At 34.4% G+C, this 144,179-nt stretch overlaps 4 protein-coding genes and 3 pseudogenes across 5 annotated transcripts; 4 read left to right on the top strand and 3 right to left on the bottom strand.

Annotated features, from left to right (window-relative positions):
- The first annotated feature begins 17,875 nt into the window (after positions 1–17,875).
- Positions 17,876–21,561, top strand: LOC130054331 (uncharacterized; annotated as a pseudogene).
- A 16,324-nt stretch (positions 21,562–37,885) lies between these two features.
- Positions 37,886–39,092, bottom strand: LOC125655087 (uncharacterized). Its single transcript, XM_056163885.1, has 3 exons — positions 38,666–39,092; positions 38,369–38,453; positions 37,886–38,015 (listed from the first exon to the last, which is right to left on the bottom strand). The coding sequence occupies exons 1-3, from the start codon at positions 39,035–39,037 to the stop codon at positions 37,936–37,938; spliced, it is 537 nt and encodes a 178-aa protein (XP_056019860.1). The 5' UTR covers positions 39,038–39,092; the 3' UTR covers positions 37,886–37,935.
- A 167-nt stretch (positions 39,093–39,259) lies between these two features.
- LOC125677850 (uncharacterized) lies at positions 39,260–41,658 on the bottom strand (annotated as a pseudogene).
- Positions 41,659–45,123: 3,465 nt separating this feature from the next.
- On the top strand, positions 45,124–135,485 carry LOC125663561 (receptor-type tyrosine-protein phosphatase alpha-like). The gene is made up of 28 exons (XM_056163851.1): positions 45,124–45,212; positions 45,704–45,946; positions 49,003–49,245; positions 49,660–49,797; positions 49,914–50,054; positions 50,192–50,332; positions 104,871–105,014; positions 110,036–110,173; positions 110,732–110,869; positions 110,951–111,082; positions 123,625–123,757; positions 123,971–124,050; positions 124,290–124,468; positions 124,884–124,971; positions 125,054–125,124; positions 125,335–125,371; positions 125,549–125,646; positions 125,835–125,963; positions 126,953–127,101; positions 127,618–127,753; positions 129,151–129,309; positions 129,454–129,547; positions 129,953–130,023; positions 130,523–130,657; positions 132,558–132,677; positions 132,784–132,935; positions 133,221–133,356; positions 133,458–135,485. Exons 1-28 carry the CDS (start codon positions 45,158–45,160, stop codon positions 133,527–133,529), a joined length of 3,552 nt encoding a protein of 1,183 aa, XP_056019826.1. The 5' UTR covers positions 45,124–45,157; the 3' UTR covers positions 133,530–135,485.
- Positions 50,706–54,972, top strand: LOC125669333 (uncharacterized). 2 transcript variants are annotated; one of them, XM_056163895.1, is made up of 4 exons: positions 50,706–50,845; positions 53,503–53,634; positions 54,598–54,712; positions 54,795–54,972. In XM_056163895.1, the coding sequence occupies exons 2-4, from the start codon at positions 53,610–53,612 to the stop codon at positions 54,958–54,960; spliced, it is 306 nt and encodes a 101-aa protein (XP_056019870.1). In that variant the 5' UTR covers positions 50,706–50,845; positions 53,503–53,609; the 3' UTR covers positions 54,961–54,972. The 2 variants fall into 2 exon arrangements, with proteins under 2 accessions (XP_056019870.1, XP_056019871.1); XM_056163896.1 differs by lacking the exon at positions 50,706–50,845 and having other exon boundaries at positions 52,507–53,634.
- LOC130054329 (uncharacterized) lies at positions 63,843–70,824 on the top strand (annotated as a pseudogene).
- On the bottom strand, positions 71,270–73,050 carry LOC125661296 (P2X purinoceptor 7-like). Its single transcript, XM_056163877.1, has 4 exons — positions 72,798–73,050; positions 72,320–72,496; positions 71,893–72,132; positions 71,270–71,777 (listed from the first exon to the last, which is right to left on the bottom strand). Exons 1-4 carry the CDS (start codon positions 72,807–72,809, stop codon positions 71,514–71,516), a joined length of 693 nt encoding a protein of 230 aa, XP_056019852.1. The 5' UTR covers positions 72,810–73,050; the 3' UTR covers positions 71,270–71,513.
- Positions 135,486–144,179: the final 8,694 nt, after the last annotated feature.

Genomic DNA, 144,179 nt, shown 5'->3' with positions numbered 1-144,179 from the left:
CGAACCGAGATCAATTTTATATGTACATACAGCGAACCGAGATCAATTCTATATGAACATACAGCGAACCGAGATCAATTCTATATGTACATACAGCGAACCGAGATCAATTCTATATGTACATACAGTGAACCGAGATCAATTCTATATGTACATACAGCGAACCGAGATCAATTCTATATGTACATACAGCGAACCGAGATAAATTCTATATGTACATTTACCGAGAATTTTCTCCCCTCTTTTTTTTTTTAAAGAAATCCGATTGTGTTCATACAGCTACTGATAAAAGCGAGTCAAGATTTAACTAGTTTAAACCTATTTGTCCGCGTATAGATATATACGCATTCCTTAAACTTTTTTTAAAATTGTCCTCAAACGCATTATTTTGTTCATTTAGTGAGAATGTTATTTTTTTCAAATAATTATAATAAATATGGTTTATATTGTTAAATGGTGTCGTATTTTATACTTTTGAGGTTGACTTTGCGTGGATTACTTGGTGATCGATCGAAACTTTACCTACATGTACATTGAGAGGCGGACTGAACGGACTACATGTACATGTACATAGACTGACGTCATACTTTCAAATGTAGTTGTAGTAAACTTTCATATATGGAAGAATTGGCTGCCTTCTATATGATGTACTATTTTCTTGAAACGCCCGCTACCTTCATATCCGCATGAACCACCAAAAAAAAGCATTTTTTGTTTAAATATACACCGTCAAGTGAAGGCTTTAATACATTTGTACACAAAGTCTACTGAGGTCAAACTGATCCTAACCTGCGCAATGGAATAAGCTCCGCAGATATTTCTACCAATATTTCCTTCGATTTTTTAAAAGAAATTTTACAATCATCCCAAGGCAGATTTGATAGGGGTTTAAATCAAAGATCATAAACTAATACGGTACGTCGTTCAAGTTATCATGACATTTATTATTTAGGAATCATATACAATAGCTTTTAAATTGCAGTTTACCGACTTTGTGAAGTACTAATTATTTGTAAACGTATTTGATACTCTTGTCACTGTCTCGATCATCAGGCATGCTAGAGTTAAGATGTGTTTTAAGACGAACTTACAACATATCTTAGTCATAAGTGCGGCTAACAAAGCTATCCTAACTTTGGAGACTTCCTAATCTTCGTCATAATTTTAAAACAACAATGGGGTACATAGGGTACACCTGTTAAAGTATCGATACTTGTAAATATATATGACTTACGTCCAATAACAAGATAATCAAATTGTCAACCATGATTTTTCATGAACTGGGGCTCATAACATAAAGGGTACTTAAGTCTAAGACAGTGCTTATGTAGGACTTAAGTACATTCTTAGACTAGATGCATGCTAAGCTAGGATAATTCGAGCAAAAATTAAGTTTGTCTTCCATACTTTTACACATGTTTAAAGATATAAATTAATGATTCCGGGATTAGCATTTTCTAGCGTACAAAAATAACAAGAGGTACTGAGAGCAATGCTCATTAAGAATACACCCCCCCCCCTAACCCCAATCTCCAAAGGGTGTTGTTAATAGGTATAAATTACCACTTTCCTGAGTGTAAAAATATGGTATGTCTTTTTAGAAGAAAATGGAAGGTATAGTCCGAACACAAATACATGGTATAAACCTATAATTTTGAGCTCGAGATCAAAGGTCAAGGTCAGAAAGAGGTCATGAATGTACATGACACATCGTCTCATGGTGATACACCCATATCTTATGGTATGACTATGTCAAATCCCTATAATCAATTTTGACCTTGAGGTCAAAGTTCAAGGTCATATAGAGGTCATGAAGGTACCCGACACATCGTCTCCTGGTCATACACTCATGTGTCAAATATGGTATGCCTATGTCAAAGAACAAAGAAGTCATGGCCCTGACACAAATCCTTTGTAAAAACCTTTAATTTTGACCTTGAGGTCAAGGTCATATGGAGGTCATGAAGGCACATGACACATCGTCTCATGGTGATACACTCATGTGTCAAATATGGTATGCCTATGTCAAAGAACAAAGAAGTTATTGCCCGGACACGAATCTGCACAGACAGACAGACGGACGGACGAACAGATAGTGATTCCTATATACCCCCCTGAACTTCGTTTGGGGGATATAAATATCAGTTTGTAATGTATAAGATAAATAGATTTAATATTTATTACTTCAAATAATGAATATAAGGATTATTTTTTAATGTTAACATTTAATCGAAAAATTCATTATGAAAGCAACTTTAAAAACTTTAATCGACAAGATAAGGTCTTTGTATAAACTGTGCAGTTACGAAGATAAATTAACCTTTCTATGATAATTTATTATCATTACATGTTAGATATGTATTAAAATACAAAGGAGATAGCAAGAAATTTTTTAAACAATTTGATGTAGTTTTTTTGAAAATTCAGTCACAGGGTAAGAGTAAACGTCCTTCACACGCAGGATATTTTAGATTTTGTTGAGATTTGTTTGCTGGACATGACTTTTGGTGCTTCCATAAGTCTGTAGCTACAACAATGGCCAAACAGTGTGCACATGGCAGGTACTTTTCTTTTTCTTCATTTTTTCTCGGTCTGTACTTTGGTACGATAGTCCGTGTTCCCTTTTCAATGAATGCTGCTGTCATAGGCGAGAAACGACTCCGTGACCTGGACTGGTAAATATCCTAGTAAAAATAAACAAGTGAAATCAAGAGAACAATGATGTATATTTTTGTTATTATAAGAACTTGTGGCTTGAAATTTGGTATGCAAGTAGTTAAACATTAATCTATGCAAGTAAAACTACAAATTACGCATAACGTACCTATTTTAAGATTTTTTTGGCATTTGGACCAAGTGGTTAGTTTTTTTTATCTGGGTCAGAGTTAGACCCCTCTCTATATTTTTATCATGGTATCACAGAGTTTGGGCCCAAAACGGGTTAGCCCCTGTGTTTGAATCTGACAAAGCTCAGACAATCAAAATTGAACATAATAACAATACCTAATGATAAAAATAGGACATAATTAGCATATATCTATGATTTAAAACTTACTCAGTTTTTGGACTTGCAAGAGACATGCCTTAACTTCCTCATTCGTTCCATCTGGAATGATGATGATGGACTCACTGCTGATTGGCATCTCCTTGGACTGAATAGTAATCAAATCCTTAACCTCTGATGAAGAAATAATATGAAACAAATTTTAGCAATATTTGTTAAACGAAATGCTATAAAACATGATTTATTTTCAAACAATTGGAAATGGTACCCATAGCCATTCAAATGGAAAAAATAATGTAAAAACAGAAAGATATTGAGGATTTTATATCATATGAACAAATAGCATTTATTCTAATATTAACAACTACAGTCTAGACTCACAGTCTTATGTGACCATTCAAGAAGCTAAGAAGAAAAAAGTCACACAAGACAGGGAGTCACTTTTAAACAGTCCAAGACTAGTCTACAGGGCTTCCTCATTCCTGAAACTATACTAACTCCAGAAATGATATCTATATCTAAAAACTAGTTTTTAATTAATGCACATGTGACTAATTTTTTAAATTTTAGATGCTTTTATGCTGTAAAAAAATACTTACAAAATGGTATAAGGGGAGTTGATTCATCAACTATATTAATAAAATTCTTGAAACAAATGGGATATAAAAGTATGTTAATGTATTTTTGGCTGGCAGGTAATGCACACCTTGGTTATGTTTTCTGTAACCATGCAAATTTTTGTACACTTTTACAAAGTGTTTCACAGGAAATTTCATCACTAATAAATCAAGATAATTCTGAACATTAACTGCATAAAAAAATATCTCAAACAATGTTTCAGGTGTCCGACTTGCAATTTGCCATTTATATTTATTGACTAAGATAGGCTATCCCCCAATATATCCTTCAAACACAGATTGATTACATGATTTCTTTATATAAATACATAAATTGAAAAGTGCTTTTTCAAATGTCCAGATATTTATGCAAAAAAATTGCTGTTTAGAGGTCAAATTAGTTGCTGTATATACAGGGTTTAACAAAAGTCATTGTAAGGACATGGAACGAGTACTTGGATTGCCGAGTCATCAAACGTCTAGTTAAGGGATAAGTGATAATGACCTTTATGAGAAAAAGAGTAAAGACTTTATATACATGTAATTAACAAAACAAAACAATATAATGTTTTAGTCAACTTGGGACACCATTTTTCAATTACGAACAATGGAGTAAACAAATAGGTTTGTCTCAAAGTCACTTAAAACAGTTTAGATGTCGTTTTGGTACTAAAAATCACAGTTGCTCATATCCTAAGGCAGAAGGTCACTTAATAGTGTTTTTATGTAGAATATTACATTGGATGGGATTAAATATGATCACATAAGACAGAGTCATGTAATACAGAGAGCTATGGCAGTCTAGATTGTATTATTCCAGTTTATCCCTTAAATAAGTAACTAGTATTAAGTCAATTCATACAATGTTTCATAGTTACAAACTTCTGGTGAATCTATGTTTACAGCTCAGTAAGTTTCATTCTGCCTAGTCTTGAAAAGCATTATAAATTCAGCAGATATATAATAAATTCTGTTTATAACGAATCAAAATAAATTGTTTGTCCCTGACACTTCACTATTACTGTAGTCTGCTTATGGCGATTAAATTGGTTATTTTCAGTCTCAAAATCGGGGGGAAGGGGGAATATCAATATTTTTGGTGTTGGGTATGGTACTAATTATGGGACCAGTTGCACAATGAGAAAAAAAATCCTGTAAAAATTTTTTTTCTTGTTATTGTAGTATCACTAGCTCATTAATTATGGATGAATTACATCTGTTTTAAAATATGTCACCAATTGCAAAATAAATGATAGTTTAGTTTATATGTAAATTTTTTATTTTAAGAATTACTGTCAATCAAATATACCTGGAAGAACTGCAAGAATTAAAGGAAAAATTGGGAGAAACATATTATACAAATCTTGACTGAAATTGAGGGCAACACTGATTAGGGGTCTCACATTATCAATGTCATCCACATTCTAAAATTATCCTTGTCACCCAAACAGACTCTGATAATACTCCTTCACTCACAGGAATTATATTACAGACATACTAACTGGGTTTTTTACTCATCAATCATTTACAAATCCTTGTATCTGTTAATTCTGCGAGCAAACCGTTGCACTGTGCATCCATTGTTTATGTGTCTTGACTAATTATCTATTATGATGTCACATTGTTTTTGATTCTTGAAGGTTTATTTACGTCAGTCAACGAATCTATAAATTGGATACAATACATTGAAATTATCAGAATATTAATTCCATATTATTCCTATCCGGTCAGTGTTAAAAAATATTGACTGGTCAATATCTTTTGGATGGGCTACCATTTCAATTGTTGACTATTCGTCAATACAGTGAGAATATATTACTGAATATAACAATATAAATTAACAACCTACCTAAGTTGAAGGAAATCCAACTAGTAGGAAGTTCATTAATTCCTTCTAATAAACTGCCATTTCTTGCTAATCTGGATAATTTTAGCTCATTGTGCACAACTCCAGATAAATAGTCACTATTTATCTCATACTGGTCCTGAAAAATACAGCCTAAATTGCTTTTATTCAAATAAATACTGTGGAAACATTAGAATTTGTTGTACCTCAATTTTTGTGGAATTCATGGGTACCCCACCAATGATTTTACATCCTAATCAAATCATATTTACATTCACTAAGTTTTTTTCTTCATTTCTTATGAAAATTGATAGGCTAATACAACAGTCTATGAACAAAATATCAAATCTAACCAGTTTGAATGACAAAGATTGGCCAGGTAGTTTCAGAGAAGTTAAATAAAGTGCACCGCCACGGCACATGAAACGCCCGTCACATATTGTTAACAGTATAGATTGTACCCATTAAAACATTTTTTTTATATCACCTTAATTAAATGTCACAGTGACCTTAAAGTAGGATGCGATACACCTTCTACCTAAGATGCATTAGTTGACCAATTTTGGTGATTCTAGGTCTAATAGTTTTCAAATTATGAGCCGGACAAGTTTTTGCCATATCTGGCCATATCTTCTTAATGAAAAGTCACAGTGACCTGGTTTTAATGTGCGACACACCTTCTACCCAAGATGTATCTACAGACAAAGTTTGATGATTCTAGGCCTTGTAGTATTTAAGTTACGGGTCGGACACGAAAAAGCTAACAGATGGACGGACATGAACGCCATACCATAATACGTCCCGTCTTAAGACGGGCGTATAAAAAGAGCCCATGGGCCACATTGCCCACCTGAGTCACCTTGGCTCATATTTAAAGATTTTTCCTATATATTCGCATGTAAAACTTTGATCCCTACTGTGGCCCGAACCTACTCCCAGGGGCCATGATTTTTACAAACTTGAATCTGCACTATGTCAGGAAGCTTTCATGTAATTGTAATTTTTTCTGGCTGAGTAATTTTTCAGAAGAAGATTTTTAATGATTTTCCCTATACAATGTACATTTGTATGTAAAACTTTGATCCCCTATTGTGCTTACCCCCGGGACCATGATTTTTACAAACTTGAATCTGCACTATGTCAGGAAGCTTTCATGTAAATCGTCGCTTTTCTGGCTCAGTGGTTCTTGAGAAGAAGATTTTTAAAGATTTTCCCTATATATTTGTATGTAAGACTTTGATCCCCTATTAAGGATGAGCGGAGCCCCCTCCCTCCAATTTAGGAGTACGAAGTTTGGACAAAAGAGACAATTTAGGTTCCATTTCTACTTGTCAACAATTGTAGAAGACAATTCTCCTCCGACTGTCCCTATACACTTTGAAAAACGATTCTGTGTGTTTGCTTACTATTCTAAATCTTTCCAAAATAATCACTCAGTGATACGAATTACATTGGTTTTGCAATTGGCAGCCACCATATATAAATTAAGTGGCGGCCACCAGATAAAATAACTGGTGGCCACCAGTTAATGTATATGGCGGCCGTCAGTTAATTTATATGGCGGCTGCCAGTTAAAGTGGCAGCCACCAGATAATAAGTGGCAGCCGCCAGTTAAATTAAGCGGCGGCCGCCACATAAATTAAGTGGCGGCCGCCAGTTAAATAAATATTAATTCTATACCCTGGCACCTATCGGCTTCCGTACAAAATCGATTATTCCTTTTAAAAATGCATGAATTTCCAGGTACGTTGATGAAAAGTTACAGGATGGACAATATTGTTCAAATTTTCACCTTGTTACACAAAACAGAAATAACTTTTAGATATTCAATCAATGAACCCGAAAGAGTTTAGAAGTTAAACTGTAAAGAGTAGAATTCCTAATGATTATAGCAAAACCTCAACCTTTGTTACTTTTACCCATCACTAGACCAACACAAATATATGCTACTAACCTTTTATTTTACATTAAAGCCTGTAAGTACCAAGACAACAGGGAGGCCATCTCTTTCCTGTATAATTTCAAAACATATTAGATACAGAACTAGTAATAAATCTAAAAGCTAGGTAGATTTAGTCAAAACTCTCTACAATTAGAAATTTGGACATGACTCAGTTGATTGAGTTGCTATGCTAATCCCATGAATATTCAATCTGCCAAATATATGTAGGCTATGGTAAAAATTTGACATAACACTAATGAAAGTACCCAATGTATTTATATTTTCTATATACATGGGGTTAAGGGTACATCATATTGACCTATATAACTATTTCGCTAGAAAATAAAACAAGTTTGAATTTTTGTACCTTGTCATTTGGATCAACAGAATTAATTTCTATGTCGACATCATCAGCTGCATATACATCAACAGGTATCATCACCTGGGTCTCCTTCATGCTGCCACCTGCAAGTATATTTCAAGCTCCTTAAAGTCCAAAGGTATATCATAAGCACTGAGTGACATTTTAGATAAATAAGCAACAGCATTTACTAAAATAAAGTTGAACTTTGATATCTCAAATATCAATATCTCAAATACTGTGATGTATGCATATATGGAAGTGAGTTGGAATATCAATCACTGTCTCTTTATGTATTTTAACCTCAATATCAATGTCTCGAATCCTCGCATTACCTTTGTATTTCCTCAGCCCCAATGAGTTTGAGATACCTAGGTTCGACTGTACTTAATGACATCTTTACATCATAATGAAGATTATAATTAATAATAATAAATGTATATTAGCAAAACAAAAATTTCACAAGGCCATCCTTGAAAATATTGCCTTGCTGCAGTAACTGAACTCATCACTATTTTTCTTCAACAGGTACTAGGTATAGTTTTTACTCTACCATAGATCTGGGCTATATTGGTTGAGAATTTTAACAACATAATTGAACTACCTGAAATTAATGAAATAAATTATTTAAAAAATTAAGAACTTCAAATTTTTGTTAAATATAGATTGAGACAAGTCTGAGTAACCAATAACCACATATATATCTTTTTAAGAATCCCCAAGTTCAAAATACTCTATGAATTAAAAAAAGCATACACAAATAAGCTAGGAAATTTAATCTTAAATTATAGCAGAAAATGACATAATGACCAAAAATAAAGCTTTTGGTCAATTTTAGACAGCCTTTGCCCTGCCCCTAGGGCCTCAGGGGTGCTGAAGTCCTGAAATTTACAATTTATGTCCCCCTTGTCCCATTTATGCTTCATTTCTGAGTTTACTCAGGTGACCTAAAAAAAACCCTGCTAAAACGCATCAAAGATGCCTATAGCCAGGTTGCAGTTTGGAAAATTATTCACAAAGTAAAAACATGCACGTATTTAATATAGTTTATAAGTATGAAGCTTTGAATGGCCACAATAGGTATTTAGTGTGATAATGACCTTGACCTTTGGATTTCAAAAGCAACATGAATCTTGAATGTCATCAGGATTTGAAGTCTGATAAACATGCAACAGCAAGTACATGTATAAAAGTTAGAGGCAAGCTCAAATCTACAGTATATAGTGAAAAAGAGACCTTGAACTTTTGACCTCAAAATAAATAGGAACCATCCTCTTTTGGATGTGATCAAAATATGCAAATCTGATAAAGATGCCAGTGATCGAAATTAACTTTTTTCACCACTAGCAAATTTTAGCTAGTGGATTATTTTCCAACTAGCAAAATTGAGCTTTTACTAGCATTTTTCAATCGATTACTGTTTTACATGAATTTAAGAAAACAAGCATGTCTCTTTATCAAAATTTTGGGAAAATCTTTTAAAATATCCTTGAAAGTGCAATGATAAAAATAAGATTGCGAATTCTTTCATTTAAAATTCAATGAATTATCAGACAACCTACATGGTGTGGGTCATAGGGTACACTTGTGCGGCGTACTCGCTGTTCAGAGATCTACCACCTATTTACAGCATCATGTGGATTGAAATCTTGAAGACTGTTTGCGCCAATTCAAACTATATGTTCAAAACTTTTGGAAATTTCATCTAAAAAAATTCTAGTTGAAAAGAAAACCCCGCAAGCTCGAAGTGTTTGACTATAGAGTACAGAAGGACACCGCGTAAACAGTGACACACTGTCATGTGTTGTTTCATATAGACATGGACGAGATCATTATGCTTGCTATTTAAATCAGACGTCTCTGAGATGTCCGAAGTGTGTATGAAGTAGGCCATCTTCGGCATCACTGACTGAGATGACCTTGGCCTTAGTTATTCATTCGATCCACGTTTACTTTTTCAATACTTGTATATTCATTCTGTAAAGTGTTTCTATGCACAAGACAAAATTATTGTAAACTTCAAAGTACAGCCAATAAACCGAGAAAATCCGGGAAAAAGATCGGGGTTTTTTCACTCGCAAAAAGTTGCGATCACTTGTGATTTTTTACTCGCAAATTCAATTTTTAACTCACATTTAACGAGTATTTCCCCTTAATTTCGTTGCCTGGATGCCCCTAGTAGTATGAAAGTTAGAGACCGGACAAGCTCAAATCTATGGCATTTAGTGACAAAGTGACCTTGACCTTTGGACATCAAAATAAATAGGAACCTTCCTCTTTTGGATGTGATCATGTCATGTAAGTTTCACAAAGATGCCCCTAGTAGGATGAAAGTTAAAGACCGGACAAGCTCAAATCTATGGCATTTAATGACAATGTGACCTTGACCTTTGGACATAAAAATAAATAGGAACCTTCCTCTTTTGGATGTGATCATGTTATGTAAGTCTCACAAAGATGCACCAAAAAGTATGAAAGTTAGAGACCGGACAAGTTAATTGTGGACGCCGCCCGCCCGACTGGACGCCCATCATTCGCCAATTTAAAAGCCGAGATTTGTTATGTAACTCGGCTAAAAAGTAAAAAGAAAAATGTAAGGTCTTCTGTAACAAAAGACCATCGTAATATAATAATTTAAACCAGACTTACTAGATTTGTTTTTATCCTGCATTCAATGGATGATTCAAAATCTTAAAATTTGCGCTTTAAAACAGCTCCCCACATTTGTGTGGAGGGCACATCTTTCTTTTTAAAAGTATACAATCCAAAAATGACTTTAAATGTAAATTATCAATGTACCTGAGAATTCCATGGATAAGACTTTAGTCCGTAATCATATAATAGTTATTCTCCTTCATTAATGTCTCTGTTATGAATACAATTAAAATTTGACAATAAAACAAAAGATTATTACTGATTAAGGTCAATTATATCATATTATACAGTTATTATATTATACAGTTATAGACTTGATATAAGGGAAACATGATTTGCTGGACCTTCAAAACAGAAATGTTGCCCAAACTCAGGGCTTGAAGCTAACTTTTTATGTCACCAGTCCAGCCGGACTGATAGGGTATAATTTCAACCAGTCCGCAGAAAATTTACCAGTCCAACAAAGTTTTCCAGAAATAATTAAACATATTTCGTTAATGTTATTAAAATGAAATTTAGCTCGATATGCCTTGGACAATATTTCAATGTTCAATTAAATGTGGGATTTATATATTACGTCTTCATATATCTACAGATCGAAGCATGCCAAATGTGTAAATAAAATTTCATAAACTTTATATTTTCCAAAATGATGCTTTAGAAAATTAACCAGTCCCATCGGACTGACTAAAACAAATGTCAGTCAGTCCGCCAGCTTTTAACAAGTCACAGACTGACGGGCATATGTTAATTTCGAGCCCTGAAATTCAAAGGCCGAGGCCGACATTTCCGTCTGAAGATCCAAAAAATAACTTTACTAAATCCTAGCCAATAACTGTTTTGTTATACCCTTCATTCAAATATGAGTATATTTTCGTGTAGTAAACAGCCATTTATGTCAAACTGCACTTCCGTCATTTCTGACTTCTGCTGAGATTGGATGAGTGGTAAAGACCCATTTCATGGCCATAAGTAGGCAGGACCTAAACAAACCAGCTGTTTTTTAACTGGAGTGACAAGTCTATCAAGGTGCTAAATGCTATTCACAGAGAAATATTGATTGATTGATTGATTGTATATTGTTTAACATCCCTCTTGAGAATATTTCACTCATATGGAGACTGCCAGTGAAGGGCTGCAAAATCTAGGCCTATGCTTGGCGCTTATGGCATTTGAGCAGGAAGGTATCTTTATCGTGCCACACCTGCTGTGACACGGGACCTCGGTTTTTTTCGGTCTCATCCGAAGGACTGCCCCATTTAGTCGCCTCTTACAACAAGCAAGGGCGTACTGAGGACCTATTCTAACCCGGATCCCCACGGGATCATAGATGGAACGTAAAATAAATTGAAAATCTATCTAGCCATCGTTTTAGAAATTCAAATAAAAAATTATTCATTGCATTGAATCGTTTATGATTATTTATCTTTATTGACTTCACTTATATATAATTAGTTTGAGGAAGTTAGCCATTGGAAGATTACGAATTTCTCTAGCCATATAATAGTATTTTACAACACTGCAGTTCATCTCTGGATATGGTCTCACGTTAAAAAAAATACTACGAAATTAACTTTGCAGTAGATGACAGGGTAGATACTCTTACTATCAACACACTCAGTTTGGGATGCCCAGTTGACACGCTTGGCCGAATCTGTCAATCAGGGCCTGAGCAATTGTTTCTTCTTTGATTGACAATTGGTATGTTATTGATATCTGTGCAAATAAATTTGAGGGAAGGTGGCTTAAAATTGGGTCTTTAATCAGTTGAGATGGTGCGGTACAAAAATTTTTACGTTTGACTAGCAGACTGGTTAGCATTTAAATTGTTAGTCCAGTCAAACAAAAATTCATTTTGTTGGATATTTCGTTTGTAAAAAATATAAAAATGAATATTTATATAAGGCTGTAAAAGTATACTAGCTGCAATAATGTAGCTCTCTCCAATTTATTTTGGGGGGAGAGAACTGCAACTCCTTAGGATCTCCGTAATGGTGCAAATGCAGGAGTGATCACTCCCGCAACATTTTCGATCATTCTCAACCTTCGCTGACTTTCTTTACGTAAATAAAATGATATTCTATGTTTCTTAGTCAAGATATATATTTAGAACCTGCAACTTAAGATTTGTGAGGTTTTCCTCTACCGTTTTCAACAATTTCGATACATTCCAATTTCTCAATTCATATTTGTGCACCATGTTTGATGTACTGAAGTTTCTCATTCTGATTGTCAAGTTATTTGCATATGCCATATAAGGTAGTATTTACATCAATGGACAAGTACGGAGGAGAAAGCTATTTCGTCGGTATTAAAAAGGATTAGATTTAATATAAAATTAAAAAGCGAACAGCAGAGTGTAAATTCTTTCTGCAACCATATGATTTTCCTTTCTTTGTTGGAGTGGCTCGAATAACTACATTTACGAGCAGATTTTCAATGTTTAGGTTTTTCAGTAGATTCACCTACGATATCTCGCAATAACAAGCATGGCGGAGCAGACAAAAAATTTTGCAAGCTGTACATGATGTTTACTGAAAAACACCTTTACTAGACATACCCAAGCACAAAGTATGTACTCCTTTTGGTGTAAACAACATTTTGGACTAATACATGGAGCTTATTATCGGTTATTCATAAAATTATTTTGCACCATTACGGAGATCCTATGGAATTGTAGCCCTATCCCGAAAACGTCAGGATAAAAAAAAATCGGATAGGGCTACATTATTGCAGCTAAACAGTATAAATACATGTACATTAATTTACTGAGTTGGAGGGCAACACACATTGTTGGACCCGAGAACAAAACTATTGCCCAAGGCAGTTAGACTGAAGGCAACACTTTGGTTCAGCAAAATGCATTTTGCCCTCGAGTCCACTCAAAGAATAATTTGTTATATACCTTTTATTTTTCAATGTGACAAAATTTTGATGCCAGTTAACTATAATGTGAAATTATCTTGGATAGTTCTGTACAGTAACTGTCTAACATTTAAACAAATATAAACTATTGCTGCTCTGTAAAAACATTGCATTTGGAAATGTTTGACATTGAATAGGAAAGATTCACATGGGAAACAAGCATTCTGAGAGTATTGTACAAGCAACACATGTTCCCTACCGGCACCCAAAATTCCATTAAGGGATATTATTTTAAAATGTGCTAAATACGTTTCGAGAAAATTCGGACATAGATATGTTAATTTATTTTTCATATGGAATTATTTTGAGAAATCATGCATATTATATCTTCAAGAATACTAAGAATAAACGATTTGTTGGATAGAATGTTACAATTTGATCTGCAGCATTACCGTCTTCTCCTCCCCCCCCCCCCCCACCTCGATTTCAATATATTGGGGCACTAACCCGATCATAAATATGAGAGACGTTTAAAAAATATTAACTTTAACACCTGTTGATAAAAAGTAACGAAAGTCGAATTTGATAAGTAATAATTGCTGTGTTGGATCTGCAGGCTAAATTCCCATCTTCTGTTTTCTCACCTGAACACTGATCGAGCGTAGCACTAACCCGACCGAAGACAAGTCCATATATATATATATATATATATATATACGGAAAGACAGAGATAAAGACTATAGTCCCCCTGGTTTCATCGGTAGGGGACTAATACATTTTAAAGGTATAACAATCATATGTTATATGGAACTATTCAAGCTGCTCCCAGTAGTAGTCTAGCTTATAGGCACATGATCACTGATGCAAACAAAATTCTAATTATAGAACATCTTAAATAATTCAAAATACATTAATTCTTGTAAGTAAAGTAACAATTGTAAATACCTGGTTGCAAAAAGACACACTGAAAAACATAAAACATTGTATCACCCCCTCCCCCCACAGATTAGGAATTTTGCGATTCGAGAATGAATTTATTTATTTATTTTTGCTAATTGTCCAAAAAAAAAATTTAGTTGAATTTTTTTTGTCGGGGTTGGGGTGAGGGTAAGTGTAATGCGCAGAGCCCCCCCCCCCTCCCCCGGCATCAAATTGAAATTAAAATTTTGCAGGGGGGTGGGTGGGTGGGTAAAGGTGCAACCCTTCATCCCTTCCCAGAAAAAAATCCTGGATCAGCGCCTGGTGTGAATGAATTAATTGCATGGCATGGTAGAAGAAAACCGCCAAATTTGCTATGATTTTTAATGTGGCAGACCAAATCTTGAAAATGCTTCTCCTCCTGTACGTCCCGTAGGGATCCGGGTTAAAATAGGTCCTCAGTACCGCTCTTGCTTGTTGTAAGAGGCGACTAAATGGGGCGGTCCTTCGGATGAGACCGCAAAAACCGAGGTCCCGTGTCACAACAGGAGTGGCACGGTAAAGATCTCTCCCTGCTCAATGGCCATAATCGCCGAGTATCTATAGGCCTAAATTTTGCAGCCCTTCATCGGCAGTTGTGACGTCTCCATATGAGTGAAATATTCTCGAGAGGGACGTTAAACAATATTCAATCAATCAAACATGTGCATATGTACAAAGTAATTTTGTCAGTTTTAGTGCTACACAACTTGAATGTTTAAAAGAGTCGGATGAAAAGAATTGAATAGTCCGTGATTTTATAAATTGGCCAGCCCTGTGATTTGTGTAAGCTCTAGCTGCAGTTTGATCAAATTTTATTTTATTTTACTGTATATGCTGTCTCCGGTTTGACAGTGTGTATGGACATTTTTGGATTCCATGTTTACAGTGGAAATTCTTAAAACCTCATGTTATAAGGATGGTATATTGATTGTGCATTTCTAACCGATCGTTGGAAGAAAATTGACATAATTTAATAAAATTCAAATAGAAATGTCTTCAATCTAGAGTCTTCAATGCATGTTTCTGCCAACATGTCTTCGGTTGATCGTATGTATGGGAAATTTTGTCATTTATACATCTACACGGATATTTCATCGGCAAATCGCTGTGGAAATTTGCCTACTATGTATTTGAAACATATCGTTTGAATGAGAAGGTCATCACACGACAAAATTAAGTGAAAATGCCTTTAAATTACTGTTCATGTTTTGTTGTCACATGTCCTCAGTTGATAGTATGTATGTGTTAATTTTGCGATTTCCATCGTTGCAGAGATAATTTATCGAAATGACGTACGTTCGAGTATGAAGGTTATCGTATGATGATGTACACATGAAAATGCCTTCAGTATTCTATTTTATTTTATTTTATTTTTGCTGTTACGTGTCTTCTGTTGGTCATACTTGTATGAAAGTCTATGATGTTTACGTTTGTTTAGTAAAATTAATTGACTTCGTGCGTTGGATATAACATTAAATACATTTTACGAGTTTATAGTATGTATGTAACATTATGTTTGTAAAAGAAGATCCTGAATCTATGATATGTTGCCTAATAAGCAATAAAATGAAAAATAAATAACACATACCTTCATCTGTTTGGGTGACATTGATTGTCCTTGATCTGTATGTTTTGAAGCGCTTTTATGACCAAGAAGGCATGTAAACTTCCGTTTTAACACGCGCATGCGTATTACGCCTCGTGGTGTGTATACGGTCATGCTGGCTGACTGGAAATTTTATACACACCACATACACAAAACTACAAAACACCTCCAACTGGTCCATGCATTAATTTTTATATATATGATTTATGGCATGGTTTTGAGCATTTCTGAAGAGAAATTCAAGTGAGGACTGGATTTTGGTTCTCACTTGATTTTTGTGTCCTCAGTTGTTGCTGTGTAGCCTGACGTTGGTTCTCAGTTGAGAGCGTTTACAAACACACACACACACTTTTCCAACCGATGATTCATTTATGGCGACCACTTCCTCGGATTGTTTTAATGGGTACATTTTACGAGTTCCTTGTCCATATTATAGATATGCCTTACTTTTGATACTATTGTACATTACAATTTTTCACAATATACCTTTATTTTTACTACATATCATGAATACGATTTTATTACCATTATATTTCATTATACTGAAAACCACAATTACGCAAAATATACTTTCCTGAAGAACTCATTAAGATCAGATAATGTTTTGTTTAGTTGTATATATGAAACATGATAAAGTTTAGGTACACCGGTTTTATGAAGTGCTATCACCTTTCCCTTCATATACTTTCAAAAACAATCTTTCAAGAATATGAGTTATCGCGTAAGTTTTGAAATAATGGTTATCATTGTCCAATGGTATTTGTTCAGTTTGTAATGATGGCTGGTATGGAGAAAACTGCTCAACACGATGTAATGAGAACTGTGTCAACCAGTCATGTGACCATATCACAGGCAGCTGTACATACGGATGTAAACCGGGATGGAGGACTCCAAACTGCAAACAGAGTAATTTTAAATTTGACGTTTAATGCTTTTCTGTTGTGTATTTTTTTAAGCTCGGCATCTCTTCAAATCTTAGTTCTTTTAAATAATAGTGTGTGCATAGTGTGAGTTTTTAAATGTGATAAATAAAGAAATGAAATATATAAATAAATATATATTTCTTTATTGAACTACTTCATATATTGCATTAATACAATAAGGATTAATTCTTTACTAATTATTTACAAAATTCAAATTAATCATATGATTGGAATTTTGTATCTTTATGATTTCTGTGAAGAATTGGATACATTTTACTAAGTTACATACATACATTGTACATGTATAGCCAATGGAAGACAATATATAAACATTTTATTTTACTTGCAATTTGTAAACAATTAACAATATAGTGTGGGAAAATACTTTTCCATGAAACTGTCAGATTTTTAAAATACAAGTACAGATGTCTTTATCTACGTCTTACCTAAATGTTTATTGTCATGTAGGAAAAGCTGGGGAAAGAAATAATTAATTTGATATCGTTTCCCCTTAATGTTATTCTAGAATGCTCCATGGGATCCTACGGCAAAGATTGTGGAAATCACTGAAGCAGTCATTGCAGAAGTATGACATGTAATCCAATCACTGGGTCTTGCCTGGAGGGCTTTACACCCGGTTACTTAGATAGTTTCTGCAACAAGGGTATGTAGTCGTTTAAGAATAGTAATTTTACACTTATTATGGGTGTCAAGTTATAAACAACTTTTGGAATGTAGATTAGAATGGCATTAACACATATATAGAAATCCAAAGGAGCCAAGGGCCTTCCATCCATAATTGACTGAGTTCTGAGACTGCCTAAATAAGAAACAATACATTTTAAAATAGGTCCAAGTGAACGTAATTGGCCCCTACCTGAATATTTTTAATCTAATGTATTGATTCACCAAACATGTTGGCCTACAATCATACTACACAATTGGCGTTTTCGACTGGTACGTTTCCGATGAATAAAAATAAGCTCCGCCCACTTGCGCAGAAGAAGGAATTTACTAAACGGAGATGTACCAGTCGAACAGAAATTTGACTAAACGTCGATAATCTATAAAAATGAAAGTAGGATACGTCACTTCCGCTTCATAGACTATATGGATCTGGTAGAGAAAACAGCATCTTTTTTAATTATTGAAGACCCTGATACCAGCGATGGGGAAGATAGCGATGAAGAAAACATTGGATCTTCGTTATTGCTACTTTTGTAAGTATTGTAGATTCGTATGTAGTCCTGTAACAGCTAATGCGTGTTATTCCGAAATTCCTCAGTCTTACCCTTTATTTCATGAATGCCAGTAATGGGAATTACAGCCGCAAACAGCAAACGTCCATAGATAAAAGAACGATTGAGAGTGGGTAAGACAGGAATTTCTGTTTAACAATACTTTCAGCATCGGATCTAGCGCGGGTGGGGGGTCTGACCCATTTCTTTTTTTTTTTTTTTTATATTTGAGTAATTTTCGCATGTCAAAAAATTCTGAGGCATTTTTTAAGGGGTGTCGGTATGAACCCCCCCCCCCCCCCCCTCCCCAGTTGACAATAACAGTTACAACTTACAAGATTGGGCAACAGTACTTTTAGGATAGAAATAGAATGGAAGCCTACTTATTCAGTTTTTAAATATTGGATACTCATAAATAAAATCCTAAACTATTAGGCTGAATTCTGAAGTATTTCATATTCTTTTAGTTCATCAACAAACCAGTGTATCCTACCACAAGAGAGACACAGACAGAAGAATTACACAGGCAATGTTGCATTGCACTTTCGTGTTCATGAATTTAAAACTTTCTTCAGGGTCTCCAGAATAAGTGTGGAATCTCTCCGAGGTAAAATTTCTGAGATATGTGTTGAACAGAATGTATCAGGGATTCTATGCAGACATTCTACAGGAGGATCGCCACAAATACCTTTAGAAGATCGCATCTTAATATTCTTGTGGTACATGGCTAGCATGGATAAATATGCAGCCATAGCTGACAGATTTGGTGTGAGCGAAAGTACGGCCTCCTATGCAATACGTAATTTGATAACATTTATACACGATTATCTTTTGAATATAATTATTTCATGGCCTACACCTCAAGAGCAACAAGAAATGAAGGATATGTACATGGAATTAAAACATTTCCCAGGTGTTGTTGGAAAGATTGATGGAACACACATTTCCATTAAAAAACCATCAATCAGAGGAATAGACTACTATAATCGTAAGGATTATTATTGCATTGTTCTGCAAGGGGTAGTTCGAGAGGATTTAAAAGGACGACAGACCTAATTCGAAATTTTGCACTTCTGCGCAGAAAGCCGCGCACATCGCTATTTACAGTCTCCGTGCATTGTGACGTCGCTGCAATTTTTTCATCACATTATTATATATTTTACTTCCGAATATAGTTTATATCATGAATATTCTTATCAATAGTAATTACTGTATTACTCCATAAACAATTAACGATTTACGGCATGCCCCAGAAGCGTATTACTAAAAAACCGACGATAATATCTATTTACAACCAACTGCGGAAAAGAGGATAGAGTTATATTTTGAAATCTTTCGACCATTCATTAAAACGACAAAGAAATAATGACTAAAACCGTATCAATCAACAACAACCGAAGAACAGAGGCAGGGCCGGGGAAGTTTCTCTCTCGGCTGACAATAAACACGCTATCGCCCCCTACCCATTGGATAGATATTTTATTATTATACCAAAGCAAAATAATTCCTCTTCCGACAAAAAAAACAAAACAAAAAAAAACCAAAAAAAAAACCAACAAATCGTTCTGTCATAATGTTGGGAACAGCTGTTATAGTTGTGACGTTGAATACGCCGCTGGGCTTTGTAGTTTGAAGACTATCATCCTTGCGCAGATCTTAGCACAGAACCGATCACACGACAGAGATACATATATTTTGGCGAAAATAGTCGGCTGATCGTTACCTTTTGATGTAGAGAAAAATACATTTAGGTAGAATAATGCGTCTGAGATTGCAAGTGCCAATCAACATGTACATGTACCACCGTATTACAAAAACGTGTATATATGCATTTACATTCAATACAAGTAGCCTACAAGAAATATCAGAAATGCTTTATTAAAATAGATTTATGCTACTCTTAAGCTTAACTTATAAAAATGTTTCAGGGAATAAAAGTCAATTTTGTTTCTGAGAGTGTTCATCAGAAAAATCTTATAGATGAAGATGACACTTGAAGTACATGTTAGATCCTATCTTGAAACTGTCGGATAAGTCATGTACTTGATCTTTTATCAATATAATATATGTATGCTTTTATTCAAACATTTGAAATTTTGAATTTATTTAGAAAGGTTGAAGATCATGAAAATGAAAACAAAATATGCACATTACATATAGGCCTACACTATATACAAATCCGTTGTCTTAAGTTGCATACTGAACTCTATATAGGATTTATTGAATTTGTGACAGTTCACTCATTACATATTTTGACACCACCCCTGGAATATTATGCAATGACTCAGTGTTTACATATGATTGGTGAACTTTTCCGTAATCCATGTGATTATTTAGTATAAAGGAAAAGTATGAAACTACAAGTAGAAAACCTATCCATTTCTTTTTCAATGACATTTTCCTTGAAAACTGGCCAAAAATCGTCCTTTGACATGCTCCCCTGAAAAAGAATTGCCGATGACTCATACTTTTTTTCTTATAATTAGTAAGCTTATTGTCTTTTTAAAATCATTCTTTAATTTGGTATAAAACTCTATTGTAGAATTTTAAAAATTTTAACTTTTATGTTGCATATTGGAAATTTCCCTATATTTCCTTTGCAATTACGACTACTTCATAGTAAACTTTTGAAACGCCCCCGCTGAAAATCAAATGCGATTTTCATTTGTTATTTTCATTGAATTTAACTCATTAATGCATGCTTTACCTTATATTAAAATTTGAATAAAATCTCTATTGTAGAAACGAATTATGTCCGTCACCCTTAAGATTCACCAACATATTTGCTGGATTTCCTGGGAAAGTGGATGATGCTCGAGTTCTATGACAATCACCACTCTTTCAGGATGGTCAAGCATTATGTGGCGAGGGATATTTACTAGGGGCCTCTCTGCATACCCTAACATGTCTTGGTTATTGACTCCTTTTAGGGACAATGGTCGTCTTACAAATGTGCAGCTGCATTACAACTATACACACAGCAGTATACTCATCACTGTTGAGCGGGCATTTGGGCTATTGAAAGGACGTTTTACTCGACTGCAACACATCAATCAAAATGAAGTGGAGAGCATCATACACACAATAGTTACAGGATGCATTTTGCACAATATTTGCATCATGAACGATGATAACTTTCGAGAATTTTTTAATGACGACCCAGTACCTTAACAATTGCCAGATGCAGAAAATTTTGATGAGAATTTACTCTACCGGGGATCAGTAAAGATACTTCAGATAGCAAGAGCTTTACTATTTCATTCTCAACATGAATAAATGTACTATATGGGGTTGAAATGTGACAATTGTCAAACACCACATGTGTTTTGTGTATTTTGGAAAACTGTCCAAATAGAGAACAAAACTTTATTATATCATATTTCACTCCATTTTAACTATTTCCAGTATGTAACATTTTAAGTGTACATTGAATTCCAAGATAATTTTTTTTATTTGAGATGAAAAAGCATGTTCTTTTAGCAGATATTGAATGTTAATTTTCACTTAACCAACATTTGATGAAAATAATAAAACTTCAAAATACTTTGTGTCTTTTAAATTTTTCTCATTCACATGAAGGAGATACAGATCTATGTGCAATTTAATATACATATTCAAATCCAAGCAGAATGCAGATTCTTTCATTGCCATCTTTGAGCAATTAACATTGGACTATGGTTCTTGCGGTTTCATCCGAGACCTTATTCGACTTTCTTACACTTGATACAATGGAATTTAAACCCACAAAGTAAGGTTTGAGCACTCTAAATGAAAGCAGGGTTAAGGAGGCGTACTACATCATTATAATGGCCAACTTCCTTTTAAAACTCAAATAAAACTATCGGCAATATTTGTCTATTCATGTTGGATTTAATTGCTTATTAAGGTAGCACATAATCTGTCGATCGCTGGTTCAAATCCAGGAGGAGTTTTAAATTTTATTTCATTTTAATTTGTACTAAAACGACATTTTTTGACTAAATAGAGTAAATTTTGGAAGTTTTTCAATATAAATCCCCCATCTTCTTTTTATACTATCAAATTTCTCTAGTGTAGTATTCCTCCTTAACTGCTCTGATTATTTTGCCATACAGGCAATATTATCAAAGTTCACTGAACTTTACAAATACATGTTAATGTACAACTGTACAGTAGCATACACAGATGGTAAACATTTACAGTCATGTGCACAAACTTGGTTGAGACTATCGGGACTTTTTTACTTTCATATCCTATGAGAAATGAGAACTCTGAAAATGACATAAAATTGTAATTCTTTAATAAGAAATATAACTAAAAATGGCATCAGAAAATGTAAACTCTACTTGAGCAAAATTTGTAAAAAGAAAAATTGCAGAAAAAATATAGACAATTGTACATTTGAATAATCTTATTCATATGTAAAGTAATATAGACAAATGAAACTGAAAAATAATAAAAATACAAAAATGTTTATACATGAATAAACGTTCAAGTATAAAACAACTGACCAGAAAATACCCATATCATCTTTTCTGCATTGACTAGGAATTCACAGTAAACATTTCAAATGTTAAATAAACATGACTGCTAAAATCTAGTAAAATTCAGCCACAAATGACCCCAATGGTAAGTGATCTTTTCTACATTGAATAGCAATTTACAGCAAACAATTCAAATGTTCAACAAATATGACTTTGCTAAAATCTAGTAAAATGCAGCAAATCCAGCCTAACAAACAGCTGCCCTGTTGGCCACTTAGCTCTGTACTCTGCTCTTTTGTGTCTGAGCAGACGTTTCCAAAGTATTCATATTTAAGTTCGCCTGACCAACCAATTCATTGGCTATTTCTGCAAAAACATGATAGTCCAAAACAGTTTCCAAATTGCATGCAACATCACAATATCTAAGAGTGGGAATTATTTCCAGAATACATTTCGGTTCTCCAACTGTTCTGTAATCACATAACACAAATTTCAAAACCCGTAACTCTACATGTGACAAAGAACTCAGTAACTGAAAAAAATTATTCTTTAAAAAAAAATCCTTTCAGGAAAAGACTTTCAAGTTTTTGAAAGTTCACATCAAATAAGTTGATAATTGTCTGTATATTACTGGTTTTCTGCCCACCACTTAGTCCAATTATTGTCACTTTTTCCAAGTCTGGCATCAACTTCATGCCACAGTCAATTGTAAATGTTTCAATGTGAATGATTATTTCAGTTCTTGTGAGGTAGACTACATTTCTGAACTTTTTACAAACTAAAAACAATTTACAATTAAGATCATCCCTTTGAACAAACTCAAAAATTGTCTTCAAAATGTGCAGTGGCAATTCACAAATTTTATAGCAACCTGAAAAAGAAAATATACTGCTGATATAGTCCTTTTCAATACATGAATATCATTCTATTTGTTTTTCATAATTTCCAAAAATTGTCTTAAGAGGTCATTTTTTTCTTTTGTTCGCTCGTCTCTTTTTCTCTCTCTTTCCTCCCTTTCAATCTTTCTTTGTTTTTCCATTTCTAATACAACTTCTATCAACTTTGTACCTGATTCTGAAGTACTAGCAAACTTTCTTTTTTCACGTCGTCTGCATGCTGACGCAGATGTGCTTTTTCTGCTATTTTCGGGAGAAGTTTCAGAGGCCACCCTTTCTTTGTCTGAAGTGCTGGAGTCTGTATCTCCCTTGAAATCATTCTCCTTCTCTTTCGACTCTAACAGAGAATGATCAACTTTGGTGCTAAATTTTGTAACAGTTGCTGTTGATGTATTTACATCGGAACCCGATAACAATAATGAATGAACATCATGACGCTTAGCCAGAATGGCATCTATTCTTTCAAAATGTTGAAAAGTTTTACGTTTTTGCCCAGTTTTAGTTTTATTATCCCTCAGAGTTTTATGAGAAGCGATTAAACTTCTCCATTTGCCTTCCACTTTGGTCTGCGAAAATTCAAAGCCACCATTTTTTAACCCCTGTGTAATTAACTTCCAAATATCTTTTTTTCTTCTTTCTTGGATCCTCCATTTTCTCTTCATATTCTTCATACAGATGAATCAAAAGCTCAGTGGCTTCTCTACTCCAGCATGCATTGTTACATGACATACTAGTAGTCTCACCTAAAGAGGTACTGGCAGAGGAATCTTCAATATCGCCTGAAACAAAATGTTTACTTATGTAAAAGGAAAAAGAAGGTTGCGAGTTTTATTCTCAAGGGGGGGGGGGGGGGGCTTGGGGGCTTTTCCTGTCTTGAGGTCCCAAGTGCCTTCTGATTTTATAGCACTTGAAATATGTCTCCTATGTAGTCAGTTGTACTACTTTTTCTGTCCTTTTTAATGAGGTAAAATGAATAATTTAAAATGACACAATATTCAGGATATACGTTCTCCCATAAAAGGTAGCAATTTGAAATATTTTGTTTTATATGTCTTTGAGAGTGGAAAAATTATTACTTGCTTCTTTTAACGACCACGATTTACCTTCAATTTGAAAATTTTAACGGGGGGGGGCGTGTTCTGGGTAACACCAACCTCCCAAACAACTATAGAAAGTACCAAATAGTTTAAAATATCCAATCATATGTATACATTGAGTGTTACGATTAAAAATTCTGCAAATGCCTTCAGTTCTGCATTTCCTTGAATGCAGGCACATATCTACAATGGAAAAATTTTTGAGGACTACCTAAGTATATATATGTCCAAGCAAATACAGTGTATTCATAAATTCCCTTAACATCCTGAATTGTCTAAGAAAAAAATCCAACCAATTAACTTGCTAAATTTACTTCCTACAAATCCTTTAAATTTTAGCAACACCCCCCCCCCCTTCTAAACATTTCAATATTTTTTAATAAATCCAGTTTCTAAAATAGTAATTTGCACCTTTCCTTTACTTGCTTGCTTCATCCTCAAGAAAATTTGTACATTCTGTTGTCATGGTTGCATTAACTTTAGATGCCTGACTCTCCTCATAATTTTTTCTCATTTGTGCTAGTAATTCTTCATCTGGAGATAAGTGAATTATAATAGATAAAAATGCAGTGATTAAAAGATAGATTATCCTATTATTTATATCAGAAAATGTTTTCACTACTTTGAATCTGCATGACAACCGAGATTATAATATTATTCTTATTAATTAAATTCGGCAATCTTTTTGTAGTAAAAGACAACAGCTAAATGCCTGAAATCAGTGATATCATATGGACAAATGTGTTTGGATTCAACTATAAAAGTTGTACATTTCATCTGCCATTTCAAAGTTTAATTAATCTGCATAACACTTACAGTACCTATCACTTTCATTTAGAATTTTCAAAAATTACCTCCATTCTCTAATCTTCTTATTGTGTTTTGGTCCAACACTTGCTTAAAGGAGAAGCCATCCGGATAATTTAGCTGAACTTCTTGCCAGAACCTGTAACAAAATGCTATGCAGTGAAGAGTACAATACAATATGATATAATATACATCATATGCACGTGACGAAACAGCCCATTACTGTTGAAGGAATTTCGGACTCACTCAAAGTAAGTCCATAGTAAAAGTTCTGAGCGTCTGTTTGACGTCATAAGCTCAGGGAAAAAATTCTTATCTATTCTTATTTCAATTACATCTATTTTATTATGAAATACCTTTAAAATAGCATGACAAAAAGCCAAGTGAAAAATACTTACGACTTGTGCTCGTCTCCCTCCGCCATTTTTTTTCGATCACATGATCCTACTCATCGCGCCCTTTTCTTCGATGAGATTTGTACTCTACGGATTTTTGTTACTCATCACGAAATACCAGTCGAATGAAAATTTATCTAAACAATTTTCTGTTACTTCAGAAAAACGACCAGTCGAAAACGTCTATTGAAAGGTGAAGATAACGAACATTGGTCAATCTCATAACTCCTATAAGCAATGCAAAATAGAGAGTTGGCCAAACATGGATCTCTGAATTTACCAGAGGTGGGACCAGGTGCCTAGGAGGAGTAAGCATCCCCTGTCGACCGGTCACACCCACTGTGAGCCCTATATCTTGATCAAGTAAACAGAGCTCATAATATCTGAATATGAGATATATAATGATAACAAACTAAATACTTACGGTTCATATGCATATATATAAATACAGGTATATTTATTTGACATGTACATGTGACGTCAAACTGTATGTATGTAATTTAGTATTGCATATAATATTAGTATAACCATATCACTTTGATACTTTGCGTTTGTTGCACAAGTCAAAATGTTCATATAAAAATTCACATAACCTTCCAGCATGAACAGCATGGACAAGGTTGCATAGTAATTTACAACGGTTTCCCTTTGATATATCATCATTTGAATTGTAGATGTTCAAATGGTAATATTTCTTTCTTATATATTTATACATAAAGCAGTCATATCTAGAATGTAACTCATCTTCAACAGAAGTTTTACAAATCTCAGAGAAACGGTTTGGAATACATGGTTTTGAATACATACCAGTTTCAATTTCTAACGGGTGGGCAGATATTCTTAACTTTGTTAATTAAGAGCATACTACTTTCACAATTGGAAATTTCAAATAGTCTTGTAATTCATAGTTCTTTCTAATTTTACTACAGAATAGTAATTGTGCACGTTTAGAGAATTCGATGTTTTGTAGTTGCATGTTAACATTATCAATATAGTAATTCTTCAAGTACTTGTAAAATATGCTTTCATCAATATCTAATGATGAAAGATTTAGTTTAGTTCTTAATCTTTTTATTTGTCCCTGCCAATTTCCCTGGGTGTCAGTATCATAAGGCTATCAATTTCCAATTTTGCAGCCATAAGTGTTGGAACTCTACTGCTATTTTCATCATCATAGATTTTAGTACCACTTCATACATCAATATTTCGTGAAATATGAGACATAATGATATGTATCAGAATACTAATTTCTATGCTCAGAATAGTGCATGGATCCATAATCATATTCATTATAACAATGTATCATTTACATTGTTGACTCAGTGGTAAGGATTTTCGCCTTGAGACAGGAACACTGTCGTTTTGAGCCCCGTTCGTGCTTTTGTTATCTCAAACATTAGTCGTAGAAATAGGTATTGAGTGTTCCTTCGCCAAACATTCGGCATTTGGAAATGTGAGCTGCGGGTCTATTGGATGAAAACTTAAAAATGGAGGTCCCGTGTTGCAGTAGGCGTCTGTACGTTAACGAACCCATTTTGAGTGAAGAATTCTCAAAGGAACATGATAAAAACAGACAAACCAAATCAAAAATCCTAAATAACTTTTGTAATGCACTGTACTTGTTTTCAATGTTGTCATTTATATATTGCTCAAAAGCACCTACGCTATCAAAGAAAGTTCGAGATCTTAGTTTAAACATTAACGAAATGTATCAAATTGTTTCATACACTGATGTTTTTTTCCAAAATATGGTGGGCAAATCAGGCATTGCCATAAGTTTGATAACCCAGCGCAGAAATACAAATGGAAGACAAAACCTGTCAATGACGGATCAATAATATGCGTATAACATAGTATCGCTCCCTTTTCATTAACTAGAACTATCTGTATTTTATGTATTCAAGCATGTGACAAAGGAAGATATGGAATAAACTGCTCCAAGTATTATTCTCAGAACTGCCTCGGCGAATGTGATAATGTTGACGGATCCTGCACACTTTCCTCTGGGTGTACGGAGTCCTCTGACTGTAGTGAAAGTAAGTGTCGAACTCATATTTATAAACAATTACTTCATCTATCTACTGAAAAGACAAATATCAAGCTTGTTTAAAGCTTTTGTGAAGTCCTATCACCTATGTTTTTTGAGATATGAATCATGACATCAATGCTACCTGGATCACGCCTTACAACTTTTAGACTATCTGCATTAAATGTTTCGGCAATAACTATAACGCTTTAAGCCGCCTCCCTCCTTCGTGAACTAGCAATCACAATGGGAATAAAAGCTAATGTTCAAAATACAGTCCACTCCACCTATATTGAAGTCGGTTATATTGAAGTATCTGTTATATTGAAGTTAAAATAAATCCCCAGTAGCAATATCTGTGTAGTTGAGCATTGGTTATATTGAACTTTGGATATAATGAGCAATTCAGGTCGGTCCCCTGAATTTCATTATATCCGGAGTAGACTTTGGAACGATATTATACAAATGTATAAGTTACATATTTACTTCGTCGACTTACCACTTGAATCCATACAAATGAAATATCGTGTGGAATTACTCACTCACAGTCGGGTGTACCAACAGTACATTACTAAATACAATTTTCATCTAATTGACAGTATATGTTATTTTTAGCATACATACCTGTATAAGTAAATCCAGTATACCATAAGCTTTTATTAACCATACCGTTGATAGTTTTGGCTAACACAATACACAGGAGATTCTTTCTGTTGTATTTAAAATGTAATTAACGTCTAGATATATTTACAAATCTGAATTTTAAACATTCTTTGATTTCTCTGAACTTGAATAACCTTTACGTTGAAAAAGTCAAAAACTAAACTTGGAATATCATTTCCCCAAATCGAATTCCACTTGACATGTTTTCCCTGGAAGGTTTGTACACTGTAGTGACGGTTATACTCGCAATATCATCAATATTTAGTGATAACTGTGAACTTAATTTGATACCGAAGTTTATCATCGTTTATACATGTGCCTTTTCAGATCACTGATCGTTATCTTCTCCTTTCATCTTTCGAACCTAGTCGACCAGTACTGTTTTACAGTTGTTTTACCAGTGAATTCATCTGCTGATATCTGTTAAATCTTGCTTACCTATTGTGGGTCATTTTCAGTTAGTTACCCCATAGTTGTACAAAAAATAATATTAAACATATATGAATAATTCTCTCCCCCCAAAATCTAGAATCTGAAATTTTAAGGAAATTGTTGTCTATCACAAATTGTAATCTTTCATATGTTCTAGTGATCGGAAGAAATAATGAATTTAAAACTTGAATATTGTTTACTTTCAGAGGCACCTATTGTCAGTAATGACGAGTATAGTACCCCGGATGCATACATCGCAGCCTTGTCTATCTCACTGGTTATCAACTTTAGCTTGGTCGTTGTCATTTTTATATTATTGAGATAAAATATGTTTGTGGGTTATGAATATTCTGCATGATTCCATAAAGCCTTTGTAATTTATATCAATTCTGCTATATTTTAGGCTACTCTAGAAGAGGAAACAAGAGAAGCGTTCCTCGGACTATATCGCTAGTTCCGAAATATCACCGCCATCATCACAAGTCAGCGATAACGATGTACACCAGTATCAGGAACTCAACATGTCCAATGATAATTCATATCAGAATCTGTCATTAAGAGGTCATTAATAACATGTGTTTTGAATTAAACTGATTCTTCTGGTTTTCATTATGATGATTCTTATTGATATTTCATTTTGAAATGCATATATTTGAACGATTCATAAATACCAAAGCTGTCTGTGCATTTGCTACCTACTTTTCTTTGAAACTATATACATGTAGTATTACTTTTAACAAGTAACGTGTATTCTATGTTGAAGCACAGTGACTTGTCACGAAGTGCCCCTCTCTATTCTATATTTACACAGGGGAGGAATCTGGAATCCCAAAAATCGCTGACTAAAATTTTCTTTCGTCTCCTTTTTATATTTTTAAGGACTTTAAATCTTACGATCCCGGTCGCGATTGATTGAGGAAAGATCATAGTTTGTAAAGAATACCTAATATCTGTTTGCATCGGCAATAAATATGAAGAAGCAATGCATTTTCTGTCGTTTTCAAACCATAGCAACTTTTTCTCAATCACCCAAGATAGCTATAATGTATCACTGATACAAATGGTCACCAAAACTTGTAATGCTGAATAAAATCACACAAGGTGTCACACCTGCCAGTGGATGAACGGGATTTATCTAGATAATGATAAATGACATTAATTCATAATGCAGAAAAGATGGAAAACATTATCAATTGAAATATATTATATGTACAATTTATTAACAAATAAAAAGAATGGATGACAGTAGCTACTTATTATTATCTATTGAGGTATAAAAGGTACATTGACATGAAATATTATTAGCCCGTGACATTTTCACATATGAAGCAGAATTTATTCAAAAGCTTCTACATGTACGTGAGACGAAAAAAAATCTTGCTGTGGCCGTCAATTCGACATTTAGATATATCGACGACGTTTTATCAATCAATAACAATAACTTTCATTCATATGTCGATACGATATATCCCAGTCAACCCGAAATAAAAGACACCACAGAATCATCCACTTCTGCGTCTTAATTAGATTTTTTATTGAAAGTAGACATTAACAGCAAACTGACAACTCAACTTTATGACAAACGGGATTATCTCAGCTTCTCCATCGTCAACTTCCCTTAATTATGTAGCAATATTATCACCTGCATATGGTGTTTATATCTCTCAACTGATTCGATACACAGGAGCTTGTTCTGCGTATGATCAGTTTTTAAATCGAGGTAAGCTACTGACAAAGAAGTTGATGGTACAGGGGTTTCTATGGTCGCGTTTAAATTCAGCATTTCGCAAATTCTATGGTCGTTATAACAATCTAATTTGCCAATACAACCTATAATTGGGTCAAATGCTGTCTGACGTGTTTCATACCGATTGTTAAACCGATCTTGGCTCACTGATTTTGACTACGAATAACTCCGTTTATCTGATCAAGATGTAGGGCTTACGGCGAGTGTAATCGGTCGACATGGGATGCTTACTCATTATACGCACCTGATACTACTTCTGGTGTGTCCAGGGTTCCGTATTTGGCCAACTATCTATTGTGTATTGCTTATAGGAGTTAGGAGATCGATCATTGTTCGAGATTGATCATTGTTCTACCGCCGTGAAATGGCTGAAATATTGCCAAAACGGCATAAAACTTCAATCAATCATTTTTGTTATCTTCACCTTTCACTTGATGAAATTTTACAAGCGACCTGCAGCCATGAAAAGTAAAGAATCATGGATGTCTTACCATATTCGGGATTGTTTGGCGTTGACGATTTATCTCTCATGAAAATCAGGTTAGAAATACAAAAAATTGCCACGTAAAACCTCGTTTGTGGCACTCCAAGTCTCCTTCACATTTGTTAATCAATATTTTCATGAGGGGTAAAGTAGGACTCACGGTGGATGTGATCGGTTAACAGGGAATGTTTTCTTCTCATAGGAACCTGATCTTACCTCTGGTGTTTTTAGGGTTCCGTTCGGTTGATTTTGTACTCTTTATGGGTTTCCTGAGAATGATCACTGTTCGTTATATTGAATTGTTCGTAAGTGTTGATAGAACATTACTGGATCTTGCAATATGTCTCTGTTTGTAAGGGTTTCTGTGAACCTTTCGAATCCAGGATAGGTACGATAACTTAAATTCGTCTCATTCATGAGCATATTAAATGTATTTAAAACTGGATTGTAATATTGAAGAATTTCATCTTTTGAAAGGGAAACAGAAGCAAATGTGGAAATAAAGCCAAGTTCTTCTAAACCACAGTTGAAATAATGAGGCATATTTGGATTCTAAAAAGTTGAAATTGAATTTTCACCAATTTACTCGACCATTAATCATAATAGATTAAAAAGTATGCTTTTTCCATCGTAGAGAGTTGCTTCTTCAACACAAATGGAAAAAGGAAATACTGATACCTAGTGATCAGTCATCCAAAAACTTCCTTTGTTAAATAAAACTTTGATTCCATGTACACATACTTTGGATTTCAAATTAAATATATGTTGGGGTTCCTCTTCATAATCTGTAGTGATCAGGCCTACCAACAGTCACGAATTGTGCCCCTTTCTTAGCTGACCTGTGTTTATATTCTTATGCGACTGACGCCTCAGCATTTATATTTTAGTATATTTCTGAAGCTCGGAGGTTATCCTTCAACATGCGGGAAAACGCAATGGTTATTTCCTAAATATCCCATTATCACCTGCATGTGGTGTTCATATCTCTAAAGTATTTCGATACAAAAGGGTTTCCTCTGCGTACGATTTTAAATCGAGGCAGACTACTGACAAACAAGTTTATGTTATGTGGGTTTCAACAGTCTCGTTAAAAGTCAGCATTTCAACAAATTCTATAGTCACTATGATGATCTAGTTTGTCTACACAACCTGCCATTTGGTAAAATGTGTCTGATTTGTTTCATACCAATTTTAGGCCGTTCTTGGCACATTGATTCTGACTACGAATTACTCCGTTTACCTCATAAAGATATAGGGCTCACGGCGGGTGTGACTGATTGACAGGTGATGCTTACTCTCCTAGGCACCTGATCCCAACTCTGGTATATTCAGGGACCTGTGTTTGCCCACGTTTCTATTTTGTATTCTTTATAGAATATATGAGATTTATCACTGTTTGTTATCTTCATCTTTTCATTCGGCATGACAATATTAACCACCAAATGTTACCTCAGTACTCAACTAGGTTTAGGGTTTGTATAAACTTGATTTGTTTATTCTGTTTATAAAGTTAGTATAATATTAGCTTCTCTGTTTTTAAATATTAGAATGACATAAGAGTAAATTGGTATCTCGAAGCAACCAGCTAATGGCAGGTTGTGTTGGCAAATTATAACATGCGAAGAATCATAAAGTTTGCGAAATGTATACTTTAAACGAGACTGTTGAAATCCTGTAACATCAACTAATATCAAGAAATATTGAACCAGCATTGACGTATACTCAATAATAAAACCTGCACGAGTGTGCTCGAAAGCTGAAGATCCATCTTCCTCATAGACTATCGTGGGTTCAAATTTCTACGCTCTTTCTATTAGGAACTGCGCAGAAGTTCTGACATTGGCGCTATTGTGTCGTAAACCATTTAGTTATATGATATTGTGCTTTATATTTACTGCACCTGTTTGTTATACATGTATACTATGCTAGCAATAATATATGTGTGAGTGAGGAATCTTCGGATTTACCTGCAACGTTTGCGGGTTTATAAAAGGAAGAAACTAATTATTCTCCTCAGATAATGAACTGTTAGTTTATTTGTTATTGAATTAAATTTTAAAAACCTTGATATAAAAGGACAACTCCTATTAAACGTTTTCTTTACTAACAGATATGTACATATCATGTGTTATCTTCATCTTCCATTTAACAATGAAGCATGTATCTCTGTTGATGGACAATCTGTCCCTAAGGATACATGTCATTTGATACATGTTTTTTCGTAAAAATAACAATAACGAGACAATACTGGCTGACAGGTCGCCCAGTACCGAAAAGTGTCACTCTGTGAAGTCAATATTGGGCACAGGCTCTAACAGATTTGTTGGGGTTCCTCGGATTATCCTTCGAAATATGAAAGTTTTGTCGTATGTACAGTCATCAGATTGTCAGCTTTTGTACAGAAACGAAAATTCATGTACCCAAATTAAAGACTGTCATGCTCCTTTAAGAGGTCCTTTTGAAGATTCCTTTTTGAGTCTCATGTGCTTGATCTTGAAATGTTCTGTAAACAATTGTAAAACTTTTGATATTATGATCACTAGAAATTGAATTAGTAATGATTTCACCAGACGTCGTTTCTCTATCAACATTTTTGACTCGTAAATGTTTTAACACTGAGCGTAATATATGTGGCTTAATTAATCTATGTGGATGAAACTAAAGGTGCACTTAATAAAAGAATATAGGGGCACATATTTCAAATAAACAATGATAGTAACCAACTTCTTTACAATTATTTTAATTCCCGAAACCACTCCATCTTGTCGATGAGGGTTAGGATTCTGGAAAACATTTATTATGATACAAACAATCTAACATTAAGTACCCCTTTTCGTAGATAACGAGAAGATCACTGGACCAGGACTCTAGGTACTACATTTCCATATGGATGCAATGATTATGTACATGATGTAGGAAATCTGACTAGTCCACAAGGAAATAACATGAATTTGATGGGACTCTTTTCCAATTCGTAAGATGGTAACGCAGTTATAAACGATATACAAAAGACCAAGCATAATAATGTCACCCTTGATTCACCTTTACCTTACGTCAACAGACAATTATGTCCATATTGTTTCCACACAAAACTTTACTCTGTTCCATTGAGAGTATCACATACCTTAATTGAAGAACCCAAAGCTAGTCTGTACTTGGATTTTTCAACACCTGAATATAGACTGAATTATATGATCATGGATGTTGCCAATCACCTTAAGCTCAAATTTACAAACAAAGGAATAGATGCCGTCAATATAAACAACATTCTTCGTCATAAAAGAGTTCAGTCTTGTATTCAAACACATTTCAAGTTCATGTCTACACCCTATATTTTCTACAAATATACTTCCACTATTGCATCTAAACTTTTTAATTATGAACAAACTTTGCAGTACCTAGATATAGACCATCTTATACGATATCCAATTACGCAAAATGACTCATGTAAGTTAAATCGCAAATACTTTGTTGAGCAGGGCCCGGTTTTCCGAAAGCTGGTTAACTTTAACACAGTGTGAACTCGGTGTTAACTTCTGTGTTAAAGTTAACCATGTGATTAACTGTTTTTCAAAATGTGAGTTTCTGTTAACACTGTGTTAACTTTAATCCACCTCCAGTACCTGTGTTAAGTCTTAACACAGTGGTTAAAAATGGCCGCCAACTTCATTTTCTGTCCGCCTCAGACCAAAAACCACGAAAATTTCAAAGGCTCAGACATTCTGAGGTGTGTATTGATGCTGAACTATGACGGATGTGTTGTTTATGTTGTCATAAATAGATATATTTGTCAAATCTCATGACATTTTCCTAAGGGGAACAGCTAATGGAAAAAATACTGCAATTGGATGATAGTGTTACACTTTTCTGTCAGTGGTAATATCTTGCACGCATCTATAGATACTTTCGGCATAAACTTTCAAGGGGGGGGGGGGTAGGGGGTTGTTAATAAAACTCCTATTATATTCACTTATATAAAATCCTGCAACAGGACCCATGCTTAAGATGTAATTTTACCTATTTTTTGGCTTCCATATGTCAAAGTGCATGCAGGCCCTTAGGTCATGATAATCTCCATTGAAACACCAACTTTAAAAACACTATCGTCTGCACTGGCTTGACCTTTTAAAAATCCCTTGTATCATTTAAAACTGATTCAAATGAAGATTTGCATATATGAAACGTATATACATGTATTTTCTTTTTTTGAAGGCTATCTAATATGAACAGTATTCAATTCAGGCTGAGACAGGATAGTTGTTAACACAAACTTAGGAAGAAGATCTAGAGTTTTTCATTGTTGATATTCCAGATTAATCTCCTTTACTAGAAATGGAGTGGTGGATCAAGTGTTATGTTTAAAATAAAAAGAATATTGAAATAAATAAATGCATAAAAAGAACATAGATATAAAATGATATAGATATGTATGTGAACAGATATCATAAGGTAAATTAATTTATCATTTCCTTCATGAATATTTTTAACTGTGTTGGGGAAAATAAGACTTAAGAGTACATGTATATTAAAAAAAAGTTAGATATTCTTAGAAATTTAGAATTTTTTATAGGCTAGCATCGTCGTTAAACCCCTGACATCTCAAAGGAAAACAATGTTACCATCGGAGTCCCTCGGGGTTCTATATTGGGTCCTCTGTTTTTTATTCTGTTTGTAAATGACTACCCAACATGTCTCAAGCACTCTACAGTCAATATATATGCAGATGATACCACGTAAGATGTTTCTGATAAATCCTTAGATGTAATTGAAAAAATAAAATAAAGGATGATCTTATAAATTCTATGGAATGGATGCATAAGAACAAATCGACAATAAATTTAAAGAAAACACAATGTATTTTAATAGGAACGTCACAGAAATTATCGAAATGTAGAAACCTTTGTATTAATGTTGGTGAAATTTTTATAGAAAATGTCAAATGTGCCAAACTTTTAGGTGTTTACATCGATGAATGTCTTACGTGGTCTTATCACACAGATGCCTTATGTAAAAAACTTAGTCAGAAACTAGGTGTTTTAAGGAGATTGAGTACTTTTATGTCAAAGGAGGCACTACTCAAAATTTACAATACTATTGTTTTTCCTCATTTTAATTATTGTTGTACAGTATGGCAGGATACAAAGAACAAGACAAATATTGATAGGCTTTTTAAATTACAAAAGAGGGCAGCAAGAATCATTTTACATATCAAAGTACCTCATTCAGTGTCAACTTCTTGCATGCTATCAAATTTGAGATGGATGCATTTGATTGACTATTTTATTTATCGAAAAATTATTCTTATGTTTAAAGTTTTACATCATATGACTCCAGAGTATTTACATGTTTTTAGATTTGTGAATGAGGTAAACACAAGAAATACAAGACAGAGCTCTACAAATTTTATCTATGTTACAAGAGCCAAAACTGAATATTTTAGAAGATCTTTTATCATTTCAGCAGCAATTTTATGGAACTCGTTACCAGATTTTATAAGAAAATGTACAACTACCACATCTTTTAAATCAGCCTATCTAAAACATTATTTTGACACTCAATGATACTCGTGTGTTTATTGTCTCTTTTCATTTAGTTCTTATCTGTATGTATATAAATTTTGATATTTCCATGCTTTGTGATATATTATTTTCTCGATATGTATATATGTTATAGATAGGACCACAATGTAAACTAGTTTATACAACTAATTGTGCAATCCTGTATAAATAAAGAATATTATCATTATTATTATTTATTATTACTGATAAAGGATGAAACCAACCCACCCACCCACCCACCCACCCACCCCCCCCCCTTCACGCAACTTAGAATTTTAGGTTCAGCCTATACAGAACACTGAACTCATTTTAGGGTGGGGGTACAAATTATTTTCTTTTGGCTTGTCAAGTATTTTCAGACAATTGTGAAGTCAACTTGTCCACCTCCCTATAAACCCCACTTTGATAAACTATTCAATGAGCCTGCTTTCCACAACATACATTAAGCACCGTTGTTCTCATTGTAAAACTTATACGGTACCAATTTTGATGCACCAGATGCGCATTTCGACAAATAATGTCTCTTCTGTGATGCTCAATCGAAATGTTTGAAATCCGAAATAACTATGAAGTTTTAGAGCTAAATATAGCCAAAAACAGCGTGCCAAACAAGTGGAGCCAAATTCGTCCAAGGATAAGAGCTATGCATGAGGGAAATAATCCTTAATTTTGAAATGAATTTCTAAATTTTATAACAGCAATTAAATATACATCCGTATTTTCAAGCTAGTAACGAAGTACTTAGCTACTGGGCTGTAGAGACCCTCGGGGACTAACAGTCCACCAGCAGAGGCCTCGACCCAGGGGTCATAATGTAAAACTTATACGGTACCAATTTTGATGCACCAGATGCGCATTTCGACAAATAATGTCTCTTCAGTGATGCTCAACCGAAATGTTTGAAATCCGAAATAACTATGAAGTTTTAGAGCTAAATATAGCCAAAAACAGCGTGCCAAACAAGTGGAGCCAAATTCGTCCAAGGATAAGAGCTATGCATGAGGGAGATAATCCTTAATTTTGAAATGAATTTCTAAATTTTATAACAGCAATTAAATATACATACGTATGTTCAAGCTAGTAACGAAGTACTTAGCTACTGGACTATAGAAACCCTCGGGGACTAACAGTCCACCAGCAGAGGCCTCGACCCAGGGGTCATAATGTAAAACTTATACAGTACCAATTTTGATGCACCAGATGTGCATTTCGACAAATAATGTCTCTTCAGTGATGCTCAACCGAAATGTTTGAAATCCGAAATAACTATGAAGTTTTAGATTTAAACATAGCCAGAAACAGATCTAAATAAGCAATACACAGTTTTTGAATTTCTAAATAGGATGCAAGCTAAGTACATGCTCTTACAGTCACTATACCTTCCTCTAAAACTCCTTTGTTTTGCTTGGAAAGAGAATCTTGTAGCAATTCTTTAAAATATTAATTGATCATCAAAGAATGCATACACAATCAGCAATCCAATTTCTTGATAATCTCTTACTAAAACCCTTTTTTCTGACTTGTCAATTTGACTATTGTGATACTGAAATAAATTCAGATAATAGGTACACTGGGAACAAGATTACACTGGGAACCAGATGTTTTAACCCAAACACACTTTAGGTAAAGTGTCTCAAATTTGGAGATGAAATTTCTGGGCCTAGTAATTTAATATTTTTCATCTCAACATCACAATAAATTGAACTTTATCTCGACCTCTTAATGCATCTGCTTCACCAGTGATGAACAGTGCTATTAAATTGTGCACTTGTGAAATACATACCAGTAGGCTGTGAAATAATAGGAATTGTCATTTCAGAAGTGCGCTCAGGGTCTTTGCAAACATGTTTGGATTCAGGAAGACACACCTACGAATGTTCAATAACAGATATATTAAAATATATACAGTGTATATCAAAGTTGATAAAGTTTCATATCATTGCTTAAAGTAAGGCTTAGGGCAAAAACAAAATGTTTATTCTGCTTTCATGTTAAAACAAGCCTAAACTTTATGTTTCTTGTATTACGAAACAGTTCAACAACTTCAATTATTATAATAGTTTCACAAAGATTCACAAACCTGCGGTGATCTTAAAACTCTTTTCTTTCTAGTTGATGAACTCGGAGTTTTGGCTTTGAACCTGGGCCTACTTTCCCTGAAAACGGATATGATGTTATCGATTTCTTTTTTATATTTAATGATTTTCTCGACTTTCGCGAAACATTTAACACAAACTCCCTCCGAGTGTGGCGGCAACTCGATGATCTTCTGTATGGTATCCTTTTTCTCATCGGTCAGCCTAAGTTTCAGCTTCGAAAGCTTCTTCCATGTCGCAGTACCGTTTCGATCAACTTCTTTTATTAGAAATGAAAACTCGCACAGACAACAAATATTACATAAACTATATATCCTGCGTGGTGTGGACGGTGAGACTGGTATGGCCGTAGCCATTTTACTTGTTTATATATACGTTCGGAAGTCGTCGTTTCCGAGAATATACAATCGCACCGACGATTCTCAAGCCGATCGCTGATTGGTCAATGCAAAAGTTCAATCTGAGATGATCTCTTATGGAGAGTTGTTAGATCCTTGTGTAGCGATAGTAGATGAGCGGATCAAAGGATCTAATCTTAATTAGATTGCTCTAGATACCTGATGTACTTCCTTCCTGACCTAAGCAAATAAGTAACCACATGGCTGTTTACTCGAATTCTTATTTTGTCCATGGCAGCTTGGTTTATCCCCCCTCCAGTGAAGACGTGGCAGTATCTGAGACCAAATCAATATTGTTGATGGTAGTAATGCTGTTCAACGCACCCTTTAGCATGAAACGCAAGTCAGCTGAGTTCGCCCCTTTGTCCATTGGGATGTCGTTGCCCCCACAATGTATAAATAGCATGTGAGGGACATCTTCTACCTTCGGTAGTGTCCTAACTTTAGGGTAAATTTCTTCCAGTCTCATGTTCCCTTTGCCTTGCCAAAATATGGTAGCATTATGGCGGGCTAACTCTAGGTTGACACCAAATGGAGATTTTCTAGCATAGCAAAAAGCATGCTTAATCATGGACGACGACCCAATGATCCAAATTCTTTTTGGACCTACAATTAGAATATGTTTTAATTTTTTAATCAGTATACTTTAGTCCCCCCCCCTCCTGAGCGATATTTCCACCGGCCCTTACTAGCAATATCTTGTTCGCTAGTTCTCATGACCTAAGCAGAGGAAGCTGCCTCGGTGCGGAAGGAATGGGTTTTGTATCCTCGGGTGTCTAACCCTAAATTACTTATACCCATATTAAAAACAGACGCTACTTTGTACCTAGTCATTGGTCTGCCCGAGAGGTGACAAAAAATGGTTGTGGGAGTTTGGATCTTAATTGCATGAATGATCGCATAGTGCGCACTTGGCACATAGACTGAAGCGTAGAAGATAGCGTTATAGTTACCCCCTTTCCAATTTGGTCAGTTTTTGAGTGTCTAAGGAAAATGGGGACTGTAATATTGTGTTCTAGGTAGGTTACGTCCCTAACTTGAATAGCATGGCCAGTGTCATGCACTGAATTTTGAACCAGTTCTCCCATTCTGAAATACCCGAAGAAAGCGGTTGTGAATATGACCAAGAATAGCGCAGATTCATATGGGGATTTCCAAATTGTAGGCAGCAAGCGAAGTATACTCGACAAGACATCCAATGTAAGTGGTTTCCTGTCGTCAGCGCACGGGTTTTTACGGGTCAATCCGACCAGGATTTTTCTGAGTAAAAACGATTGAGTTGAATCATGGACATTGTGTAGCTTCAAAAATATGATAACCCAGATATGTAAGATTTAATTGTGTTGCTTATATGATAGGTACGACACGAATTTTACTAATTCATGAGAATGAGGAGGCCACTTTTCTTCGTGGTAGTAAGCCTTGCAAAAGGTGTTAAAAACATTCAGTGCCGTGTCATACAACTTCCTAGTATTGTCGGAAATGGAGTAACTCAAGAGCTCTTGAGATCTACGTTGTAGATCAATTGCAGAAAAAGACTGGGGAATTGCTATTTATTGTTCCTATGAGTCCGGAAAGCTGGCCGGAAACGTGACCATTGCTGTCGAAAAAGAGAATCAGCTTTAACATTATGCCGGCCTGTGATATGGGACGCCTTAAACTGAATGTTGTACACCAACCCTTGCAGAACTAACTTCCTCAGCAAATGCATGACCCTTTTGATTTGGATGTTTTGGAATTGAGAATGGACACAACGGCTAGATTATCCGTAGAGAGGATTACTCGCCTGTCAGCTAGTTGCTTGCCCCAAATATCGAAAGCCATAGTTATTGGTACTAACTCCAGAAAAGTTTCTTTACATTGGCTTCCTATTGACAGGCGCAGTCAATACAAAATTACCCTCTACGCATACAAGGTGATTCAGAAGATGGCACCAAAATACTTGGAGAAGGTGATCACTGTTTACAAACCGAATCGTTCCCTAAGATCTGAAACTTCACTGACATTAGACAGACCTAGATGTCGAACCTCCACATATGGAAACAGGCGCTTGGATGTGGCAACAGCTACACTCTGGAACTCTCTGCCTGATACCCTCCGCCGTTGTCAGAATTTGAACACTTTAAAAAAAAAAAACATTTAAAAACACATCTTTTTAGACTTGCATGTTATTAGTATTATAGGTGGTTAAATCTTGATGTTTTCTTTACCATCATTTTTACACGACTTTTTCAAGTGTATAATTGTATATTTATTTCAACTATTGTATTTTATAGCATTTGATTGCACGGCGTGGAACTGTTTTCATGGATATCATGTTTTAGATTTTAGTAATTTTACTTCACATTATTGATGTTTTTCTAGCAATGTTTTGATATTATCTGTCTTAATGCTATTATGATTTCCTTTTACTACGTTTATAACATACTGTATCATTTTTATTGTGTGCAGCGCTTTAGAGTGGTTATTTATAGTCATGTAGGGCGCCATATAAATAAATATTATTATTATTATTAAAAGTAATATCCTTAATCATTTCTTACCCTTCCCGCTGAGCTGGCCAGCGCATGAATGTCCATTGCTGGCCTAAAATAGCACCACAACCTAATTGCACACTTCCTGCACTATCAGTAAACAACTAAATCAAAATCATTTGTCCAATCTACTGTTCTGTATGATGTTACTCTATTAAAGCACTCTAAAAACATTACCCAAATTTCACTGTCTACCCTCATTTCTAAACCGACCCTACGCTTGTGATGTGGTCTTGACAGTCTCCAAAGTAGCATCATATAGCCTTCTAACAAAAGTCCTACCAGATGGAATAGCCCTAATACAAAAATTCAACAAAGCTCTTTTATCTATATGATCATTGACACTATTTCCAGGGGGATGGGATAAATGGTGATTTAATCTATAACAACCCCCTACTTTGGAACCATGCCCACTGGGGATAACCTAAGGTTCTGCAGAGGGGGTGGTCAAATGGACCTGCAACTCTGCCCAATGAAATCTCCTTGACTAATTGAATCGCTTGATGATTTAAACCAGCCATGGATTTAAGATTTTTACAATCAGTGGCAACACGTGGTCCTTGATAACAAAGCTTAAACCCATAAGTAAAACTTTGCAACAATTCTAAAGCCACCGAACTGAGTAACTCTTGGTCAACAACAGCAAATGTAAGGGAGGGGTTAGCCTCCTTCTTCAACCTAAATTGAACATCATAATCGCGCCATCCTAAGGTCTTAAATCTACCCCCCCCCCCCCCATCCAGCCTAATGATATGGATATATTTAAATAGTTGGACATTACTCTCAGGATGTGCTGAAGCATATATTGACGCATAGATTAGGAAAGCCTCAGTCCACACCTGTATATCGGTTATGACCTTGGCTTTGGACTTAAAGGCCAAAGTAAGGCTACCGTCTTTCATGGAAAAATATTTAGTGTCATCGTTGGTATCAAACCCCTCAGAATTTTCAACCAACAACCCCAAATTGATATATTCCCCATTTACAATTTTGTATTTCAATCTATTTGTCACCATGTGCCCCAAATCATTGTCATAACTCTGCGTTTGAACAAGAAAGTTACTAGAAAATATCTCAGGTTCTGTACCTGTACTCGGCTCATCCGCAGGCATGCTTGGCAGGAGGGGCTCTATGGGCATGCATTGAGACTGCCTGGATATGATGTCCGCTACGGCTTGCGACACCTGAGACAATTGCTCGTTGATAAACGGCGTTGATTGGATCTGGGGCCCATTTTTGATGGTTATCTTGCTAGTTGACTTGGGGCAGGAACTAAGGTAGCGTTGTCCGACCCGCCAGTACCCTTAGGGCGCCTCCTCAACTTAACTGCGGGCGTGGGTTGTTGGCTCTTCCCCTTTGGCATTGTCAATATTGCTCGTTGAGTAATGCAAATACAAAAACAAGAAACTAATGAAATTAATAAATACCCTATATATCGCAGGATTGGAAAATTGGAAGTTGAAGATTTGAGCCACGTGTAGACGCCAAAAAATGAAAAGTTAAATCCAAGTGAAAGCTGCAAATTATGTGGCCATTGGAGAGTTTGATGTTACGATTACCTTTTAAGAAATGCTATCACATCGCACGAGAAAATTGTAAAGAAAATCTTTTAAACAAATGATAGAATGTTATAAATTTTCAGAGGAGATACCTCAAACACGTCTTACCTTGAATTTGTTTGCAGACGACTGACGACTTTGCGTATGACGTCACATTGTTTTCTGTGTTCGGCTAATATCCCGCAAATCGTGACGTGGATGACTCTAAGAACCCGGGGTAGTGGCCTTGGGATGCCGGAAAATAGCACAGCAATAAAAAATGAAAGGCTCCGTATCACTTTGATAAATAGATTCACCCTCTAGGGGTAAAATCACATTATACTGCACAAATGTGTAAAATGTCATTACCTGCACTTGTCACCGAGAACGCATTTTAAAGTAGATATATCAGCCAATTTACGCTGCACAAAATTCAGTGGCCACGCCGTCTGGAAGAATGCTCCAGAGAGGAAGTAATGTGTAATGCCAAGATATATTAGACAATTGCAGAATTAGATTTCCCAGAATGGTATAAGAAGAACCTTCCCTTTTCAGTAAAAAGTAGCAATGATACAGTTACGGAGGTAAATGCGCATATCCAAGACAAGCTAGGATATGCGATAATATTTGTATGTATAGCTTTGATCCATTATAGTGGCCCCACCCTACTCCCGGAGAATATGATTTTAAGAAAATTTAATCTGCACTATATCAGGAAGCTTTCATGTGAATGTAAACTTTTTCGGTCCAGTGGTTCTTGAGAAAAACATCTTTAAAGATTTTCCATATGTATTCCCATGTAAATATTTCATCCTCTATTGTGGCCCATCCTACCCCCGAGGGCCATGGTTTTAATAAACTTTAATTTGCATAATGTCAGAAAGCTGTCATGTAAATATAAACTTTTCTGGTGCAGTTGTTCTTGAGAAGATTTTAAAAGATTTTCCCTATATATTTGTATGTTAAACTTTGATCCCCTATTATGGCCCCATCCTATCCCTGGGTGTCATGATTTTGAACTTGCATTTCCACTATATCAGGAAGCTTTCGTGTAAATTGCAGCTTTTCTGGCCAAGTGGTTCTTGAGAAGAATATTCTTAAATGACCCCGCCCTATTTTCTGCATTTTGTGGTCATCTCCCATTTTGGGAATGGAGCTTCATTTGAACAAACGAATTCCCTTCACCCAAGAATGATCTGTACCAGGTTTGCATAAAATTGGCCCATGAGTTCTGCAGAAGATGATTTTCCTATATATCAGCATGTAAAACTTTGATCCCCTATTGCAGCCACCACCCTATCCCTGGGTACCATGATGTGAACAACCTTAAACCTACTTTATTACAGGATATCCACTCTTATGGTCCAGTGTTCTTGAGAAGAAGACTTATAAAGATTTTCCCTATATATTTGCATGTAAAAATGTGATCCCCTATTGTGGCCTTACCCTACTCCCGGAGATCATGATTTTGAAAACTTGATTTTCCATTATGTCGGGAAGCTTTCATGTAAATTGCAGTTCTTCTGACCCAATGATTCTTCAGAAGAACTTTTTAAAGAATCCACCCTATTTTCACCTTTTTGTGATTATCTCCCCTTCGAAGTTGGCATGGTCCTTCATTTAAAAGCAGAACTTTACCAATGGATGATTTCTACGAAGTTTGATGGAAATTGGTTCAGTGGTTCTGGAGAAATCGAAATTATGAAAAGTTTACAGACAGACGGACGGAAGGACAGACAGACGGTCAGTTAGACGGACAAACGACGGACAACGGGTCAGCTCAGGTGAGTTAAAAACAAATTAACATATATTCAAACGTTTCCGTCTTTCCAAAATTTGTATAAACGTTTAAAAATTTCTTTTCCGATCATATATTTTAATTCTGCAGAGAGTTAACGTTGGAAAACTTTAAACTTCATCATGTTCATCATAAGAAATATGGCAACTGTTGATCACCTTATTTTTTTTTACAAATAAAACTTCCTTGTTGTTTTAAGAATTTGAATATGCAGACACTTATCGTTTTGGTATCAATGATACTGACTTTGTGTTATGGCTACCGTAAGTAAACAATGTATTGTTTATATCTATCGCACTATTAACTTTCTCGTTCGTAATACGGTCTAGTGAAGTGTTGTTACTAATATTGATACACCGTACCAAGAACCAAACCGAAACAAGGTAGGTTCCCGTTTTGTACAGTTCAGTGCACCACCTATTCCAAATTAGCTTTCTACACACAATGTAATGAAGCTAAATGAATTTTAACTAGTATTCATTTACCGTCGTACATCAAAGTGTAGTTTATATTGTATAAATTTGCAACATGATTATTATGTTTCACTCAAATTGGAAAATATGAATGCATTTCACATCATTTTTTTACTGCATCACTGGAATAACCCTATAAAGTTTACATGTACATTTCAATTTTTTGATTAATTATGACGATGCAGCCACCATTACTTGTTCTGATTAAAATTATGTTTATAAGTGAAAAGGTGATTATTTCCACACTCATATAGCAATAGAATAGGTTTCTTCATTTACAGAAATCGTATCTCAGAATAAGAAGACAGAGCAGGCTATGGAGGTACCCGGCTGCCAAAACGTTGGAACATGTCAGCAGTATCAATCCAGCCGTGCAGTGGATGGAGACATTAACACATGTACAAGGACAACACCTATTGGAACTACAACTCCAGATGAATGGACATGGTGGTATGTTGACCTTGAGAAAGTACTCAGCATCTTCAGCATCAGAATACAGTTCAAGGACTATGGAGAACAATATGGTAATGATGATCAATAAAACTCAGTTTAAGGATTATGAATGATATAGTTACACTGAGATTTATCAGTACCTTTTCAGGAGCTGAAATTCAGTCTCATTCCCACTGAAAGAAGCTTTAATTTTTTTTAGTTAAAGATATTTCTTTGTACCTTTGTATGGTATCTTTCCTGGATAATACCAGGAGCATGGCCCTATTGTCTATAAACCAGTACTACATAAAACACTTTCAAAACGTCGACAACTTTTCCGTAAATCCAAGTTTCCTCCATTATGAAAGGCGATGATAACGAACAGTAATTATCCTTTTATGGAAATATATTTTATAATGAAGATTCTTTCATGATTTTCACTTACTGCACGATTTCAGAGTTATTAGGTTATAATTTTATGTTATTTCATACAGACAAAATATGTTTTCTTTGAAACTGTGCACTTCACTTTTAGAGTATAATCACCTGAACTAGAAATGTTGTATACTCCTTTTTCTAGGTTTTGTTAAAAAAAACCAACATATTTTCGTTTTTTATATATTGTTTTTGTTATGCCTTACACTATCTAGTGTGGAGGTATTTAATTACTTCATTATGTTTTGTTTATATCTTATAGCGCTAGCCATTTGTTTACATAACATTGCTCCTCGCGAGCAATATCGTATTATTATGTAATGGTCAAAATGTATTGCTCCTCGCGAGCAATGCCCAATAACTATATACAGGAGTAGTAATAGTAGTAGTAGTGAACAGTTTGTAAGGAATTTCTACTGCTTCGCTAGAGAGCCACGTGTAGCATTTCTAGTGATATGGTAGTATTTCTCTAAGCAACGGTGAGCGTGTTCAGATCACTGTACGTTACGATATTATTATAGTACGCCTATTAGGTTAAACAGCCTGAACTTCTTTTATCTATCTGACAATTATCAAAATATAAAAACAATTCATTTCATTTTTGCATGCATGCATACATTGCAGGTGTAAAATCCTAACTCGTACAGATAAATTGATTCATGTTCAAACTTTACAAAAAGTCATCGCAACATGATCAATCGAATGTACATGTAAGTTTATTATGCAAGAGCTTTGCGTTTTCTTTTATCATAAAAATGTATGAAGTCGTTATACAGGTTTATTTAATCACAGCACAGTGCATGCTAAGCGTACCGACAATTCGGAATTACATGTGCATCTCCACTAATGCAGATATGTAGCTCTCTTGGAAAATAGTTCGTCCTACCAGAGAGCTACAGAGCCCTTATAAGAATCTTCGATTTACAGCGCAGGTCGCTGTATTCTTGCATCATATCAAAACATCGTAGCAAATTTCCCCAGTATATTTTTGTTCAAACATTTATCAAATCCCCATGTGAACCGAAAACTCCCAACTTCAAAGATTTCGTTTTTAAAGATAGCCATGTTACGTAGCAGTCAATTCGAACCCCGTTGATTTTATATCTATTTATTATATCAATATAAAGTACGTATTCGGTCTTCATTTATAATAAACACGAATATTGGACGTAAATATTGAAAAGCAATCCTAGTGCGTTATGAAAGTCCTCACTCTGGTCCACGTGCCCGATTAATCTTTTCAATACTGACATATAAAAACAGAACTTAGCAGGGATGGAACTGCAACTATTTCATCTAAAATATCCAACTAACAAGAGGCCCACGACAAAGTATTAAAGAAGATTTATGCTATCAATAACATTCAAAAATAGTTTACACATAAACATTATATATACCAAGTTTGGCCCCGCCTTGGAGTCAGTACGTCTACCCCGGAGATCATAAAAATTACAATTTCGGTAGAGGCCTAGATCTATCCATTTAGTTTTTTCTTACAGATTAAAGGTGAAGATAACGAACAGTTTTCAATCTCATAACTCCTATAAGCAATACAAAATAGATAGTTGTGCAAACACGGACCCCTTGACACACCAGAGGTGGGATCAGGTCCCTAGGAGGAATAACCATCCCTTGTCGACCGGTCACACCCGTCGTGAGTCCTGTGAAGTTATAAGGAAGATGTTTTAACTTTGATCAATTTTTACTCCATCCTTAAGGCTCCGGGGGTGCAGAATTAATTGAATATTGTTTAACGTCCCTCTCAAGAATGTTTCACTCATATGGAGACGTCACCACTGCCGGTGAGGGGCTGCAAAATTTAGGCCTGTGTTCGGCGCTTATGGGCTTTCAGCAGGAGGGATCTTTATCGTGCCACAGCTGCTGTTTTTGCGGTCTCATCCGAAGGACCGCCCCATTTAGTCGCTTTCTACGACAAGCAAGGGGTAGTGAGGACCTATTCTAACCCGGATCCTCATGGGAGCGGGTGAGCAGGAGGAATATATGGCGAAATTAAATCACATAGACTTTACTGTTCCAGAAACAGTACGTGTATGCAAATGAACCGGGACAACTCGGTACTCTTTGGACAACTAACATTTCTGTACAATGCATCGGTTCATCACTTATTCATGTATGTACAGATATGTCACAAAAAGGTTTCCGTATATTACGCTTGCGTCAAAGTCAGTCGTTGACTGTAAAAGTCATTCCTTCTCGCAAAAGTCCAGTAGTAGTAGTAGTAGTAGTAGTAGTAGTAGGCAGTAGAGTAAAGTAGTGAACATAAGAAAGGGGATATGTGTTGAATTGTGGATTACTTTACATACGATTCTAGAATGTTTGTGGTGAACTTTAATGATGTGTAAATAGTGTAAATAAACTTGTAAACGAACTTCACTGCACTCTATCCAGAGGACTTAGAGAAATGGTCATCTCTCTTTGATCGTTATGGCGACGGTACACTAGTTTGATTACAGTCATTGATACAGTGTGACGTAGTGTTGCCGTCTCAAATGCTGTCAAAATTAGTTCATGCTGTCACAATTGTATAATCTGATACACATCTAAAAGCAATATATATTTCCCCCAATTTTCATTAAATTGTTTATTAAATGTTCCCAGCTCGTTTCTAAATATAGGCTGTTAAATCAATGAGGTAGTTGAAAGCTTTTCCATCCATCATTATCTTCATCTTCTCATAAATTGATAATTTCAGTGATGAGACAAAGAAGCCGTTTTGCTGGTTTTTCACTCTATGTGTCGAACACAACTATAAAGGAGAATGGGTATCTATGTTACAAGAACGGACAGGAGTTACCGACCTTGGATTTCAGTACAACATGTGTTAAACATGGACGCTACGTTATATTTTACAATGAAAGACTTGACGGAAGAACTTATCCTACCGGGTATGAAGCAGACCTAGTTTACACTGAATTATGTGAAGTAACTGTCACAGGTAATATTGTGCTACATCATTTTATTGATTGATTAATTGATTGGATTGATTGAAAATTGTTTAACGTCCCGCTCGATAATTTTTCACTCATATGGAGTGTCACAATTGTCCGTGAAGGGCTGCAGAATTTAGATTTATACTCGGTGCGTGCAGCCTTCGAGCAGGGAGGGATCTTTGTCGTGGCACACCTGCTGTGAGCCTCGGTTTTTGCGATCTCATTCGAAGGACCACCTCATTCAGTTGCCTCTTACGACAAGCAAGGGGTACTGGGGACCTATTCTAACCCTGATCTCCACGATATGCTACATTATTCTACAGTTAAAATCCATTTAATATGTGTAAATAAAATGCCATATCTTCTCTGTATCATATATATATATATATATATATATATATATATATATATATATATAGGTTGTAAAGAATTCCGTTTGTATGGATATAACTGTGATCTACCCTGCCCAAACAACTGTCAGGAATTGAGATGTGACATTGTCAACGGAATGTGTTTGGGTTGTACTGCAGGATGGATGGGGGAGTTTTGTAACACATGTAAGATTACGTATGCTACATCATTGATATACTATTGATACTTCAGAGTATATATATTCTATATGATATAAAATATGACAAGGTACAACTTATCAAAGGAATGAAATGTTTCGTAGCCTGTCCAGCTGGATATTACGGTTTACAGTGTAGATCTACGTGTACTGGACACTGCAGAGACAACCTGTCCTGTAATCACACCACTGGACAATGTGACTATGGATGTGGTAATGGATGGACAGGAACACATTGTAACAGACGTAAGTCATTTGTCATTATTATAAATTTATAATTATGAGAAAAAAACAAATGATTTGTAAAGTAGCCTGGGATGTGAAACGAAAACGAAATGCTTGTTGAAGATATTAAATATTCCGAGACAATCGTACTTTACCAGAGTGTCCTGCAGAATCATACGGTCCAGATTGTGTGTATAACTGTAGTGGACAGTGTCTGAGTTACCTCCCCTGTAACAGAACAACAGGAATATGTGATGGAGGCTGTAATCCAGGATATACCGGGGAACTCTGTGACAAAGGTGAGATGTTCCATAAACATTTCTGTATAGGCGGAATATCTGTTATTTCTAGGTTTGATAAAGTAAAATTCATACTTGTATGTGAGTTTTGTTTGTCCACTAGGGCTCGTTCTATTATACTATTAATCCTTCAGTTAAAATGATTGCACCTACCACGATAATTAAAGATTTCATTTCGAAAGCATGTTTGTTCGTTTAAATTCGATAAGGTAGAATAAATAAATACCAATATTTTTTCAATCATATAGTGGATGGTAATTACTTGCAATTGTTATCATCAATGAATTTTGTCTTAGATATACTTTACTAACTGTGGATAATATTTCTTGATATTGAGAAATAATAAATAATCATGTTTATCATTTATAGTATGTTCAGTTGGTCGATACGGATTGAATTGTTTAGGGAAATGCAGTCCCCATTGCCGATCTGAAAGTAATCATTGTAACCATAGAGACGGACATTGTGAACATGGATGTGACGATGGATTCCAGGGAAGTATATGTCAGGAAAGTAGGTATTCATTCTTAAGTGATTTGATATATTTGAATAATTCTTTTCAAATTTCTTGAGTTAGTTAAATTTTTCTAGGTTTTTGACTTAGGCTAGAGATGAACCGACTTTCTATTATAATTGATAGAGAATAGAGTGGTTAGGAAATTAACTGATACTTTGAAAGTGAATCATCAGCATATTATGCATGGTGTTTGGAAGTCAACTGACTCGATAGGGAAGAGCCTGTTCTTCCTATGATATATGTTAAACCGAGACTGGCTTCTGACAAATAGTTTGAAGTTACAGGGGGTTTAACAGTCTCGTTTAACGTCAACATTTTGTAAATTTTATGGTCGTTATAATTATTTTGTTTTGCAAATACAGCTTCTCATTAGATTGAATGCTATCTGATTCATTTCATACCAATTGAGGCTGTTCTTTACATATTGAGTTTTACTACGGATGACGCTGTTTATCGATCAGCAGGGGATACTTACTCCTTCTAGAAATTCTATCCCACCTCAATTGCTCCCAGGGGTCCGCGTTTCCCTGCTCTAAATTTTGTATTCTTTATAAAGTTTAAGACATTGATCACTGATTATTCTTTAACTTCACCTTAAGCATTGATTGATTTTCACATTTTACACACATATACATGTAAGGTGAAGATAACGAACAGTGATCAATCTCATAACTCCTATAAGCAATACAAAATCGATAGTTGGGCAAACAAGAACCCCTGGTCACACCAGAGCTGGGATCATGTGACTAGGAGGAATAAGCATCCTCTGTCGACCAGTGACACCCGCTGTGAGTCCTATATCTTGATCAGGTAAAGGGATTTATCCGTAAGAAAAATCAGTGTGTCAAGAAAGGCCTAACAATCGATATGAAACATGTAAGACAGCATTAGACCCAATGATAGGTTGTATTGACGAACTAGATCGTCATATCGACCATAGAATTTGCAAAATGCTGACTTCAATCGAAACTGTTGAAAACCTGTACCATCAACTTGCTTGTCAGTAGCTTGCCTCGATTTAAAACTTAACTATACACAGCACAAGCTATTGTGTATCGAATCAGTTGGGAGATATACATACCCTATGCAGGTGATAATGAAATATTGCTACATAAATATGGGACTTTGGCGATAGAGAAGCTGAAATCACCCCGTCTGTCATAAATTTGAGCTGTTAGCTTGCCTTTAATATCTACTTATTATCAGAAAACATTTCACATTATTGTTATTATTATTTTATTTATTTATAAAACGCATAATTACCTATAGTTTGATGCACTGTACAATGTTTGTGCTAATAATCAATGATGATATATTAATACAAGACCTACATGAGCTATAAAGGAAATAATAAAACAATAGAAAGAATTTAAATAAAACATGGTAGTAAAATGACAAATGGTTGACTTTGACTTGACAAGATTCACTTGGCATACAGGTATTCGTATGCTGGATCGAAATCAAAATACTTTCTAAGTATGAAGTAGAAGTGGAGTCATATGTGGTGTCTTTTATGAAAGGTGAAGATAACAAACAGTGATATTTCGAACTCACAAGGATATATCGAATCGACATATGAATGAAAGTTAATATTGTTAATAGAGAAAACGTCGTCGATATATCTAAAGGTTGAATTGAAGGCCACAACAATAATTTTTCTCTCTCGGGTATACGTTTTAGAATAAATTCTGCTTCGTATGAATATAAAAACATGTCAGCTAACAAAGAAGCACAATTTGTGCCCATTGGAATTCCAACAGACTGTTGGAAGACCTTATCACCAAAGATCAAGAAGACATTGTTAATGAGGAACTCTAGCATATTTTTTTTTATTTCAACTTCAGAGTGGTATTTAACAAAGTAAGTTTTAGGATGACTGATTACCAGATATAAATATTTCTTTTTTTCATTTTTGCTGAAGATTCATTGATTGATTTTTTCCGCCACACTCAACAATTTTTCAGTTATGTGGTGGCGCCCAGTTTTTATTGTTGGAAGAGAGTACCCAGATACAATGTACCTGGGAAGAGACCACCGACCTTCCGAAGGTAAACTGGGAAACTTTCTCACTTACCGGCGCGAGCGGGATTCGAACCTACGCCGACAGAGGTGAGAGGCCGTGTGATTTTGAGCGTGATGCTCTAACCACTATGCCACGGAGACCCCTTAGAAGCAACTGTCTATGATGCCAAAAAGTCTAGTCTTCAATTTATCGTAAGGAATGGTCGTGTATAGTGTGAAAAAAGTCATAAGTTTTGATGTTATTGATTTGGGGGAAGTTTTGCGATTTCAAGTTTACTAAAAGTTCTTTAGAATATTTTAGAATCCGCATTTGATTAACACCACTTCTGGCATATGTAGTCGCACAGTAAGTTTGAAGCTTCTCCTTCACAGCTGTTAATATTTTCGTGAGGAGCAAAGATAGGGGCTTAGTAGAGCACTTACTGGATCCAGCAATGTTCATTAAGAAAATATACAGTGCTAGTTTTTGCAAAATATGGTGGGCAAATCAGGCACTGCGATAAGTTTGAAAACCTAGTGCAGAAATGCAAATAGAAGACAAAACCTGTTAATGGCGAATCAATAATATGCGTATAACATAGTATTGCTTCTTTTTCATTAACTGAGACTAGCTGTCTTTTATGTATTTAAGCATGTGACATAGGAACATATTGAATAAACTGTTCCAAGAATTGTTCTCAGAACTGCATAGGCTTTTGTGATAATGTTGGCGGATCCTGCACTTGTTCCTCTGGGTCCATGGAGTCCCCTGGCTGTAATGAAAGTAAGTGACGAACTCATATCTATAAACAATTATTTAATCTATCTACTGAAATGTTTAAAGCTTTTGTAAAGTCCTATTACCTATGTTTTTGAGATACAAATCATGACATCAATGCTGCCTGGATCAAGCCTTACAACTTTTACACTCTCTGCATTAAATGTTACGATAATAAACGTTTTAAGCCTCCTCCTTCCTTCGTGAACTAGCAATCACAATGGGAATAAAAGTTATTTTTCTAAATAAAACCATGCCTTGTGAATATATAAGTTACATATTTACCTTTACCTCCTTAACTTACCACTTCAATACATACAAATGAAATAGTGCGTAAAATTACTCACACACTGGGGTGTACCAATGGTACATTACTAAATACAATTTTCATCTAATTGACAGGATGTGCTATTTTTAGCATACATACCTGTGTAAGTAAATTCAATATACCATATGCTTTTATTAACCATGCCGTTGACAGTTTTGGCTACCCTGATACACAAGAGAAGAATTCTGCGTTGTTCCAAATGTAATTAACGTCTGGAGATATTTATAACTCTGAATTTGAAGGAAGGTTTGTAGACTGTAGATACGGTTATACGCGCGGTATGACAAATATTTAATGACATCTGTTACTTTAAATTGAAGCCGAGGTTTATCATCGCTTATACCTTTTCAGATCTTTTTAACGTAGTTAAAACAGTACTGTTTTTCAGTTGTATTCACAACGAATTTATCTGCTGATCTGTATTTTTTTTCTTAGCTGTTGTGGGTCATTTTCAGTATTTACATGTGAAATGTAGTTACCGCATAATAATCCAAAATATAAAACATTTTCTAAAACATCCCCAAACAACTATCCAGAATCACTAAAATTTTACGCAAATTGCCCTCTATCACAAATATTTCATATTATCTAGTGATCGGAAGTAATAATGAATTTAAAATTTGAATATTGTTTTCTTTCAGAGGCATCTATTGTCAATGATGATGAGTATAGTACCCCGGATGCATACATCGCAGCCTTGTCTATCTCACTGGTTATCAACTTTAGCCTGGTCGTTGTCATTGTTATATTATTAAGGTAAAATATGTTTGTGGGTTATGAATATTCTGCATGAGTCCATAAATCCTATGTAATTCATATCAATTCTATTACATTTTAGGCTACTCTATAACAGAAAACAAGAGAAGCGTTCCCCTGATTATATCTCTAGTTCCGAAATATCACCGCCATCACAGGTCAGCAATAACGATATACACCAGTATCAGGAACTCAACATGCCCAATGATAGTTCATACCAAAATCTGTCATTAAGAGATCGTTTATAAAATGTATTTTGAATTAAACTGATTCTTCTCGTTTTCATGATGATGATTTTTATTGATATTTCATTTTGATATGAATATAATTGAACGATTCATAAATACCAAAACTCTTTCTGCATTTGCTACTTACTTTTCTATGAAATAATATATGTATTACTATTAATAAGTAACGCGTATTCTATGTTGTAGTACAGGGACTCGTCACGAATTGACCTTCTCTATTCTATATTTACACAAGGGAGGAATCCGGAATCCCAAAAATCGATTACTAAAATTTTCGTTCGTTTCCGTTTTATATTTTAAGGACGTTAATAAATCTTAAGTCCGGTCTCGATCGATCGAGGAAAGATCATAGATTGTAGAGAATACCTAATATCTGTTTGCATCGGCAATAAATATGAAGAAGCAATGCCTTTTCTGTCGTTTTCAAACCATTGCAACTTTTCCTCACTCACCCAAGATAGCTATAATGTATCATTGATACATATAGTCACCAAAAGATGTAAAGTTGAATAAAATCACAGAAGTTGTCACGCCTGCCAATGGATTAAAGGGATTTATCTAAATAATGATAAATTACACTAATCCACAGATGCAGAGAAGATGGAAAACATCATAACTTGAAATATATATGTACAATTAATTAACAATTAAAAAAGAATGGATGATAATACCTACTTATTATTCTTTAATGTGGTATAAAAGGTACATTGATATGAAACATTATTTGCCCATGACATTTTCTCATATGAAGCAGAATTTATTCAAAAACTTCTACATGTAGGTGAGATGAAAAAATATCTTCCTGTGATATATCGACGACGTTTCATTAATCAATAACAATATCTTTCATTCATATTTCGATTCGATATATCCCTGTCAACTCGAAATAAAAAACACCACAGAGTCATCCACTTCTGTGTCATAACTAGATGTTTTATTGAAAGTAGACATTAACAGCAAACTTACAAATCAACTTGATGACAAACGCGATGATCTCAACTTCTCCATCGTCAACTTCCCATAATTATGTAGCAATATTCCATTATTACCTTCATATGGTGTTTAAATCTTTCAAGTAATTCGATACGTAAGAGCTTGCGTATGATAAGTTTTTAAATCGAGGCAAGCTACTCACAAACAAGTTGATGGTACAGGGGTTTCAATGGTCTCGTATAAAGTCAGCATTTCACAAATTCTATGGTAGTTATAACAATCTAATTTGCCAATACAACCTATTATTGGATCAAATGTTGTCTGACGTGTTTCATACCGATTGTTGGACCGATCTGTTGGCTCACTGATTTTGACTACGGATAACTTTGTTTATCTGACCAAGATGTAGGGCTCATGGCGAGTATGATCGGTCGACATGGGATGCTTACTCATTCTAGGCACCCGATCCTACCTCTGGTGTGTCCAGGGGTCTGTGTTTGCCCAACTATCTATTGTGTATTGCTTATAGGAGTTATGAGATTGATCATTGTTCGAGATTGATCATTGTTCTACCGCCGTAAAATTGCTGGAAAATTGCCAAAACGGCATAAAACCTCAATCAATCATTGTTATCTTTATCTTTCACTTGATGAACTTTTACAAGGGACCAGCAACCATGAAAAGTAAAGAATCATGGATTGTTTATCATATTAGGGATTGTTTGGCATTGACGATTTATCTCTCATGAAAATCAGGTTAGAAATACAAAAAGTTGCCACGTAAAACCTCGTTTGTGGCACTCCAAGTCTCCTTTACAATAGTTAATCAATATTTTCATGAGGAGTAAAGTAGGACTCACGGTGGATGTGATCGGTCAACAGGGAATGTTTTCTTCTCATAGGAACCTGATCCTACCTCTGGTGTTTTTAGGGGTCCGTTCGATTAATTTTGTATTCTTTATGGGTTCCATGAGAATGATCACCGTACGTTAAATTGAATTGTTCGTAAGTGTTGATAGAACATTACTGGATCTTGCAATATGTCTCTGTTTGTCAGGGTTTCTGTGAACCTTTTGAATCCAGGATAGGTACGATAACTCAAATTCATTCGTCTCATTCATGAGCATATTGGATGTATTTAAAACTGAATCGTAATATTGAAGAATTTCATCTTTTGAAAGGGAAATAGAAGCAAATGTGGAAATAAAGACAAGTTCTTCTAAACAACAGTTGCAATAATGAGGCATTTTTGGATTCTAAAAAGTTGAAATTGAATTTTCCCCAATTTAATCGACCATTAATCACAATAGATTAAAAAGTATACTTTTTCCATCGTAGAGAGTTGCTTCCTCAACAAAAATGGAAAAAGGAAATACTGATATCTAGTGATCAGCAATCCAAAAACTTCCTTTGTTAAATAAAACTTTGATTCCATGTACACATACTTTGGATTTCAAATTAAATAAATGTTGGGTTCCTCTTCATAATCTTCAGTGATCAGGCCTACCCACAGTCACGAATTGTGCTCCTTTCTTAACTGACCTGTGTTTATATTCTTATGAGACTGACGCCTCAGCTTTTATATTTTAGTATATTTCTCAAGCTCAGGGGTTATCCTTCAACATGCGGGAAAACGCAATGATTATTTCTTAAATATTCCATTATCACCTGCATATGGTGTTCATATCTCTTAAGTATTTCGATACAAAAGGGCTTGCTCTCCGTATGATTTTAAATCGAGGCAGACTACTGACAAACAAGTCGATGTCATGTGGGTTTCAACAGCCTCGTTAAAAGTCATCATTTCAACAAATTATATAGTAACTATGATGATCTAGTTTGTCTACACAACCTGCCATTTGGTAAAATGTATCTGATTTGTTTCATACCAATTGTTAGGTCGTTCTTTGCACATTGATTCTGACTACAAATTGCTCCGTTTACCTGATAAAGATATAGTGCTCACGGAGGGTGTGACTGATTGACAGCTGATGCTTACTCTCCTAGGCACCTGATCCCAACTCTGGTATATTCAGGGACCTGTGTTTGCCCAACTTTCTATTTTGTATTCTTTATAGAATTTATGAGATTTATCACTGTTTGTTATCTTCACCTTTTCATTCGGCATGACAATATTAACCACCAAATGTTACCTCAGAACTCAACTAGATTTAGGGTTTATATAAACTTGATTTGTTTATTCTTTTTATAAAGTTAATACAATATTAGCTTCTCTGTTTTTAAATATTAGAATGACATTCGAGTAAATTGGTATCTCGAAGCAACCAGCTAATGGCAGGTTGTGTTGGCAAATTATAACATGACAAAAATCATAAAGTTTGCGAAATGTATACTTTAAACGAGACTGTTGAAATCCTGTAGCATCAACTAATATCAAGAAATATTGAACCAGTATTGATGTATACTCAGTTATAAAACCTCCACGAGTGTGCTCGAAAGCTGAAGATCCATCTTCCTCATAGACTATTCTGGGTTCAAATTTCTACGATCTTTCTCCTAGGAACTCCGCAGAAGTTCTGACATTGGCGCTATTGTGTCGTAAACCAATTAGTTATAGGATATTGTGCTTTATATTTACTGCACCTGTTTATTATACATGTATACTATGCTATCAATAATATATGTATGTGTGAGGATTCTTCGGATTTACCTGCAACGTTTGCGGGTTTATTAAAGGAAGAAACTAATTATTCTCCTCAAATACTGAACTGTTAGGTTATTTGTTATTGCATTTGATTTTGAAAACCTTGATATAAAAGGACAACTCCTATTAAAAGTATTCTTTACTAACAGATATGTAGATATCACATGTTATATTCACCTTCCATTTAATCATGGAACATGTCGTTCGATACATGTTCTTTCATAAATATAAACAATAACGAGACAATACTGGCTGACGGGTCGCCCAGTATAGAAAAGTGTCACTCTGTGAAGTCTATATTGGGCACATGCTCTGACAGATTTGTTGGGGTTCCACGGATTATCCTTTGAAATATGAAAGTTTTATCGTATGTACAGTCATCAGATTGTCAGCTTTTCTACAGAAACGAAAATTCATATACCCAAATTAAAGACTGTCATGTTCCTTAAGAGGTCTTTTTTGAAGATTCCTTTTCGGATCTCATGTGCTCGATCTTAAAATGTTTCGTAAAAAATTGTAAAACTGATGATATTATGATCACTAGAAATTCAATTTGTAATAATTTCACCAGACGTAGTTTCTCTATCAAAAATTTTGACACGAAAATCTTTTAATACTGAGTGTAATATATGTAGCTTAATTAATCTATGTGGAAGAAACTAAAGGTTCACTTAATAAAAGAATATAGGTACACATATTTCAAATAAATAATTATGGTAACCAACTTCTTTACAAGTATTTTAATTCCCCAAACCCCTCAATCTTGTCGATGAAGGTTAGGATTCTAGAAAATATTTATCATGATACAAACAATCTAACATTAAGTACCCCTTTTCGTAGATAACGAGAAGATCACTGGATCAGGACTCTGGGTACTACATTTCCATATGGATGCAATGATTATGTACATGATGTAGGAAATCTGACTAGTCCACAAGGAAATAACATGAATTTGATGGGACTCTTTTCCAATTCGCAAGATGATAACGCCGTCATGAACGATATACAAAAGACCAAGCATAATAATGTCACCCTTGATTCACCTTTACCTTACGTCAACAGACAATTAGGTCCACATTGTATCCACACAAAACTTTACTCTGTTCCATTGAGAGTATCACATACCTTAATTGAAGAACCCATAGCTTGTCTGTACTTGGATTTTTCAACACCTGAATATAGACTGAATTATATGATCATGGATGTTGCCAATCTCCTTAAACTCAAATTTACAAACAACGTAATAGATGCCGTGAACATAAGCAACATTCTTTGTCATAAACGAGTTCAGTCTTGTATTCAAACACATTTCAAGTTCATGTCTATGTGACAGACTCATATTATACATGTATATTGTATAATATGATGGGTATATGTATAAAGAATCAGTTCATTGAATAAAATGCTTAGGCAAAGTAATATAATTTAAACATGCAGTCAAGCATAAAAATTTGGTCACTTTCCCAGTGTAATGGTTTGGGGTATATAATTATATTTTGGCCAAATGTCCCTTGTGTCTTTTAATTTCATTGGTGTTTTAGTTTGTCTTATGTCATTGGATTGGTCTTGGAGATTTTCCCTCCAAGAGTTCTGTTCTTTGTGGTCAGTCTTTATTCAGTTTTTGAAGAAGAGAGTTGATTTCAGTAGATCTGACATATTTTGACAATTAGACATAGACCGACATTTTTTCCTCTTGAATGGTAAGTTAATAATTTATTACTAATGCTAAACTATTCTATAATTCCTTTACTAAATGTTAAATCTGTAATTTTGCATAAAATTCCTTTTGTTGCCACATTCCTGGAATAAATGATCAGTGAGAGTGAGACTTATATAATGTAAATATCTGTGATAGTAATGTATATGATTCGTCTCACTTTGATATTATTTTAAAGTAAAAGTATGTTTCATGACTTACAAGATATTGTACATATCATAATTAATTTATAGATCAGACCAGTTTGGTGTCATATGTAAATATTGTTCACTCGAGCCTATTCCCAAAGAATGGTATGCTCACCAAATGGTTTTTATTTAATTCAATAATAATGTTAATACATATTATAATGATAATTATTGTAAAGTTTTATGATGAAGTTATCCCTTAAAGTAATAACAGGAACACCTGTTTGGGTTCTCGACAAGACGTTTATTCAGGCATTACCAATGCACGAATTGTCCAATGATGAAACCCTATAACAACAATGTTTAACAATTTTAAGTAATATGCCATATAAAACATGAATACTATAATTTCACATAATTACTGATGTACAACCAATATACAATTATAGCATTACATGGGTGATCTATATCAAGGAAGATAACTATATACCTGTATACATCACATATTAAATCTCCCAAGTCCTATAGACTTTAACTTCATCATAAAACTTTACAATAATTATCATTATAATATGTATTAACATTATGTATTATTGAATTAAATAAAAACCATTTGGTGAGCATACCATTCTATGGGAATAGGCTCGAGTGAACAATATTTACAGATGACACCAAACTGGTCTGATCTATAAATTAATTATGATATGTACAATATCTTGTAAGTCATGAAACATACTTTTACTTTAAAATAATATCAAAGTGAGACGAATCATATACATTACTATCACAGATATTTACATTATATAAGTCTCACTCTCACTGATCATTTATTCCAGGAATGTGGCAACAAAAGGAATTTTATGCAAAATTACAGATTTAACATTTAGTAAAGGAATTATAGAATAGTTTAGCATTAGTAATAAATTATTAAAGCTGTATGGTCCGATGTTCATCCGTCATAAATGTATAGAAATATTTTAATGCAGCTGAAATAATGTTAAAAGTTATTAACTTTCCCTTAATTATATGCTTAAAAACATCTGCGTATAAAAGAAAACAGTACCAAGATTATTTATAATGTAAATAAATGTGGTACATATATAATAAAATTTGCCGCCAGGAGGCTTCCGTGTTGGGAACTTTGCGCATGCGTATCATTTCGATGTAAACAGAGAAGCATGGAGTCCGGTAAGAGAAAACGCGGTCGTCCAAGTTTGACGGAGTCAGCACGGAAGAAAAAGAGGAAAGAATCTGAAAAACGACGCAGTCAACAAAGAATTTCTATAGGACACCATCTAGAAGAATGGAATCGGCTTCGTGTTGCACTTGGCCTACAATCAAACCCACAACTTGCAGGCGTTCTCCTCAGGCAACAGTAAGTTTGCGACCTCGGCCCATGCGATGTAAACGCTATTTCTAGTCAGTTACAGTGTGTTGAGTGCATTGAAACGAAAAAGATATTGGCAAGATATTGAATGTGTACTACAGATGTTTTCCGTCTCTGTGATTTCGGGAAGATGAAAGCTAACTTTTCTGTAGTAAGTTGTGGGGCCCACGAAGGGATAAATTATCTCTGCGCCCCGGCTGTTAATATGTATACATTGAATAGGGCTGATTTGGTAATTATTCTTGGCATATGCATCAAATTTCGAATTTGCCAATTAGAGATTTATCAAGTTGTAATTATCATAATGCAAAAGTTGTATATTACAATTGAAAATATAAAATTAAGTTACAAAACTTTGATCTATAACCTACATATATATACGAGTGAAGATGGTAGACTACATCTTGGGAAAGGTTTAGTTTCTTTTTATAGGCCTATATGATGTGTAAACATGTTGCATTGCTGAAGTGAAATACATTAACAAAGTACATTAACAAAGATAAATTTATTTTATTCAGCAAGCACTATGAAGGCCGTACTAGACGTATGTCAACTCCTGCAAAACAGGGCTTGCCAACAGGTCCAGAATTTACAGTGTCTGAGATTTCCTGTACAGACACAGGCAGTAAAGACAGTGAAAGGTGGATATTATTAGAACTGCTTTCTCTGTTTGTCTGTTTTATGTAGTTGCATTTTACATACATGCATGTTTGGATATGATGCAAATTCTTAATTCTTGAGAAATTTCATGTAGTTTTCATGATTTAATTTATCCTTAGACTGTGTAATCAAGATGATAAATATATTTTTTCATCTTTCATCTACAAACTTTTAATATTTAAATTCTTTGAAATCCGTAGCACGGAAACAGCAGTGTCAGGAATAGAAGAAATGGAAAAATCCTTTGGGGATCAGCCAACAAGCAGCCATGTTACATTTCAGAAAAAAGCACTGTCATCCTCCTTCATAGACCCATTCAGGTATTTCATTGAACATAACATGTTCTGCTATCACTCCCATCCCCTTTCCAGCTAAACTGCAAAAGTTTGATTTAAGATAGTTGAAAAAGAAGACAATGATTAGTTATCATATTCATTAATTACAAAGAATACAAAATTGAAAACAAAGCATACACATACTCTGGAAATAGTAGGTACCTAGTTGGAGTAAGCTCCCCTATTTGACCACTCACATCTAACATAAGCCCACTATATTGATATGGTAAAAGATGAATCTTTACTCAATAAGTATGGGGGAAAAAGGCCTAACAATTGGTATGAAACATGTCAAACAGCATTCAAAGTAACAACAGACTATGCAAATGAGATAATGTCTTGTCTTTTAAAAAATCAAATGTATATCCAAGTAATTTCCCTAGTTCTTCATATTTTACTGATGTGCTTTTTATGATTTCAAAGAGATCTGTCAATAATATGGAAATTTGTAATCCTTGACTTAGAATTTGAATACTTCGAATTGATGACTTATTTATTTATTATTACTTTTTGTTATACAGTTTAAGTATTAGTGTTACCAAGGATTATGACGAGGAAGAAGATATGCATGACGACGATTATGTACCAGAATTTGATGTGACCTTGGGGTATGGCAATCTATTTGAAGTTCATAAAAGTTATATAGATTAATTGTAGTGCAAATTTCACAGCTGTATGCATTGAAAAAGCCCCTATCGGTGTGAAATGTATGTAATAGAGATCTCTATGTATGTGTTTTTATATTTGTGCATGAATGTATGTCATAAGCAGATAAGCACACAATTAGCATTAGAAATCTCACAAATACTAGATGATTTATATATAAAAGTGTTGTTAGAGCTTGCCAATCAGGAGAGGTTCCTTCTTTTTAATCTCTGCTTCATATTCTTTAACCTTAGATGAAATATTTCACCTAATTATCTTGTTCAAAATTAACAGGGAAGAGAATACAGATATTGAAGATGTAGCTGGTGGTGACATGGTCCTTGATATAGAGAATACAGATATGGAAGTTGAATCAGGAGAAAACTTCACCGGCCCAGGCATCACCTAAATATCATCAATGACAGAATCTGAATCCGTTTTGAAAGCAGATAAAGTGATTGCATATGAAGAGCAGCTTCTGCAGTTAGCTTCCACAAAGATAAATGATAAATGCATAGTGAAAGGATGCTCCGAAACATTGAAACTTTCTACAAAGTATGTCGCATCTGCCATGTACATTGTTTGGGTATGTACTTGATATTTATTCAATTATTGTTGGAATAATTTATTTTACAAGCACATGCAATTTACAGATTTTTGTCAATCAAAGTTGATTGATTTCATTGGAATGTATTATCCTTTATAAAAAAAAAAAAATAGGAGTGAATGTGATATTGAGAAAATCCTTGTTTTTACTTTTAAAGTCCTGCGCAAATGCACACATTAGACATAGATGGTGTTCTCAACCAGTGCTCAACAAAGGACTTCACAGTGGAGATTTGATGATATCAGCTGCAATTCTTTTCTCTGGGAACAATTTCAGTAAGGTGGCACTAATGGCAAAGTTCCTCGATCTTCATTTCCCCAGCCAGTCATCCTTTACACGTATACAGAGGAGTTACCTTGTTCCAGCCATTGATGAGAAGTGGGAAACACATCAAGAGAGTATAAGGGCTGATCTTGGTGACAAGAATTTAGTACTACTGGGTAAGTTACAAAATAATTTTAAGGTGGCTCACTACACCCTGAATTAGTTTCTCAAATCAGTATGAATTCATTTTATCATAAAATATATGATGATACATAATAAGAATATATGCCAAAAAGACCGAAAATATGCAAGTTTGGATAAAAACATGATTTTCAAAAAAATATTTCAATACATAGACTCTCTCTGATTTGAACCCGAGGTCTGCGGTTCACCAGCCGAATGCTTTAACCACTGAGCTACGATGATGGACAACAAATCGATCAGGATTGGGCGGTCAAAACCGCCCTCGGTTTTAACCAGTAGTTTTAACCATCCCGGTCAATACTCCCCAAGTGGTCAATAGTGATTTAAACTGTCCATTTTCCTATTTTTGTACATTTCTTGCAAAGATAAAGATAAATTAAGTCTTTTCGTTATATGGATCAATTGTTGATTAATATTTTTCATTAGATAATCAAATGTAATTTCATAAGTTTAATATATTTGGTTTGCTGAAACTGACCGAAATATCTTCAGTACCTACCAGAGGGTCACAGTTCTATAGCATAGCTTGACGATTGGAGACAGACCTTTTACTACATGTACCTGGACAGATTAAGAATGAAAGGTAGCTGGACATTACCTAAGCACAGGAAGCAGAGTTGACAGGTGTTAATAAGCATAGGCTGGGACCAGAGATGACCAGTGTGCCTGTTATTGTTATGAAAACATCACCAACACCTTCCCCCCTCAAATGTTTATTCAACAGTTAAAATGAAGATTGATGAAACAATACTTATAGGTAGTTCTTGTTAAACTATGGAATTTGAACAGAAACTTTCACATCTTCCCCAATTCAACAGAGTCATTTGTACATTATTTATCTAATATTATGACTTATAAGTATATTATATACTGATAGTGCATGTTATGAATTACAGTATTTACCATAATGGTCACTTAAACATTTAAAATAAATAACACAGACTATAATGACCAAATAATCTTCAATTGACCAGTATTGACCGGTTTTAACCAGTATGACCACCGGCCAATCAATACTCATATTGACTACTTTTTTGTCAACACTGAAATCGATCGATACAAATATTTTCACAAAACATTTAAATCGCTATCTTGTAACGTAGTGTCATAAAGAGTATAAACTTTAGGGTAGTGAACTACCTTAAATAATTGAATAGATTATACATGTTGGCTATCATTTATCAGTGGATTATTCTTGATGTACATGTAGCTACTTGTTTTCTTCTTGTAAAGGAGATGGGCGTATGGACAGTCCTGGGCATTGTGCTCAGTATTGTACCTACACAATGATGGAGAATGACAGCAAAAAGATAGTGGCCTTGGAAACTCTTGACAAGAGAGAGACTGGAAGAAAGAGTACGAATCTTGAAAAGGCCGGCTTTCAAAGAGCACTGGAAGATGTTAAACAAAGTAACCAGGTTACCGAAGTTGTTACTGATGCACATTTACAGATTGGGGCATTGATGAGTAAGTAAATGTTCCAGATACACCCACTGCTTTTCTTGAGTAATAATAATTACATGTATTTCATGTAACTAATACTGATACAGAGGACAATCCTCATCAAACTTTATTATGTATTCAGAGAGACAGTATCCTGCGATAAAGCATTCCCATGACATATGGCATGCTGCTAAGAATTTGGGGAAGAAAATAATTGCGGTAAGGTGGTTTCAAAATGATCATAATTGTATCTTGCTATTTAGATATTGTGAATTATTTTTAAAATAAAAGTGCTACATGTATCAGTTATGTTAAATTCACATCATTGTAGGCAGGCCAAGAAAAATCGAACAAAGACTTGTTGGCATGGAGCCAAGATATTGTGAATCACTTTTGGCATTGCTGCAAAGTTGCCAGCACCTATGAAGAGTTCCTTGTAAGTGATAAATAAATTTTTCTTTTAAATCTGATTGGGCTTTTCTCAGTTTGTAAATCTTCAATGGATTGAAGAAATTATATCAAACTATAGATAGATATATTTCCATTTATGTGAGGTTATAAAGATTGTTTTCTTTCATCACAATTGTTTTTACACAGGATGTGTGGGTTGGAGTTCTGCATCATGTCCATAACGAATATTAGTGGGCATTATCCTATGGAAGTTTGGCACCGGGATCATGTTTTCATGGTGACCTTGAAGAGACAGAACGAGATAAGAAATGGCTGGACAAGGGAAGCTCTGCTCATGCTGCCTTGACAAAAGTTGTTCTAGACAAACGCTTCCTGAATAATGTCCACTACTTTCTAAATTTCAGGTATATACATGTACTGCAAAAATGCACTGCTTTTTTTATTCTTGCTAGTCATTTTCAGGTCACCTGAGTATCACAGGTGACCTATTGCTATTGGTCTGTATGTGTCGTCCGTTAACAATGAAACATTCAATTTTTCTCTCAATAACTACCCTTCCAATTATTGTTAAATTTGGTATGAAGCATCTTTGGGACAGGGAGGGGGGGGGGGCATAGATTTTAAATTTTAGCATTCCTGCATCAAGGTGTCTTAGGGGCGTGGCAAAAATTGTCAGTAATTAACCAATTTAGAATTGTCTTCTCTACAACCACACATCTGTAAGAACAAGATTTGTTTGTGAAACACGCCCCTGGTGGCAACACAGGACTATAAACAAGGTCAAAAACTTTAAGTACTAAAACAAAAGTTGACATTGGAGTCAAACTCCAGTTCAAAGATCATGGTATTAAATGAAAGAGCACGTGAAAAGCAGTCTATTTACAAAATATGAGATTCATACCTTGAACAGTTCAGAAGACATTGCCTATGTTTGTTCTTCTTAAAGTAGGTCATATTTCAAGGTCAGGGGGTTAACCTCTTTGGTACCAAAAAAAAAGGTTGTTTCACAAGGAATGCACAAATGAAATATGAGAATTCAACAAAAGTTATGAGTACGCTTTAAGTTTTGGACATACAGAAAAGCAAATGTTACAAAAACAATATGCTCCTCGAATAGTGGCAGGGGCATAAATCATGTATAGTAGGAAGGTGTCTACCAAAATTTTCCATGGGGAAGAGGTTCTGACGTCAGCGTTTGGCCAAACTTGGCATATAGTGGTTATGTGCAAGATATTTCAATGACATTTTCTTAAGTGCTATTAATACCAAACTGATTCGTAATGGATATAAAAAGAAGGAGATAGCTCCTCACCAAACTTTTACATGATCCCAGAGGTTGGGGTTTGGTATCATGGTGGGGACAGAAATGGTAATGAAATGTATTGATCCTTTTATTCGAACGAGTTCTTCATTTTGGTGGTACTACATAAAAACTAATGCATAATTCGGATTGGGAATTTCGCAACCATGGTATTTGACTCCAGGGCAGGTCCAAAATAGTCACATAATGTTAGTCTTTCATATATATTACATATAATGTTGTTCATCAGTATGGGGACATTTGTGTTTCCTTGTTGTACCATATGTTGCTGCTGAATATTAGAAATTGGATTAGATATACAGAGCAAGCAAAATATAGATTTTGTATCCATTGGGGCTAGTGATACTTTTAAATAATCCCCTGTGACTAATAAGGCCTGTGGGCCTCTCTTTGTTTACCGTTTTCATATTCAGTTCAACTTCAGTATCTTGAACATATGATCAACATTTCGAATACCATTGATATGTCAAAGTGAGTTGGAGGTCCCAACTACATTTTTTTTTCTTAATGTATTTTAACGACTATACCTCAAACTTTTGAATATCTCTGAATTTTTCCCCTGGCCCCATTGAATTCAAGATAATGAGGTTTAATGAACTATAAAGATAATCTTCCTAAATTTAATCTGAATTTTTCAACAGAAGTACATCAAACTTGGAGATTTTCAACAACCACATATTGATGTATGCAACAAAGAGAATTTCTTATTCGCCACCAGTCTATAGGGCAAGGAATGTATTGGCTGCATTAGACTACAACCATAGTGTTGATTTGCCAACAGCTACAAATAAAGATGGAAGTATCAGGTAAAGATTTTGTTAGTACTTATAAGTTTATTTCTGTAACAATTAGTTCATTATTCTATCTTATCTGGTTTAGCTTCACAAACACCCTTCCGGGCAATGTGCTTTACAATGTCATATCGAGACGATTTTATGAAAGCATAACATGTACAGGATTTCCAGCCTCTTTTTATAGCTATTTAGTGAATTTTATTGATATTATATTTAAGGAATATTCCAAGTTATTTCATAAAGGTGAAGGTCCATTTTCTGGTATATCATTCTCTAATTTTGATAACTTTGTTATTTGTGTATTGTTAATTATCAGCCTTTGCATGCATGCATTCATAGTTGTCCATACTTTTTGTGGCTCTCCCTGCAGGATTTGAATTGTAAATAACATACATGAACTTAAATCAGTGGATTCCTTATCAAGATTGAGTCTCCTTTAAATACATGTAATTCCGAAATGTGACAAAGGAGAGTCCACTTCTGATGCTTGCCATGGCAATATCTACACTGTAGCTTTAGCTTTGCACACAACTGGTCACTTAGTCTTTGATTATATTTCATATTTTCTATTTTAGATATCAAAGGACTTTTTCAAAGAAGTCGGGGAGGTGGACAACTGTGGAGCGAAAGCAAAACAAGACTTATGCCCATATTGACGAACTTTTTGAAAGAGCTCTAAAAATGCGTTTGGAGTCTGATAGAGGGATGCATCATCCTGCAGAATTATCAGCAACAGACCCTCGACGGATTTCCAAAACCATTGCCCCAAAGTCTCCACCTCCAACAGCAGAACTTGTTTCCCAGAAAAAATCAAGATTTAAGTAGATTAAATAAACGTTTTCTTTTTTGTAAAGGCAGCTAAATGTTTCAATGGATATTACACATGTAAGGCAAATATATTTTAGTTCATCACAGTTTATTGTCATTGTACATGTATATATGATACATACGAGTCCAAATAATGAAACTGTTTAAATGTACATTGTAAACTATATTGAATGAACTGTGATATATCATTGCACATACTGTATCATTTCTTTTTTCAAATCTGTACAGATGTGATTGGTTTCCTTACCATATAAAATCAATATACATATACTTTTTTCTCTCCAAATGTGTTAAGGATGTGTTTAAGTAGATATTCTTGTCCATAGTTTTTTAAGATATGAAGAAAGAATTTCCTCGAACTGAAACTAATTCATTATGATAAACATGATCACGTGTTTCTACAAAATTATGAACATAAACTGCACCATTATTCCCATTGATAACAAACCTTATACTAGTATTCCATTGATAGTTAGCTACTCTTTATGTTGTCTTAACCAAAATGATTGACCAAAAACCAAGGAATTTGGTAGCTGTCTGTTGTTTAATATGTAGTCATTGTCTGTTGGGCATTTTTAATTATTTGACTTCTCATCAGTAAGTACATACATGTAGCCATATTTCATTTAATTTGATATGAGACTTATTAAGGGTAAGGGGTTTTATAACTGTTTATTTCTTTGTCACTGCACCACTGTGGCCTGAGGGGTGTCAAATCCTAAATGTTTTAAAGATATGTTTTAAATAAGGAAATCTGTCCATTATCTATAATGAGCAAAGATTTTTGTATAAAAATTTCATGGCTCCCAATCTCCAGCACTTGGTTGGGAACCAGATTGGTATTTAGTGAAACTACATGTGTGTCAGTTTTAATTCTGTGCATGTTTGCATGGTTATAAGAAGCATGTAGCTGTTTATCAAATTTTAAAAGTCCCTACCCCATCACCAGGTGGTCAGGTTGTCAATTGGGGCTCAAATGGTACATGTGTATATAGTGAAAGTACTTTCAGATTTTTTTGATTATCTCTTACTTGCTTCTGTGTATTGTGAATAAATACTCGTGCATTATTATGAAGAGTGGGTAGCCATATGCCAAATTATGCAGTTCAATGCAAATTGTTTTCTTGTGTGCTTACAATGATGAATCTTGTATACAAGTTCGAGCTTTACCAAGGTTAAATTTTTTTGTTGAAAATGTTCTAAGTGACACTTCCATTGAGAATTATAGGGACATTTCTGCAATCAAGATAACTTGATTACCTTATTTATGTATAATAATGCAAATACAAATTGACAATAAAGAATGGCAATGTGGGAAAGGGTTACAGATCAAGTCAAAATGGGATATACACTGGTGATATAAACTACAAAAATCTCTAAATACATGTAATATAAGCTGCAATTGTTTAAAATGGCATGGAAGCAATTACATATTATTGCTCTATAATAAACAGATTAATTTTGGTGAACTAAGTTTAGTGTACAATCCATGTTGTCATTTAGGATTAAAGGTTCAGATTTTATTAATCAGTGGTGTTAATTTGATCCATTAGTGCATTGCAGTCCACAAATTCTTGTGTATTTCTCTCCATCTTCGATGCCTTTTACTATGGTTTGTATTTTGATCATTTATTTTGGAGATGTGGAAGAAAATATGTCTAGTACTTTGTAACTAATCATAATTATAGGGCCAATTTCAGTGCATTGTATACCGGTAGACTGGAAAGAAATTAAGCTTACTGACATTTTTTATGAAAATGCGTCTTGTGAAATTTGATTTTTCTATATTAGCAATATGTTGATACAATAAAGTTATTTAAGGGGCAAGATCTAAGAAATTGATATAGAAAGAAAACAATTAAAATTCCTGTGGGAGGGGGTGGGTGGGGTCAAATTCCATTAATTTTATGATGGGGGGAGGGGTCAATTCTACTTTTTTAAGGTACATATACTTTTAAAGATTACATATACACGGTGTGAATAAACAGTAGAAAGGGTACATAGAATGTTATTTATACCATGCTTAGTATTTGTAATTGAAAATCAGTTTAGATACTTTAGTTTACACATGGATGTAGTAGGGTCTAAATGAAAAGTATGTGAATATTGTTTCTTGAAAGACATTGAACATTTGATCTTGCCCCTGAATATCAATTCTAATGCACACACTGATTCGTTGTTGTTTGTTTGTTTCGTTTTTTTTTACCCAAGATTAATTTAGTCTTCCTTGGACAAAACCCACATATTGTCCTGAGGGTTCTGGGTATTTGTTGCGTATTTTCCAAACACAACAGCTTGGAATGACTTTTCTATGTCCTGCTCCAAGCTTTCCATAAGTCCAAAGGATGTACTGTCTGTATGCAGAGTACCTGTTCCCCCTGTTGTAATCATCATCAGCTGGCAAAGCTAACACATCTTCTCTATACAGGCGGGCCAGGGCAAGGACAGCCTCATCAAGACACAGAACATGGAAATCCTAAATACAATGTATATATCAATTCATACAACACTGCAAAATAAGAATCTGATCAAAAATCTAACTTGTACATAGAAGGAAGAGATGTATATTAATTTAGTGGCAAGGTACATACTGGCAAAAGGGTTGTGCACTGTTCGGGACTTCTGCCACAGCAGATCTTTTCTTCCTCTGTAGGCATGTTCCGACAGCGGTTACAGGTACACCAGGATGGTACGTCGGGTACAGATGTAGGCTGACCAGGGGCTCCAGGTCTTGACTTGTCAATTATGTCCAAAATTAGACTTGCTGATCTGGATGCTACTTCAATGAGCATTTGCTGACATGCCTCATGGGTGAGGTTCTGCACATATCTCTACAATATATATATATATATTGCATTATATATATGTATATATAATTTTATAACATATATATAGAGAGAGAGAAATAGATATCGTGCATATAACGTGCACATTAATTGCATTTGCATCATGCTGTTTTGCTCAATATAATTTGATACTCGATCATTGAAATGCACAAATTTGATATTCACTACTAACCTTCGCAATTTCTGTTCTTTGCTCCGTATGTTGGAGAACTTCCTCCTCTTTTCTGTTTGACCTGCCTCTTCTTGCTGCTGGCCTTCCTCTACCACGACCACGGCCACGGCCGCGGCCGCGTCCTCTAGGCCTTCCTCTACCTTTTACAGGGGAATCAGCACCAGTTGAAGAAGTTGACTTGAATTGCATTCAAAGTATATCAAAAGAAAAAAAAATATAAATACACACTTTAGAAAAGATTTACTGGCATTATAACGTTCGTATCTTGCCGTTTTGAGTATACCCCTTTGGGGCCTCTTGATATTCGCGCGATTCTATCAAACAGCAAAGTGGAAAGAACTTGGATTCTCGTTATTTAATTACCTTTATTCATATTGTTTAACACAATATTTATCATGACTGCAATCTGGATATCGTCAAATGCGATATAGTATCAGAATACACAACTTTACGCGAATCATATTACTGGTGATCTTACCTCTGTATCCATGTTTCGTTGAAGTCTGAACTAGTCACGTGATTGTCACATGATTTATCTTCTGAATATGCATAAGAAATGGCCGAGATACAGTTGTTTGTAAACATCGATTTAAAATCAAATAATTCTGGTTAAAACAGGTGAAATGATGTTTAACCTGTCGTATAGCCCCATAAATACGTACGTACGATAGTTTAAAAGTGTTTTTACAAGGTGGACAAAATTAGTCGGAATTCGGACCATACAGCTTTAACTTACCATTCAAGAGGAAAAATGTCGGTCTATGTCTAATTGTCAAAATATGTCAGATCTACTGAAATCAACTATCTTCTTCAAAAACTGAATAAAGACTGACCACAAAGAACAGAACTCTTGGAGGGAAAATCTCCAAGACCAATCCAATGACATAAGACAAACTAAAACACCAATGAAATTAAAAGACACAAGGGACATTTGGCTAAAATATAATTATATACCCCAGGCCATTTCACTGGGAAAGTGACCAAATTCTTATGTTTGACTGCATGTTTAAATTACATTACCTTGCCTAAGCATTTTATTCAATGAACTGATTCTTTATACATATACCCATCATATTATACAATATACATGTATAATATGAGTCTGTCACATCTACACCCTATTTTTTCTATAAATATACTTCCACTATTGCATCTAAACTTTTTAATTATGAACAAACTTTGCAGTACCTAGATATAGACCATCTGATACGAAATCCACTTACGTGAAATGACTCGTGTGAGTTAAATCGCAAATACTTTGTTGATCAAGTGTTTTTGCATGTGTTTTAGCAATATAAAAATAGAAGGGAGAATGTTTTTTTTCTCGAGTGATATTTCTCGCGATATTATGCGATAAGAAATTCCATGCATATAGTTAGGAATTTATAGTATGTCAAAAAATGTGCCAGACGATGGGCTATATATAAAAAAAAAAAAACTTGATACCTTGTTAGAATTGATTAAAAGTAGGAGAAATATCAAAATCCTGCATTTTGTAGAATGCCATACATAGGTAACAATTTGTGATACTTAACTTAAAACTGGTGACATCTCCACAGATTGAAAAAATTCCCTAATGGGACTGAAAACAATGACATTGAACCACATACAATGCGGAATTAGCAGGAATATTACTATTATTATTATTATTTTATATATATATATATATATATATATATATATATATATATATATATTATATTGTCTGACTTGCAACTAGCTAAGAACGGAATATGACAAAATAACAATATGTGATCTTATCTCGGCAGCGTCCATCGTCAGTCATGTGCATTCTCCACAAAGAAATGTTGGAAACCACTAACTCACAACTAATGCCTTTACAATTATAAATATGACAACTCTTGGTCCCCTTATTTTCTTCAGTTTAAAATAACACTTCCTTGTTGTTTTAAGAATTCTAACATGCAGACGCTTGTCTTTTTGATATTATTGAGACTAACTTTGTCCTCTGGATACCGTAAGTAAACAATTTTCATATCATCTATGTCTATCTTACTAGTAACTCTCTCATTTGTGAAGTAAGTTGGTGAATATTAGTAACAACATACACCGTGCTAACAATTAATCGAAACAACGAGCGTTTCTACGAATGCTATCTCTTACTCAGCTTTCTTTATGAATATTAACGAAACTCATTTATGTTTAGTATACCAAAGCATAGTTTCCATCTTGTAAATATCTTGCTGGTCTTTGGGTAACAAAATACATATCAATTTGTTTTCATTGTGTTCAAAATAGAAATTGATACTAAAATCAGGAATACTCCACTTAATTTTACACTTCTGCTTCATACTTAGATATTTTATTGAAAGTAGACATTAACGACAAACTGACAACTCAACTGTGTGACAAATGGGATGATTTCAGCTTCTCCATCGTCAACTTCCCATATTTATGTAGCAATATTCCATTATCACCTGTATATTGTGTTTATATATCTCAACTGATTCGATAGAGCAAGAGCTTGTTCTGCGTATAGTCAGTTTTTAATTCGAGATAAGCTACTGACAAACAAGTTGATGGTACAGGGGTTTCAACAGTCTCGATTGAAGTCAGCATTTCGCAAAATCTATGGTCGTTATAACGATCTAGTTCGTCAATACAACCTATCATTGGGTCAAATGCTGTCTGGCATGTTTCATACCGATTGTTAAACCATTCTTGGCACGCTGATTTTGACTACGGATAAGAGCTCCGTTTACATGAAGAGGATATAGGGCTCACGGCGGCTGTGACCAGTCGACAGGGGATGCTTACTCCTCACAGGCACCTGATCCCACCTCTGGTGTGTCCAGGGGTCCGTACGTGCCCAAATATCTATTTTGTATTGCTTGTAGGAGTTATGAGATTGATCACTGTTCGTTATCTTCACCTTTCACATGTATATTACAGTTTTAATTAATCTAATATTTTTTCCAGTAAAACACAATGTCAATATTTGAATAATGAATTAATGATCAATTTAATGACAAATGTCAGTCATGTTCATAAGTCGTACAGAACAGATACTGTCCCATACGGTAATCCAAAGCGAGAAGTTACAAACGATTTACGGATTACTGTAAATTCCTAAATATACGCGAAGAATTTATTATTGCGTAGATTGACGAGAAACATCACTCGCAAAATAAAATAACTTGCTTGTAATTTCATAGACCTAAAATACATGCAACAACTCCTGATCAACAGACACTCGCGAATATATGTTCTCGCGATTTGACGTCCATGAATCTTTTCGCGATAATTAGTACTCGCGTAAAGTAAGGAATCTATAGTGTTTCATGACGAGCCATGAATGACACTGCCTCCAACAGAATTCATTAGTGAGACTGTTCATTACTTTTTGATCAAGTATGCCTACTCTACCGAGAAAGACGAGCTCGAATCCATCCATTATAGCGATCGGAATACGAGATGGAGGTCATACCTACATGTAACAGACTCCCTACAATCTGTGGCAAGCTGGTATTGATCCTAAAGTATCCATCCCAAGCCATAAGATGGTATTCTAAGCAGTGCTAGTCCTGCGAATAGTGGGCAATATCATAACTCTTTTAAGGAATACAAAATAGAGAGTTGGGAAAACACGGACCCCTGGATATATCAGAGGTGGGATCAGGTGCCTAGGAAGAGTAAGCATCCGGTCATTCTGAAAAGACTGATTGAATATTGTTTAACGTCCCTCTCGAGAATATTTCACTCATATGGAGACGTCACCACTGCCAGTGAAGGACTGCAAAATTTAGGCCTAAGCTCGGCGCTTATGGCCTTTGAGGAGTGAGGGATCTTTATCGTGCCACACCTGCTGTGACACGGGACCTCGGTTTTTGCGGTCTCATCCGAAGAATCACCCTCATTTAGTCACCTCTCACGACAAGCAAGGGGTACTGAGTGTGACGGTATTCCATATATCCCATTTACTTGCCTTATACGACAAGCTAGGGATACTGAGGACCTATTCTAATCCGGGTAGTGATTCAAATAGCATTACTCTAAAACCAGAGTAAAACTAGGATATTTCTTTAAAAGTAGTACAAGAGAGGGCAAAAATAGGATGGGTCATTTAATATTCCCCTCAAGAACCCCTGAACCAAACAAAGTTAACTTTACATGAAAACGTCCTGACATAGTGTAGATTCACTCTCACCAGCTTTTGGGCCTCAAGGTTTTGTATTTTCTACATTTCAAAAATTCAACAACAGCAGGGGCATAATTAGTCATATTAATTATGATGTCCAGACGTAGTTTGGTTCCACAGTTTTACTTAGTAATATATGAGGAAATATCTTGAAAACCTTCCACTCCTCACAAGGGTCATGGGTAGTCATCAATGTATAACGATCCTATTATACCACAGTATGATAATTCTATGCAACGTGTAATCTGATTGGTCTAAACAGTCACGTGCCAGGTTTGATAAAACTTCATATCTCCCTTTCAAACATCATATCTCCCCATCATATTTCACCCCTTCGGCAGCCTCTTGCATTTCCCATAAATTTTAAATCAAGGCAGTTTATTGTGACGTTACAATAAGTCCAAGTCATTGTACTTTCATAGTTCGTAAGGCAGAAGAACTGGTTATCATGTCTGTATTTTGTTGTTTGTACCTTCTATTACGTTGATGGCGTGGTGTTACCGTTAGGGCGATCTCAGTTACATGCAATGAGCGGACTGCAAAATGCATTTTTGTAGTCTTGCTTTGTTTCGGTATAATAAACAATTTATTGCATGAATGTTCGGGAGATATGAAGATGTAATCACCCAAGAAAAATCGTTGCCCTCGAGGAATGTACTTTTTCTCGGGTGAATAAATCTTCATATCTCCCTCACTATCATGCAATAAATGTATGATATTTCATATCTGGTAAATGGGACTTTGTAATCATATTATCATTTTCAAGAGTTTATTGAACAAAAGTATTCCACCATAGGGATTTACAAAATTTTGATTAGCGCTTGATTTATTTCACCTAAAATTTTACATTTAAGTCTAGGGGAAAAGTATGTTTAATTAAAATATCTTTTTAAAAAAATATAGATCATACACACCTCTTGGTAAAAGTCTACATAAACTTTCAATTTATAAAAATATCAAATAAAATTAATCATTTACCGCACAAACTTTTAAAAAGAATTAGATTTTCATTTTTACCAAGGGCGGAGAACTCGTCCAAGAAAGAACGGGTTGTAATCATTTACCAGTCATGGAAATTCGATCTACACTTCACTTATATAGAATATCACACTCTAATGTTGATCTCGGACCTGGGATAGGCCCCGAGAGTTGATCTCGGCCCGAGCCCGTAGGACGAGGGCCAAGATCACTCGAGGGGCAATCCCAGGTCCGAGATCAACATTAGAGTGTGATATTGTTTATATCATATACCTAAAACACAACAAGTCGATAAACATTTTTTTTTAAATTGGGGGGGGGGGGGGGGGGGGAGTATTGACCCAAACATTAATACATGGTATACTGTACAACGATATTTGACTATTTCATTCCTTCAGTGAGTTTACTTTAATGGATATGTTTCCAGTACTATTGGCATTGTGAAACATGCTAAAGTCTGCGTTTTGTAGCTTTATTCCACTGCTGGTCACAATAATTGGATGATTTTAACATCATGGACATCCCCTCATGTGGTCAAGAATCTGGACGTTTCAATTAACTGAACTGCTTTTGGCTGAGAAACTCGTCATATCTATCGCTGTGCTGTTCATGTACATGTATATACTATTAAGCAGCTCATAGGGGCTTGCTAATGAATACTAAAATTGGAAATAAGTGAATTATTTTTGTTTCTTTTTTCGGATTTACCAAACTCGCCCGTTTTCATTATTTCATACAACTTGTAAGAGTTGTAGAACTTTGTTTACGTGGCGTCATCGTATGAACGGGAATGTTTACAGATCTGATGCTGCTATTTATTTGCTTAGGGAATGTTACCTTATACTGAAGTAAGTTTTTTTTTTAACGTTTCCCATCTGTTTAGCATTTATAAGTCGTTGAAAAACGTCGGAAGATATTGGTTCTGCTTTTCTCGTTTTATTGCCAAGTCCTCGGGATTTTAGATTTCAGAAATCGTTTTAAAGCAGTTTTCTACATCAAAATTACCGTAAATTAACATTTTGATCTCCATTAGGACCGGGAATTTCTAATAATGCTTTAGTATCACCCTCCATAATCCTCCTACTGTTTTCTGTCGCCTAGAACGTTGATTGTTTTTAAATGAAGTTAAACGTGTTATTGTTCTAAATAAACAATTGTTACTTGGGTTACCCTCCTTTGCTTAGATACTCGCTACAATTTAGCGCTGTTTTTGAAAACGTTTTTATTTAATTTTTCTGCTTAAATTAAATTTTGTCGTGGAAGAAAGTATTATATTTGAAAAAATTTGTGTCTAACATCATTTTTTCATGTAGTTATGTTAGATTTCAAAAGATTAAAGAAGAAATAGCCATTTGAAATTTGAGGGCGAGACAGCCCCTTGACAACGGGCCGAGACAGAGATATCTCGGCCCTTAGGGCGAGACAACCCTACCTACTTGCAGCTGTCTCACACTAGCCAAGATAGGTGTATCAGGGCTGATGCACTACTAGGTATATGATATTCATCATTATTTGAAATAAACGTTCATTAAAAATTGTTCAATATTCTTTAGTTATACATTGAATACCTTCAGGTAGTTAAAATTCAAGTTTGTTCAATTCATGAGTCCCAGAGATAGAATGGGGCCACATCAAGAGATCAAAGTTTTGAATGTGAATATTTACAATACCCATTAAAACATTTTTTCAACAGTAGAAAGGTCACGCTAAATCATATCAAATTTGCAAACATTCTCAATTTGTGTGGATTCAAGTTTTTTCATGCCTGTGCAATTACATGTATACTGGGGGCATATTGTTTTGTCTGCGCACGTGTTCGAAACTTTAACCTTGCTCATAACTTTTGAATGATGAGTGATATGGTTCTCATATTTCGAGTGTTCATTTCTTGTTTTAAGACCATTCTGTCGATAGCAATGTTTTTAACCTTGCTATCTAACCTGAGCTGAAAGCTCAACTGAGCTTTTCTGAACACCTGTTGTCTGTCGTCTATCTATAAACTTTTTTTTTATTTTCGCCTACTGCACCAATTTCAATGAAACTTGGCATAAATCATTCCTGTGTTCAGAGGTTACAAGTGTATGCAAATATGGGACCTTGCTGTTTTCAGATTGGAGGTAATGAAGAAAGTGTGTCAGAACTCATACTTGACCGATATATATATATATATATATATATATATATATATATATATATATATATATACAATGCTAGATAAAAACTGCATGTAACCAAATTCAATTGTAAAATTTGGCCTAATATCTACTTGAACGACGGCTATTTACTGCATTTCTGACAATATACTGCACTCCCATTAATCAATATTGGACCATAACAACTACATTAAAACACATTTCCCGTTTTTACATTGGAACTGCGGAAAAATACGAACATTATTACAACTTTAAAATTGTAAGGTCATCCATGACTGAATAATCTGTCCAACTTGCTGGAAACTTTAAAGATGGATTCTTCTCATATTAATTGGAGACGTTGAGATACTATATTTTGTTTGCAACAACTGTAGAATGGATGCATTCTTTTGAGACACGCAAATGTTGATGTCAAGGTTATATGTTGTTAACGTGTAATTTCAAGGTCATACTATTTTCGTACGAAAGGATCTTTAAATTCCATTAATGCAGATATAAACTATAAATACTTGTATTATCTCTTCACTACTACGTATAAACAAATTCTATCTGTTTGAATAGCAGAGCTTTAAACATTGACAAACTCAATATGATATAAGGTAGACCGAATTTCCACCGATAATTGTAGACTTTGCTCATCAATTCTTATTCCTGTCATACTTACTTTTTTAATTTTGATTTTATATTGTTTAAAGGGACTGGTTCACGAATTTTGATAAAAAATATTTTTCATTTTTGATGTTAAGCATTTAAAATATAACTCATTTAATGTTGACAGTCAAAATTCTGACCTTCTGAATGCAAGAATAAAAGCAATATTTTAGCCTTAAATCTGTGTCATGTACACAAAGACTCGAGTTTTTTTTTAAGTAAACAAACAAAACGTGAAATATTGATTTTGTAATATAATGCATCTTCATTTTGCATAATCGTAAATTGTAACTTTTAGATGACACATTTTACCCCTGAAATGCTTGAAATGTAAAAAATATATTAAACTTAGATCGATATCCATTTCTTTATAAAATTTCACAAACACTAGCATACCGTAATCTTTCTTTCCAAAACAAATAATAAACTCTCTAAAATGAGCTTCTGTGATAATGTATAACCTTAGTTTTCATGTGAAATCTTTCAAACACATTCGACAGTAGATTTTGATATAAAAAAAATGAAAAACAAAACTTTGGGGAAAATCGTGAATCAGTCACCTGAGAATATTTCACTCATATGGAGACTGCCGTTGAAGGGCTGAGAAATTTAGGCCTAGATGCTCGGCGCTTATGACCTTTGCGCAGGGAGGGATCTCTATCGTGCCACACCTGCTGCGACACGCGACCTCGGTTTTTACGGTCTCATCCGAAGAACCATCCCCATTTAGTCACCTCTCACGACAAGCAAGGGGTACTGAGTGTGACGGTATTCTATATATTGTGTACTGACATTAAGAACCTATCTTATTTTATATGCATGTTACAATTACTACTCCCCTGGTTATGGAGTCAAGTATTCAATAAACTAGAAGCCATGCTTGCGTTCCTTTGTTCACCTGGAGGCATATAAATGGACTTGTACGATATGAAACTCTGAGGACCTATTATAACCTGGATCCCCACGGGATATTAATTTGTTTTTGGAAGTTGTTATATAATAATACTGGGGTGTGATAAGATACACAATGACATTAATAAATCAATTTGGGGTGTCTGATCATATAAGAAAGAAAATGCAAAGATTCACCTTTCCGTCCTATATTAGACCACTTGATACAGCCACGTACCTGTAAAATTATGATTTTATATCGCCTAGTATATCATGTATATTATGATACACAAGAATAACTCTTATTTAAAATCTAACTTTAAAAAAAATCAAGTTAATTTCCTTGATATTGGAAATCTGTAATTAATATTAAGATAATTAGGAATATATATAATTTGAGATCAAATAATAAGTCTAATTATTCATATAATATGTATGTATTAGCACAGCTAACTTATAATTAGCAATTCGACCCCCCCCCACCTTAGTCTTGTAACTCGAATATAAATGCATGTGTATTTGTATGTACAACGTATGTAAAAACAAAATGCTTGCTCATAACATACTATGCAGTAATTAAGAATTGTTTATTTGTACATGTATTGATCAGCTTCAAATGGTTAACATTCAATCAACAGGTTTTGGCTACAGTCAGGTGCCTAACTACCCCCCCCCCCCTTGATTTATTTTGGCGATATTTACTTCAAAATGTGTGGATTCCCTGTCTATCCCATCCCAATTTAGGTAATCGTTTCACGTTAGGGATTGGTCTTCTTCCGGTAAAATAAATCTAGTGTCCAAAAAAAAAAATGAGACAGGAGGGGGGAGTAGTAATTAATGTCCACACTTCAGGTGCCTGTGATTACAATGATGGATCATCAATATGTTTGTACATTTAATGGGTGAGAAGAAATGGTTCAACAATACTTATGTGAAGCTTCTTAATTTGGGAAGGCGGGGGGGGGGGGGGGTACAGTATATCATCAGAAAGGTATACATAGACATTAAATTCTCGTATCTTTAATAATAGAAAGAACAATGAATATTACACAACTATTTGAAATTTCCAACTGCGAAAGTAGTACGCTCTAAATTAACAAAGCTAAAAATATCTGCCCAACCTTTATAAATTGAAACTGGCAGATATTTAAAACCATGTATTTCAAAAGAAAATCGTTTTTTGTCAGTTTCGTAAAACTACTTTTGAAAATTAGTTACATTTAGCTACTGTTATATGCAATATTAAATTGTATACATACAGTTTGATGTCACAGATACATGTCATATATATATACTTGTATATGAACTGTTAGTATGAATTTGTAGTTTATCAATTAAGATTGTATGCCAACATGTTTGGTAAATCAATAGATTGAATTTAATAAATTTACTTCGCTTAATTAGCAATGCAAATATATAATTCCAAGTTAATTTGCTCCAATTTTCTTTCCTCCCCAGTGTCTGCGCGTCAAAGCGTCGGGTTTCGCGCGGTATCTATGTTCAATTCTACAACTTCATGCGCTGAAGAGTTCCATATACTACTTGCGACAAAAGAATTTACGATATACGATTACGATACGTTTTGTAAAACGATCCTACGATCTGTCGTATGTTCTTCAAATTTATGACTTAGGACTTACGATTTACGACTTTTTGTAAAACGGGTCCCTGCTCCTTTCAACAGAATATCACAGTTGTTTAAGAAGTGGACATTGTTGTTCTTAAAATGTCAGCAAATATGCATCCATGTGTATACCAATTAATCGAGAAATCTTGATGAAGATATGTCCTGATCATCAATCGGCAGACATATCCAAGACCGCATGAAATATTACACAACGTCATACGATACTACATGTATGTCAACATGTATATAATTTAAAGACCCTACATTATTGAAAGACTATCTGATTACCATAAATCAAACAAATCGCCGGTTATCATGCAACTACACCTACAATTTTGGACTCAATTTTTAAAAATCATTATATCATATTGTCCCTTGACCGCAGAATAGTAATTTCTACGATCCTCTTTACGTGCTCGCTGTCGATCATTCTCCAAAACTCCTGTTCAGTCTACGTAAGTATAACTGTGTAAAAACAAATCAGCATATCTAAACACTTTTCCGTCTTCCAGACATTTGTGTATAAATGTATCAAAAGAAATTATTATCCAATCATTTATTTTAATTCTGCAGAGGGAAATGTTGGAAAACTTTAAACTTCATCATGGTCATTAAATGTCTCAAAAATTAGAAATATGAAAACTGTTGATCGCCTTATATATTTTTTAAATTAAAAAAACAAAGTTCTTTTTTCTTTTAAAATGTTGAATATGCAGACACTTGTCGTTTTGATATCAATGATACTGACTTCGTCATATGGATACCGTAAGTAAACAATATATCGTTTATATCTATTGTACTGTTAACTTTCTCGTTCGTAATACGGTCTTGTAAAGTGTTGTTACTAATATTAATACACCATACTAACAATCAAACCGAAACAATGTAGGATCCCCATTTTGTACAGTTCAGTGCACCACCTATTCTAGATTAGTTTTCCTCACACAATAAACTGAACCAAGTTTAAGTAGTATCCATTTACCATCGTACAAAGTGTAGTTTACATTGTATAAATTTGCAACAAGATTATTATGTTTTACTCGACTTGGAAAATATAAATGCATTTCATGTCATTTTCTTAATGAAACGCTAGAATAACCCTATACATTTTACATGTAAATTTCAATTCTTGATTAATTAATACTTATTCTGTTATTATGTTTATGAAAATGAAAAGGTGATTATTTCCACACTCAGATAGCAATAGAATAGGTTTCTTTATTTACAGAAGTCATATCTCAGAAAAAGGAGACCGAACAGACTAAGGAGGTACCCATCTGCCAACAAACTGGAACATGTCAGCTGTATCAATCCAGTCGTGCAGTAGATGGAGACATTAACAAGTGTACAAGGACAGCACCTATTGGAACTAATTCCCCAGATAAATGGACATGGTGGTATGTTGACCTTGAGAAAGTACTCAGCATCTACAGCATCAGAATACAGTTCAAAGACTATGGAGTACAAAATGGTATGGTTTGTATAGTTTAATTATCTATGTCTTGATACATAAGTGCTGTGATTTTCGTTTTATGTCCATTGCGCTATGTTTACATCTTCCCTCTTTAAATGTCACTAGCAATATCTAAATGAGTTATCTGGTGGTCAACAATTAGAAATTGCTCGAATTTTCTGATATTCTTAGCGGCTTGCTAATTATACCGATCTATGGCCTGTTAAACGTTGCTATATTCGATAATCTTATGATGTATGTTCAATATATTGTGATGCATGTTCAATATCTTGTGATGTATATTCAATATCTTGTGATGTATGTTCTATATCTTGTGATGTATGTTCTATAACTTGTGATGTATGTTCAATATCTTGTGATGTATGTTCAATATCTTGTGATGTATGTTCTATAATCTTGTAATGTATATTCTATATCTTGTGGTGCATATTCTATAATCCTGTGATGTGTGTACAATAATTGCATTGTGGGTAATATGACACAACAGTGGTCTGTTACAATAAGGACAGTTTTCATTGGTTGGAAATAACGAAAGTATCCGGTGATGCAAGAATAACGTAATTCTTCTTTAATGTTAATGATATGAAATTGAAACTGAATGAAGCAGCAAACTCTTTGCCAAAATTTTAAATTTCATGGTCCTAGAATAGGGCTATCAGGGTGGGACCAAAATTGTCATGGTGATTTTTAAAAGTTTTTATCATTTGAAGGGTTTCTTTAATTATTCTGATACTATATAAAATGAAACAGAGACATATGCAACTTTGACAAAAGTTAAAATTATGCATATATAGGAAAACAGAAAGGAATGAACCAAAATTTTGAATTAGCACCCCCCCCCCTCGAGTTCTGACTCTAGGACCACAGGCACCTGAAGTATGAATAATATACCCCCCCCCCTTTTTAAAAATATTTTTTTGCGGTGATGATTTCTCTGAAATGTGTTTACCGGTAGAAGGCCAATGCAATGTGAAGATTACGAACAGTGATCAATCTCATAACTCATATAAGCAATACAAAATAGATAGTTGGGCAAACACGGACCCCTGGACACACTAGAGGTGGGATCAGGTGCCTAGGAGGAGTAAGCATCCCCTGTTGACCGGTCACACCCGCCGTGAGTCCTATATCCTGATCAGGTAAACGGAGTTATCCGCAGTCAAAATCAGTGTGCCAAGAACGGCTTAACAATCGGTATGAAACACGTCAGACAGCATTTGACCCAATGCGAGGTTGTATTGTCGAACTAGATCGTTATAACGACCATAGAATTTGCGAAATGCTGACTTCAATCGAGACTGTTGAAATCCCTGTACCATCAACTTGTTTGTCAGTAGCTTACCTCGATTTAAAAACTGACCATACTCTCTATAGATTACAAAAAGCGTAAAACGATTCCATAAATCGAAAGAAGGATGAGATTGGCCATGAATCGACACATTTCGGAGAAATCATCGCTGCAAAAAATAGCAGGGGGGGGGGGGTGTAAGCAGTGTCCATGTTTCAGGAGCCTGTGTCTAGGACAGGTCCTATGAAGTCATACAGTGTATAATGTTATTTTTAACATACTGGTGTATCATATTTTGCATCACCGGCTACTTTCGTTATTTCCAACCAATGAAAATCGTCCTTTCTTTAATAGTACGCTGTTGCATCATATTACCTATAATGCAATTATTGCACATACATCACAAGATCATCGAACATACATCACAAGATATAGAATATACATCACAAGATTATCGAATATACCTCACAAAATTGAACATACATCACAAGATTATCGAATATACATCACAAGATTTAGAATATACATCACAAGATATTGAACATGCATCACTAGATATTGAACATACATCACAAAATATTGAACATACATCACAAGATTATTGAACATACATCGCAAGATTATCGAGTATACATCACCAGATATAGAATATACATCATAAGATATTGAACATACATCACAAGATATTGAACATACATCACAAGATATTGAACATACCTTACAATATATTGAATCACAAGATTATCGAATATAGCAACGTTTTACACGCCATACCCATCTAATTATCTTTCTTTTATTAAAAACGTAGATATTACGCCAATAGTTCATGATATCAAAGAACATGACCCACGAACCATGAAAAATGGCCTAGCCTGGGATATTGATAATTTCTGTATATAATAATCTTCGGGATATAGGCTTTCTAGAAATGTTTTTCTTTTTTTTCATATATTCTATACTTTTTTGTTAATATGACGTTGAATATTGTGGTATTTAATGTTAAAAAATTAGCATTTCGGGATACACGTCACAACAATAAACCTCCAATGATCATGTACAATGTACATGAACCTATAAATCGCTGAATATATCAAGTTATATGCACTCAAATAGCTAGAATGGCTTATTCAATGATCATAATAAGCATTCTTGACCAAATTTGGGAAATAGAAATAAGAAATATTTTGGAAATTATGTTCAAAGCCTTGATTGTTCAACTTTACTTTTAAATTATTTTTACTTGAATTTTAAAATACTGAAATAAGAAGAATAAATATAGTATGTAGTTTATTTACATGGTGAAAGAAGTGAATCATTGGGACAATTCTGTTTCATATATCATATTCCATAGTTTGGGTTGTTGTTTTTTTTTTCTTTCTTATTTTTTTTTTAAGTATTAAAACAACCGAGTATCGAAAGCAATGGTAACGAATTAAGTTGACACCGCGTCTCGTCAAAACATGTTCAATTCGAATTTACTCGGAATTAAACGTTCAACGAACATTTGCTGTGAAACCTGATTAAAGGAAAATTACTGTAGACACCTAATAGTAAGTATCAAATGATCTTTTTGTTACATGTACATGTAGATTTCATAGCGTGAATAATAACAACGCAACACCGATATAGGGGATCAGAGTCAGTATATTATTGACTCTGAAAATACGATTTGAGAAATGATACTGTATAAATTTTACTGTATTTATCTTGATCAATAATTGTATATTCCTATACGTATTAATGATGTAAAGATACTGAGGTCTTTTAACCAACAATTTTTTTTTACATTATTGACTGACAGAACGTAATTCATAAGCTGTGATCTAAAAATCTTCCAGGCATTAATATAGATTTGAATAGAATTACATCTAGATACATATTTGAAATAGGATATATCCTAAGGCACTGTAGTTTTAAATTGTTTGGATTATATTGCATTTACATGTAATGTATACATGCTTGTAAATGCCACAGAATGAGAAATAATCTAAATTGGCCTATTTTCATAATGTTCCCAAAATAGAAGTATCATGTAGATCTATACAGGAAGTAACATTTACAAATCATGTTTGTTGTTTGTTATTTGCCAGTTAAGTATCATAATGATAATACTAGTAGAATCTAGTTCATAATAAGTAATTATTCTGCTAAAATCAAATACCCTTTTTATTGTCAACAAATACATCACTGGTAGAAAGGTTATAAAGCTTTTATCTAGCACAAGTTTCCATATTCTACAGGTTTACATATGTCAGCAAGTCCTCAAAAGCAGCTTTAGGGGTTCCCAGGAGATTCTGATGCTCACTGTTAGACTTTCACTGTTGTCAAAATCCAACCTTATTTTCTCTTTTCTCAAAACTTCAGCTCTCAAAAACTTGTTTGATTAATCATGTCACTCCTGTTTTGTTGAACATGGTGTTGTCAGCAATAGGTTCAAGTTCTTCTATGTCTTGTTGTAGGTGATTTGTACAGAAGCGAGCCCCGGCAGGAATGATGGCCTCTTTTGAAATGAAGATTGCATGCCTTACTCCTACTGGGACTACAACTAACTTTGGACCTGGTCACTCGCAGATACAGCATGAAGTGTGCCCTCTTGATGTACACGGGGATGGGAGTGATACAGAAGGGGGACTAATTGGAAGAACTGCTGCTGCTGGTGGTGGTGCTGGACTGTCTTGAATCTGTTGCCTAACGGACTTGATATTCTTCTGTTTAATATGGGAGCAACACACAAACTCTGGCATATATTGCACAGAAAATCATGATCAGATGGTGCCCTCCCTATCAGAGTGATGATCACTGACCTATATTTCTTTGAAATCCTGGATCTGTGTTTTGGTTTTACTCTCCATGGACAGTTGAAACAGAGAAAGAATTAGGGACCACTCCTTGGCATATCTAAAATATTTATGTCATATATATGTAATTAAAATATACAATTTGGGTTGGATGAAAATCTTATCTTCATGTTAAAACCCATTAGCCTAGGTTATTTTTCCTAAAATCTAATTATTAATCAATTAACTTGTTAATTAATGCTTGGTGAATCAATTAATAAATTGTATTCAAAAACTTGGAATTATTTTTTTTCCACTAATAAACTGAAAATGTGTATCTTCAAATGTTTTGTTGATTAATGTCAGTGTGACATATAGAGGGGGTATGGGGTTTACAACAATGTATATTACATGGTTAATTTATTTCTATTATGTAGTCCATGTAAATTTCTTTGGAAACGAGGAAGTTATTTATATTCAGTCTTTCCTATCCCGGGGTAGGAAAACCCGAATATAAATAACCCCCTCGTTTCCACGGAAATTAAGTCCATGAGAGCCTGAAATCTCCCAACCTGGGTCTGTTTAATGGACCCTTCCAAAGTCCTTTTTTAAGGAAAAAGTAAACCATTTTCCTAATCCAAAAAGAAAACTGGTGCAAAAACCATGCACATCTCCATACATGAAATAATATAAATAATAGAAAAATTATCAGTAGTAGTGTAATACATTTTCGGGGGGTGGGGGTTTGCCGTTTCACCTTTATAGATTTTTTTTTCTCCGAACATTTAAAACATATCTTTTCAATATCAATTTTGTCTATAGCACAAAATAAAAATTCTAAAATCAATTAAAGCGTTTGATTTTCGTGTGTATATATAAAACAAAACGAAAGAAAAAAACTAGGATCCTCCACTAGTAAACTATGTTTTCCATTTAGAGTTATTGCCCTTCAATCGAAAAAAAGTAAATATAATTAAGAGAATACTCTACATTTCAACACAAGTTATGTCAAATATTATTTAACAAGATATATTTTGATATGTATTTAAATTGACCTACTTCATTAAAAACAAACTTTCTGTGTGTTTTTGTAGGTGTCTTTCCACGTATATACAAGGGACTTATGAATTTACGAACTTAAATAGTTGAAATCGAAAACAAAACGAGATTTTAATCTCCGTTCTATGTATGAATATTGTGCGTTCAAATTCTCAAGTACAAATGTAAAATAGATAGAGCTTACAGTCGTGTTTGACATTGCCGTGATATTCGGACGTTTGTAAATGTAACACGTTGCTACAACTTTACAGTTATGATTGACAGACTTAATATTTTATAAGAAAATTTGAACTGTAGCCTGTATTAATTAAACGTAGATCTACATAATTTGTAAAATGGACAAATTCATACGATAGATCATACTGTCTGAATATATATCGCACATCTCCATGCGTAATACATGTGTACATGCTGGTCCTGTGTAATTGAAATGTTTACTGGGGTATTCCTAGAGAGAATGTTCTATCGTTAAAATGATAATGTCCTACGGCACCGATTGTGGTGAGGGCCTGTCCCGAGACACAGTTAGATTATTCTAACTAGAGTATTCCGTATGGCCGAATAAGTTTGTACTGTACGTTTGATTCGAACATTCATTCTGTTTCGAACAATATCATTTTTAAAGTAACAAAAGGTAGGGAAATCGGTACTTTTAAAGCCATCGGAACGGACTTCGGAATCAAACATACACGATAGGTTACTCCCCCCCCCCCCCGAAACGATTGCGCAATACAACTTGGCTCATGTTATGGATAAAAAATATAATCTTAGATTTATTCTAAAGTGTTCTTTAATTTTTCCAAATTTGGTAGGCCAAAAATGGCATATTGTGGGTCATGTTCTTTCAGTAACTACTCTACATACAGCATATTCGCAATGATATTAATGTAAAATTACACAAATAAAGATTTCATTATATTCTACAAATTAATCATGTCAAACAAATTTCTTGGATGTGTATTTTGTAGATTAATAGAGTGAAAAGTGATGATTAAAAATGATATTTTACATTTATTTTGTCATCTTCATTTACAATGTAAACGATGGTAATTAAAACGTTACGAAATTCTGCATTAATTAAATGGAAGTAAAAGATACTTGCATATAATTATAATGAAATGATAATGCTTGCAAATCAGATTGATTTATTGATTAATTGATTGTATCTTGTTTAACGTCTCTCTCTCGAGAATTGTTGCGTGCCACACCTACTGTGACACGGGACATCCATTTTTAAGGTCATCTCCGAGGACCGGTGACATTCAAACCTAATGTCGAGCGTTTCAGATGCTTTTGTTTGAAATATCTCGTAAAATATAGGTTCATAGATTTTATCATCCCGTATTTCTGTCCAAAAATAAATTAACATATGCTGTATCACAAAGTCTTACACAAAATGCATCATAAGAGGGATATCAATTGATCTTATTACACTTTCATGTAATATACTCTATGATGATTGGTCGAGAAGCATTTGGGGGAAAAAAAACATAATATTTCCCTCTGAGAATAATAAGCACGCGCTCCAGGGTGATAGTATATAGCAACGGATACCATTACTTGATAACGGGTGGTATACAAATTATCACATGTGTCAAATTTATGCGCGAACAGTTCGCCGTAGATTGTTAGACAACTTCGTTTGAGCGTTTGTAATTAACGGTTACAGATAACAATACACAATTTCCGAGTTGCACAATAATTCTTTCCCTTTGTGGAACTCTTACACATTCACGCACAGTGAGACGCAAAACATACTTTCGTCCACACGCGGTGGGTACAAATACTTATCGCTGCGTTCGTATATTGCCTAAAGGAATATCATCATACGTCATGCAACCACCCAAGCTGCTGGGACACACGATTTTAGTAAGTTTATGATTATTTAATGATAAATTAGCTCAAACGAAAATTGATGATCACCGACTTTCCTTGATCAAAGTATCACTCTTGCTGAAGAGGAAATAAAAATAAATTTATATTTCATTTAGTGGTCTAACTCAAATACTATTCTTCATATGGTCAGTTTAAAGCTGACATGAATTAATAAATATAGTATAATTCTATAAGTCCGCCATATTTCTTTGCTAATCCGCCATATTAGTTGGATATTCTATTGTAATATGTATCGGGGTTCGCATGGTATAACAAGGGACGAGTTTATATACGCTTCACTTCACATCAGTGTCTTCGATTTAGCTGTGCGGGTAGCTTCGACAGATAAACACGTACATCTCCGATACTAATTTATAGGACATCAAAAAGAAATGAAATCAAGTTTTGGAACACCACGCAGTGCTAAAATTTATAATAAACATATCGTACAGTAGTAAATCATTCTAAAGGTTTGGATAAATAAATATAGAATGCCTTTTCTTTACGTTAATGTACGTACATTTGCAGTAAATATGTCAAAACTATACAAAAACGCGGAGAAATATTTCATCTATTATCTATTGATAAAATGGAATAAGCAAAGGGTATACAATCTATACCATTCACACTTACTTCAAGGAAAATGCAAATACATAAATACTACTTTACTTATGCACACGACATGTATGCTCGCCATTGAAAATGCATCGAATGCGGACGATTATTTACCTGGGTATACTCGTAATATCTGTAAAGGATCGCAGATACACGTGTACACTTGTCGAAAATATGTCAAAACTATACAAAAACGCGGAGAAATATTTCATCTATTATCTATTGATAAAATGGAATACAATCTATACCATTCACAATTACTTCAAGTAAAAGACAAATACATAAATACTACTGTACTTATAAACATGTATGCTCGCCATGAAAACGCATCGAATGTGGACGACTATTTACCTGAATCTACTCGTAATGTCTGTAAAGGACCGCAGATGTACGTGTACACTTGTCGAAAATACTCTAAGTAGTAGTAAAACTCCCTTTATTTGCATAATCCATGAAACAAAATGATAACTTCCATTTGTATTCATACAGTAAATGCCATTGCCCATTGTACAGACTGCGACACACTTATTGCTCGTGCCGATCAGCTGTCTTCAATCAGGGAAGTATCAGAGTATCATATTTACCCTGTATTGTGCATGACTCCTTATACCGCATGACTTACTGGCCAGAGTATTGCAGATTTATAAATCAGAAAATAATTTAGGTACATACATTGTTTATGCATATATAATTTGCATATACAACACTGTACGAGTTCATGGGGTGAGAGAGAGAGAGAGAGAGAGAGAGAGAGAGAGAGAGAGAGAGAGAGAGAGAGAGAGAGAGAGAGAGAGGGATTCAACCGATTATCTTGTAATAATCGCGCTCTTATTAAAACAAATGATATCGTTAATTCAATAATAGAGAACCGTAACTCAATATTGCTCTCATTAATTGATAATACAGATTTATTTGATTCATTTAAAGCACGCAATAATTAAAAATTAAACATAGCTTTAAATAATGTTATTTTCAATTACTTCATTTTATGCTAATGTGGCATTCAATAGATCTTTTATATATCTATGCTATTTTTCGTTATTGCATTCTGCGTTGAACTCGACGCAAATTAATTATACTAATGCAAAATGTAATAATTGAGTTTATCATATTATGCGTCGTTATCAAGCACATAGAATGAAGGTGAGGGGACAAGAGTGGCTATCCCCCACCTTTAATAACAATATCCATTATTTGTTATTTTGTAATGCAAATGAAAGATATATTGGGTGACAACCCCCCTCCCCCCACTTGACCCCAGCTTAAAACTTCTGATATAATAGTAGAAGACGCACACCACCACCAATTAAGAAAATGAAGATATTATGAGGCACTCATAGTAGAGAACTCTAACCATCCCATCCCACCCCCAACGATGGAAGAAAATGAAGTGTAGGGGGAAATTATTGAGGCAGTCAAAGTAAATGATTCGTTAACCCTTCACACCCACATTAGACTTTGAACATCGGACCAAACATCTTGGTTTGTTTGGGTTTTTTGTTTTATTTTATTGCTGTTTTCGTTCATCTTTTTAAACTATTATTTTGAATGGCAAGCAAGTTTGAAGAATCCATTTTTCCATTTTTTTTTCCTTCCTGTTGTACCCCCCCTCCCCATGAAAAATGACGATACATGTCTGGTTATTACATGTACATTTTGCTTTGCAACACATGCATGTATACTGATTGTATGGTGTAGAATTGCACGCTTTACCAACTTTTCCTTCATTTACACAGTGTAAGGAATGGTAAACTAAAATCACAAAACAAAATGCATAAAGACCAAGATATTTTTAAACGTAGGAACTTCATTCACGAATACATAAATACACGTCTTCAGAAAAATCGCATTTCAAACATTTCGTTTGAGCATCACTGAAGAGACATTACTTGTCGAAATGCGCATCTGGTGCATCAAAATTGGTACCGTATACGTTGTACATGCATGCATTGCAGGACTATAGCATATGTGTGTTTTAACGTTTCTGTAACATGCCATAGTGATTACTTTCAGGCTTGAGTGTAATATATTCATAAATATTTTCATTTCGTAGATCTGGCGCAATGGATATATACTGAAAATAGACATACCTCTGTACGTCGAAATTTCAAATTCAAATGTATTCGATATATAAGATGTTAGTATTCATAAATCAGTAAAATTCGTGTTGAGGTTTTATTTGATATAATACAATGTCAATATACTGTAATGCATTAGTAGGATATGCAAAAGACAAGAGTATAAACATTTTCCTTTTTCATTATTAGTATCAATATCTATATGATCACGAAAAAACATGATATAATTTATATCCGGATTCACATACCGATTTAGATATCAATAAAACCAAAGCTGCATAGTTTGGGGAGGGGGTTCTAATGAGTGTGATGAAATTAAAAGAAGGAATACCACATTTACATTCAAACTAGATGTACTTCAAAATGAATTCATTTCTGCTCTGACTGAAAGCATGATTCTAAATTCGGGAACGAATCTTACGTACAAAATAATTAATAGGGGAACACATAAATTCGAGCTCCTTTGGAATTTAATGAAATGCAGATATGCAACTTTCTTTCAACACGAATGGATATGTTGTTTCAGGCACGTATACAGGGGGTTGGGTGGGCAGGGAGGCTGGTCTGCTCTCTCCCGCGTTTTTGACAATTTACTTCTTTCCGTTATTCTAACATACAAAGTCAGTATTTTCTACATGCGCAGTTCAAACTAATAATTTTTTTTAAATTGTAATGAATTCAATTATAAGCATCAACTCCTGTAAGTTTACAATATATTGTAATTCACAAATTTTTAAATAGCTGGAAATTTTCAATGCTTGTAAGCGTACATTTATATCAGTGATCGATTTTCTTTCCTTATGTGAAATGATATATTGTACATCCAAGTAAGACTCTCTCTCTCTCTCTCTCTCTCTCTCTCTCTCTCTCTCTCTCTCTCTCTCTCACCTGTTCAATCAATGAATATGGACATACATAGACCGTAAATAATTATATGGTTCCCAAAGAGACAATAAAATTATATTTTCGTTTATATATTTCCTTTTATATGTGTCTTTGTGTAATCAATTGTTTATTATGGATTGCAAATGCCATACCCGCATTTTCACACAGGTGTATATTTCGATCATTATTCCCTTATTTGTATATCCAAGTTTGTATATGATCATCAATAAATTTTGAATTGTGCACACAATATACTCAAACAGATGCTCGGTGTATATCATTAGATTCCCGATTTCTATAAACTGCAAAACCTCGACCAGACGATCATTCAATACAGGAAAAAAAATTTCGACTCTGACATCTCCTCTGATTGAAAACACCCTGTTTGGCACGGGCGAAGTGTGTCGCAGTCTGTATAATGGAACGACAACGTGTTGTAAAGTTCTAACGAGATACAAATGGAGTTTATCATTTTGTTTCGTGGATTTATCAGAATAAAGAGAATCTAGTATTTTCGGTAAGTGCACATCTCCGATACCTGTGGAGTAGACGTCCGTATTTGATACGGTTTTTTTTTTTGTTTTGGCGAATATGCCATGTGCATTACATAATATGCATATGACATGCACCTGTATTTTGCAAGAATTGATATAAATAATAGATTTTATGCTCTTTGTTTATTTCATTCTATCAGTATGTAATTGGCAAATGATTTTTCAGTATTTATTTCATAAGAAACTGCAAATACTTGCATGCACTTGCAATTATGCAAGAAAAGCTCTTTTTTGCATTTCTGTCAAAATTATCTAAACTTTCAGAATGTTGCATCGGTATACAATAAATATTTTGTAATTTTGAGAAAAGCATAATGTTTTAAAATGTGATTTTTATTTGTTTTTCATTCCCTATATATTACTATCGAAGATGTGCACTGGTCGAGTCCACCTAGAAAAATCACTCAGGTGTGACAATCACATTTGGGGTATATACGGGTAGAGTAAATTAGGCTACCGGAGAGAAATATGGCGGATAAGATGAGAAAGGTGTACGTATTTATTAATTCATGTCAGCTTTAATATCGACGGCTGATAAAAGAGAATTTGCGCTCTCATAACTTGTATCCTTATTAACATAGCTAGTCTATAATATATGTATATATCTTGTACCCATCCAAGCGTTCAACGGAATACATAATGTACCTCCATCACAGAAGAGTTGATATCTAGGAAGTTGAGGATTGAAAAGATAGATATTCCCTTTTTTGCATTTCACTTGATGGTTACCTTTTTGTTTTATGGAATACTTTACGACGGTTGACGCTATGTTTTTGTGTGATTCTATCATGACGTCAAAATCAAATATTTTCGTCCCGTTAATGCTGTTTTAACTGCTGTGTTTTGTTAAACTTATAAACATCGAATAAATGTATGACATTGAATATAATAATAATAATAATAGTTTATTCACCAATCAAGGGCCCTCGGGGGGCATGTACATGTTAACAGGCAATTAATTATAACAATGAAAATAAATAACAATCAATTAGAAGTACTACTGGTAATACTGACAGAGTTCACACTTCTGCACTGCACATATCTATATAATTATATATGAAATACTGATTACAGACAAGATTTAAATTAACAACATGATAAATAAAATAACCCAACTGCCTCACATAACAGTTACTGGGATAGCAGATAATGATATTGTCGTGTGAATACTTATATAAAAGAGAATAATAGCATTATATGAAAGAATAAAAAAAAAACCACAATACATTGAATATAAGATAAGATAGTGCATGTAGTTATGAGTAACATTGATTACACCCCTGGAAAACCATTGAAAATTTATCTAAATCTGCAGGGAAAGTTTTTTACGATTTTGTTATACGTTGAACTTTAAATTGTTTTAATATGACACAAGTCAATCTTCCAGATTCTAATACAACTATCATGATAGGTGTCCGAAGGTGATAACCCACTAAGACAGGATAAAAATAAAGAGTCCATAAGTGTATAGTGAATTACAGTTGTTACACTTTCCTATTGTGGAAATGGCATCAGTATATTCATTTTTAGCCAGTTTGACTTCGCAGGTGCAATCGTGCTTGTACCTTGCTCTTTTTCTAACATTTTACATATTCCTATTTTCGTCATCGATTTCAATGTTTTGATCAAAATACATAGCATATAACTACTACGAAACGAAAATGTGGTTTTCTAATAGAAAGTTGTTACAAATAGTAAAATCTCATCGCTTTTATATCGAGGAAAAGTTTTTCTCTTCTTTTCAACTGATGACAGTGTCATATCAAAACTAATCATCATTTCATCAATTTATAATTTCAGAGAAAGTTGATACAAATAGTCAAATCTCACAGCTTATATATCGAGGAAAAGTCTTTCTCTTTTTTCCAACTGATAACAGTGATATCAAAAATTGATTATTTCAGTCATGAGACAAAGAGGGCGTTTTGCTGGGTTTTCACTATATGTGTCAAACACAACTATGAAGGAGGATGGGTATCTGTGTTACAAGAACGAACAGGGGTTACCGACCTTGGATTTCAGTACAACTTGTGTCCAACATGGACGTTACGTTATATTTTACAATGAAAGACTCGACGGAACTACTTATCCTACAGGATATGAAACAGCTCCAGCTATCACTGAATTATGTGAAGTAACTGTAACAGGTAATACTGTGCTACCAATTATACAAATAAAAATCCATTTAGTGTATAATAAATGTAAATTAATATGATAAATATATTAATATTGTGTGTTATATTGTACTACATCATTAACCAGTTTGTACATACGTTTGCGATTTTATGATGAGTGTATTGCGTCAAACACGGACGTTACGTTATATTTTATAATGAAAGACTTGATGGAATAACTTATCCTACCGGGTATGAAACTGCGAGTGTTTACACGGAATTGTGTGAAGTAACCGTAACAGGTATTAATACATGTATTCTGCTCCATTATTATACAGTCAATATTCCGTATAGTGTATGATAAATGTAAGTAGATATGATAAATATAGTAATGTTGTGTGTATATATTGTACTACACCATTATCCTTTGTGTAAATACGTTTTTAATTGTATGATACATATAAAATGAGGGGTTATATCTCCAATATAAACTTATATGGTACCGTTTGCGTTGAACCAGATGTGCATTTCGACAAATAATGTCTCATCAGTGATGCTCAAGCCGAAATATTGGAAATCCGAAATAACGATAAACTTGAAAGAACTGAAAAGAAAAACAGAGTGCAAAACCACTGGAGTCAAATTCGTCTAAGTATCAGAGCTATGCATGAGGGAGATTATCCTTAATTTTTAAATGAATTTCTAAATTTTATAACAGCAATTAAATATACATCCGTATTTTCAAGCTAGTAACGAAGTACATAGCTACTGGGCTGTGGAGACCCTCGGGGACTAACAGTCCACCAGCAGAGGCCTCGACTCAGGGGTCGTTATGTAAAACTTATCTTATATATTTATAGGTTGTAAAGAATCCGGTGTGTATGGGAATAACTGTGATCTACCCTGCCCAAACAGCTGTCAGGAATTGAGATGTGACATTGTTCATGGAACGTGTTTGGGTTGTACTGCAGGATGGGTGGGAGAGTTTTGTAACACGTGTAAGATTACGTTTGTTATATCATTCAAACATTATTGACACTCCCATGAATGAATACAATTTGAATTGATATCTTATTAAAAGAATGTAATTTTTCGCAGCATGTCCAGCTGGATATTACGACCTACAGTGTAGATCTACGTGTACTGGACACTGCAGAGAAAACCTGTCCTGTAATCACACCACTGGACAATGTGACTATGGCTGTGGTAATGGATGGACAGGAATACATTGCAGCACACGTAATTCATTTGTCATTACTTTAAATATTTCTAAAACAAATAAAACGCATCTGCTTACTGTAGTGGAATATTTGATAGATAGAAACGACGTAAATTAAACACATTATAAGATTCCTTAAGCAAATGAAATGTATCTACTAACTGTAGTGGAATATTTGATAGTTAAAACGACGTAATATCAACACATTGTAAATTTAGACTTATGAATTGGTAAAGTAACCTCGGTTGTGGAACGGAAGAGAATATGCTTTTTCAAAATAATAAATTTTCATGTTTTATCAGAGTGTCCTGCAGAATCATACGGTCCTGACTGTATGCATAACTGTAGTGGACAGTGTCTGAGTTACCTCCCCTGTAATAGGACCACCGGAAAATGTGATGGAGGCTGTAGTTCAGGATATACCGGGGACCTCTGTGACAAAGGTGAAATGTTAAAAGTGTAGTTTGATGTTTCAAATACGTTATCGATTGTATTTACAGAAGTATTTCTTGTTTCTAAGTTGATTTACTTACTTGCCGGAAATCTTATGTTCTACCTCTAAACGGTAATAATCATTCACAAGTATGGAAATTATATAAAACATACCTATTTTGATAATTTTTATCATTAGAGGGGCATAGTCAAGATTTGAGCTGAAATTTTTCCAATTTTATTTTATATTTTCGTTTTTTTACAATGCTTAACTATGGTTCATATATTTCTAATTTCGAGTTAAAAAGATATCCAGAGCTCAGAATTCCTTGTGATGTAAGCAAGGCTCGTGTAATGTTTTGTTTACATAGCTTAAATATGCTAGTAAAAGTTTCGTTCAAAGTAGATTTATTTATTATTTTCAATTTACAAGTTTATTCTAAGCACAGTTAAATAGTTTCTAGTGTTTGTAACATCTGATTTTGTTCTAAACATGATACGGCCTTGTTTACAAAACAAAATAATGTGAGTGCTTTATCTCTCAATAATTATCATTCAAATTTCTGTTGACCATTAGAAATATGTTAAGCATTGCAAACATTTAAAATGGCAAAATAAAATTTTAAAATTATCTGTGGGAATTGTAACCATACCCATAAAACGTAACATACTATTGTCGGGAGACTTTAATTTAATATGACCTACTAGATGCAATGGTCTTCAATCATCTCACTACATGTATTTACATCCGAAAACAACCACTAGTGTGTCATAACAACGCCTCACTCTTCCAACCTTTTCATGATTTACGTTAGGAAACACATCACAATCGAGTTTCTAGCTAAAATAGTTGCACATAAAAGTATCACTCTTGGTCAAAGATCTATGACTTAGCAACGCGTTTCACTGCAAGTTTTATTTCAATATTTAAGTTAGGAAACAGCATGGTTTCTTCACTACTTCACACACTCACGGATATCTAAAAGATGGCGTAGCGTTAATCTACAAAATAGGAATGCTTCACTCTTCAAGTATTTCATTACATGTATTCACGTAATAAAACACAACGTTACGTCATACATTAGCGGATAATTGAGTTAACATACCGTTATTCTAATGCCTCACACTTAAGCTTAATTTTATTATTTACGTTAGCAAACACATCATGGATGCACTAGTGCATACACATGCATAGAAAATTACAATTTCAATTAACCATTGCGTTATTATACGACATAACACCTCACACTTCAATGGGTTTTTTTTTTTAGATTTACGCGAGAGAACACAACAAATTTACGTTACTAGCACATACACTCGAGTACCCGTTTATAGACAATGTGAAATGAACAAACCATTAACTGAATATCGCTTTTCTTATTTCCTTCATTATTTTCTGAACTACTTCCTGTGTTATCAAGAAAAATAAATGAATAAAAACCCATAATGGCCACTCCTCCATAAAGAAGTTATGAAATTCTTTTAATGGAATTCATAATTTTCCTACGTTTCCAGCTGCAACCATATGGAATAAGAGTCATACGAATTTCGAATAGTCCGAAAGCAATACAAAATCAGGAGAAATTGGAGATGAATGGAGAATCCCAAGAGTAGAGATTTGGGGGGAAATAATATGAAATGGCAATCTTTAAGTCAGTACCTTTCATATTTGTAGAATTGAACATCACCAAACCTCATAGTTATAAAACTTCATACGAGTATATATGGACATACATTTCAATAAAGAAAACAGCAGGTATCGATAAAAGGCGAGGCACTGTGTAACATAAATATACTACAAAAATACCAGCTTTTCCTTTTTCTCGCTTCGAAATTTAACTTTCATATGGGATGCTTACTCCTCCTAGGCATCTGATCCCACCTCTGGTGTGTCCAGGGGTCCGTGTTTGCCCAACTATCTATTTTGTATTGCTTGTAGGAGTTATGAGATTAATCACTGTTCGTTATCTTCACCTTGCAAGGAACTTTACCAAAATAATCAAATATGCTTTCTTAATGGTTTGCTTAGATGGAATTTAACAATTCTATGAACGTGTACTTATCAAAATGTGTTTAATTATTGAGTTAAAGCGTATCTTATTACGTAATATTAATTAGCTAAACACCCATCGCATTGGGTCTATACGTCACGCACTTTAACACGCCAATATTACAATAAACACATACGACTCGGTTTCAAAATAAATTCAGTACACCAGATCTGTAAATTGGGAAGGCTTGTTTGATAAAAAGCGGTATTTCACTTAAGATTTATGATTAAATTACATAACAAGGGGGATGTGAGATTACAGAAGAGTACGGAGCGGCATTCTCAAAGTAGTTTATCTCTTGAGACGTTTCGGATATACCTGCACTATGTACATTTGTAGTCTACACACCATACCTGACACCTGTCCGTGACACCTCAAACAGAACCTGATTATCACTTATTACCGAAGCCACCAAAGACAGTTTCTGTTAGTTTACTTTGATATTTGACCTCCCAACTTCTGTTATTATGTTCCCCAAACAAAGTTTGGGAACATATTGTATTTACTCTGTTTCTTATTATTAAGGTCTTACGTTCAGACGGAAGACCTTATAGTGATTGTACTGTTTATTATTATTCCCCCCTTTTTTTTGTCGGCACGATTTCTCAGAGATGGCTGGATGGATTTTCTTGAAATTTTCAGGGATGATAGAGAATACAAATACCCCGAGGAGATTTTTCATTTTTTCAAAATTCACTTCCGGTCATCACATATGTCCAATTTCCGTTTTTTTTTAGAAGAGATCTTGTCCGCGGGAGATCTCGGAAACGGTTAAAGGTTAAGGCACCAAACCTTTCAGGAATGATAGATCATGACAAGTAGGTTTGTCGAATATGGTTAACTCCGTCAGCCGTCACTTCCTGACTTCACTGGAAGTGATTAAAGAAATCGAAAATTTCAGATTTTTGCTTTTGACACAAAACGATTATTAATTTATTGTTTCATTCTTGTAGTTTTGAAATATGTTGATCCTATTGGAATCAAAAACGGCAACTTCCCGTTTTAAGAAAAAACTGGGGAAAATCTCGCTTGTATATGGAGTATTACAAATCATTTTCTTTTATGTTATAGACATTGCAATTGTCTAGACTAACGTAAAATATTTTGGTGAAATCTACTTCCGGTCGCGAGATTTGCAGTCTTCAAAATGAGAATTTGTTCAAGCTAATACTCTGCTAATGTGAACGACTGAAGTCTCAAGTTTTCAAGTCTGATAGTCAGTCATCAGTTTGTTTGCATCATGTGAGAATCGTACGTAGCCGTGACTTCCGGTCGTGACAGGAAGCGGTATAAAAATGTAATTTTTTGAAGTTTTTTTCCTTTTGTCAGATATTGGGGCTAATATGGATGATGATTAGGTCTTGTTCATGTAAAATATGTCCACCGGAAGTACCGACCGAAAAACCGGAAGTTGTCTCAAACATAGGTATTTTTGACGAAAGTTAAAAGTATGATTAGTTGAGAATTATTAAGGTGTAGAATGAAATATTTATTCGATTGGAGCTCTTCAATCTCGACAGGAAGTAGCATAGCGGAATACCTACTCATTACTAGTAATTAGTTTCTAGTTATTATTATTTTTCTCCGGTACTTTTGTGTTCGGGAGTGTTCTAAGAAACTTCAAAAGGGATTGATATGAAACTTTCCAAGATGATAGTATGAAGTTTGTAGATGTGCAGAACGTTAATAATTTTGTCTGCACGTGCATGCACGCGCACGCACGTGCATTGCAATTTTGGTACATAATATACGAAATCGGAATTCACAAGGGATCGATATGAAACCTTGATAGGATGACAGTATATCATTTGTAGATGTGAAAAATTATATTCATTTTGTCTGCACGTGCGTGAATGCGCATGCACGTGCATCACGATTTATGTGCACTAACTTTGTAATCAGTCTAAGTTTTTTGTTGTTCATTGAAATGGTTTGATATTCATATCATAGGTAGGTATTGAGATCCTTAACTGATCTGCATGGTCAAAATTACTAATCAACAAGCGCATACACGTGTGCTTCATTTTGATTGGATAATACTAAAACGTATATAACTCTCTTGTGAATAAAGCGAATGAGTTGATATTCACAACATAGGTAGATAATATGTGTATCTATATATTGGGGTAATAAAAAATGCCGACACACACGAGGATGACCATGCATCGTCTTTCAAAACTTATTTTTTTTAAAGGACGATAACATTTTTGTTTTTTATCAAATTCTTTTGATCTTGAGGCTCTAGGTGCGTCTTGGTACTCCTTCCAAATTGCTAATGGTTACAACTACTGCTCAGGACGTGCATGCACGTGTGCTGAATTCTGATTGGACGATTTTAAAATCGCTATAACTTCCTTATATTTGATGGAAACGTTATGAAATTCATACTGTGGATATATAATACAAATGCCTGTTGAATGACATCAACAAAAGTGCGGAATCATACACGCATGCGCGTCTATGCATGTGCAACGCTTTCTTTCATTTCTTGGTACTGAAATGACCATATTGAACGTACTACATGTAATTAAAGGCTAAAATAAAATGATTTTTTGCTATAGGTTTACAATGACATCACTTTTTAATTGGGGAGGTTTGGGGAACATATGTAACGGTCCCCGTTACAATCAGAACTAGTTTATTTTGTTATGCCCCTAAAATATTTTCCCATTTAAAACTTATACGATTTAGAACCAACATTTTAACTGTTAAACCAGCTGCATATTCATTAGATGAAATATAGAGCAGAAACACGAAAAATGTAATTACTAGTAATGGTTATTAATTAGGACATTGAATGTGTTTTCTTTTAATTTACAAATGTAGTAGATACGTTGATAAATGTACGAAATCATACTGTTTTGTTTGAAGTCAACAAACCATGCATGTGCATCTGGTAAAAACTATAAGTAGGAAATGAAGGTGTATAACAAAACAGTTATAGACTGTGTCATCGGACAGCAGCTATTTTGTTTATTAACCCTCGAACGGATCTGCGGACGTCAGCTTAAGGCTTCTGGCAACAGATCCATTCTCTGGTCAATCAAACAACAGCTGTAATCGGACCCAGTCAATAACTGTATAATGTATAACTTAACAGGATTGGGCAGCTGGTAGCCCCATATAACCCTTCTCCTGAGGTACAGAGTCACTATATGACATACATACATGTACTTATCATAGATACAAACTTAGTCGCAATAATCAAATCAGATAATAGATATCAATAAAATACCTAATCATAGTATATATACATATATAACATATCAGTAGTAAGGGACATAATTATCTTGTTATGGCAAAAAGATTAAATATAGTGCGTGTACTTTGTATCTTTACTGGACTGTTTACTGCTATTCCATTATTATTTCTAAGCATGTGGGAAGTACGCACTGTTATTCATTATTGAATAGTATAACATTTCGTTTCATATTTGTGCTGTTTGATCATTCACATCATGCTTGTGTGTGTTTGGGGTTCTTTTCCTACCACTTTTATAATTCTTCAATCTATCTTTGACTTCCAGCACGTTCATCTGAAGAACTATGCATACATGATATATATCTAATATGGTTATCATCAAATGATTTTTGCACTTGAATCTGGCCATGTTTTTCTCAAGAACATTTTGATATGCTGAAATTATGAATAATTATGTTTTACATTGACAGTCTGTTCAGTCGGCCGGTATGGATTGAATTGTTCAGAGAACTGCAGTTCCCATTGCCGATCTGAAAGTAATAATTGTAACCATAGAGACGGACATTGTGATCATGGATGTGACGATGGATTCCAAGGAAGTAAATGTGAGGAAAGTAGGTATCCATTTGTTTAATGAACAATGTAATATAATAGTCTAACGAACTTTTTTTTTACCCAAAATAGCATACATACACATAAACACCTGTCTGTCCTTTATCTTAAGATGTTTATAACCTTTATTATTATTTTAAGGAAATCAATCAGTAAAAATGAAATACCTTACATGGTGTGAGATAATAGATAGTATGAACGTACCAGTCTGTTGGAGTAGTATTTTTATCTTTTTTGTGAAACACAATTTGTTATGGATAGTGGTGTACTGTAATGTTCTTACTTCGTTTGATCTTTTTATGTGACGTCAATCAATTACATCTACATGTAATGTTTGACATTGTCCGAACGCCGTCTTCCGCGCTGATAGTTGTGTGTTTCTTGAGTCAATGGTTTATTCCCTGATCTCGGCGTAAAATAGTAGCCAGGTTTTTAGTAACATTTGCTGTATTTTCTTGCATACTCTTGCTCATATTGTTTACTATCTCGCATGTGTTTATAAACACTTTTTGATAAACAGATTTTGTTCAAATTGTGTTTTGTCACAACTAAGGCCTAGCGGAAAACAAATAGGAGTGATGTGGTTGATAGGTAAGTTGTCTCGAGTCTCGTCGAGAATCCCCCCCCCCCACATTGAGACGTCACCAGCTGTAAATGAAGCACTGCGAATTTAGATCTATACTTAGAACGCAGGACCGTAACATGAGTCTTTATTGTGCAAACGCCTGTCGCGACATGGGATCTCCGTTTTTAAGGTCATATCCGAAAGATTATGATTCTAACTTTTAAATGTCGAGTGTTTAGTAAAAGAGCAACCACTACCTACATGTATGGTTACATCGTAGGTTTGAGGTGATCATGGCATGAGAGGGAATCGAACTCATGGCCTCCCGGTTACAAGGCGAATACTTCATCACTGAGCTACCGCAACCTCGGAAGTGGTGTGGAAATCATATCTAGAGTCATGTGTGCGGCATAAATGACAACAGACAATCCATCTCCCAATGAATATACAACTCATTCTTCAAAAATGTTGACGATTCACATACATATTGCATCTGACTCACTGACTTTATTCTACTGTCACATTTCGAAGAGAATCCAAAAAGTTGAATTTTTGTGTACACTGTGCGATAATATCGCTATTTAGAGCATACTTGATTGAAAACAAATGTAACAAGGATGTTTTAATTAATTTCATATTGTTTTACGTTCCATTCGAGAATTTTTCACTCGTATAGAGACGTCACTATTACCGGTGAATGGCTGCAAAATATAGGCCTATGCTAAAGAGTTTGTGTACGATAGCCGGTTAGGCTCAATTTCAAAAAGTGAAAAAAGTCTAAATCGTTTCAACCAGTTACTATCTCGTTATAACACGTTAATCATTTCCTTATAACAACTTAGTTATCTCGTTATAAGGAGTTAGTATCTCGTATCTCGTTATAATGAATTGATTATTTCGCTATAATCAGTTCTTATCTCGATATAACGAGTTAGTTATCTTGTTATAACAAATTCATTATCTTGAATATAACGAGTTGGTATCTTGTTATAACGAGTTAGTATCTCGTTATAACGAGTTAGTTAGCTTGTTATATTAAATTGGCTATTTCGTTATAACGAGATAATGATCTCCTTATAATGATAATGCTAAATTGTCAAAATAATATATCTTACGGAAACGTTGTAAGACCTTCTCTTATTCCCGAAATCTAAGATTATTCTTAAATCAAGTCGCACCAGTGATACAATTACAGGGGATGCTTACTCCTCCTAGGCACCTGATCCCACCTCTGGTGTGTCCAGGGGTCCGTGTTTGCCCAACTATCTATTTTGTATTGCTTGTAGGAGTTATGAGATTGATCACTGTTCGTTATCTTCACCTTGCATGTACTTAAGATAGATTGTAATTGTTTGTAAAAATACATATCTTGTAAAAGAAATCATCAAAGTATATATCAATTTGCAAATGTTTGTAAGCTTATATATATTTCCCCAGTAATGCCGGCCCCAAAGGGGCATGCTTTTAACAAACTTGAATCTGCACTATGTTGGAAGTTTTTTTGCAAATTTAAATTTTACTGGCCCGTTGTTTCTTGAGAAGATTTTGCCCAAATATAGAGTTAGCTCAAACATTTTTTTCTAACCATTGTAGTATATTAAAACCATAAAATCTAAATTTCTTCTTGACAATGAAAAATTTGTATTTTTGCTGATAAAAGAAAATGTATCGTCACTTATTCAATTGTTCGGAACTAGAAATAAAGATTTCCTTGTCATCTTACGTAATACATGTAGTCATCATAAAATAATCGTGAGCAATCCAGAGATTTTATTAACTTTAAATTTGCGGTTATTAATTAATTATAATCATTATGTTTAGATTTTGGAAAGAACAGGACCTGAAGATTTCCATAGATATTAACTCGTTATATAACGAGATAATTAAATCGTCATAACGAGATAATTAACTCGTTATAACGAAGAAAGGTATTATTAGTTTTATTATTATATTAGCTCGTTATTGAAGGAATGATTTTAATTCTGGGGCATGTTATACGAGTATAATCTGGTTTGGGTCAGTTTACGCTTTATAATCCAGAATTAAAGTCACTCCTTATAATTAATGCAAGAGACAAAGGTACTAATCTTCGATTATCAAACTGTATATAAATTCGAAAAAATACAAGTCAAATGAGCCGGTAAATGATTCACTTAGCAACAACGACGAAGCGTCTAGCTGTGAAGGCAGCCATCTTTAATCCTAGTTCTATAAAGCGTAACATTTGTCATGACAAAACATATGTGTAGGCTATGCATGCAATGCGTAATTCACTGCCCTTTGGAGATCGACTTTGAAGTCGCTCATTTCAGACAGATTGATAAAATATGGGTAATTGCAATGTTTAGGCCTACCCAAAGTAAGTCCAGATTAGAATAGGTCATCAGTACCCCAGCTTCTCGTAAGAGGCGACTAAATGGTGCGGGCCTTCAAATTAGACTGCAAAACCAGAGGTCCCGTGTCACAGCAGGTTTTCCACAATAAAGATCCCTCCCTGCTCAATCGTCGTAAGCGCTGATCATAGGCCTAAATTTTGCAGCCCTTCATCGGCAATGGTGACGTCTCCATGTAAATGAAAAAGTCTTGAGTGGGACATTAAACAATATACAATCAATCATCGGAAAATGTAGGTGTATTCTTGTATCCGATACTTCATTTCATGTCTACAAGAACAAGTATACACGTTAAAAGTAACTATCATTCCATAGGAAAGATTCAGATACCACAGAATGACCCTGCTGACAAAACCTTATCTAATTCATTCATCTTAAGCTTGACTTTATAGGTCAATGATAAATCCTGGAGCAAATTTAATTTTGAGCATATTTATGGTTGTTTCAAAAAATATCGAAACTATCATGCAAATTCAGATACCTTTTTTTTCTCTTTAATATATATCGATTTGTAATATAACTTTTAAAGCAATCCTCGTTTTACAATCGTTGTCTTTTGTTGTGCTCAAGAGATATTTTGCATACTATGCAAGTGTTCAATTTTTTCTTCTTCAAAAATTGCGAAAATAAACAACATTTAATACTTGTACACAACATTTCTAGTTCACCTCAGCTGAAAGTTCAAGTAAGCTTTTATGATCGCCTGTACTCCGTCGTTTTTACATTTTCGACTTCGTCTTCAGAACCACTAGACCAATTTCAACCAACTTTGTTCAACCAAAAGCATCCTTAGGTGAAGGGCTTTCAGGTTTGTTCAAATGAAAGACCATGTCCCTTTCAAATGGTAGATAATCACAAAAATGCAAAAATAGGGTGATGTCATTTAAATATTTTCTTCTCAAGAACTAATGGGCCAGAAAAGTTGAAATTGACATGCTTACTCCTCCTACACAGCTGATCCCACCTCTGGTGTGTCCAGGGGTCCGTGTTTGCCCAACTATCTATTTTGTATTGCTTGTAGGAGTTATGAGATTGATCACTGTTCGTTATCTTCACTTTGCATGAGAGCATTGTAACATAGTTCAGATTCAAGTTTGTTAAAATCATGGCCCCCGGGGGTATGATGGGGTTACAATAGGGGATCAAAGTTTTATATGCGAATGTATAGGGAACATCTTTAATGAGCCAAGGTGACTCAGGTGAGTGATGTGCCCCATGGGCCTCTTGTTTAGGTTTCGCGTTAATGATATGTGTAAATGTATGCAATAACAATTTTGATTAATAATTATAATAATATTCATTAGATCAATTCAAGACATTTCTGACGATAAAAGTAATTGTATCATACAGTCTAAATGAATAATTGTTATGATATAAATATTGATTTCTTATCGAAAGTTGGAAATAAAATATTGAAATCGCCGTTTTAAGGGGGAGCTCACAAAATTTGAAAAAGGAACTTCTCAAATGCGATGAAATGGTTTCATTTTAAGTTTTAAAAGTATTGAAAAACTCTTTACACCAGTAAATATTTTTCCTGAAAAACTATCACTCTTCATATTGAACTTTCATCATAAATTTTCAATGTACGTTATCATTCTGAATGGTATCGTGTTCTTGAATGAAGGGATTTGTCAAACCTGTCAATGTTTTTTTTTCTTTAAAACGTAAGGCTTTAGGAAAAGTATCGGCTTCATGGCAATATGAAATATGACATGCTATGAGTATGTAACACTTTATGAGCTGTGTTATGGAAGTTTATTTTGATTTTATTGAAAGTACATGTTATTCATCAAATATTATCAGAGACAAATAGATATTGTATCCATCGAAATATTTGCCTTGTGCCATTTTTGCCAGGATGGATTGAAAAACGATTTTGCTCCGTTTTTTATTTGCACAATACTGATTATTGGTTCTCTAAAGTAATACGTAAATTGACGTAACATTGGATTGACCCTTTTAAGGTATTAGCGAAAATAAATCAGTGGAAAAATATCCCTAGCCACCGTAGTAAATTTTGATGTTTTGAGATAATTATGATTGTCATTTTCTCTTCTTTTAGTTTGCATTCATGGCTGGTATGGAGAAAACTGCTCTGTACGATGTAACGAGAACTGTGTCAACCAGTCATGTGACCACATCACAGGCAACTGTACATACGGATGTAAACCGGGATGGAGGACTCCCAACTGCGAAAAGAGTAATTTTAGATATGATGTTTTTTACTAATATTCTTTGCAGCATATAGCTTTAAAAATATCAAACAATTCTTTTCCAGCTTCGGTATTTCAAATGACCAACAAATCAGTACAAAGATGACCAATAAAGTGCAAACCTATTTTTCCAAAAAGCTTTGCTATGATACTGTCAATTTTTAGAATATATCTGCGCTTTACCTACGTATGTCATACATCATCATACATGTATATTGAATGCAGTCGGACGTGTTTCATACCGATTGTTAGACCGTTCATTATATACTAATTTTGACTAAGGATTACTCCGTTTACTTGAATAAGATCTAGGGTCCACGACGGGTGTGATCGGTTAACAGGGTATGCGTACTCCTCTTTGGCATCTGATCTCACCTCTGGTGTTTCCATGCGTTTGTGTTTGCCCGGTTCTCAATGTAGTGCTCTTTATAGAATTTATGGGATTGATTGCTGTTCGATGTTCAAAATTCACCTTATCATCTTGCAGGAAAAACTCGAATCATAAATGAATAATCTTATATTGCTTCCCTCTAATGTTCTTCTAGAATGTTCAGTAAAAACGTACGGCAAAGGTTGTGGAAATCACTGCAGCAGTCATTGCAGAAATATGATATGTAATCCAATCAATGGATCTTGTTTGGAGGGCTGTATTCCCGGTTACTTGGGAAGTTTCTGCAACAAACGTATGTAGTTTATAAAGGATAGTAACACTTATTGTTAATTTCTCGTTAATTGCGATTAGTTTCATTGTGTATGTATTTAAGCATGTGACAATGGAACATATGGACTCAACTGCTCCCAGAATTGTTCTCAGAACTGCCTCGACGTTTGTGATTCTGTTGACGGATCCTGCACGTGTTTCTCTGGGTGGACAGGGTCCCCTAACTGTAGTGAAAGTAAGTGTCTAACTTATATTTTACCAACGAATATTCTATTGTTGAAAATGCTCTATCTCTGAGGAATTATATATCCCCTCATATATCATATTGTTATGTCTCCCATCTTTCAGGGGGAGACATATTGTTTTTGTACTTTTCATCCATCCGTCTGTCTGTCTGACACAAAATATTGTGAACGCTTCTCCTCCTATATAGCTGATCGGATAGACTTGAAACTTTATACAATGCTTCATTGTCATTTGTAGATGTGCATATTGTCGGGACAGGAGGATCCAATTATTTTTCTAAAAGTTATAGTAGATTTAAGAGGGGTGGATAATGTTAAAATAGCTTGTGATCACTTCTCCTCCTATATTGATTATCCAATTAACTTCAAATTTTGTACAATTATCGGAACAGGGGATCCATTTGTTATCCTTAAAGTTATGGTGGATATGAGGAGTGGGTGGTAACATAGTTTATGAACACTTTTCCTATGTGGCTTATTGAAGTTCATAGTGTATATTTTCCTGCTCATGCTTTCTCCTTTATACCAAGCAGTACATTAAAGGAACGTTTTATTTGGAGCACTTCCAATTTAGGGATCTGGTGAGACATTTGTTTATCATAAAAACAATCTCTAGTTAAATATTACGTAAGTCATGGTTTCAAAGTCAGTGATGAGAGCATCGACTTCCTGGGTCAAGGCTCAAGATCTTCTCATCACACGTCCTACACTACATTTCAATTGTTTTCCTCAGGTACTGAGAATCACCATGTGTGTATCGATGGGTACTAAGAGTCACAATGTGTGTATCGATCGAAGAAGAATAGTTCTATTTACAATCGTTTCGTCAAGTTACATGTACCACTTGAATTTGTAGACGTAAGATGTTGTACAATTACTTCATGCAATCGGTGTTTACTAAATTATCAAGATTATATTCTTTGAAGTATATAAAAGTTCCATAAGGTAATCAAATCATTCCAAATTCTGTTAATCGAATTCAAAATTCTATCCTATAATGTACATTATTGAATAAATTATAGTAAATGTAGGCATTAACTTCATGATTCTTACATTTAATATGTCATTGAAAATCAAAAAAAAAAGAAAGATTCGATAGCAGTACATCAGACAAAATATCCTCATATTCGAGTTAAATTCGTATTTTGTAGTGTTCTAGCTTTAGTGGAACTTGGATTGTAAATCACTAGTTATGTTAAATATACCAGGTATTCAAAAACGTACGATACTATTTTGTAATTGTTCATATGCAAAAGTTTATAGCTTTCACCGCTGAACGTTTGAAAAGGGGAAGTAACTCCTCTTGGAGTTGACTTAATTGATGTTGAGACCCTTAACTAGTGTGCATGGTCAAAATTACCAATCTGCGCGAGCATTTACTTGTGTTTCTTTTTGATTGGATGATACTAAAACGTTTGTAACTATCTTATTTAAAAAGCGAATGAGTTGATATTTACAGTGTTTGTAGATAATATGTGTATCGTTATATCTGTGTAATAAAAAATGCAAAACCACACGCGAATGGGCGTGCATCGTTTTTCAAATGTACATTTTTTAAAGAACGATACCGTTTTTGTTTTTGTTTTTCATCAAATTTTTTATGTTATGGTTATAGATGTGTCTTGGTACTCTTTACAAATTGCTGTTGTTAAAATTACTGCTGAGCACGTGCATGAACGTATGCTGAATTCTGATTCGACGAATTTAAAATCACTATAACTTCCTTATGATTAATGCAAACGTTATGAAATTCATACTGTGGGTAGATGATACAAATTCCTTTTGAAGGATATAAACAAAAGTGCGGAATCATACTTTCTTTCATTTCTTGGAACGTACCACATGTAATTAAAGGCTAAAATAAACTGATTATCGCTATAGGTTTACAATGCCATCACTTTTTAAGGAATATACCTGGTATGTAACGGTCCCCGTTACAATTAGAACTAGTTTATTTCGTTATCAACCTAAATATTTTCCCATTTAAAACCTATACGATTTAGAACCAGCATTTTAACTGTTAAACCAACTCTCATATCTATTAGATGAAACACAGAGCAGAAATACGAAAAATGTAATTATTGATTATTAATTAGGACATTGGATGTGTTTTCTTTTAAACTACAAATGCAATAGATGTGTTGATAAATGTACGCAATCATACTGTCTTGTTTGAAGCCAACAATCCATGCATGTGCATCTGGTAAAAACTACACGTAGAAAATGAAGGTGTATAACAAAACAGTTATAGACTGTGTCCTCAGACAACGGCTATGTTGTTTAACCCTCGAACGAGCTGTGGCCGTGAGCTTAGGGCTTCACGCAACAGATCCGTTATCTGGTCAATTAAACAGCAGTTGTCACCGGACCCAGTCAATAACTGTATAATGTATATCATAATAGGATTAGGTAGCAGGTAGCGCCTATATAAGTATTCTCCTGAAGTACAGAGTCACTACATGACATACATGTACTTATTATGAATACAAACTTAGTCGCAATAATCAAATTATATAATAGATATTATGAAAATACTTATTTAGAGTATGTATACATATTATAACATATCAGTAGTAAGTGACATAATTATCTTTGTTGTGACAAAAAGATTAGCTATACATGTAGTACCTGTACTTTATTTCTCCACTGGATTGTTTCCTGCTATACCATTATTTGTTAAGCATGTGGGAAGTACCCACTGTTATTCGCAAGATTATTAGTACAGTTACATTATTGAATATTATAACATTTGGTTTCATATTTGTGCTGTTTGATCATTCACATCATGCTTGTGTGTGTTTGGGTTTTTTTCCTACCACTCTTATAATTTTTCAATCTATATTTGGCTTCCAGCACGTTCATCTGAAGAACTATGCATACATGATATATATCGAATATGGTTATCATTAAATGATTCCGGCACTTGAATCTCGCCATGTTTTGTTCAAGAACATTTTTGATATGATGAAATTATAAATTATTATATTTCACATTGTTAGTATGTTCAGTTGGCTGGTACGGATTGAATTGTTCAGAGAACTGCAGTCCCCATTGCCGATCTGAAAGTAATCATTGTAACTATAGAGACGGACATTGTGAACATGGATGTAACGATGGATTCCAAGGAAGTGCATGTGAAGAAAGTAGGTATCCAGTTGTTATTGAACAATGTAATGTAATAGTCTAACGAACTTAGAATGGTACTTTGGTTTTTACCCAAAATAGCATACATACACATATACACCTGCCTGTCCTTTATCTTAAGACGTTTAATACCTTCATATTTCATTTAGGGAATTTAATCAGTAAAAATAAAATACCTTACATGGATGAACATACCAGTATGTTGGAGGAGTATTTTTATCTTTCGTGTGAAACACAATTCGTTATGGATAGTGGAGTATTGTAATGTTCTTACTTCGTTTGATCTTTTTGCGTGATGTCAATTACATCTTACATCTACATGTAATCTTTGACATTTTCCGAACGCCACCTTTCGCGCTGATAGTCGCGTGTTTCTTGGGTCAATGGTTTATTCCCTAATCTCGGAGTACAATAGTAGCCAGGTTTTTAGTAACATTTGATGTAGTTTCTTGCATACTCTTGTTCATATTGTCTACTATCTCGCATGTGTTGATAAACACTTTTTGATAAACAGATTTTGTTCAAATTGTGTTTTGTCACAACTAAGACATAGCGGAAAACGAAATTCGGAGACAAATAGGAATGGCGTGGTTGATTGGTAAGTTATTTTAATTCTCGTGGAGAATTTTTCACTCACGTTACAGCTGTAAGTGAAGCACTGCAAACTTAAATCTATACTTAGATCGCAGGGCCGTAGCAAGAGGCGGCTGAGTTAAAGCTTTCCCCATAAATACCAGTGCTGTACATAAATGTACTTTACCGCACTGGCACTGGCACATTACATGACGTCACAATGAAAAATATGTCATGACGAAAGTCATGACGTACATATATACAGTCCTTTTGCGGTTGGAAATGTCAAAATATTGTTTTGTTATTTACCACAGGTGTCAAACAATAAACCGCAAACGTAAAAGTTTCTGTCAAATGGGTTTTATTAATTCTCTTTGATATTGAAATAGTTTCAATTTCTACTTTATATAACATACATGCTAAATTAATATTCATATTATATTGTGATCTTGATATCACCCCTAATCTGTACGTATAGTGACTTTCACAATGGACTCATTTGCATAAACAGGGTTTCCGTAAATTAAAAAATCAGCATCGCCACGACACCCCGAGGTTTGTGAGTGAAAGATTTTTGATTTATGTGACATATGAACTTTAGTGCAAAAGGAAAGTTAGGTGAGGAAGTTGTGGTTTCAACAGAAAACATGTTTTTCAGGCTAGATTCAACTTAGTATATGTAAAAATGGCTGCATCTTGCATATTCAATGCAAAAATTAGACATGTTACAAGTTACGATAATCTTGCTCCCAACACTTTTCAAATTAAGAAATTAATATGCTTTGAAGTTATATTAACTTCAACTTGCATTGATATCTGGATATCGTGCCAACTGAACGATTTATACATTCACGGTACGATTTTATCTTGATATCTGATAACGTGATACACAGCTGATGTAGAGACTGTCGGTCGGGTGAAAAATGTATGGGAGGTCTATATGGACTTAATGATATATAAATATTGTTTTCGTATAAAAGGATTGTGTTTACAGAATTTGTCAAAAATAGTCTGTTTATTAATGCTTTTTTTTTTCTGACATATTTCTATGGCCCTACTTAACACAACTGCGGAGTCTTTATTGTGCAAAAGCTTGTCGCTATATGGGATTTCCGTTTTTAAGGTCATATCCGAAAGATTATGATTCTAACTTTTAAATGTCGAGTGCTTAGTAAAAGAGCAATCATTACCTACATGTATCGTTACATCGTAGGTTTGAGGTGACCATAGCATGAGAGGGACTCGAACTCATGACCTCCCGGTTACAAGGCGAATACTCCATCACTGAGCTACCGCGACCGGGAAGTGGTGTGGAAATCATATCTAGAGTCATGTGTGGCATCAATGACAAATGACAATGCATCTCCTTATGATTAGACAACTCATTCTTCAGAAATGTTGACGATTCACCTACATATTGCATCTGGCTCACTGACCTTATCTTACTGTCACATATCGTTTACCTGATCAGGATATGGGGCTCACGGCGGGTGTGACCGGTCAACAGGGGATGCTTACTCCTCCTAGGCACCTGATCCCACCTCTGGTGTGTCCAGGGGTCCGTGTTTGCCCAGCTATCTATTTTGTATTGCTTGTAGGAGTTTTGAGATTGATCACTGTTCGTTATCTTCACCTTGCATATCGAAGAGAATCCAAATAATGGAATTTTTGTGTACACTGTGCGATAATATCGCTATTTATAGCATACTTGATTGAAAGCAATGTAAACGGGGTGTTTTAATTAATTTCATATTGTTTTACGTTCCATTCGAGAATTTTTCACTCATATAGAGACCATTGCCGGAAAAGGACTGCAAAATATAGGCCTAAGCTAAAGAGTTTATGTACGATAGCCGGTTAGGTTCATTTTCAAAAAGTGAAAAAAGCCCATCTAAATCATTATAACGATTTAGTATCTCGTTATAACGAGTTAATTATCTCGTTATAAGGAGTTAGTATCTCGTTATAACGAGTTAGTTATTTTGTTATAACGAATTAGCTATTTTGCAGCCCTTCATCGACAATGGTGACGTCTACACATAAATGAAAAAGTCTTGAGAAGGACATTAAACAATAAACAATCAATCATCGGAAAATGTAGGTCCATTGTTGAATCCGATACTTCATTTCATATCTACAAGAACATGTATACACGCTAAAAGTAACTATTCTTCCATAGGGAATGACCCTGCTGACAAAACATTATCTTAGTCATTCATTTTAAGCTTAATCTTATATGTCAATGGCAGCGACTGGAGCAAGTCTAATGCTGTGCATCTTCATAGTTGTTTAAAAACAATATCGAAATTATACTTTTTTTTCTCCTTGATATCTATCGATTTGCAATATAACTGTTAAACCAATCCTCGTTTTACAAGCGTTGTCTTTTATTGTGCTCAAGAGATATTTTGTGTACTATTTTTTCTTCAAAAATTGGAAAAATAAACAACATTGAACACTTCTGCACAACATTTTTAGCTCAACTGAGCTGAAAGTTCAAGTGAGATTTTCTGCTGCCTGTTGCCCGTCGTATGTCCGTCCGTCCATCTGCACGTCTGTCCGTCTGTCTGTAAACGTTTTACATTTTCAACTTCTTCAAAACCACTGCACCAATTTCAACCAAACTAATTCAAAAGCATCCTTAGGGGAAGGGCTTTCAAGTTTATTCAAACGAAGGGCCATGTTCATTTTAAAGGGGAGATAATTAGAAAAATACAAAAATAGGGTGAGGTCATTTAAAAATCTTCTTCTCAAGAACTACTGGGCAAGAAAAGCTGATATTTACATGAAAGTTTCCTGGCATAGTGCAAATTCAAGTTTATGAAAATCATGGCCCTCGAGGGTATGATGAGGTCACAATAGGGGATCAAAATATTACATGCGAATATATAGGAAAAATCTTTAAATATGAGCCAAGGTGACCCAGGTGAGCGATATGGCCCATGGGCCTTTTGTTTAGGTTTCGCATGAATGATACGTGTAAATGTATGATTAACAATTTTAATTAATTATTATTGTGATATTCATTAGATCAATTCAAGGCATTTCTGAGGATAAAAGTAATTGTATCATACCGTCTGAATGAATATTTGTTATGGTATAAATATTGATTTCTTATCGAAAGTTGGAAATGAAATATTGAAATCGCCATTTTAAGGCAGCTCACAAAATCTGAAAAAGGAAATTTTCAAATGCGATGAACTGTTTTTTTTATTAAATAAGTTTTAAAAGTTTGTAAAAATTCTTCACACCAGTAAATATTTTTTCTGGAAAACTACCACTCTTCATATTGAACTTTCATCACAAATCTTCAATGTACGTTATTATTCTGAATGCGCGGGTATGTTAAGGCAGGTCATGCTTCATTTATGCACGTAAACTGCATACTTTTTAAAATATGTCTTACATAGAGAGAGGGAGCTACTAACTCTTAAAAACTATTTTGGTTGTTTACATGAGAACATTTTGTATCATAACAACATGACAAACATGCGCTTCCGTGTGACGTCATTGCATGCTGTTATAAATAGATCATGGAGGTACCTTAATAGAAAATGTAAAAGTAACACATTATCCCAAGATTCAAATATTGGTCTAACTGGCGATAATGACGGTAAAATACCCATAGTACATCAGAATTACTGATAGAATCCTACCACTTTCAAGAAGAAATAATTATTGAACATTTAAACACGAAACCATCTAGGTCATGTTTTACATTTTGCATGATGCTATGTAGTTTTCTTTAAAAGTTTTCTTAACAGAGGATTCTATCAGTAATTGCCGTGTACATTAGTTTATGACCTTTCAAACGGTGTATAGAAAGTCTCTAAAAGTATGCGGGCTAATGTGCTATTTTTGCAGTTTTATTTCAGTCTGTGACAGAGGAAAATCGGATCGACATGCTAAATGGAATGTTTTCTCCGTTAAACAAAGTTGTCAATGAATGATATCAACATATCTTCTTAATATCAATAAATTCTCAACGTTTCACATATATATTCCATATATCCCATGTCATATATTTCAAATACTCTACATTTTGTCGATATTTGCATGACACACATAAACAAATTCCTTGCATGTGTCAACGTCACTCGATGTATAGTCATGACGTCATCAGTTTACTTTCATATCGATCAGACAGAAATTACACAACAACAGTATAGCATTTCCAATTTCGTTGGATCTTAGTAGCTGCATGGTTTATTTTATGCATAAATAAAACTGAAATAAAAAATAAAATCGGAATTTAATATATACTTAGTGATATACTTATTTCAATTATGACGTCACATTGTTTCACGGATTTTATCCCAGTAAACATTTTCATAACCTGCCTTAACGTACCCGCGTGGTATGGTGTTCCTGAATGAAGGGATTTGCCAAACCTGTCAATATTTTTTTCTTTAAAGGTTGAAAGTTTTATGAAAAGTATGGGCTTCATGGCATTATGAAATATGACATGCTATGTAACAGTTTATGAGCTGTGTTATGGAAGTGTATTGGGATTTTATTGAAAGTACATGTTATTCATCAAGTATTATCAGAGAAAAATATATTTGGTATCCATGGAAATATTTGTCTTGTGCCATTTTTGCCAGGATGCATTGAAAAACGATTTTGCTCCGTTTTTATTTGCACAATACTGATTATTGGTAGTCTAAAGTAATACGTAAATTGACGTAACATTGGATTGACCCATTTAGGGTATTAACGAAAATAAATCAGTTGCGAAATATCCCTACCTAACGTAGTAAATTTCAATGTTTTGAGATAAATTATCCTAACGATCATCACCATAATTTTTAAGCTTTATTTTGTTCCTATTTATCTTACATTCAGAATTATTTCTTAAGTTTATTTGCATTATTTTACTGATATCTGTCAGTATGTATGTTATATGCAGGCCCATATTGAAAACTAGTGTTACCGTTAAATATGTAATCCTGTATGATTAGAGGCCTTATTATTATTATTAATATTAACAGCATTGTATATTTCTCTTCTTTTAGTTTGCAATGCTACGTTTTATGGAGAAAACTGTTCTGTACGATGTAACGAGAACTGTGTCAACCAGTCATGTGACCATATCACAGGCAACTGTACACACGGATGTAAACCGGGATGGAGGACTCCCAACTGCGAACAGGGTAATTCTTAATACGGTGTTTCTTGTTAATATTCTTTGCAGCATACAGCTTTAAAAATATCAAAAAATTCTTTTCCAGCCTTGGTATTTCATATAATTGCCAAATCAGTACAAAAATGATCTATGAAGTGCAAACCTATTTTTCCAAAAAGCTTTAGTATGATACTGTCAACTTTTAGAATACAAATATATGTGCGCTTTAACTATATATGACATACATGTATATTGAATGCTGTCTGACATATTTCATACCAACTGCTAGGCCGTTCTTTATATAATAATTTGGACTACGGATTATTCTGTTTAACTGATACAATTTAGGGTCCACGACAGGTGTGATCGGTCAACAGGGTATGCATACTCCTCCTTGGCATCTGATCTCACCTCTGGTGTTTCCATGGGTCTGTGTTTGCCCTGTTCTCTATGTAGTGCTCTTTATAGAATTTATGGGATTGATTGCTGTTCGATGTCCGAAATTCCCCTTTTCATCATAAAAGCTCGAATCATAAATAAATAATCTTATATTGCCTCCCTCTAATGTTTTTTTAGAATGCGCAGTAAAAACGTACGGCAAAGGTTGTGGAAATCACTGCAGCAGTCATTGTAGAAATATGACATGCAATCTAATCAATGGATCTTGTTTGGAGGGCTGTATTCCCGGTTATTTGGGAAGTTTCTGCAACAAATGTATGTAGTTTATAAAGCATAGTAACACTTATTGTTAATTTCTCATTGATTGCGAATATGTACGTTGTGTATGTATTTAAGCATGTGAAGAAGGAACATATGGACTCAACTGCTCCCAGAATTGTTCTCAGAAATGCCTCGGCGTTTGTGACAATGTTAACGGATCCTGTTCGTGTTCCTCTGGGTGGACGGGATCTCCTGACTGTAGTGAAAGTAAGTGTCTAACTTTATATTTTGCCAACGAATATTCTATTTTTATCTCAACTGAGCTGAAAGCTCAACTGAGCTTTTCTGATCCCTGTTGTCCGTCGTCTGTCCGTCCGTCTGTCTGTCACAAAATCTTGTGAACGCTTCTCCTCCTATATCGCATATCGGATAGACTTGAAACTTTGTACAATGCTTAATTACCATTTGTATATGTGCACATTGGTGGGACAGGATGATCCAATTATTTTCCTAAAAGTTATAGTGGATCTAAGAGGGGTGGAGAATGTATAATGGCTTGTGAACAATTCTCCTATATGGTTTATCTGATAGATTTGAAACTTTGTAAAAAGCTTCATTGCTATTTGTAGATATGCATATTGTCGGAACAGGAGGATCCAATTATTTTTCTAAAAGTTATAGCAGATATAAGAGGGGTGGATAATGTTGAAATAGCTTGTGATCACTTCTCCTCTGATATTGCTTATCCGATTAACTTGAAATTTTGTATGATTATCGGAACAGGAGGATCCATTTGTTATCCTTGAAGGTATAGTGGATATGAGGGGTGGGGGTGTAAACTAGTTTGTGAACACTTCTCCTATGTGGCTTATTGGAGTTCATAATGTTTATGTTCCTGCTCATGCTTTCTCCTCCATACCATGCAGTACATTAAGGGGAGGAGGTTTCGTTTGGAGCACTTCCAATTTAGGGAGCTGAGGAGACATTTGTTTTTCATAAAAACGATCTCTAGTTAGATATTATGTTTATAAGTCATGGTCGCAAATTGAGTAATTCCTTGGTTTTATGAGCTGCAACTCATGAGAGCAACGACTTCCTGGATCAAGCCTCAAGATCTTTGTAGATTATCATCACACGTTCTACATTACATTTCAAATATGTCCCATGTTTTAGATTTTCTCCTCAGGTACTAGGAATCACAATGTGGCTATCGATCGAAGTAGAATCGTCCTATATATCTACATAGGTTATATATTTACAATCGTCACGTTACATGTACCATTTGAATTTGTAGACGTAAGATATTGTGTACAATTACTTCATGCAATCGGTTTTTACCAAATTATCAAGATTGTATTCTTCAAAGTATATCAAAGTTCCACAAAGTATTTAAAACATTCCATATTCTGTGATCAATCTCATAACTTCAATATTTATATTACAAATCGCATTTTTCTCCATGAACCAACCAGTTTCAGAGCGCGATACAATCCGTTCATATTGACTATGCGCTAGCGCGATTCACAAAATTTATCTCAAATCCAAATCCGTTCATATTGACCATGAACAGCTCAAACAGGTAAACTGAGTTATCCGTAGTAAAAATCAGTGCGCTAAGAACGGTTCTCAATCGAATTCAAAATTATACCCTGTAATGAACATTATTGAATAAATGATAGTAGTAGTTAGCATTAACCTCACAATTGTTTGATTAATTTGTCATTAAAAGTGCAAAAATATATAAGATTCGATATTAGTACATCAGACGAAATATCCTCATATTCGAGTCAAATTCGCTTCTGTGTTATAGCTTTCGTGGAACTGGTATTGTAAATCACTAGTTATGCTAAATATACCAGGTATATACAAAAAATGTACGATACTATTTTATAATTGTCCAGATGCAAAAATCTATAGTGTTTCTCCACTGAACGTTTGAAAACGGGAAGTAACTCCGTTTGGAGTTATCTTACGTTATCCTGCATTTATATACCTAATGGTAAGCCCGGGTTCCGTTCTCGGTCCCAGCGTCCCGTCAAACCATAGACATTTTCATAGATGGTACCTGTTTCTTCGCCAAGCGTCTTAACACTACCTGCTGCGGTCGTGAGCACCATGCATAACTCAAAATTGTGACACTTCATCTAAAGTTTGATATGACTCGACAGGAGTGAACAATCAACGAATCGGACCTTAAACGAGTATTTGGACCCGTCCAGGTTCAGTATGAAATTCAAATAACTCCACCATGCCAGGTTATGATAGTTCAACACCTATCAAAGGAATGTATTCTATACCAATCAGTATATTTTTCGATGTTGTTTTGTCTGTAAAGCCGTAAACGCGGAAATTAGGTCTAAATTTGAAGCCCTTCAGCGGTATTGGTGACGACTCCATGTGAGTGAAAATTCTCGAAAGGGACGTTAAAACAAGATACAATCAATCCATGGTCAAAGTCAGCGTATGAGTAACGACCTAAGAATTGATACGAAACACGTTAGACAGGATTAAACCCCATGACAGACTGTATTAGCAAACTAGGTCGTTAAAACTACCATAACATTTGCGAAATGCTGACTTTAAACAAGACTGTTGAAACAGGTATAACATAAACTTGTTTGTCATTAGCCTGCCTCGTGTTAAAACTGTTCATACGCAGAACAAGCTCATGTGTACCAAATCAGTTGAAGACATAAACAACATACGCAGGTGACAATGAAGTATTGCTACATAGACATTGGAAGATGACGATAGAGAAGATGAAATCATCCCGTTTGTCATTAAGATGAGTTGTTGGTTTGCGGTTTACATCTATATTCAATGAAATATTCAAGTACGAAGCAAATATGGAAGATTCTCTGTGGTATCTTTTATTTCGAGTTAACTGGATATCGAATCGACATATGTTGAAAGAAAATGGTGCTTTTTCAAAGTTTTTTCTTGTCCTAAACAGATAGGCAATAAAACAAAAACGTTCTATGTTAATTCTTCTCCGTTATCATACGTTTGAGAGAATATTTCCATTATCAGAATCTTCGCAGTCAGGAGGTTCTGCAGCACAATCTGATACGACAAATTCTGGCGCAGTAACAGGAGCTGTGGGAGGGGCGGTGGGAGCCGTGGGTCTTATTGTTGTACTCATCACAGGGATACTGTTTATACGGTACTTGTACTTCATCTATACGGTACATTTTATTGTTAATCTATTGACAAATGAATCACATAATGTATTTTTAACCATTTTCCTTTGTGAAATTTATACAGAAGAATGAATCAATTTTAAAGGATATGTTAAAACAAAATTGTTAAGACATTAACAATGAAATATAGACAAACCTTCCTCTCAAAACTAAAACTTCATTCTGTATTTATGTAGATGGAGAAGAAAGAAGGAGAAAAAGCATGATGATACGGAGACGATAACATTTTCTTCTGTCCCAGAAACGTTAACAATAGGTAATTCTGCTGCTGTAAAGATACCTTATTGTTAATATTATCAAGTACAGTATATCATATCAGCAATATTCATTATTAAGGTAACTATGTTAGAAATCTTTGTTTTAATCACTGATATAGTGGGGGGAGATAAGCACAGGCAAAAGTAAATATTTTCGTGTTGCTAATTTTTCCTGTTGGCTTACATTAGCATTACGTGTCGTAGGTCAATTTGATACAACATGTATAATGTTTTACAGGAGATAAAAGACATGAAGATATGGAAATGAGTGGAATCGGAAATCCTGGCTTAGAATTAAAAACTAACGAGGAAATGCTAATGACGAATGCTAAAATAGACATATCTGTCGCAGATTTTGATACAGCAATATTCGTCTTGTCTGAAAATCAGAATGCCAAGTTAAAAGAAGAATATATGGTATGCGTCTTCTGATTAATAAAATTATGTAACAGATGAATCGTACATATGAATAGTTCAATTGAAATTAATTGGATATTGTGCATGATTGTCTGTAATTTCTTGATATATGGAAATGATTTAGCAAATCGTTTTAGTATTATGTCTTTGGAGGCTTTAAGCTGGTGGTGGTTTTGTTTGTTTGTTTTGAAAATATAACTCATGTCTTAGTTTGTTCATTGTACAGGTAAGTTTGGAATCAAGTCATTCAAGATATCTGACGAAGACTTGTAATAAGATTAAGAATCAGTTCTCACTATTCTGTACAGAAATAAGATATTAAACATATTCTGTTAATGTTGCATATATATTTTAGTGCATTAAAATTATTTCTCTGCATATACAATTTTTTCGTTTCATTCACTGGTGTGTGTAGACAATTCCTAGAGGACAACTACACCCATGTAATGAAGGAAAGAAACAGGAAAATGTGGCCAAAAATCGGTACACAACGATTTTCCCGTGTAAGTGTCTCAGTGTGACATTCTTTGAACTAGTAATAAGTGTTGTGATAAATATCAACAGCCTACATTTTGTTTTGAGTAGATGACCATTCACGTGTTGTTCTGGAAACATCGCCAAAAGAGTCAGACTACATTAACGCGAATTATATTGAGGTCAGTGATTTGAATCCATTTTTATAGTGGTTAGTGTTAATGAAGTACACAAATAAAACTCTGTATCGCCAAAGAAATAAAATCTACATATATAATGCAAATGAGTAGCCATAATTTAGTTTTTATACAAGAAAGGCAGATTGAAATTGTTGAAAAATCAATGAGTAAAGTTATTCCTGATATTAATCTTCAATTTCGTCATGGTCACAGGATGTGCAAGGAAAGAAATCGTATATTGCAACGCAAGGTAAATATACAATGTATATCTTCATATATCGATTTTCAAGTGCCCGTTATTATTTCAACATATTTTGTGAATTTGTAACATTAAAATAGACGACTGGACATGCCATTTTCGTTTGGTGAGGTGATTGTTTACTCTGAATCCTGGGTGTGTTCCAATAAGCCTGTTTATATTTATCAGGACCAAAATCAAAGACAACTGTTGATTTCTGGAAAATGGTCTGGCAAGAAGACATTAGTGTAATTGTTTGTCTGACGAATCTCAAAGAGGGAAATAAGGTTAGAAAGAGACTTGATATTATGATTCAAAATCAATGATTAATAGTATGCATACAAGGGATACAAATTGTACGTATGCAATAAGGTGATAATAAACTGATCACATGGCTCTCATGTACGTAACGTGATCTTACTCGCAGTAAAGTTGTATTATGATAATAACCTTACTTGGCCCCTATCTTTATCAGAACAAATGTGCCCAATACTGGCCAAATTCCAGTGACAAGATAAAGAAAGGCAACATCAGCATACGAAACCAGAGAGAAAACGTATACGCGGACTACGTCATCAGACACTTCCGCTTGCAAAACAGCGCCGTGAGTCTTGCATGTTTACGTCATTAAATTTTATACGTCAGCTGAGAAAATGGGTCATGCTATGGCCAAAATTATATTAAAGTATGTGAAGCAGAATTATCTGTAATATAAGATTAAAATTGTCATGCAGAAAATGTGCACCTATATCATTGACAAAAAGTGGATTATGAAGACAAATAGATGAAAGGTTATGTGCTTATAATAAAATGATAACCCACACTTTAATTTACACTCTCTATCTATGTATATTGAGTCTGAACATGACAGGAATCAAATTGAGGATATCCTGATATCTAGTGAATTGCACCTCATACCGGAATGTACATAGTATGCTTTACATCTAATGTATAATTCACAGTTTGTTGCCTAATTTTGTGTCTGGATAGTTCAAAATTTTGGATTGTACAACTTACGATGAAGATAAATTGCACTACATTGCTAAAGTTATTTTGGTAAAGCTTAGATTGTTCCCAATTCCACCTTTCCCACTCTAACTGTAACATTAAAAAGTAACAATTAACAATTTCTACCTTTATCGCAAATGCATATATATATAAACGTTACTAACTTCCAAACAAAAATGTTTTATGCAGAACGTTTTGTATTTACGTGCTTCAGTTGTAATGTTGGAAATTTAGAAGATGCATGGAATATAACTTTCATTTCATTTAATGACTAAAGACAAATCCTTGAAAACATATTAACATCATGCCTACCCGTCATAATTGTAGTGCAATATAATGAGATTAACTCATGATAAAATATCCAGGCCATTATATGATGAATTAAGATTCGAAGAATATGATGCAGGTGCCAGAATCCAGAATTTTAAATGTCGTATTCTGATTATGAAACATCAGTATACAATTTGTTCAATTTATATGAATTATAATATTTTGATACGCATCTTTTCGTCACCTTTCTCTGCATCAGATATATCCAATATTTCCAACTTTCCATATAGGTGATCATTAACTGTTTAATTTCAGGATAAAGTTGAGCGTGATGTGTGCATGTTCCACTACACGCAGTGGCCAGACCACGGTGTCCCAGAACCGTTGGCTCTCGTGGTATTCCATCGACATGTTCTGAAAACTTCTGTCGAACATCCAGGGAAGTACACTCTTGTCCACTGCAGGCGCGTATTACTATTTATTCTTTCATATTTTTCAATAGCAACATAGTATAATTCATCCACTGAATATTTTCACACTGTCGAAGTCATAACAGTGATATTTTCAGTGTGAAAATAACATTACTTCATGACAGCAATGAGAAACTGTTGGGAATGTACAAGCTAAGACACAAAATATATTCAAAATTCTGAAATTGGATTTTAAACATTTCGCGCACCAGACAGGATTTAGTGAACTTTGATTACTTTCAATATAATTTACCATGCTGATAATGTCACTGTTGTTGAAGGGTTTTTCCCCAAAAATAATCCTATTTATCAAATAATTTTACTATACATCATTAATTGAGATCCATGTCTAATATACTAGAATGTTAACCATTGATAATATCAACTACTTCTATTTTAACCGTTGATTATATTAATGAATTTCATTTTAACCCTTGATTATATTGATGACTTCTATTTCAACCGTTGATTATATTGATGACTTCTAATGACCTCTATTTAACAATACAGCGCAGGGATTGGTAGGACAGGGACGTACATTGCATTGGACGCGCTTAATAAGGGAGGGGAGATAACCGGGAAAGTTAATACCCGGCAGTATGTAGAAACCATGAGAAACAGCCGTGCTAACATGATCCAGGGCGACGTAAGTTTGTGTTTTACTCTCTTTGATTCCTAGTGGATAGTTTTACGGGATATCTTGATCAGGTAAACGGAGTTATCCGTAGTAAACATCAGTGTGCTAAGAACGGTCTAACATTTGATATGAAACACGTCAGACAGCATTTGGCCCAATGATAGATTATAGATAATAAATTTCAATTGAAATGGTAATTGTTACGTATGTGTTCTCGTTTATCGGTGTTCAGGTGTTTTCAAACAAATCTCATTCAGACGGAACTTCGAAATCAAAGTCCTAGATCTGGTTAGTAGCATTCAATTCTCTGTAAAGAATTGTTGGTAGATCTGTTATATCATGCATTGTGCTACTTTGTTAGGTGACATATTTCTATATGAAGCAGAATTTATTCAAAAACTTCTGCAAAGAATTGTTGGTAGATGTGCTATATCATGCCTGCACTCCTTGACATGTTACATATCATATTTCCATGGGCACTAATTGTCCTCCTTTGTTAGTTGACATGTTTCTAAATTCATATGAAGCAGAATTTATTCAAAAACTTCTACGCGAGAAGAAAAAATATCTTGCTGTGGCCTTCAATTCGACATTTAGATATCTCGACGACGTTTTGTCTATTAATAATAATAACTTTCATTCATATGTCGATTCGATATATCCCTGTGAGCTCGAAATGAAAAACCCCAAAGAGTCGTCCACTTCTGCCTCATACTTAGATATTTTATTGAAAGTAGACATTAACGGCAAACTGACAACTCAACTGTATGACAAACGGGATGATTTCAGCTTCTTCATCGTCAACTTCCTATATCTATGTAGCAATATTTTATTATCAGCATCATATGGTGTTTATATCTCTCAATTGATTCGGTATGCAAGAGCTTGTTCTGCGTATAGTCAGTTTTTAAATCGAGGCAAGCTACTAACAAACAAATTGATGGTGCAGGGGTTTCAACAGTCTCGATTAAAGTAAGCATTTCGCAAATTCTATGGTCGTTATAACGATCTAGTTCATCAATGGAACCTGTCATTGCGTCAGGTGCTTTCTGACGCGTTTCATACAGATAGTTACATCGTTCTTGACACACTGATTTTGACTACGGATGTCTCCGTTTGCCTGATCGGGATATGGGGCTCACGGCGGGTGTGATCGTTCAACAGGGGATGCCTGCTCCTCCTGGGCGCCTGGTCCCAATTCTGGTGTGTCCGGGGGTCCGTGTTTGCCTAATTATCTATTTTGTATTGCTTGTGGGAGTTATGAGATTGATCGCTATTCGTTGTCTTCACCTTTCATATAGATATGTGTATTGGGTTAGTTTAGAATGTTAGATCATTACAAATAATATAAAGAGAGAAAATTAGCTTTTTTTTAATACCCGTTTATAATACAATCCATATTTAAGGATCAATACAGAGTTGTCTACTTGGCATTACTTGAATCATTCCGAGGAAAAGGAAGGTCTGTATCATCCAGGACATTTCTACGAGAATTCCAGGATCATTCCTGTTATATCAATCTCGGAGAAGTAGCCAATAAATCACCACTTTCTGCTGAATTTCAGGTGATTCTATATATGAATCTCTAATAAACATTGGCCTATCTTAGCCTGAATGATTTGAACAGTTTGTTGGATATTCTAGAACGATATTTCTGATTTTGTACAGTAACATGTGACATGAGAATGATCTTCAGTTCTTGTTTCTAGGACCTGTTGTCCGGAAGACGAGAAAACACACAAGAAGACTACAAAACAGCGCGGCAAAACGTCTCGGCCAATTACATACCCAGTGTTCTGCCTGGTAAACCAGTTTGTATAGTACATGAATACCTTGGTGCCACAAAACGCAGTTCAACCATCTTGCAATAGTGATAGAATATTACCGATTAATTATCAATCCCCATCACAGTTGAATACTTACATTTCACTAATGGTACCACACTTTTAATATAGAGAGTTTACAATGCATTTTCACTTTAACACTTAACATATACATGTAGATTCATTCTTACTGATATCTGCCGACAAGAGATTTCCAGGTGGCTCGATCCTAGGCCTCCTGCAATCCATTTTGATATAATTACACTTTAGCTCATCACCCTTTAAATTTGACTGAATCAACTGCTATTATATATATATAGGGTACCCAGAGAAATAAAAACCTTCTGACTGATGAATTGTATATTTTTTCTTGAAACCATTTCAGTTGAAAGTTACATGTGTCCATTGTCAAACACTAAAGGGAAGAACACCTACTACAACGCAGTTTGTTTACAGGTTTGTCTGCTGTGTAATATATACAATTGTCAATAGAACATGAGGGCGATATGTTTATCAGACCGCCATTATTTCTAGCAAGGGTTTTCTGATATACATCTGTCCTCACAAAGTAGAGTAAACCCATTCGCTGGTGAAAATGGTCAGACCTAAGAACAATCAAAAGTACAAAATGTACACCTAGGAGCTGAACTTTTTCAAAGATTCCATGATAAATGTTAATTTCTGTATAGATCAAAACAATTCTGTCATTGTTTGTCTTTATTTTACAGACCTTATCAATTGATAACGTTCATATGCTTAAATTATTTATGGATCTCCTTACGGGAACAGTTTATGATTTTTATGTATGATTAATTAATTTTATTCTTAATTATAATTTACTACTACAAATGTATAAATCATTTACATTGAATGCAACTATTAGATACAACAATACGTACAGTGTACGTGATGGATACGTTCTGCATGCTGTCTTTCATTTCTTTTTCATTTTCAGTCTTTCACAAGAAATGACCATTTCATCAGTGCTCAATATCCTCTACCAGATTACACAGAGGACTTCCTGAGACTTGTAAAGGCTTATTATGCACCTACAATTGTATCCCTGAGCCCGTTGGTGGAAATCGAATCGGTATGGTCGAGAAAAAATCCTGTAATTTGTATAATGAGCAGTCTTGTATCTTTTCATTTACCAATCATTTGTCAGGTTACTGCGCATGATTCTGATGTCACAATGACGTCATGTGTAATATTTGTAGTTATACGATGTTGGACATAAGCATCAAAATTTAATATTGAGAGATTAAAATTAATGTGCACTTTTAAATCATGGAACATTTATATAATTATTTGATTTTAATCTTCATGACAAATGGGATGACTTCAGCTTCTTCATCGTGAACTTCCCATATTTATGTATTAATAGTCCTTTACCACCTGCATATGATGTTTGTCTCGCAACTGATTCAAGATACGAGAACGTATTCTGCCTATGAACAATTTTTAAATCGAGACAATCTACTGACAGATATGTTGCTGTTAGTGAGTTTCAACAGTCTCGTTTAAAGGCAGCATTTTGTAAATTCTATTGTTATGATAATGATCTAATTTGCAAATATTGCACAACTCGTCATTAGGTGGAAAGTTGTCTAGAGTCGTTCTTTACATACTGATTTTGACTACGGATTACTCCGTTTGTAAACCTGATCAAAATGGCGGATGTGACCGGTCAAAAGGAAATGCTTCCTTGGCATCCGATATCACCTCTGACCAGTGTGTCCAGGTGAACGTGTTTGTCCTCTTCTTAAATGTTGTATTCTTTATAGGATTTATTACAGTGGTCATTCTTCGTTATTTTCACTTTTTCATTAGTCTATTTACTGAATTCAAACAAGAAAGAAATTGGCCTTGTAAATTGTACCAAAAATGTTTCAATAGCAACTTCATTGAACATAAATATTGATTATGTAGAAAAAATTAATGTCTATCACAAAGTTGTACAGCGGTGTCGTAGGTGAGGGCATTTTGGGTAGAGTGACCTCAATCGCTAAATTGGAGCAAAAAAAGGAAAGTGGTATCATTGTATGCATACCAATTTAACGAATCTCGATATTTAAACTGTTGAAACTTCTACGATATATGATTTATTAAACTTTTATTGATATGATGACAATGCTCATATAACAGTCTACTGATAGGTATGAAATAGAAAGGTTTGGTGGAGTTCGTAGTATCGAGTGAATACATTTTCTAGGTCTACAAACTATTCTTTCTATATAGTTTGAATGAGTGAATACATTTTCTAGGTCTACAAATTATCCTTTATATGTAGTGTGAATGAGTGAATACATTTTCTAGGTCTACAAAACATCCTTTCTATATAGTGTGAATGAGCGAGTACATTTTTAGGTTTACAAAATGTCCTTTCTATATAGTTTGGATGAGTTTCTCAGAATTACAACAGAGATAATCATCATAGTTTTTAAAGAAAATTTTGAAATTGTACTTTGTGTTTTATACATTTGTATTGATTTCGGTTGTAAACCTCACAGTAAACTTTCAAAACTGTCCCTGATGTCCTTTTAGCGTAATTGTTTTATAAATAACGGTTTAAATATCACACTCAGAGGTTACGTTCGGTAACATAAGTATTGTGTGTAACTTTGTAAATTTACATGCAAGGTGAAGATAACGAACAGTGATCAATCTCATAACTCCTACAAGCAATACAAAATAGATAGTTGGGCAAACACGGACCCCTGGACACACCATAAATTTATGCTGTTTCATTGTACTCTATTTCTGGATTAAAATTCCGATCTTTCAACTCGACATAAACACATTTAATTACAAAATGCAAGCAGTCTAGACGAAAATACCATACACTTCTTGTGCAACCTCAGAAACCAACCAGTCATTGCAGTTACGTACATGCTTCAAGACGGTTTACGATTGGCATGAGCTTTACATTTTGTATAGTAGAATCCTTTCGTTATTGTAGCCATGCCCAAAGTTTGTGTTTTCTTTTTCAGTCTTCACTTTGGCTTCCTGCTAAAAATGAAAGCAAAACGGTTGGAGCATTCACGACTAAAATGACAGATTGTACACAAACAACCACAGTCACCAAGACTAGCATTACTCTACACCAACAGGTGTCCATTTACAAAGTTTTCTGATGAAATTTGTTTTTACATTTCATGAAGTACTGTTTGGTATTTATAATCCAAGATTCGTTTCGTCTCAAACACATTATTTCAGGGAGCTAGCGGTATGAGCGTTTGCGTACTGGAATGTAGAAGATGGAAAGCAGAAAGCGGCTCCTCAAACCGGAGAGTTTTACTTGATCTCGTCAATGAAGCGAGGGTGGAGGAAAGGACCCATCCCGAGGGAAGGATTCTGGTTCTGTCGAGGTTTGATTTTGATTTTTTTTGGCAAACATATGTAATATCTTAAGAATTATTTGAAGATCCAGACCTGGGGATTAAAAAAGGCTAATTTGGTCAAGGGTTAAGCCAATTACTCTCTTAATCTAGAAATAACACAAATATACCCGGTATAACACTTGTGGAAATTATATATCGCTTCTAATAAAAAAAAATCTTCCAGAAAATAGTCATTTTGTCGCATAGCAAATTAATTCAATTCATAAATTCTATTATCATCAGAGTAATGAGATAAATTTGCATATTACTTAGTGATGGGACCAAGCGATGTGGACAATTCTTGGTTGTATTCAATGCTCTGGAACAACTTACCATGGATACAGAGGTGGACATATTTACAATCACAAGACAACTCCAAATCCGACGGCCAGAGTTTATATCTTCTTTGGTATGATTGAAATACTTTCATTTTCCACTCAATTTTTAAATACGATTTCTTTTCCTTTGCACATCAAATGTACAGAGAACTCCTTGTTTTTCTAATTTCAGGAAGAATATCAGTTTTGTTACGAGGCCATTGCTGATCATCTCCAAAATAACACAGTGTACGCGAATTGCTGAGGACCAGTCAAAGAGATTATGACATCAACCAGCCTTCCTCCAAATAACAATGGAAACACATTGAAGAATTGTTTCATTCACTGGAGACCAGTACTATATATGTACTGGTATTATTGACTCACCCACACTTCACTGATTGTATTTGCTTGCTTCTTATTAACTATTCTTCCGCTTCTTGTTCTGCCTTAAAATGTCCGCAGCCGTTGTCCGTAACCAGTACATGAAAGTATTAGAAACTCAAGGATGTGATAAGGCAATATATTTAGTTGTGTAGAAATGTTTTTGTTTTCAGATTAAATGGGGTTAAGTTATATTTTGGGGGTAGGTCCAACATATTGTTTGATTGATTGATTGTATCTTGCTTAACGTCTCGCTCGAGAATTTTTCACTCATATGGAGACGTCATCAAGACCGGTGAAGGGCTTCAAATTTAGGCCTATACTCGACGCTTACGGCCATTGAGCAGTGAGTGTTCTTTAGCGTACCACACCTACTGTGACACGGAACATCCGTTTTTAAGGTCATCTCCGAGGACCCATGACATTCACACCTGATGCCGAGCGTTTATATGTACTGGTATCATTAACTCACCCACACTTCACTTATTGTATTTGCTTGCTTTTTATTAACTATTCTTCCGCTTCTTCTGCTTCTGCCTTAAACTGTCCGCAGCCGTTATCCGTAACCAGGAGATGAAAGTATTAGAAATTCAAGGATGTGATAAGCAATATATCTAGTTGTGTAGAAATGTTTTTGTTTTCAGATTAAATGGGGTTAAATTATATTTTGGAGGTGGGTCCAACATAGAACTATGTTTGGAAAAATTAGTTCCAAAATTCAAGAGATATAACGTCTTTTTTTAGTTTTAACAACATTTATTCAGGTATATAGTCAGGCTTTTACACAACCCTTACAACTCAACCTGACCAGAAGGTACAGGGTTTAAAGAATTCCAACTCTTTCGCTCACACATTCACACGGACAGACAAGCATACTAAACAATGGCTAGAAGTAAAGAAAGTAGAAAAAATGACAATGTACTCTGGCTGAGTTTATAAATATCATACTATAATAATTATCAATCAGATATATGATGTAATATCAAGGTTGTTATTTAATGAAATACTACTTTAAACACACTATTGATTGAACATACATTCACCTCATCTCTTACGAAGAAAAAGAAAAAATTATAACAAATGTATATAATCCTAAAAAAGAAGCATTTTAGGATATTTTTGTTTTAACATAGTTTACGTTATGCTTGAGCTAATGTTTCACATAATTTCCATTTCTTTTCAAATTGATCTCTACAATTATATTTACTTGCAATTTGTTTTTCCACTCTGTATACATTAGTCCAAGTGGTTTAAATGTACTCAATGACAAACAATATCCTGTACATTTGGTTAAGTATATATAATGTTTCAGATGGTTATTTTCAAAGTTTACCATTTTAATTTTCGAACATCCAAGGATAAAAGTAATCTTATCAGTTATAATATTGAATGAAAATGTTTCAATAAACCAACATTGCACACTTCTTTAAAAAAAATACTGACTTTTTTCACAATCATACACAATGTATTTCAATGATTCTCTCTCCTCTAAACAAAAAGTGCATAAATCGTTTCCAATCATTTTCAAAAAAGTGTTTGTAGTTAAAATTATATGATTTACTCGATATTGTAGCCATTGTAATTTATTATATTTTGTGTTCATAAAAACATCCTTATAAATTCCTCTCCATTCTTCACTAGATATTTCAAATTGTTTATCCCATTTTCTTTGTCCATTTGGTTTTTCTTTGCTACAATTCAATATTTTGTAAATTGTTCTAGTGTTGGCTTTATCATCTAGTAAAGATAAAATGTGTAAGGGAATAGTTGGTTCTTGTTCTTTAATCAGATGATCAATATTAAAATCTTTCATCATTTTCTTTACTACTTGTGTTACTCCCAAAAAAAATAGTTTTAACATCAAATATTGTTTTGAATTGAGCATAAGTCATTATATTTCCTTCCTCATCCAGTAACGAATTTATTAAGTAAATATTGTTTTTACTCCATTTCTTCAAAGACATTAATTTATAAGTTTTTCGTTGTACCAGACAACAGTTTTACCCATTTTTTTCTGGTGTCAATGCATTTTCAAAACAATTCTCTAGTTTTTTCCAAGAATTAAAAACATCTTGCCAAAATTTGTTTTTCGATTTTTCAATATTCTTTAATGCATATGTTAGGCTATATCTAATGACCTGACTAATATTGATATCTTCGTCTATGACAAATTGCAATTTTGCTGAACTCTCCACAATTTTTTAACCCAACATATTTTTTAATACTTGCAATAAATTTTTATATATTTATCATGTTTAAACCACCCTTTTCATATTCCTGGGTAACTATAGACTTTTTTACTTAGTATCTGTTGATGGATTCGGTAAGGAAATAAACAAATGTACAATTTTTGAGATTGCTAGAGATTTTATAACAGTTATTTGGCCAATTGGAGTCAGATTTCTTCTTTTCCATTGTTTTAATGAATTCTTAATAGAAGAAGAGATATAACTAGAAAAATATGATAGCGTCCTGGGGTCTTCGGAAATGAGAAGATGCCAATGTATACAAACTAGTATCAAGGTCAAAGGACCCCAGTGACCTTGACCTCTGACCATGAATACCAAACCTGATATAACTTTGGAACCGATATTGATAGAAAGATGGGAATTTCTCAGATATGATAAGACTGATTAGCAACAAACTAGCATCAAAGTCAAACTACTCCTATGACCTTCACCTTGTTCATAAAACACATTACATTATGGGACCAACAGAGACATGGAATCGATAAAGATTTGATACTGGAGCTGAGTCGAATCACACCGTTCCCACGATACAACCAGTATTCAACGTCTCCTCCAATACGATGCAACATACATCCAGTCACCGCTTCCTCTCTTCCATTATATCTACTTCAGCTTTTTAAAACAATTGCACCTGTAATTCGGCGTCTAATCCATTTGATTCCGCGCTGTAACTCTACCTGACCTTAACGCACTCCATCAGCCATTTTTGTTGCTGTTTTCATTCCTACTTTCATGTATTTCTACGCGCCATTTCATAAAAGTTAATTAAAGCTTGTTGATGAAAGAAATTCTTTTTTTACTATTTATAAAAACACATATTTAGATGATAAGAAATTGAAACTTATAGCGCATTGATGAAAAAATTGTCCGTCCAGTTTTTCCTTTGATACCTGCATCAAGAAAAGAAGCATAAGTTTCATTTCCTAAATTGATTATATGTTTCATTTCTTAAAATCAATGTCTTTTTGGAAAAATAGTAGTACTTGGAGAAAGACCACTTTTATACAACCAATACTTCCTTTAGGATAATGTTTAATCGGCAGGTTATAAAAAACCTATTTTGTCATGTCTTGATTTTAAAATACATTGTTGCAACCCTTAGTACTGTTTAGAATTGGTCTTGTTTAGTTCCATACGGAAGACAATCTCTTTTGTATCGGATCAGTTGAGATATATACACACACCATATGCAGGTGGTAATGGAATATTGCTACATAAATATGGGAAGTTGACGATGGAGAAGCTAAAATCATCCCATTTGTCATAAAGTTGAGGTTTTATTTTGCTGTTGTTATCTATTTTCAATTAAAAAAAGCTAAGTATGAAGCAGAAGTGGGCGGTAGCTCCCATAATCACCGATACCAGTTGCTCCATATGAAGTCGAATGCGGATATCTTGTTTGTACATGAATATAAAGTGAAACAAATATATGTTAAAAAGTGTGCAATGCACCCTGAGTTTGAGATCAAACGTACATATACATTGATATGTGGTGAAATATGAAACGCTTAATGAAGACTTTCGTACCAATGGTATTTGAGTATTGAGACGCCTTAATTAAGGAGACCTGGTACTATCACCGAATTTTCGGCAAAAAACTAATGTCTGGTAAATGTACATTCACTGTCTGTTTTCTCCTTAATTTCTATTGATGTCCATCGCGTTTTATATACAACGATGAAGACACAGTTTGTTTCAATTCAGTTAGATCCAGCTTTTTATTGTTGTATGTCCGCGTATGAATACATGCATATTAATTCAACGAGCTAATTTTTCAACTACTGAAAAATAAACCAAGGTGGTAAAGCGGTGTACATTAATATGTAGACCAACTTGCAAATAAATAAAGAAAAATAGATAACATTCTTGTTACAGGCTATTTTTATTTACCATCGCTTGAATATGGATATCATTACCAAATATGGAAACAAGTCAAAGTCAGGTGATTTTAATTGCTGTTTTTAAATGCAAGGTGAAGATAACGAACAGTGATCAATCTCATAACTCCTATAAGCAATACAAAATAGATAGTTAGGCAAACACGGACCCCTGGACACACGAGTGGTGGGATCAGGTGCCTAGGAGGAGGAAGCATCTCCTGTTGACCGGTCACACCCACCGTGAGCCCTATATCCTGATCAGGTAAACGTAGTATAATATTTATACTTAACTAACTTGAAAGTGTGTCTATATTTAAAAATAAAAGATACAGAAAAAATGTAAATACAAAAATTAGAATGCATTTGGTTTGTTAAAATGTAGACGGAGATCACAAACATTACCGAAATAATTTGCATAAACTGTTAATAAATCACAGAAATATCATTCAAATGTTACTCAAATATGATAATGAAATAAAACACCAAACTAAAGAGAGGATATCTATGTTGGTGTTCGAGAGACACAAAACCTGTAAAATTTAGAATTTGCAGAGTAGAAGATAAAAGAAATGTAAAAGTATCCGGCAGATTTCGAATCTACTCGAACAAGAGTCGCTGTCGTTATGAAACTCTGGTTGGTAACACCTCTTGACTACCAATACATTAACCCATTTAAAAATAAACGTGAATCAAGGACAAATCACTCAAAATGCTAAACACTCGTCTGAATTTCCGGTGAACAGTTTATCATGCCGCCTTGAGGTAGCTCACTACACTTATACTTTTTATAACACTACGTCACAAGATTGCGATTTAAATGTTTTGTGAATGTATTTATATAGATCGATTTGTTTGTCTATCATCGTAGCTCAGTGGTACAAGCATTGGGCTGGTGAACCGCAGATCTGGAGTTCAAATCCGCCAGAGTCTTTTGTTTATGTGTTGAAATAATATTTTTGAAAATCATGTTTTTATCCAATTTTGTATATTTTCTGCCTTTTTGGCATATATACTTATTCTATATCATCATATCTTTTATGATTAAACCAATTCGTACTGATTTGGGAAACTCTTTCTGGGTCTAGTGAGCCACCTTAAGGATTTTGATGTGAAGCTTTGCCCAAGATCCACGCTCTAACTTCAAAACAAAAGAGGATTGTACACCAAAGGAGAATGCTTGTAGATTATTTTGAAAAGCATGCAAATAATTTTTCTTGAGAGGAGTTATCACTACATGTGCCATTCTTAAAATTTTGAACCCGAATATGACACATCCTGCCAAAGATGGTATAGATTGAATATGTATGATAATACACACCATAATGATGGGGGAGCTATGATTTGAACACAACTGAACTTCACTACATGGGAAATCATAGATATTGATTTTACAAACTGCTATCGTGCTATTGTGAAAGAATTTTTTTCAAAATCCAGTACATGTTGCAGAGCCCTTGGTAATTATGTACTCTACTGAAAACCCACAACTTGTGCCCACATCACTACAGTGGTACTAATTCATATCTTTATAAAGATACAAATGATATCTCATTACTTTTAAAAACAGCACTTATAACTGTATATGAACTCTAAATTTTTCACATACGAAATAAATTCCCTATTTGTGTTTTGAGGTCAATTCAAACATTCCGTCCGCCAGTAAGATCTACAAATAACAGACTGAGTTGGTGTATTGAATTGAACATTTTGTTATATTATCACTAGGCCATCTGAAATTAATTCTAGTTTAGCGACAGGTCTAAAATTAAAAACCTACTAGGGAAGAAAAATATTAACAAACAAGTTTCAAACCAATCATTTATGAATTAAGATTCATCTACATGTATTTTGAGAAATTTGGAACAATGGATACATATCATTAAATTTTAGATGTTTAGATCATTAAAAACAAAACTGTTCTGTTTCAACAGATACATTGAAGTTCTAGTCAAATGCTGTATAAATAGCTTAAGCTTTGTTGCTATAAGTAAAAACGTAATTGTAAATAAGATATATTTTTTCTGCGTTTGACAAACTGTGATTGTACGTGAACCTACACAGGCGTGTAACGTTAATTTTCACCTTACGTTAAACATATAATTAATTTAGGAAACCCCAATTTGACACTAAAAATCTAAGCTACACATTTTAGAAATGTCTATTACTATATTTAAGAGTTTATGATCATTCCCATTATAATATTTTGTCAAAAGAATGTAGGTAGTACTCAACCAAATCCGATTTTTATTAAACCATATTTTTCTATACCAGTCATATTCCTTACAATTTGCTTTAAATAGCAGTAAAGAAGATGTTTCTTTGTTGCATTTTTACTCGATATTTTTCATGTAACTTTTTCAGGCCCCAATAAATGCTACATTGTCAGATTTCAGCATTTCGCAAATTCTATGGTCATTATAACGATCTGGTTTGCCAATACAACCTGTCATTGGGTCAAATGCTGTATGACTTGTTACCCAACTATCTATTTTGTATTGCTTACAGGAGTTATGAGATTGATCACTGTTCGTTATCTTCATCTTTCATGTTCCATATCAATGGTTAGGCCATTATTTGTACTCTGAATTTTATTACGGATTACTGTGTTTACCTGATCAAGATATAGGGCTCACGGCGGGTGTGACCGGTCGACAGCGGATGCTTACTTCTCCTATACCGTTGATCTCACCTCTTGTATATCCAAGGGTCTGTATTTGCCCAACTCTTTTTTTTATTCCTTATAGGAATTATGAGATTCATTACTGTTCGTTATCTTCCCCTTTTATTTTCACGTTAGATGTTTTAACACTGCTTTCTGTATTCTAGACACTTCAGGATACATAGATTGTTATTTTCCTGGTTGTTTGGTTATTGACTTTTCGAAAGAATTGCCTCGTTCAATTAGTATTACCAGCAGTAATATCTTATTTTGATAAACAATTCATATGTGATTTCAGAAAGTTGTTTTGTTGTTGACTCAGTTCCTTGATGTATTTAGTGCAAAAGGAATAACTTCAAGAAGCCACGATAAATAAATGAATGAAGTGGGGTGTTGACTTAATTAAATCCTTTGAAGGCAGAAAGGCAAAAGATTTGATCAAGGATTGTGTACTGTCCCATTCCATAGTCAAGTGAAGATTTTAAAAAGGCTATTTATTACTTACGTAAGCCTTTGAGACGGACAAGCAATTTTTAAATACGACACGAACCACCCACCGTACGTTGACAAACAACACATTGACCCGAAGGAATAACACAAATGCATACATTGATCTTTGGCACCCTACAGAATACCACATTTGATATTCAAACTTCCTGGTTGTCTACAACGATAAACACGACATGCATACACCTGTCTTTCTCATACATGTAGCAGTGGGATTGATTTCGTCATCTGGATACCGTGAGTAAACAGTAAACTTTACATTCATCACATCATTAGTTTCATGACTTGGTATCACTTATTCTTAAAGTGATGGAAAGATTAAACTATGTTTGAGAACACATTCGCTTGCTAGTAGGATCAATTCTGTGAAACTTATAACATATTTCGATATTTTGCAGGTTTTAGCTAATCTTTGTTTACATTGCTTAACTCGTGCGATATCCATTGAATTCCAATTGTGTTATGTAATGTTAAAGAAGGTAGATTATCCCTTGCATGTATACAGTATCAAAGAAGAAACAAATTCTCAAACTGTTGATTAGTTGAGATCGATGATTTCGTTTGCTTTACAGAAACCATATCTCAGAATAAAGAGACCGATCAGGCTAAGGGATTACCCAACTGCCAACAAACTGGAACATGCCAGCCGTATCATTCCAGTCGTGCAGTGGATGGAGACATTAACACGTGTACAAGGACATCACCTATTGGAACTAATTCCCAAGATAAATGGACACGTTGGCATGTTGACCTTGAGAAAGTACTCAGCATCTACAGCATCAGTATACAGTTCAAAGACTATGGAGAACAATATGGTATTGATTATCAATAAAATTAAGTTTAAGGATTATGAAGGACATGGTTACAAAGAGATTTATCAGTACCTTTTCCGATTCCCACTGAAAGAAGCTTTAATTTTTTTTTATAGTGAACGATATTTCCCAGTACCTTTGTATGATTTCTCTCCTGGATAATATGAGGAGCATGGTCCTATTGTCCATACCCCCCTCTGCATAAATGATGTAGCGCTCTCAAAACATTGATAACTTTTCCGTAAATCCGAGTTTCCTTCATTATTATTTCTTGGTAATATGTGTTATAATGAAGATTCATCCATGATTTTCACTTACTACACGACTTCAGAATTATTAGGTAATAATTATACGTTATTCCATACAGACAAAATATATTTTTAGTGCATTTTGAGTGGAAATAATTCTTTCAAACTGTGCACTTCATTTGTAGAGTCTAACCACCAGAAATAGATCGATTGATTGATTGATTGGTCGAATATTTTTTAACGTCCCTCTCGAGAATATTTCACTCATATGGAGACGTCACCACTACCGGTGAGGGATGCAAAACGTAGGACTATGCTCGGTGCTTATGGCCATTGAGCAGGGAGGGATCTTTATCGTGCCACATCTGCTGTGACACGGACCTCGGTTTTTGCGGTCTTATCCGAAGGACCGCCCCATTTAGTCGCCTCTTACGACAAGCAAGAGGATACTGAGGACCTATTCTAACACGGGACCAGAAATAGAACTGTTGTATACTACATTGTACATGTAAAATGGAATAGTAAGATACTTTATGAAACTAAAATTTACTTTCCTATCATCAACATGTTTCAGTTTTTAGGTTTTGGTAAAATAATTCATTTTTTATTTCTTGTTTTTGTCATGCCTTACACTATCTAGTTTGAACACATTTACTGATACAATATGATGTAGAGTTGCTGTCTCAATTGCTGTTAAAGTTAGTTCATGGTGTCACAGTTGTTCAACCTGAAATATATGACTGTCGTCATGGGAAAAGTGAAAATGTGAAATTTTGACCGTAAGGGCCTTACGGTCAAAATTTCACATTGCAGTTTTTCCTAAAATTTTATCATGTATCATGTATGCTGATATCACGTTATTTAACGTTTTAATGACAATTTTTGGGACACATCTGTAAAAATATTAGAAACGTCGAAGCAAAGAAATTGTAACGTCATACGTCAAATATTATGCTGATTATATTGCGTGTCCATGAAATCAATTCCAATTACTGTCATATATTCATTTCAAACACAAATATTTGATCTTATATTGTGGGGGGGGAAAAACCATTATATAGAAATGGTAATATTTGAATTTCCAACGACCTGAACACCGGTGAATTCACATGGAAAGACACAGCATCAATTTTACTATTCCAGATTAAGGTCACATTTACGCAATCATTTTACTTATGTTTAGAACTCACTTTAGACACAAATATGCATGAATAAATGAATTTAATTTAAATAGTAAATGAATAAATATAGTTCAATGTCATTACTTGTCAGCGAGAATTCATTTCTCAGTCAGAGCGAGACACCCAGAGCGAGACACGGTCCGTCTTTGACTGGGTCTTTTACAAACGATCTTGCCTGACGGTACATGTATTTTTGTCTTATGAATTTGATTCATCATGATATAATATAAGTACATTTTGCATTTAATCAGATATATAGTTATCTGACCTTTAGCTAAAACCCGCGGTAGTCTCCTGTAAAATATATCAACAGCTCTGTTTCGACACAATGTAATTATCTTTTCGTCACACACTTTTACATGTATTACTTAATCTGCACAACTATCGCGAATGGATATGACATCTGTATGATGTAATGATAATAATAATAATAATAATAATAATTGGTTTTATATAGCGCCTTTTCCAGCGTATGCTGCTCAAAGCGCTTTACAATAATCAATGTACATTATTACCCCGACAGACATAAGCTTATATAAATCTAGATATATTTCTCAGCCTCATAGGAAGCATACAGTGCAAGCTGCCATTACAAGCGCTAGAGCACTAACATTATAACAATATCTTTCACTGTTTATAGCCAGGTACCCCTTTTTACACTTGGGTGGAGTGAGGGAATTCATGTAAAGTGCCTTTCCCAAGGACACAACGTCAGCCCTGTCGCGACCAGGACTCGAACCCACGAGAGTCTGACGGCCTAACCACTAGGCCACCGACGCCTTCATGTACGATCAATAAAACAGTGTTAGGATGATGGGACAGCATTTGAACCATCAACGCCGATCTTATAGTCTTCGTGAATAAGGTAGTGATTGTACTAATTTTACCACCCCTTCCAGACATGCCCCGAAAAGGTGAATTTTTCTTGGTGTTGTGAACTAGAGGGTCCCTCTTGTCTAGAATTTTGGGGAGAAATTCAAGGTTTAATGAACCTG

Source organism: Ostrea edulis, chromosome 4 (genome assembly GCF_947568905.1).
Source record: "Ostrea edulis chromosome 4, xbOstEdul1.1, whole genome shotgun sequence".
Lineage (NCBI taxonomy): Eukaryota > Metazoa > Mollusca > Bivalvia > Ostreida > Ostreidae > Ostrea > Ostrea edulis.
Note: the sequence above shows the minus strand (reverse complement) of the source record. Positions and strands in the feature narration are given on the sequence as shown.

Excerpts from the sequence above, each read along its gene's own strand:
- LOC125655087 (XM_056163885.1), bottom strand. The coding sequence starts at position 39,037 with ATGGCTACGGCCATACCAGTCTCACCGTCCACACCACGCAGGATATAT. Across the intron at positions 38,454-38,665 it reads GAGTTTTAAGATCACCGCAG|GTGTGTCTTCCTGAATCCAA; the intron begins GTTTGTGAATCT and ends GAACATTCGTAG. Across the intron at positions 38,016-38,368 it reads TATTATTTCACAGCCTACTG|AATTGCTACAAGATTCTCTT; the intron begins GTATGTATTTCA and ends AATATTTTAAAG.
- LOC125663561 (XM_056163851.1), top strand. The coding sequence starts at position 45,158 with ATGCAGACACTTATCGTTTTGGTATCAATGATACTGACTTTGTGTTAT. Across the intron at positions 45,947-49,002 it reads GGACTATGGAGAACAATATG|TGATGAGACAAAGAAGCCGT; the intron begins GTAATGATGATC and ends TGATAATTTCAG. Across the intron at positions 123,758-123,970 it reads ACAGGGATACTGTTTATACG|ATGGAGAAGAAAGAAGGAGA; the intron begins GTACTTGTACTT and ends GTATTTATGTAG.
- LOC125669333 (XM_056163895.1), top strand. The coding sequence starts at position 53,610 with ATGGAGTCCCCTGGCTGTAATGAAA. Across the intron at positions 53,635-54,597 it reads GTCCCCTGGCTGTAATGAAA|AGGCATCTATTGTCAATGAT; the intron begins GTAAGTGACGAA and ends GTTTTCTTTCAG. Across the intron at positions 54,713-54,794 it reads GTCATTGTTATATTATTAAG|GCTACTCTATAACAGAAAAC; the intron begins GTAAAATATGTT and ends ATTACATTTTAG.
- LOC125661296 (XM_056163877.1), bottom strand. Across the intron at positions 72,133-72,319 it reads AAAGAACAGAAATTGCGAAG|AGATATGTGCAGAACCTCAC; the intron begins GTTAGTAGTGAA and ends TATATATTGTAG. Across the intron at positions 71,778-71,892 it reads AGTGCACAACCCTTTTGCCA|GATTTCCATGTTCTGTGTCT; the intron begins GTATGTACCTTG and ends CATTGTATTTAG.